This window comes from Lathyrus oleraceus, chromosome 4 (assembly GCF_024323335.1).
Source record: "Lathyrus oleraceus cultivar Zhongwan6 chromosome 4, CAAS_Psat_ZW6_1.0, whole genome shotgun sequence".
In the NCBI taxonomy this organism is placed as follows: Eukaryota; Viridiplantae; Streptophyta; class Magnoliopsida; order Fabales; family Fabaceae; genus Lathyrus; species Lathyrus oleraceus.
In genome coordinates, this window is record NC_066582.1 from 55779825 (window position 1) to 55924003 (window position 144179).

The 144179-nt window shown below is 38.3% G+C and overlaps 2 protein-coding genes across 2 annotated transcripts in view; both read left to right on the forward strand.

Moving 5' to 3' along the window:
• The window catches only part of LOC127073286 (glyoxysomal fatty acid beta-oxidation multifunctional protein MFP-a), a 7041-nt gene extending 4282 nt beyond the window's left edge, over positions 1 to 2759 (forward strand). The window contains exons 10-18 of the mRNA XM_051014432.1: positions 100 to 274; positions 386 to 507; positions 630 to 793; positions 876 to 1130; positions 1210 to 1331; positions 1457 to 1578; positions 1651 to 1799; positions 1876 to 2014; positions 2458 to 2759. Coding sequence (XP_050870389.1) covers positions 100 to 274; positions 386 to 507; positions 630 to 793; positions 876 to 1130; positions 1210 to 1331; positions 1457 to 1578; positions 1651 to 1799; positions 1876 to 2014; positions 2458 to 2493 — 1284 coding nt within the window. The 3' untranslated portion in view covers positions 2494 to 2759. The remainder of the gene's footprint in view (positions 1 to 99; positions 275 to 385; positions 508 to 629; positions 794 to 875; positions 1131 to 1209; positions 1332 to 1456; positions 1579 to 1650; positions 1800 to 1875; positions 2015 to 2457) is intronic.
• Positions 2760 to 47839: 45080 nt separating this feature from the next.
• On the forward strand, positions 47840 to 112997 carry LOC127135991 (uncharacterized). Its single transcript, XM_051062605.1, has 3 exons — positions 47840 to 48785; positions 48867 to 49825; positions 112768 to 112997. Exons 2-3 carry the CDS (start codon positions 49126 to 49128, stop codon positions 112995 to 112997), a joined length of 930 nt encoding a protein of 309 aa, XP_050918562.1. The 5' UTR covers positions 47840 to 48785; positions 48867 to 49125.
• Positions 112998 to 144179: the final 31182 nt, after the last annotated feature.

The following is a 144179-nucleotide window of genomic DNA, read 5'->3' on the forward strand; positions in this document are numbered from 1 at the left end:
AATTTATTTTGAAGCTGTATTTGTAATGCTTAGGCTTGACGTGAATATGATGATATCTCCTTTAGATATGAATTTCCCAATACCTCTTGGCATGAACAGGTACCCGGGGTTACTGATTGTGGTCTGGTTCCAAGACAAGTGAAGAAGGTTGCTATCCTTGGCGGAGGACTAATGGGCTCTGGAATAGCAACAGCTTTAGTGCTTAGTAATTATTCTGTCATATTGAAAGAAGTAAACCAAAAATTCTTGGATGCTGGTATCAATAGGATTAAAGGTGAGAACGGATTCTCTCAGTTGGATTTCCCTAGTCACCAATCACACTTCACCTTTGAATAAAAAACTAAGTGATGCTATTCTAATGTAAGTGTTTTTCCTTTTTGTGCAGCAAACTTACAGAGCCGTGTTAAGAAAGGTAAATTGACTCAAGAAAGATTTGAAAAGTCCTTCTCTCTTGTCAAAGGTTCTCTTGACTACGAAAGTTTCAGAGACGTGGACATGGTGATAGAGGTACTAGAGTGAACTCCCGTATAAATTTTCTTGTGGAGTCTGACATTCATTTACGTCGTCATATTATATGTTATCCAAAGCTTCAGCAAAACATAAACTGTTGATGTTTCATGTTTGGGCAGGCTGTTATTGAGAATGTTTCCTTGAAGCAACAGATCTTTGCTGATCTTGAAAAGTATTGTCCACCTCATTGTATACTTGGTAGCAACACTTCCACAATTGATTTGAACCTGATCGGAGAAAAGACCAAGTCTCAAGATCGAATTATTGGAGCCCATTTCTTTAGGTGGAATCCGGTATCCTGTATTTGGTAACTATTTGTCCACATGTTGTATCTTTCTAACTGAATTTGACTTGTGCTTCTGCAGTCCTGCACATGTTATGCCACTTCTGGAAATTGTACGTACCAAGCAGACATCTCCTCAAGTAATAGTTGACTTGTTAGATATTTCAAAGAAGATAAAGAAAACTCCAGTGGTGGTTGGAAACTGTACAGGATTTGCTGTTAATAGAATGTTCTTCCCATATACACAAGCAGCTCTCTTGCTTGTTGAACGAGGCGCGGATGTTTATCAAATTGATAAAGCAGTGACCAAATTTGGAATGCCAATGGGGCCTTTAAGGTATTAATGCCCGGATAGGTTCTTGACATCCACAGCTACTTCTTGAAGGGTCTAGTTTGTAACATAATTGATAATGCAGATTGGCTGATCTTGTTGGTTTCGGTGTGGCGGTTGCAACTGGCTCCCAATTTGTTCAGAATTTTCCTGAGCGAACGTACAAATCAATGCTTATTCCCCTTTTGCAAGAGGATAAGAGAGCTGGTAATGAAGATAAACTCTGAATTAGTTTGAAGATATAACTAGAGTATAACCAATTAAGAATGAATTCCTTGGTGTTTTTATACTAAATCCACTGACTCACATTATACAACACTTGCTTCTAACAGGCGAAGCAACTCGCAAAGGCTTTTATTTGTATGATGATAGACGCAAGGCCAGTCCTGATCCTGAACTGAAGAAATTTATTGAGAAAGCTAGGAGCATTTCCGGTGTCTCCGTTGATCCCAAGGTATTTTCTTTCTTCCTTTTTTAATTCATGTCATTTTACCGGATCTGATGTTGTTGATCTGAACCTGGACAGCTTGTCAAGTTACAAGAGAAGGACATCATTGAGATGATCTTCTTTCCAGTGGTGAATGAGGCATGCCGTGTCCTTGATGAAGGTATTGCAGTCAAAGCAGCAGATCTTGATATTTCTGCTCTCATGGGCATGGGTTTTCCAGCTTACAGGTTTGTCTTGGTAACTATTTTGCATGTTTTCCTAAACTTCATAATTGCTCTTAATTTTTGGGATTGATTTCTTCAGGGGAGGTATCATATTCTGGGCCGACTCTCTTGGATCTAAATACATATATTCCAGATTGGAGAAATGGTCAGAGTTGTATGGACCATTCTTCAAGCCCTGTGCCTACATGGCTGCAAGAGCTGCCAAAGGGATTCCTCTGGTTAGTAACCTATGCTTGTTTATTTCCATGTACATGTCGTGCTATTCTTCAATTGATTAGCCAAATATATTTCAATTGTTCGTTGACGAGGTGGGAGTGTGTGACTACTTACGCATTGTAATTTTCAACTGTGATGGTGCTGCAGTATTAGGCTAGTTTTTTTCTCAAGAAAACTTAGATACTTCTTCACTGAAGTAATTTTTCGATCACAAGACACATCACTAACAAATCACACCAGAACCAATGAATTTGTCTGATATAACATACACCTATGTTTGATACCATTATTCTTCCTTTAATTCAATAGTATTGTCACCTTTTCTTTTAGTACAATTCCAAAATTCATTGTGGCCTCTTGAGAAGAGTTACTCTTTCACGATGGATAGTTATATACTAGTAAATGTTGTATTAGCCTCTAATGGAATTTATGCTGTTTATTACAGGGTGCCCCGGTGGAGCAAGCTAAGTCACGGATGTAGTATACTGATAGGCCGTTACATGATAATTATCAAATTTTATCTTCCCCTTTCTTTCTCCTAAATCATAATGTAATTGACTACAGCAGAAATGTTTGGTCAAAATAGAAGTACCTTAGGATCAGGTATATGAATTTTTCCACTTCCTGTTATTTGCTGTGTTTGTTATTACTAGCCCAATAATGGAGGTATTGAGTTGTTGGCTTAAATGGATGGTTATTGCGGTATGTGGTGATGAAATGAATGAAGCATAATTTAAGTTCTTTTTATGTTCCTCTTGCTTATGTTTACTGGTGCAATATTGCTTCTGCCACTCATAATGGCAATGTTGATAATCCTAAATAATGCAACAATTAGCAAGATGAGTTAAAGTAAATGAGTAAATAGTTATGCAGGTTTTATCTATATGAGCAATAACCCTTGTAATTTCTCCTCAAAACATGTGAATAGTCAGTAACTCAGGCTGACATACTGATTTTTGATACAGGGGAAATTCATTTTTTTGCCTAATCCATTAAACCTTTATACAAATAGTAATGCTAGCCGTGCCTTACAAGGTACTCCTATAATCTGTTGAAGAATATGGACCATCATAGCCTGACCAGCTACAATCTGCTGAAATTGTTGTCAGGATTGGGCTGGCTACATTGATTTGAGCCCCATATCTTTGATAACTTTGCCTCTATCTCTTTCTAAGCAATCATTCTTTCTCACTTAAATCAATTATTTCACAATAGACAAACCCTTTCACCATTTTCTTCATGTTTTTTTTTGGCTCATGAAAAGTTATGATTCTTTTGGAAGACAAAAGAAAGTGAAAACAAAGAAGATACTCCCTCTTGTCTCAAATATTGTAAGTCACTTTGTTAAAAAAAATTATGCTAAATTATAAACCATTTTACAATTTTAATGTAACATTAATGATATGTTTTTCAATATCCTCTATTATTTACTCCCTCTATCTCATAAAAAATGTCTTATTTAAATAATTCACGATTCTTAAAGAAATGATTGGATGTGTTGGTTTTGATGATAAAACTTACTCCCTCCGTTCCTTTTTAAGTGTCATTTTTTGACTTTTTACACATATCAAGGAAACTAATCATTATTGTTACTTTTCAAACAATAATTCTTCTTTTACCTATAATACCCTTAATTATTTATTACATTCACTTTACTTTTTCTCTCTCTGCAATCATTATCTAGGGGTAATTTTGACAAAATTGCAATTAATACTACCTTGAACTTTGCAAGTGACAATTAAAAAGAAACAAATATTTTACAAGAAAGTGACACTTATAAAGGAACGGAGGGAGTATCATTTACTAAAATACTCCTATTAAATGTAGTTAAAAGAGTGAGTGAATAAAATGAAAGTAATAAATAGGGGTATGATAGTGGAAAAATAATAGTAATAAATAATTCATTGATACGGTAAAAGGACAATTATTTTAAGATAGAGAAAAAGTGCAAATGAGACACTTTTTATGAGACGGATGGAGTATTATTATTTTTTCATCCAATTTTTAAATTTTTTGTTTCATCTATTGTAAATGAATGAAGTGCATAAATTATTCTTACCATATGTTTCTTAATCCACGTGAAAAATTTATTATAGTTTAGGATAGAAGGGGAGTAAAAGAAAAGAATGTTGAAGGAAAGAGAGAATGAAAGTGGTTTGAAAATGAAAAAATATTTAAATGAAATTAGAAATTTAATCGATTCGGTTTGGACTGATTTTTGATTAAAAAAAAGTCTGAATTAAGATATTTTTATCGATTTCATTTGGTTTAGATTTTAATATTTTTCAAATATGGAATTGAACCAAACTAACCGGTTCAGTTTGGTTTGGTTCGGTTGATCGGTTTATAATATATATTTTTTCAAATATTATATCCATCTGTGGATTCTCTATTATCGTATTTTTCTAACAAATTACAAATTGCTTTTAAAATAAGTTCACTATCAAATATAAAAGTTGACACTTAGCACCGGAAGATTGAGATGGAATTTGAAAGTTTAACAAACAAAACACAACAAAACACATATCAATTGACATGTTTCACACCTCAAACATGAATAAAAACTATTTTGTAATAAGACTATAAGTTATTTTGTTGAAGAAGAAGAAAAAAAAAAGAAAAAAAACAAATAAAATTTGAACAGAAAGAAGGCGATCATAACATATTAGAATGGTGATTGAGAGAGAAATACTTGTGGCAGACAACGAGAGCATCAGTTAAAGTGAAAATAAGTATTTATGACTTATGATTTCTACTTTATATGTTTTGGAGTTTTGTTATAGATATGTGTTTTGTTGAAAGGAAAGAAGTGTAAATAAAGTTGGAGAATCATTTGACCGATACAAAATTTGTGTTTAATGATGGGTGAAATAAAAGATATAGAGTGTAATTATATTTACTGGTCCGATTCATCGGTTTGACGATTTTTAAAAACTAAAATTGAGAACTGAACCAAATCACATCGATTTTTATTGATTTGATTTGATTTTAAAACTGAACTAAAAAAAGTCAATTTTTATTGGTTTGATTTGAATTATCAGTTTAATTGTTTTATTGGTTTAATTTGATTTTAAAATTGTTTAATTGTATTGGTTTGATTCTACACTACACAGAAAATTGAAAGAAGAAAAATGAGACAATTTGAAAATGAGAGAAGAGGAAATTTTGGAGGAAGAAGAAGATTGTGTTGTTATGCAAACTACACTCAAAGTGTTTGGTTATAATGTGTGTTAATCACAACTGTGATTTCAGAAACTACACAATGCTTATACAAAACTTGTTACTGAGCTTCTTACAAATAAAATATAGTCCCTCTCTATTTAAACATGAGATTACCTGCACTCAAAGTAATCATAAAAATAACTAACTCAACTAAAACTAAGCTAAGTCAGTCTGTTTCGACTATGTCAAGGTTAACTTGTTTGACAACTACATGATTCGACAAGCTATATTTGACTTTCTGTCAAATACAGTTAATACAGACTCTTCGACTCCCGTCGAATACAGACATGTTATTTCGACTTCGACACAAATGATTACATATTTAACACACCACCTAATTCGTTGTGTCTAAGCTATCTACATTGATCATTTTTCTTAATCTCTTGAACAATTCAACATGCACAACCTTCGTCATTATATCATTAATCTGATTCTCAGTTTTGCAATTCTCCAAGCTCAACTTTCATTCGCTACATGCTCTCTCAGGTAATGGAATCCCATTTCAATGTGTTTGCTTCTTCCGTGTGCTATCAGATTCTTTGGCAGGTTGATAGCCGATATGTTATCGATCTTTATGGTCATTGATACATGATTCTTCCATGTAATTTCTCCGACTAGATTCACCATCTATGCTGATTGGCATGCAAATATCAAAGCTGCTATGTATTCAGCCTCACATGATGATAAAACTTCCACTAGTTCCTTTCTCGAACTCCATACGGATGGCGCACCATCTAACATGAACACACATCCTGCTGTCGATTTTCTATTTTCAGCATCACCATACCAACTAGACTCATTGTAGCCAAGAAGCTTGCATTCCTTTCCTTCATCGACTGAAGGAAACAAAATACCATAGTCGAGTGTTTCTTTGAGATACCTCAGTATCCTCTTGGTGACTGCAAGATGGAATACCTTCGGCTTTTGCATGAATTTGTTAACCATGCGTACACAATAGGCTAAATATGACATTGTGTGACAAAGGTATCTAAGTGATCCAATGAGTCGTATGTATTGTGTTGGGTCGACATCATCTTCATTTGATTCTTTTATCATTTTCAATCTGTGCTCAAATGGAATTGAAGTTAGGTTGCAATCTTGCATCTCAAATCTCTTAAGAACTTCACCTGCATATCTTTTTTGGTGCATCGTCAAGCCTCTACTACTCTTGTAGAATTAGATACCAAGGAAGTATGAGGGATTTCCCAAGTCTGGCATTTCAAACTCCTTACTTAAGTCATGTTTGAAATCTTCGATCTCTTTCTTGCAACTACCTATTATCAACAGGTCGTCGACATAGAGACATAGTACAAGTAGCTCACTCATGTTTCTCCTGACATACACATAATGCTTGGTCATACACTTATCAAACTCTTTATCTTTTAGAAAGTCGTCTAGTTTCTTGTTCCAAGCTTCTAGAGCTTGTTTCAGTCCATACATGACTTTATGCAACCTATATACTTTTCTTTCTTGGTCCTGTTTCACAAACCTAACTGGTTGTGTTACTTATACCTCTTCATCTAGAGTGTCATTCAGGAATGCTCATTTCATGTTCATCTGACACATCAACCATTTATGCATATTATCTAGATCAACAACCAATCTAATTGTTTCAATTCTAGCTACTGGTGCAAAGACTTCATCATAGTCGATTCCTTCTTTCTGAAGAAATCCCTTGGCTACAAGTCTTGCCTTGTGTCGAGTTACTTCAACTTTTGGATTCAGCTTGACCTTGTATACCCACTACACATTAATTTCCTTCTTCTTTTTTGGAAATTTGACTAGTGTCCAGGTATCATTGTCTTCTATGGATTTTACTCATCTACCATAGATTTCATCCACCTTGAGTATTTTAATGCTTCAGTTGCATCGATTGGCTCAATATCATCATACAAGGCATAATGAAAAAATTCACCTTCATTATCGACCACATCATCTGATGTGATTACACATTCCTGCAGTCTTGCAAGCATGTTTCTTGTTTTCTGAGGTCCATTTGTGCTAGCTTGACCTTGGACAGATTCTTGTCGTTCTTCTCTAAGAGATTCACTAGCTGGTTCATCATACATGATTCTCATTGAATCCTTCTTGATGTCCATAGTCTAATCACACTCCTTAAGCTCATCTACGATCACATCCCCGATGATCACGACTTGCTTGTTCACTGGGTTAAACAGCTTGTATCCACCAGTCAAATGATATCCCGCTAGGACCATATGACTCGACTTATCATCCAGCTTTCTCCTCATCTGATTTCACACATGCTTATGTGCTATGGGTCAAAACACTTTCAAGTGGCTTAAAATAGGTTTGGCACTAGTCCAACATTCTTCTGGTGTGACACCTTCAAGCCTCTTTGTTAGACATTTATTTAGTATGTATGTTGCAGTCGACACAACCTCATGAAGGAAAATTGTGATCCAAAATGCAAAAAAAATTAAATTTTTTCCTTTAGTGATCCTTATGAATGGGTATGATCAGTGATAGAAATTGTTACCTCTTGTGGCAATTGAAACCTTTGATACAGATCTAAGGAATGATCACGAGCGTTGAACGGTGACAACGCCTCTACTCAGCCCACACGAACAGACTCCTTCAGTCTTAGTGCTAGCTGTTGCAAATTAAGGCTTTTAGTGTGTGTGTGTGTGTGTGTGTGTGTGTGTGTGTGAGAGAGAGAGAGAGAGAGAGAGAGAGAGAGAGAGAGAGAGAGAGAGAGAGAGAGAGAGAGAGAGAGAGAGAGAGAAACCAAACTTCATCAAGTTAAATTCTTCTACACAAGAGTTCTATTTATAAAACCACTTGTGTGGGCTGCAAGCTAAAAAGCCCACTTAAGGGTATGTGGCCTATATCTTATGGTATACCAAAAATCACGTAAACATGTGGTACCTTACCATATTTCGTATTCTACTTAAGGGCAACGTACCTTACGATGTTCTAAATTCACTTAAGTGCATCTTACCTTACAATGTTCCTTATTTACTATGTCTCTCATCAATCCGTCCTTTTGTGTGTGACCCTGTAGGTTTTCGCGATATTGGTAATTATATTAAACCACATATTTAACATAATAAACAATGAGAGGTATCTAGCAACACATCACTGCTACCCAAGACACGAAAATGTCAAGTGATCTGACAAATCCCTTTTTGTGATAATACTTATGTGTATAATTACCCTTTTTGCCCTTATGTCTATATTGAACACAAGGCATAGACCATGTCATCCTTGTCCAGTTCAATATTGGGCCCTTAGACATTTATCTTGTTATGCAGGATGGGCAAATTCCATCTAGGTCACTCATGTCCCTCAGCATGCTTCGTGGAGTATACAACAAATGTTTTTATGGTCATCCAGTTATGGACAATGTTTGATCAACAATAAAGCACTCGACTCTGCATCTAGGATCCATAGTGGTTTCAAGTCGAAGGGTGGTATACACCACTATCACCATGAGAATAACTTATGACACTTTGCATAACATTCTATGTAGTATTCTCATAGCGAGTTAATCCAGTATAAATATTACTCATAATATTCATACCTATGTTTAAGACTTGATAACTCCTTATCCATGATCCGTGAGATGTGATCATCAGTCTATATACATAATATTCTTAATGCTTTAATATTATCCCACTTCATAACAAAGCTCGACTACGGACACTTTAAGAATAATGTCCTTATGTTTAATGGGATCTCATGATTAAGTCACACTTGATACATTAAACGAACTAGCTATTATAGGGACTTTATTAAACATACATAATAAAGAAAAAACCTTTTATTATTAATAAATAATTCAATACAAGTACCAAAATTATTATCCTCTAGGGCTTACACCAACAATCTCCCACTAGCATTAGAGCCAATCAGACATACCCCTAATACCCATAGATCTAGTATGGTCATCATGCTTCTGCTGCGCAAGAGGCTTTGTCAGTGGGTCAGAAATATTGTCAAGTGTAGGTACTCTGCATATTTTCACATCTCCTCCATCTATTATCTCTCAAATGAGGTGATAACGCCTAAGTATGTGTTTGAATCGTTGGTGAGATCTAGGCTCCTTAGCTTGTGCGATAGCACCATTGTTATCACAATAGAGATCAATGGGATCCATAACGCTATGAACTATGCCAAGTTCACTAATGAACTTTTTAATCCAAACAACTCCCTTTACTGCACTTGAGGCAGCAATATACTCGGCATCGGGTGTAGAATCAACAATTATATCTTGCTTTGAACTTTTCCAGCTCACATCGCCACTGTTTAAGCATAACACATATCCAGATTGCGATCTAAAGTCATCCTTATTTGTCTGGAAGCTAGCATCAGTGTATCTAATTATAGCAAGCTCTTCCTGACCTTCATATATCAAGAATGAGTCCTTAGTCCTTCTCAAATACTTAAGGATATTCTTGACAGTTGCCCAATGAGCATCACCGGGATCAGATTACTACCTACTCATTGCAGTTAAAGCATACGAGACATCTGGTGAGTACATAACATGGCATACATGATAGATCCTATTTCAGATGCATATGGAATCTTATTCATGTGATCCATTTCTTCCTTAATTGAAGGGGATTGTGTTTTTGATAGACACATGCCATGTTACATAGGTATGAATCCTTTCTTGGAATCAGGCATGTTAAAGCGTCTCAGCACTTTGTCTATTTATGTACTCTGACTGAGGCCAAGAAGTTTTTATGATATATCTCTATGTATCCTAATTCCTAATATATAGGTTGTTTCACCTAGGTCCTTCATAGAAAATCATTTCCCCAACCAAGTCTTTACTTGTTGCAGGATAGGGACATCGTTTCCAATGAGTAATATGTCATCTACATATAATACCAAGAAGATGATCATGCTCCCACTAACCTTCTTGTAGACACAAGGCTCATCTTCATTCTTGATGAATTTATATTGTTTTACTGTTTCATCAAAACAAAGATTCCATCTTCTAGAAGCTTGCTTCAATCCATAGATTGATCTCTGTAACTTGCATATCTTTTGGGCTTCTTCTGGTATGTTAAATCCTTCAGGATGTGTCATGTACACATCCTCAAGAAGATCCGCATTAAGGAAAGCAGTTTTGACATCGATCTGCCATATTTCATAATCATGATATGCAGCGATAGCAAGTAAAGTTCGAACAGATTTAAGCATTGCAACTGGTGAAAAAGTTTCATCATAGTCAACCCCATGAATTTGTTTATATCATTTTGCAACTAGTCTTGCCTTATAGGTATGTACCTTATCATCCATGTCAGTCTTCTTTTTGAAGACCCATTTACATCCTATAGGGTTAACTCCTACATGAGGCTCTACCAAGGTCCAAACCTGGTTTGTGTACATGGAACCCATTTCAGATTTCATGGCTTCTAGCCATTTCTCAAACTCAGGACCAATTATGACCTCTTGGTAGGTCACAGGCTCATCTTGATCCATAAGTAATACATCACCTTTATTAGTTATGAGATATCCATATCTCTCAGGTAGGTGACGTATCCTGCTTGACCTACGTTAGTCTTGTTCTACTTGAGTAGGTTGCTCTTCCATAACTACTTGTGTTTCATGCTGTAATTCCTTCATAGGTGCATAAATGCTTTGTGATTCTTGAATTTCTCCAAGCTCTACATTCCTCCCACTGATTCCTTTGGAAATAAATCTGTTTCTAGTAAAACTCCAGTTCGAGTGACAAACAATTTGCCCTCAAAAGGATTGTAGAAGTAATACCCAATTGTTTCTTTAGTATACCCCACAAATAAGCATTTGTCATATTTGGGCTCAAGCCTAGTTGAAATTTATCGTTTCACATAAACTTCGCAACCCTAAATCTTCATGTAAGACATATGTGGTTTCTTACCACTCCATATCTCATATGGTATCTTCTCAACCTTTTTTGGATGGAACATGGTTAAGTGTGTAAGTTGCTGTCAATAATGCATGTCCCCAAAAGGAGTTTGGAAGGTCGGCGTAACTCATCATGGATTAGACCATGTGTAACAAGGTTCGATTTCTTCTCTCAGATACAACGTTTCATTGGGGTGTTCCAGGAGGAGTAAGTTGGGATAGAATCTCACACTCTTTCAGATGGTCATCAAACTCTAGGCTTAAATTTTCACCACCTCGATCTGATCTAAGAGTTTTAATATTCTTACCTAGTTGGTTTTGTACTTCATTCTGGAATTCCTTGAACTTTTCAAAGGACTCTAATTTGTGTTTCATTAAATACACATAACCATTGTAAGACCCCAATTTTGGGCCCTAAGATCCCTCATGGCCCATATCATATCATATCATGGCCTCAAGGATCATTGCATGCCCTAGTTTCCCTCCTAGTGGGTAGTTTGCCTTGTGGTTTGTTTCTTGATCACCAAGCATACTTTGCATTTGTATATCTTTGCTTTTCATATGTTTACTAACCAAAAAGTACAAAAATATTGTCAATTTAACCTTGTTGATTGCAGATGAAGCAATTAGGTCAAAGACAGTCAACAGTCAGTCAAAGCAATGGATGGTGGCCATTCTTGCAGAATTTGGGCACCATGATCAATAATCAAGAGTTCATATGGCTTGTGATATCATTTGAAGTCAAGTTCTCAAGGAATTAGGGTTTGGAATTCATCAGAAGAGCTTCAGTCATCCAAAACCCTAGAAAAGTCAAACTTGGTCAACTGTTGGTTTAATCAGAGATTTGATGGATAGAATTGATCTGAAGGAGTTCATTCATGCTTGTATAAGTCTCATCTATCATGTCAAACCTCATCATGGAAGAATTTGAAGTAAAATCAGAAATTTCCCAAAATAGAAAGTGGACCTGTAATTTCAACTGCCAAAAATGGAAACTTCTTGATCTTAAACTTACATCATGATACAAGCTTCAAATGAATTTTTGCCCAACATGAAAGTTGAAGATCTTGTCTTCCCATTTTCAAAAAGTCCAAGAACTCTCAAATCCCATGTGTGGTTGTCAAGATATGATCGATTTAATTTCAGAAATTTGTGAACTTCAAAGGGCCATATCTCTCAAACCATAAGGCCAAATTTGGTGGGGTTTTTTCCTACACACCACATTTTTCATCCTCTTTCCAAAAATATAAATTTCATTCATCAAAACCCTACCAATCAAAATGGCATTTTTGGACCTTTTTCATTTAAAATCAAAGTTTGACCAATGTTTGACTTTTTGATTTAAACACTTTTTCTCATTTTTGCCAATTGGGAAATGTTTTAAATCATTTTTGAAACTTGCCTCAAGCCTTAAACCATCATCATACCACTATTTTACCATCATTATGGACCAAATTGCAAAAACTTGAAAATTGGCAAATAAAGCAATTACTTCATTTTGGACAAAACAAAGTGCAGCACTTTATGAGCAACAACAAACAGCAATTGGCAAGGGTCAGTAGCAGCCTGTTGTGAGGCCCACTTCGACCAAACTCACACCTCCATTTCACACTTATGCAAAATTGTTAAATCGTGCAAAATGCTTCATTAAGACAAAATTGGTTTAGCATTTCATTAGTGGAGCTTAAACAGAAGTATAAAAGCAATATTTCTGCTCATTCCAACCCTAGTTTTAGACAGCAGCCACAGACCAAAATATTCATTTCCTCTCATTCTTGCAGTTTTGCTCAAAGGGAATTTCTGCAGAAAAATCTCGAAACCCTCGAACAACCCTTGCATCCTTCATCATCCAACCATGATTTAGAACCTGTTGCAAGCATTATTCATCATCTGTACAAGCTCTCCCTCGTTCTGTTTCCTTCAAAGCTCAACCATGGCAACTCAAGCTTTGGACCTGTTCAGGCGTAGCTGAGCAAAGAGCATTGACCCTTTATCATTTCCAAGCATTTGAAGCATCTGTTTGCATTTGAATCACTCCATACAACCCTGTTTCACATTTTCTTCAAAAACAAGTGAGTAATTCGACCTCAATCATTTGCCATGTCATGATGTATTTATGAAAAATCTCTTTGAGCTGGTTCTAACAAACTATAGCATGCTTAATTTGGTTGTGTTTTGGCAAAGAAATCTTGATTTTCATTTTTGTGTGCAAATACATTTTCTATCGATTTGTGTTGTTCATGATGATTTAACGAAAATGCACACCATATTTTTGTTGCTGGAGGTTTAAGGATGATGTTAGTATGTTTGGTTGTGTTTACTGGGCACTTGAAATTTTCGAGATGCATGATGATGAGTTTTTGCTGCTGCTGTTAAACACCACTCATGTCCAGAAATTCCCATGGTTATACTTGTCTTGTTGCATGCTGTTTGTCTGTTTGCTGTGTGAACATCACCATGAATGCCTTGCTGTTTGTCTGTTGGAATTTGAATGATTGTTTTGAAGCTGGATAATGAACATGCCCTGCTGTTTGAAAACCGACACCCTGCCCAGATTTTTTCCCATGATTAAGTGTGCTTTGTTGTTGGTTGATGTTAGATGATGATAGTTATTGCATGGCCATGTTGATTATTGATGTTGGTTATGTTTGTTTGTGCATGATGATGATGAATGTTGAGAAACCATGGCTGTAAACCCTAGGGTTTATGTGAAAACCCAGAAAATTTGAATGTTATTGGTCGGGTTACTGTTTGATTGGCTGAGAGCCAATCAAAACATTTCATTTCGCAGGGCCAAAACGCAGCACTTCAATAAATGACTGCGCTATTTACAAGTATGCCATCGGTTGACCATGTTTGACCCCATTTGCCATGCTATCTTGTTCATACTTCATCCATTATTCACTCAACTTAAACAATTCATTTTTAATTCAAATTTCATCCAAAAATCATGAAACTTTTTGCATCATGTTCATGAATGTGTCCTCTATTTTATTGTGAATTTTAATTAATTTTCCATTGGCTGGATTTTAATTGATAATTATTTTCTTGACATGTATGCCAAAATGATACATTGTGCCATTCTCTTTGTGAAATTCTCATGTTGTATCCAATGAGCTTGAAATTTTTGTGATGAAACTAGACACATTGACCTTCATTTCCATATAAAGTTTGTGCATTTATCATTTGTGGATTGAGAGTTATGATTTTCTGAAGTTATGTGTTACATTTGGTGCTACATGAATGATATGCATTTTCCCAATTTTTGTTCACATGTTTCCTTACATCCAAATGACTCCAAATTTTGCATGAATGATCTATCACATGTCTAGTTTGTATGTGAATTTTCTTGGAATTAATCTTGCTGTTTTCCATTTGATTGAGAATTTTCTTCCATGCTTAGTCATTTGTTGACTTTATGAGATATATGTTGCCAAATCTTTTGTGAAATTCTAAAATCTTATTGTATAACCATGAAATTTCACATGTGATAACTAGACATCTCAAGCTTTCCATTGGTGTTAATCTCATTCATTTCTCTTCTGTTTTCAAATTGATATGATATTTTGAAGTTGACCCATGCTTGTTGACTTTCACCATGCTTACTTGAATTTGGTTTGACTTCATGATTTTACTTGACTGCCTTCCTCTCATCCAAATGCCATGAAATTTTACATGTATACCATGCTAGATGTTAGGATTGAGTGTGATTTATTTCATGATTTTTGAGATTGTTTGAGTTGACTTTTGAAAGAGGTCTTGCTGTTGACCTATTTGTGCTCTTTCTTGCCATGCTTTGCATCCTTTTGCATATGAAATGACAATGATGCATGATTTGATTATGAATCCAATTGAGTTTACTTCTTAAATGTTTGAACATGAATTGGGTTGACTTTCCTTTGCTGTTTGACTTTTTTCTTTCACTTTTGACCCTAGGCTAGTCCTAGTGGTCTTCTGAGCTTACAATTGAGCTATTGTTTCAGGTTAAGCACCAGTGCCTCAAAGACCTTTCAAATTTGATTGAGTTGAATTGTATATTGTGCTAACCTTGTTTTGTAGGTTGACTCATGTAACTTGAGTCTTTGTGCCTTGCACAATTGGTCCCTCTGTGGTTGACTTTTGGTTCATTTCCTTTTGATTTTGACTGTTGAGCTGTTTACTAATAAGTTTGACTTTTTCAGGTACTTTAGTTGCCTAAGTTCTTTGAACTTGCTTGCTTGCTTTGCTTTTTAGCATTTTCTTTGAGGTATAAACCTTTCTTCTTCATGTAGTCTGGAGACCCGGTCTGTTATTTGACCGGGCAAACTGTCTGAAGCCCTCCTTAAGAGGCAATGCCTGTGTTTGTTTAAATTTGTCCTAAGCAGGAAAAGTCCTTCAAGTAAGGCAATTGGTGGAAGGTAGGGATAAGCAATCTATCCCCCACTATTCAGTGTGTCCTCTCTTTGCTCCCATTACATGGTTGAAGCATTGAGATAAATACCCAAGATCTAATCGAGTCAATAATGTGGAGAGAGTTCCTACTTTCTGAACTCCCACACTTTCTTTGATGCTCTCTCTGATTTGAGAGAGAAGCAATGAGGCACACCCCTCATCTCCTTTTCATCTGCTTCACCTTAGCCTCTCAATGGCAAGGTTAAGAGCGACCTTCACCTATTACAGTGGACTTTTAAAGTCAAACCCTCTTGTGTGAGCCCCCATTGTTTGGCTATAGAGTGTGTTGTTTGCTATTCATTGATTGACTGTTTGCTTCATGTGCACTTGCTTGCCTATATGCTATGAATTTATCATCATCATCAATTGCCATTAGTGCATGTTCATCTCATTTGCTTTTGTGATGCTATCATTGTTGTCTGCCCATTGAGGACAATTGTAAGTCCATCTCTTTTGGCCATTGCTCCTATGACATGGAAGTGAGTATAAGACCATCACCTTGGCCACTCATCTTATCTCTGCTCATTGCTTTGTGTGTATGTGAGGATACAGCTATAAGTCCCTGCAAGTTGGCATCTGTTTTCCTGTGATCATAAGTTGATTTGTTTGATTTGTATGTGAGGATACAGCTATAAGTCCCTGCAAGTTGGCATCTGTTTTCCTATGATCATAATTTGATCTGTTTGATTTGTATGCGAGGATACAGTTATAAGTCCCTGCAAGTTGGCATTTGCATACCTGTGATCATGTTGTTGCTTTTGTTCCTGTATGTGAGGATCCATTGTAAGTCCCTGTAATGTGGCATTGGATTTCCTAGGACCATACTGTGGAGTTAACCTAAGTCCAGACAGATTGGCAGTTGACTTCCATGCTTCATCTTTATTTTCTTTTGAGGAGATTAGTGTAAGTCCATTGAGTGGCTTCTGATATCCTGTTTTGTTTTAGGAGACTGGTGTAAACCCATCTATTGGTATCCGGTATCCGCTTTTTATTTCTTTGCCTGTGGAGATTAGTGTAAGACCATTGAGTGGCTTCTGACATCCCGTTTTGTTTTAGGAGATTGGTATAAGACCATTGATTGGCATCCGATATCCGCCTTTGCTTTGTTTGTTTATTATTATCCATTGCTATTCCAAAGGACACACTTGAATCATCTGCTATATGATTTCAAGAAGTGAACCTTCTAAGAAGTTTTACTTTCCATCTTCATCCATTCATCATTCATTATGTCCTAAACCTTTTCACACTTTATCTTTCAAATTTGACATAAGTGTTGTGCAAACATCTTCATGTTTTCTAACTAAAAACCTGGACCTCAAGTCCTTGACTTTTTTCAAAACTCCATTTCATAATACTTCTTTCAAATCAATCTTAATCATACTTTGACTTCACTTTTCATAATCACAATCAATTAACTTCACTCATTCACTTGTTTTGGCTTTGTCCATTAATCTTTTCACATTAGCCATAGGTTTCAATTATCATTGTGGTTGATGTAAATCTTGCCTATCCTTAGTGAGTCGACAGTAAGACTTCCGTACTTCAAACAGGGCTAACCCCTCTAGTACGTCGAAGCTATCCTCGCATGGTGGATGTTGTTCTTGGTCGAGTTTTCTCCCATTGATAATGAAAAGCCTCAGTGCTTGTGTTTAAAACTGAATCCACCAACTTTTGGAAATCTTTTAGCCGAACTACGGCGTTTTGATCCTTACCTTTGATGGAAGGTACGTAGGCAACGGGTTCATCCGTTCGAACCCAATAACACAAAAATAATTAAATTATATTCTTTTCTCACCATCCCAATCATGTTTGCACAATCTTTATGTCATAACAAATAACAATTTAATACAACAAGTGTGAAAAGGGCTCCCTAGGAGTACCTAGGACGTAGTGGGTGCCTAACACCTTCCCATTGCGTAATTTACCCCTTACCCAGAATCTCTGATCTTTTTATTAGTTTTCTACGTGTAAAACTTCTTAGGCTTTTGTTCGCTTTTTAGCCAATCCTTTGGATAAATAAAAGTGCGGTGGCGACTCGAAATTTCAATGTATCTCTTAGCTTATGATTTAATCGATAAATCATATAGCGACGAATACACCGTCACAGAAAAGTGGCGACTCCACTGGGGAGATGTCACAGAAAAGTGGCGACTCTGCTGGGGAGATCTCACCAGAATCCCTGGTGGTATTGCCTACTTTTCACCCTTGTTGTGCTATATTATTATTTGTCATTTGACATATTTTTGTACAATTTGGGATCACTGTATTGATTGTAATGTGTGAATTGCTTGATATACATTTGCTGTTTGCTTTGGTGATCTGTGAGATGAGTTCTATACCCGAACTCGAGTGCACTCTAGGATAGGAGAATGGCATAGTCTTGTTGATTGGTGTGGAGTAGTCCTTAGCCAGTTGACTTGCGAGTCCATTCACTTGGTGGAGGTCATGTTGAACTAATAATGTCACACAAGTTATTTGTGGTTAGGCATTATTCTTTCAATCATGTGCCGCAGAAGCCAAGGACCTTAGTTTACCAAACCCATCTTGGCCTATTTTTTAGGACTGTAGTGTGGAGGTCGTTCAGATGTCAGTTCTGATACGATTGTTACGCGATACTACACTCATAAGAGTTTCTCTTGAGAATATTCTTGGAATACGAGTATTCGTTCCTCCGATAATATTCGAGAGATGGAACGATGATTATGGGAACCTCTGATAGAACATGCCTGGCAGGTTTAAACCCTAGTACACTCCCTTTGGGTGGTTCTTAACCGAGACTCCATGCTCGTGACTCTCAACAAACCCGTGATTCGTGGTTGAGTCGTTCAGACATTGTTAATATCAATGGATCCCGGATCAGGTGTAAAACCTAAAATCCACCAAAGCAGCTGGTTGATATTAAGAATGTCTGAACCGGTTCATGTACCGTTAATATCAATGGAACTTGGGTGTCGATAAGGTGAAAACCTAAATCCACCAAAATGGATGATTGATATTAGGGATACATAGAGCTTTCCCACGACCTTTGTTTGGTGTGCTTTGCTTGATCCTTGAGTGTGTTTGTTGCATTCATACATCCACGCATTCATCCGCATCCATATCATCAGAAAAAAGAAATTTTTCAAGGAATTCAAAGGAGTTTATTTGCAAAAAATTTCAAAACATGAAAAAACCGGGAAAATTCTTTCACCTGATATATCTGATGAGATATTTTAATGTATGATCAAAATGTTTAAAAATTCAAAGTTTGCAAATAAAACCCTCGGGTTCCTTCGAAATAAAAAAAACAAGCATATGCACAAACACTTCATGCATCATTTGCATAAACAGGTGCTTTGTTCCGGTCTCCCGTCCTGTGGCCTGACCCTGCGATCTTCATTTATTTTGAAGACGCACTTTGCCGGTATTATACCAGAGCCAACTCTGCCAGATTGATGGATCATCCTGAGCAAGAGAATTGTGAACTCGAGGGAGATTTTGCCAGCCTTAATGCTGTTGATGGACTTATTCCTGTTGATGGATTTATTCCTGGTTAACCAATCCCGGGCTGGCATTGGCTACTGTTCTGGGGCACTTAAGGAGCAAGGTTTGTTCGCAAGTGGAGGATTCATCCATACTGATCAACCTGAAGAGGAAGAGGCTGCTGCTATCTTGGAAGAGGACGCAGAGGACTTGAACAATTTCATCGTACCTGGTGGTGTCTGCCACAATTGGGTCGCTGTGGATGTTCCTACGGTCATTCATAAATCAGCGTGATTTGTTCACTTTGTGCAAAACCCTTCTCCCATGCCAAAAGGAGAAGTGATGACATTGTTGGCAAAGCATTTAATACAATGATGTTTTCATTCAATTAATGCATTGTCAAACATTTGTTTTTCCATTTGTTTTCACTTTTTGCTTTTGCATGAAATCAGTGATCACAAAAAACCCTGAAAAACAAAAACAGCTTTTTCATCTGCATAAATGATTTGCTTGTTTAAATATTCAAAAGCTTTTCATTATCCAGAATCATTATGCAGGGATTTCTAAACCCATTGAACATAATGATCCAACGCCATCTCCCAATCTTGAAGTCCTTGTATCTGAGGCAGAGGAAGATGATGTTGAAGGGGATTCCTGACAAGATTACCCGCCTTCTTGAGCACCACAGAGAAGCTCATTCAGCTGTATCATGAGAATCAGCAAACCAGTCAAACTGGGGCAAAAAAAAAAAAAAAAAAAAAAAAAAAAAAAAAAAAGAGGGTGAAAAAGATGAAAAATCAAAAATCAGCAAAATTTTTTTCAAAAATCTTTTCAAAAGGAAAAAGAAAATTATACCCTCAAGTCCTTAGTTGACTGATGCTGAATGGATTCAGAGTCGTTATGACCAGTTGAATTTGATTGAAGAAAGGAGATTAACTGCCATGTGCCATGGTCAGTTATATCAACAGAGAATGAAGAAAGCATTCGACAAGAAGGTCAAGCCTCGTGTGTTCCGAGAAGGTGACCTTGTGCTCAAGAAAGTTTTGTCTTTCGCGCCCGATTCCAGGGGCAAGTGGACTCCAAACTACGAGGGTCCATATGTTGTTAAGAGAGCCTTTTCAGGCGGTGCTTTAATGCTTACAACAATGGATGGGGAGGATTTCACTCGTCCTGTGAATTCAGATGCAGTTAAAAGATACTTTGCCTAAAAAAAAAAGTATATGCAAATGAAAAAAACAGAATAGCTCGCTAAGTTGAAAACCCGAAAGGGCGGCTTAGGCAAAAATGAGCGTCTCGGTGGAGAACCCGCAAGGGTAATCCAGGCAAAAATTAGAGACTTTGAAAAAAAGAATATTTGCATCCCGCTAGATTGAGTACCTCACCCTGGGGCAATCTAGGCAAAAATTAGGGATTTGGCAAGTAATTGCATCCTGACAAGACTTTCTGGTTCATCAGTCGTCATTTCGTCAGAAGATTCTCGATTCGTCGTCAACCGAAGCTTCGGATACATCGAGATTCAAATTGGTAGAGAAAGGATCATTATGTTCAATGTAGCCCTCTTCCAATATATATCACTGATTTCAAATTTGTACAGATCTATGGGGTTTTGCCATTTGCAGACTACCATGCTATCAAATCAATTTGAGCTTTTTATCCAATTATTTGCACTCTTATTTGTTTCAATTCAACAAATGTTTTGCATGTTTTAAATTGATAAAATGTCATTGTTTTAAACAAATCAATTTTTCAAAATTTTTGTTTTAAACAAAGTGAACATTCACAAGATTGAAAGGATACTCAAGAATATCTCAGTGCTCTCCCGAGGGTGGCATGATTCCCAACAGGTAAGACATTTGTTCATATTCCTGGTTTGGTGGTATCTTCTTTCTTCAGATTTTTGTTGGGGTTGTTCCTCAAACAAAGTTGTTGTTGGGGTTGTTCCCCAGTACAGTCGCAAGCAGAGTGTTGTTGAAGACTTCGTTTTCTCCAGCAGCAGTTTTCCCAGCATGGGTATCTCTTTGAGAGTTTCGGCGGTTGATGGTTTGTTACCTTGGTGCCCCGTCACTTTCTCCAGTGGGTCGTATGCCCCAGACTTTATTTGTCTCCTCAACACAGTCATGAGTGTAACTGATTGATTGGTACTCCCCTCGGAGTCACGAGTAGAGCTATTATTGATATCCCCACCAGTGTTGCAAGTGGAGTTGTTACCGCTTTTCCCAATGCAGTGTGCCAGCAGGATTTGTCTGTTTCCTCAGCACGATCGCTTTCTCTTTGAAGATTCGGTAAGTCAGTGGTTTGATACCCGGAACTTTACCTTTTCCCCGGCGAAGTCGTCTGCGGAATTGTTGCTATCTCTCCATCAGAGTTATTCTCTTCAGCAGAGCGGGATTTATTTTCCTACTCAGTGGTTGATTCGGGCTGGTATCCCAGTATTGCAACCATCTTTTCCTCAGCTTAGTCTGCAGGATGTTTGTTGTGGCAGTTTTTGCCTGTTGAATACTCCTTCAACCCCCGATATGGTCGGATGATGGCTCTAGCCTCCAGTGAATGGATTGATTCCCTGACTGTTTGTGATCCCCAGTAGAGTGGCTTATATTGCAGAATCTACTTGTTGTGATCAATTTGATGAGTATATTCTCCCCAAGTGGATTGGTTTGTTGCAGAATCTGCTTGTTTGATCTGTCCTCCCTCAGTGGTTTGTCCCCAAGAGAGTAGCCGACAGTTTTCCCCAGTAGAGTTGATTATGCAGTTAGATTCTATTCGGATGATATCATTCTCCCTCAGTGGATTGTTTCCCAGCGGAGTTGTGTGGATTTGCTTCTACAGCAGTTTGTGCTCGTGCGTATGCACCTTTTTGTTTCTCAGTTGACACTGGGATCCCCTGCATATACTTTGGGACTTCTCTTGTTCCCTTACAGATTCGTCTTGGTGGCTGCTTCTGCCCGTTGTGACTTTCTGTACCCTGATTGGGTTGTTTCCCGATATCTTTGGTTCTCTGCTTCTTCAGCAGTACTTGCAGATCTTTGCTTTTCAGCATGTAGATCTCCGCAGATTGGCTCTCCAGCTGGTTTTTCCCCTGGGAGTATAATACCGGACGTTTGGTTCCTGAACCTGTTTGTGTTAGAATTGTCTGTTTTGTCAGCATTCATCAAACATAAATCACGCATATTCATGCATATTCATAAACATTCAGATATTCATGTTGCATTTCTCGCCATATATCTTTTGTTTGTCGTGTCTCCTGCTATGGTGATACAGATCTCTTTACAGATCTCCCCAAGCAGATGTCGGGTGTTTAAAATCTCTCCATATAGAGTCAACCCCATAAGCAGAAAATGTTGTCTTTCCTTCTGCAGTTCCCCACCGAGATATATCCTCGTGGACGACGGTTTCTTCCGTTTCCTCCCAACACATATATTGGGATGGATGTTCCTATTTGAGTTACATCCTCATTAGGACGTGTCTTTATTCAGTCTGTCTTTTCGGATCGTTCCCGAATTGGCTATTTGTCAGATGTCTTGTGTTTCCCAGCGGGTTGTTCCCCAGCGGAATGTTTTTGGGCCTCTACCCTCATAACCGGTAGTTGTAAGTCCTATCTTTCCTGGCTTTCTTGGTAGAATTTGTGGTTATACACCTTTTATTCTCCAGCCAGAGTTTTGGTTTTCTACCTATTACCCGGTAGTTGTAAATCCTATTTCTCCTGCTTTTCAGCAGTTGGTGGTTTGTTATAAACCCTATTTTGGTTTCCCGTGCGGATTTGTGATTTGTTCTATCCCCATGCGGAGTTTTTGGTCTTCTACCCCGTATTCGGTAGATGTAAACCCTAATTTTGTGGTTATCTTCATCTAGTTCTTGATGTTGATTTTCCTTTGCTTGTATAAGTTGCTCAGATCAGCACTTATATCCCTAGCAAGTTTTTGTGGATAATTGCCGTATGCTAGCAATTTTATCCCCAGTGGGTCCTTTCACCGTATGCTCGTGATTTGTTCCCCCGGATCATTGATTCTTTATCAATGCATCCCCAGATAGTCTTCTGTGGATAATTGCCGGATGCTCGCAATTTATCCTCAGCAGATCGCCTTTCATTTACCCTTTTGTCGGTAATGTCTGTTGCCCCTTTTGATTGGTCATCATTATATACCTAATTTGGTATCCCGATGCCTTTCTTTTCGGTTGATTTATCCTTTATTAACCCAGTAACCGGTTGTGGATAATCTTCCATGCGAGTATATTATTCACGGTCTGCCGGTAATGAATAATATGTCTCATGCACTCTTCAGTCGAAGCCTTTTGTGTTTCCCCAGTCGAGTAAGATTCGTTATTTCCCTTTGCGGAGTCGAATATTTCTTTGTTGTCGGATAATTGCCGGATGCTTGCAATTTATCCCTTTGAGTTGTCTTTCGTTTACCCGTATGCTTGGTATCGATTGTCTCTCTTTTTGGTTAGTCACCTATTATATACCCAGTAACCGGTATCTCTGGTGTCTTTTCCTTTCGAGTGTATTATTCACGGTCTGCCGGTAATGAATAATATTTCTCATGCGCTCTTTAGTTGGAATCCTTTGTTGATTTTCCCCAGCTGAGCAAGATTCGTATTCTTTGTAGAATCGAATAGCCATCCTTTAACCAGTTTGTGTTTTGGATGATGAGTGTTTTGGAAGTGAAATCCAATTCACGTTTTCGGTAGATCACCTATTATATACCCAGTAACCGGTATCTCTGGTGTTTCTTACCATGCAAGTTTATTATCTACGTTCTGACGGTAATAGATAATATATCTCATGCGAGTATCTTATCCACGGTCTGCCGGTAATGGATATTATATCTCATGCACTCTTTTGGGTTTGTGTCCCCAGTTGAGTAAGATTCGTTTTCCCGTTGTGGATTCGAATGCCCATCTTGTAAGTTGTTTTGCTTTTTTCAAGCCCTCCTTTCGGATGATGAGTGTTTTGGAAGTGAAAACCAATTCACGTTTTCGGATTTTTATCCTATAAACAACCCAGTAACCGGTTCAGGATAATTTTCCTTTCGAGTATATTATTCACGGTCTGCCGGTAATGAATAATATGTCTCATCTGAGTATTCTATCCACGTTCTGACGGTAATGGATATTATATCTCGTGCGCTCTTGAGTCAATCTTTTGATTGTTTTCCCCTCAGAGTAAGATTCATTTTCCTTGTGGAATTGAATGTCCATCCTATAAACAAGTTCGCTTTTCTAGCTTTCTTCAGGATGATGAGTGTTTTGGAAGTGAAATCCAATTCACGCTTTGGTCGGTCACCTATTATATACCCAGTAACCGGTATCCTTGGTGTTCCCTCCTTTCTGCTCCCTATTATGACCTCGGTCCCCCGGTGGAGTCAGATTTTCCTGAGTTTGTTACCCGTATGCCTGGTAACATCTCATTTTCTTTGTTGCTTTCCCTCAGTGGAACTTTTTGTTGCTTCTCCCCAGGAGTCAGCTTGTGTCTCTCCAATGGATTTATTTTCCATTTGGAATTCTTTCCCCAGTGTGAGTCCTTCACTCCCCAGTGAGTTCTCCAGTCTGTTTTTCTGTTTTCCTTAATCAGAGTCGTGTTTTGATCACGTTATGTCAGTTTTATCTTCCCCAGTTTGGAGTCGTGTCTTGTTCACACATTTCTTTTTCTTTTATTATCCCCATAGAGTCTTGTCAGAGTCTCTGTTCCTGGTGAGTGTATTACTCCGATGGATCGTCTTTTCTTCTGTGAGAATCATATTCCCCACAGAATTTGTGTCTTTTGCACGCATACATCTGCATCATGAGGTCTCTTAGGGACCAAAATTTGTCTCATTACTGTTATTTAAGCCCATTCTACCGCGTCGAGATGAAGATTTCTAAACTTCACTTCTCCGGCTAGAATGACCTTAAATAGGGGCATCTGTAAGACCCCAATTTTGGGCCCTAAGATCCCTCATGGCCCATATCATATCATATCATGGCCTCAAGGATCATTGCATGCCCTAGTTTCCCTCCTAGTGGGTAGTTTGCCTTGTGGTTTGTTTCTTGATCACCAAGCATACTTTGCATTTGTATATCTTTGCTTTTCATATGTTTACTAACCAAAAAGTACAAAAATATTGTCAATTTAACCTTGTTGATTGCAGATGAAGCAATTAGGTCAAAGACAGTCAACAGTCAGTCAAAGCAATGGATGGTGGCCATTCTTGCAGAATTTGGGCACCATGATCAATAATCAAGAGTTCATATGGCTTGTGATATCATTTGAAGTCAAGTTCTCAAGGAATTAGGGTTTGGAATTCATCAGAAGAGCTTCAGTCATCCAAAACCCTAGAAAAGTCAAACTTGGTCAACTGTTGGTTTAATCAGAGATTTGATGGATAGAATTGATCTGAAGGAGTTCATTCATGCTTGTATAAGTCTCATCTATCATGTCAAACCTCATCATGGAAGAATTTGAAGTAAAATCAGAAATTTCCCAAAATAGAAAGTGGACCTGTAATTTCAACTGCCAAAAATGGAAACTTCTTGATCTTAAACTTACATCATGATACAAGCTTCAAATGAATTTTTGCCCAACATGAAAGTTGAAGATCTTGTCTTCCCATTTTCAAAAAGTCCAAGAACTCTCAAATCCCATGTGTGGTTGTCAAGATATGATCGATTCAATTTCAGAAATTTGTGAACTTCAAAGGGCCATATCTCTCAAACCATAAGGCCAAATTTGGTGAGGTTTTTTCCTACACACCACATTTTTCATCCTCTTTCCAAAATATAAATTTCATTCATCAAAACCCTACCAATCAAAATGGCATTTTTGGACCTTTTTCATTTAAAATCAAAGTTTGACCAATGTTTGACTTTTTGATTTAAACACTTTTTCTCATTTTTGCCAATTGGGAAATGTTTTAAATCATTTTTGAAACTTGCCTCAAGCCTTAAACCATCATCATACCACTATTTTACCATCATTATGGACCAAATTGCAAAAACTTGAAAATTGGCAAATAAAGCAATTACTTCATTTTGGACAAAACAAAGTGCAGCACTTTATGAGCAACAACAAACAGCAATTGGCAAGGGTCAGTAGCAGCCTGTTGTGAGGCCCACTTCGACCAAACTCACACCTCCATTTCACACTTATGCAAAATTGTTAAATCGTGCAAAATGCTTCATTAAGACAAAATTGGTTTAGCATTTCATTAGTGGAGCTTAAACAGAAGTATAAAAGCAATATTTCTGCTCATTCCAACCCTAGTTTTAGACAGCAGCCACAGACCAAAATATTCATTTCCTCTCATTCTTGCAGTTTTGCTCAAAGGGAATTTCTGCAGAAAAATCTCGAAACCCTCGAACAACCCTTGCATCCTTCATCATCCAACCATGATTTAGAACCTGTTGCAAGCATTATTCATCATCTGTACAAGCTCTCCCTCGTTCTGTTTCCTTCAAAGCTCAACCATGGCAACTCAAGCTTTGGACCTGTTCAGGCGTAGCTGAGCAAAGAGCATTGACCCTTTATCATTTCCAAGCATTTGAAGCATCTGTTTGCATTTGAATCACTCCATACAACCCTGTTTCACATTTTCTTCAAAAACAAGTGAGTAATTCGACCTCAATCATTTGCCATGTCATGATGTATTTATGAAAAATCTCTTTGAGCTGGTTCTAACAAACTATAGCATGCTTAATTTGGTTGTGTTTTGGCAAAGAAATCTTGATTTTCATTTTTGTGTGCAAATACATTTTCTATCGATTTGTGTTGTTCATGATGATTTAACGAAAATGCACACCATATTTTTGTTGCTGGAGGTTTAAGGATGATGTTAGTATGTTTGGTTGTGTTTACTGGGCACTTGAAATTTTCGAGATGCATGATGATGAGTTTTTGCTGCTGCTGTTAAACACCACTCATGTCCAGAAATTCCCATGGTTATACTTGTCTTGTTGCATGCTGTTTGTCTGTTTGCTGTGTGAACATCACCATGAATGCCTTGCTGTTTGTCTGTTGGTATTTGAATGATTGTTTTGAAGCTGGATAATGAACATGCCCTGCTGTTTGAAAACCGACACCCTGCCCAGATTTTTTCCCATGATTAAGTGTGCTTTGTTGTTGGTTGATGTTAGATGATGATAGTTATTGCATGGCCATGTTGATTATTGATGTTGGTTATGTTTGTTTGTGCATGATGATGATGAATGTTGAGAAACCATGGCTGTAAACCCTAGGGTTTATGTGAAAACCCAGAAAATTTGAATGTTATTGGTCGGGTTACTGTTTGATTGGCTGAGAGCCAATCAAAACATTTCATTTCGCAGGGCCAAAACGCAGCACTTCAATAAATGACTGCGCTATTTACAAGTATGCCATCGGTTGACCATGTTTGACCCCATTTGCCATGCTATCTTGTTCATACTTCATCCATTATTCACTCAACTTAAACAATTCATTTTTAATTCAAATTTCATCCAAAAATCATGAAACTTTTTGCATCATGTTCATGAATGTGTCCTCTATTTTATTGTGAATTTTAATTAATTTTCCATTGGCTGGATTTTAATTGATAATTATTTTCTTGACATGTATGCCAAAATGATACATTGTGCCATTCTCTTTGTGAAATTCTCATGTTGTATCCAATGAGCTTGAAATTTTTTGTGATGAAACTAGACACATTGACCTTCATTTCCATATAAAGTTTGTGCATTTATCATTTGTGGATTGAGAGTTATGATTTTCTGAAGTTATGTGTTACATTTGGTGCTACATGAATGATATGCATTTTCCCAATTTTTGTTCACATGCTTCCTTACATCCAAATGACTCCAAATTTTGCATGAATGATCTATGACATGTCTAGTTTGTATGTGAATTTTCTTGGAATTAATCTTGCTGTTTTCCATTTGATTGAGAATTTTCTTCCATGCTTAGTCATTTGTTGACTTTATGAGATACATGTTGCCAAATCTTTTGTGAAATTCTAAAATCTTATTGTATGACCATGAAATTTCACATGTGATAACTAGACATCTCAAGCTTTTCATTGGTGTTAATCTCATTCATTTCTCTTCTGTTTTCAAATTGATATGATTTTTTGAAGTTGACCCATGCTTGTTGACTTTCACCATGCTTACTTGAATTTGGTTTGACTTCATGATTTTACTTGACTGCCTTCCTCTCATCCAAATGCCATGAAATTTTACATGTATACCATGCTAGATGTTAGGATTGAGTGTGATTTATTTCATGATTTTTGAGATTGTTTGAGTTGACTTTTGAAAGAGGTCTTGCTGTTGACCTATTTGTGCTCTTTCTTGCCATGCTTTGCATCCTTTTGCATATGAAATGACAATGATGCATGATTTGATTATGAATCCAATTGAGTTTACTTCTTAAATGTTTGAACATGAATTGGGTTGACTTTCCTTTGCTGTTTGACTTTTTTCTTTCACTTTTGACCCTAGGCTAGTCCTAGTGGTCTTCTGAGCTTACAATTGAGCTATTGTTTCAGGTTAAGCACCAGTGCCTCAAAGACCTTTCAAATTTGATTGAGTTGAATTGTATATTGTGCTAACCTTGTTTTGTAGGTTGACTCATGTAACTTGAGTCTTTGTGCCTTGCACAATTGGTCCCTCTGTGGTTGACTTTTGGTTCATTTCCTTTTGATTTTGACTGTTGAGCTGTTTACTAATAAGTTTGACTTTTTCAGGTACTTTAGTTGCCTAAGTTCTTTGAACTTGCTTGCTTGCTTTGCTTTTTAGCATTTGCTTTGAGGTATAAACCTTTCTTCTTCATGTAGTCTGGAGACCCGGTCTGTTATTTGACCGGGCAAACTGTCTGAAGCCCTCCTTAAGAGGCAATGCCTGTGTTGTTTAAATTTGTCCTAAGCAGGAAAAGTCCTTCAAGTAAGGCAATTGGTGGAAGGTAGGGATAAGCAATCTATCCCCCACTATTCAGTGTGTCCTCTCTTTGCTCCCATTACATGGTTGAAGCATTGAGATAAATACCCAAGATCTAATCGAGTCAATAATGTGGAGAGAGTTCCTACTTTCTGAACTCCCACACTTTCTTTGATGCTCTCTCTGATTTGAGAGAGAAGCAATGAGGCACACCCCTCATCTCCTTTTCATCTGCTTCACCTTAGCCTCTCAATGGCAAGGTTAAGAGCGACCTTCACCTATTACAGTGGACTTTTAAAGTCAAACCCTCTTGTGTGAGCCCCCATTGTTTGGCTATAGAGTGTGTTGTTTGCTATTCATTGATTGACTGTTTGCTTCATGTGCACTTGCTTGCCTATATGCTATGAATTTATCATCATCATCAATTGCCATTAGTGCATGTTCATCTCATTTGCTTTTGTGATGCTATCATTGTTGTCTGCCCATTGAGGACAATTGTAAGTCCATCTCTTTTGGCCATTGCTCCTATGACATGGAAGTGAGTATAAGACCATCACCTTGGCCACTCATCTTATCTCTGCTCATTGCTTTGTGTGTATGTGAGGATACAGCTATAAGTCCCTGCAAGTTGGCATCTGTTTTCCTGTGATCATAAGTTGATTTGTTTGATTTGTATGTGAGGATACAGCTATAAGTCCCTGCAAGTTGGCATCTGTTTTCCTATGATCATAATTTGATCTGTTTGATTTGTATGCGAGGATACAGTTATAAGTCCCTGCAAGTTGGCATTTGCATACCTGTGATCATGTTGTTGCTTTTGTTCCTGTATGTGAGGATCCATTGTAAGTCCCTGTAATGTGGCATTGGATTTCCTAGGACCATACTGTGGAGTTAACCTAAGTCCAGACAGATTGGCAGTTGACTTCCATGCTTCATCTTTATTTTCTTTTGAGGAGATTAGTGTAAGTCCATTGAGTGGCTTCTGATATCCTGTTTTGTTTTAGGAGACTGGTGTAAACCCATCTATTGGTATCCGGTATCCGCTTTTTATTTCTTTGCCTGTGGAGATTAGTGTAAGACCATTGAGTGGCTTCTGACATCCCGTTTTGTTTTAGGAGATTGGTATAAGACCATTGATTGGCATCCGATATCCGCCTTTGCTTTGTTTGTTTATTATTATCCATTGCTATTCCAAAGGACACACTTGAATCATCTGCTATATGATTTCAAGAAGTGAACCTTCTAAGAAGTTTTACTTTCCATCTTCATCCATTCATCATTCATTATGTCCTAAACCTTTTCACACTTTATCTTTCAAATTTGACATAAGTGTTGTGCAAACATCTTCATGTTTTCTAACTAAAAACCTGGACCTCAAGTCCTTGACTTTTTTCAAAACTCCATTTCATAATACTTCTTTCAAATCAATCTTAATCATACTTTGACTTCACTTTTCATAATCACAATCAATTAACTTCACTCATTCACTTGTTTTGGCTTTGTCCATTAATCTTTTCACATTAGCCATAGGTTTCAATTATCATTGTGGTTGATGTAAATCTTGCCTATCCTTAGTGAGTCGACAGTAAGACTTCCGTACTTCAAACAGGGCTAACCCCTCTAGTACGTCGAAGCTATCCTCGCATGGTGGATGTTGTTCTTGGTCGAGTTTTCTCCCATTGATAATGAAAAGCCTCAGTGCTTGTGTTTAAAACTGAATCCACCAACTTTTGGAAATCTTTTAGCCGAACTACGGCGTTTTGATCCTTACCTTTGATGGAAGGTACGTAGGCAACGGGTTCATCCGTTCGAACCCAATAACACAAAAATAATTAAATTATATTCTTTTCTCACCATCCCAATCATGTTTGCACAATCTTTATGTCATAACAAATAACAATTTAATACAACAAGTGTGAAAAGGGCTCCCTAGGAGTACCTAGGACGTAGTGGGTGCCTAACACCTTCCCATTGCGTAATTTACCCCTTACCCAGAATCTCTGATCTTTTTATTAGTTTTCTACGTGTAAAACTTCTTAGGCTTTTGTTCGCTTTTTAGCCAATCCTTTGGATAAATAAAAGTGCGGTGGCGACTCGAAATTTCAATGTATCTCTTAGCTTATGATTTAATCGATAGATCATATAGCGACGAATACACCGTCACAACCATATCTACTGAAATCATCAGTAAATGTGATGAAGTACTAAAAACCTCATCTGGCTGGTATGTTAAATGGTCCACATACATAAGTATGTATGAGGGCCAAAAGATCATTAGCTCTTTCACTTTTTCCTGTTAATGGAAACTTTGTCATCTTTCTAATTAAACAAGATCTGCATGTCTCATGCGATTCATAATCAAAAGAGTCAAAGAGTCCATCTTTATGGAGTTTGGAAACGTGTTTCTCATTTATGTGGCCTAATCGATAATGCCAAAGGTAAGTTTGATTTAACTCATTAGGTTTCATCCTTTTAGTATTAATGTTATAAATAGGCATTTCAAGATCAAGGACATATAGTCCATTGTTCATTTGTGTAGTAGCATAAAATATATCATTCAAATAAATGGAACAACAATTGTTCTTTATTATGAATGAAAAACCAAACTTATCCAAACAAGAAACGAAAATAATATTCCTGCTAATTGCAGGTACATAATAACAGTTCTCTAACTAATTATTAAACCACTAGATAAAGTCAATACATAAGTTCCTACGACTAAAGCAGCAACCTTTACTTCATTGCCAAATCATAGGTCAACTTCACATTTTTCCAAAACTCTACTCCTTTTTAGACCATGCACATTGGTACAAATGTGAGAACCGCATCCAGTATCTAATACCCATGATGCATAAGTAGATATATTAATTTCAATAACAAAAATACCTAAAGTTGAAGTCTCTACTCCATTCTTCTTATCTTCTAAATACTATGGACAGTTTCTCTTCTAGTGTCTGGTCTTACCATAATGTAAGCAAGTGCCATCCTTTGTTATGCCTCCACTAGGATTCAAAGCAGGAGCAGTAGGTTTGGGTTTGGCAACTAGCTTGCCCTTCCCCTTTACCATCATGCTTGGTGGGTCTTTTGTTCTGTTTCGTTCCATATCCGATCATCAAAATGGACTTCCCTTTTGACTTCAGATTCTGCTAAGTAGTTCTTAACATGCCTAGTAGTTCAGGAAGAGTTTTGTCAATATTAATCATGTTGAAATTAAGGACAAATTGACTGAAGCTCTCTGGCAACGATTGCAAGATCAAATCAGTCGCAAGCTCTTTTCCGAGGGGAAACCCCAACCTCTCAAGGTTCTCCACATACCCAATTATCTTGAGCACATGGGGACCTACAGGGGCTTCCTCAACTAACTTTCCTTGAAAAAGGGCTTTTGAAACTTCAAACCTTTCATGTCTTTCCTTCTCTTGATAGAGCATCTTCAGGTGTCCGATCATATCGAACGCTGCCATGTTCTCATGTTGCTTTTGCAACTCCGAATTCATGGTAGCTAGCATGAGGCAGGCAACTTCATTGGCATCACCGACATGCTTCTTATAGGCATCTCTTTCTGCCTTAGGTGCAGAACTAGGAGGTTCCTCTTCAGGAACAGGTTCCTCCAAGACATACATCTTTTTATCATGCTTGAGGATAATCCTTAGATTTCGGTGTCAATCCAAAAAATTTATCCCAGACAATTTTTCCTTATCAAGGATTGATCGTAAAATGTTGTTAGAGGTGTTTGTTGTCATGGTAATCTACATGAAAAATATGAAAATATAAGTATTATTAAAATAACATATTCAATTAGGCCTTTAATTAAATATGATCCCACTATTTTACTCAAAATAAATGACCCTCACCATTTGATTCAGAAAATTTTGTTGGAAGATTTTCTAATGGGTCGAGATCCACATTTCACTTTGTTTTAAGTCCGCGTAGGAGGATTACACAAAACTAGGTTATTTAGGTAGGAACTCCTTCCAATTGTATCTAATACAACTCTCGAATATTTTAGTTGGGTGAATAACTCCTTATTCCAATCCATCATATGAATCATTTCCAACTCTTGCTTCTGAACATATATACTCTTATTATAATTTGTTTAGTTAAGTTTGACCCATTGTTTTAGCAATTGGATATTACAATTATCCTATCGCACCTTACTAATATAGAACATACACCTCGTATAGGCGAAACCTACATTATTCGATACTAGTCTTGATGAGTGCTAAAACTTGGAAAGCATAAACTTAATATTTAATTTGAGAAAATTTGCAATTATTTTGATCTCACCGGCTTATTTATCATATAAATAGTCTCTCACATGCATCAACATATATTTCACATGCATCAACATAGATACAAAATGAAACAGTTATGACCCCTAGCTTAATTGTTCCCCCAAGCCAATGAGAGAACCTAAGCTAACCTAATAACTATCTAAGCTTCTCCAAGCAAAATTTTCAAGGTTGTCCTTCTTTGATATTGTATTCTTCTCTTTCTTCATAACGTTACATTACACAAAATAAACTCGTTTTACATACGAGGGAGTGAGATGAGAAAAGAAGTTACATTAAGTGATTAAAAGAAAGGCACAACACGCAGGCCATATTTTAAAATCCCAAAAATAAAATAAAGAAAAACTAAGGACATAACTGATCACCACAAGACAATAATAATAAACACATTATTATTATTAATTTAAATTATATTAATTAAATCAACCAAATTAAATTTCGGTGATTGATCACACTATGCAGAGTTAGCCAAGGGTTCCGCTGCCTGGTCAGCAGACGGGGGTTAAGGGGGCAGCGCCCCGACACAAAATTTTAATGAACAATTCATTTGAAACAGACGTATTTTTTCACATCAACACTTGATACTTTAAAGCACAACTCTTATGCAGTCACAACCCTAATCGTATAACTCTTTGACATCACAACTCTTGTACCGTCATGAACCCTAATGCAACAATTTCATACCGTCAAACACACCTCGATTGATAATTCAGTATGATTGATCAACACGTCATTGCTTCACCATACTAATGTCGTATTCCAAAGCAAATGACCATTCATCTCTCAAAGGAATAACAATCATTAAGTGTTTGAATGAACGAAATAGAGACAATATATCATATATACCATATTTTGCATCAGAATTACTTATATCATATATATAAATTGATCGATGTATCGCTGCTTCACCATACTTGCATCGGATTCCGAAGCATAGTCAATATCAATCATCCAAATCATACACACATGATGCCAAATGTAATTACTTATTTATTATTTAATTCATCCTGTCTTTTAATTGTATTAATACAGAAAATACATAAAATAAATAGCTATCAGATGCATGGTTTCGTAAGTGGCTCTGATTCCACTAAAGGAAAATTGCGATCCAAAACACAGCAGAAATTAAAAATTTTCCTTTAGTGATCCTTACGAATGGGCATGATCAGTGATAGAAACCGTTACCTCTTGTGGCGATTGAAACCTTTGATGTAGATCTAAGGAGTGATCACGAGCGTTGAACGGTGACAACGCCTCTACTCAGTCTACACGAACGGATTCCTTTAGTCTCAGTGCTAGCTGCTACGAATGAAGGCTTTTAGTGTGTGTGTGTGTGTGTATGTGTGTGTGTGTGTGTGTGTGTGTGAGAGAGAGAGAGAGAGAGAGAGAGAGAGAGAGAGAGAGAGAAAGAGAGAGAGAGAGAGAGAGAGAGAGAAACCAAATTTCATCAAGTTAAATGCTTCTTCACAAGGGTTCTATTTATAGAACCACTTATGTGGGTTGCAAGCTAAAAAGCCCACTTAAGTGTATGTGGCCCATATCTTACGGTATACCGAAAATCACTTAAGCGCGTGGTACCTTACCATATTTCGTATTCTACTTAAGTGCATTGTACCTTACGATGTTCTACAATTCACTTAAGTGCGCCGTACCTTACGGTGTTCCTTATTTACTCTGTCTCTCATCAATCCGATCTTTTGTGTGTGACCCTGTAGGTTTTCGCGATATTGGCAATTATATTAAATCACGTATTTAACATAATAAATAGTGAGTGATATCTAGCAACATATCACTGATACCCAAGACACAAAAATGTCATGTGATCTGACAAATCCTTTTTTGTGATAATACTTATGTGTACAATTACCCTTTTTGCCCTTATGTCTATATTGAACACAAGGTATAGACCGTGTCATCCTTGTCCAGTTCAATATTGGGCCCTTAGACATTTATCCTGTTACGCAGGATGGGCAAATTCCATCTAGGTCACTCATGTCCCTCAACATGCTTTGTGGAGTACCCATCAACTGTCTTTATGGTCATCCAGCTACGGACAACATTTGATCAACCATAAAGCACTCGACTCCACATCTATGGTCTATAGTGGTTTCAAGTCGAAGGGTGGTATACACCACTATCACCATGAGAATAACTTATGACACTTTGCATAAAATTCTATGTAGTATTCTTATAGCGGGTCAATCCAATATAAGTATTACTCCTAATATTCATACATATGTTTAAGACTTGATAACTCCTTATCCATGATCCATGAGATGCGATCATCAGTCTATATACATAATAGTCTTAATACTTTAATGTTATCCCACTTCACAATAAAGCTCGACTACGAATAGTTTAAGAATAATGTCCTTATGTATAATGGGATTTCATGATTAAGTCATACTTGATACATTAAACGAACTAGCTATTCTAGGGACTTTATTAAACATGCATAATAAAGAAAAAGCCTTTTATTATTAATAAATAATTCGATACAAGTATCAAAAGTATTGGCCTCTAGGGCTTACACCAACACCTCGCCCCATAGCTCATTTAGGAGATGCTTTCCTTTTAACATAATTCTTATCATATTCATAATGGTTATGTTCTTTCTTTCTATAGTACCATTTTATTAAGGAGTGTATGGTGGCACCACCTCATGCATAATTTCTTCTTTTGTACATAGTGTGTCAAAATATTTTGACACATTCTCTCCACCTCCATATGTCCTCATAACCTTAATCTTGTGACTACTATATCTTTTCACCATTTCTTTGAACTTTGTGAAAACATCGATCACATCACTTTTCTTCTTGAGTAAGTAGGTCCACAACTTTCTGTTGTATTTATCAATAAATGAAACAAAGTACTTGTTACCTCCAAGTGAATCTACATGGAGAGGACCACACATGTCTGAGTAGATTATCTCGAGAGTGGCTTTCGACTTGCTTCTTACATCCTTGCTGAAGCTACTCTTGTATTGCTTTACTTGAACACATTCTTCATATACTTCTTCTGGAATATGGATTCTGGTAGGCCTGAAACCATGTTCTTCCTCTTCAGATTACTAATGTCATTAAAATTCAAGTGATTAAGTCTGTAATGCCATAACCATTCATCTTTGCTAGCTGCAGTCACCGAGCACTTATGTTCCAACACATCAAGATCAACCCTGAATGTTCTATTCTGAGACATATGCGCCTTCGATATTAACGTATTACGTGAGTTAATAACTCTCATAATTCTATCTTCGATCAATAATTTATAATTCCTCTCGATCAACTTACCTATACTTAGCAGATTACTTTTTGTATCAGGTATGTACAACACATTGGAAGTTACTGATTGTTTAATATCCTTTCTCTTGATAAGAACATCACCAATACCTTCAGTAAATATGGTATTTTCGTTTACAAGTTTGACCTTATTCTTCAACAAGGGACTGAGTTTGATAAATCAATATTTTCTTCTAGTCATGTGTGACGAACAATTTGAGTCGAGATATCATTGATCTTTGAATCTTTCTTCTTCTTTTATTATGACCATTAGCACCATTTTGTCTTCTTCTGCAAGTTTTGCATCACTTTCTTGACCTTTCTTTCCTCCTCTACATTGACTTGCATAATGGCCATACGTTTGAAAATTGTAGCATTGAATATGACTTTTATCAGGTTTTCTTCCATCGCCTCTTCCTCTACCTACACCACCACCTCTATGATTACCTTGGTTAGAAGATTGTCTCTAATTTGATGAACTACTTTCTTGATGGTTTCCTCTACCTTTGCCTTCATGCCATTTTCCTTTTTCTTTCTTTTCTTTAGTCGACTGAGCTTGCAAGGCCATGCCAATCTTCGACTTGATTACAATTATTTTAGCCATTCTTTGTTCGTGATATTCAAGCGTCCCTTGAAGCTCTTCTTTTTTCATACTTGACAAATCCTTCGATTCTTCTATGGATACAACCACATGATCGAACTTTGGATGTAATGACCTCAAAATCTTTGATACTATAGATTTTGATGTCAATACTTCTCCACACGTTTTGATTTGATTCACCGGTCTTGTTACCATAGTGAAGAAATCAGACACATTTTCATTGTCTTCCATCTGAATAAATTCAAACATTCTTTTGTGAGTTTATAATGTCACCTCCTTCACTTTCTCTATAAATTATTTCTCCAGAATGTCCCATGCTTCCTTTGCTGAATGTACATCACCAACTTTCTAAAATTTGTATAGATCAACACATTGATGGATTAAAAATAGAGCCTTATAATCTTTCTTCTTAAAATCTTTGTGTGCAACCTTTTGTTCATTCGTATAATTCTCTCTAATTGGTGTTACTCCATTCTTCATAAGATCTCAAAGATCTTGTGTCGCTACCGGGGTTTTCAGAGTGAGGAATCGAACGGACTGGACAAAAGAATTATCTCCTCAGAGAGAAAGAAAAAGGAAAAATCAGAAGAGCCGCCACCGAATTTTATTGGATTTCCTCTATGGGAGAGGAGAGGGAAAATAGTCGATAAAACCCTCAGAAAAGTATGCACACAGGAAATGCAAAAAGATACAGATAAAGAATCGGTCTCGCAACCGAGATTTGGGTTCGGAAGTTGGTTACGTAAATGGAAGGTATTAAATCCCCTCACGTCCATGGTACTCCATGGGAACCATTTAGGTTGTCTGCACATGTGGGTATTTATTTGTTTATTGTGTTTATTTTCTAAAGAGTATTAAAGAATTGGGTTTTGGATTTTTATTATTATGCTCACCAAGGATTGTGGCCCTTGTGCATACGTATCATTCATTAGGTGATGAAGAATCAGAGCTCCGTAGTTCAGAGTAGAAAGTGTTTGCGGGTTGGTTGATTTTACCTTTGAGAAAAGGGTTTTCGGTGTGAATCCACAAGGCACAAAATTGAAGTTTGATGGGTTGTGTTTGTTTTACCTTGAATAAGGGTTTATGAAAGATTGTTTTTAATTAGATTGCACTAAACTCTAGGGGCGGGGGTGAATATTCTAGACAAACAAGCCAAGCGTCTTATGTCCAAAATAATCAGAGTAAGGGTTGGAAAGCTCAATTCTTACTCATTCTCAACCACTTAAGGCTCGTGGTGCACAATACTAATCGTAATTTTAATGTATTTTGAATTTGATTATGAAAATGCTGCTTGACGTTGAATCAAGGGTTTGTTTATTTGATTATGAAATTGGTGATGTAACAGATATACAAAGAAACCAAACAAGAAAGTAAATGGTCTCATTGTAAGGTAGCCCAAGAGAAAGGCTTGTGTGTTCAAAAGTGACCTAAGCTAACAAAGGATAATGGTCTTACAATCATGTCTCCCTAGGGTAGTGCCATGATGCCATTCTTACAACAGGTATGTAAGTTACAAATGAAATCTAAAGTCAAAGGCAAAGTATCACAAGATATGGAAAGGTCCTCCAATCAAAGGTCCTAAGTGAGATCCTCTAAGTCCAAGTTGATTACAAGTGGGATGAATCTTTTTGGTCTTATCATTTTATCATGTTTTTGTTGTTTTTAATTGTATAATGACAATGAAGTAAAGAACAATAAACAAACATGCATGATGAGTTTATACAATAATTATGGTGATAATAATGAGTGCTATAAAATAAATTACAATACAATAAAATAAAAGTAAATCACAAGGTAATAATGATAAAGTCACAATAACAATGGTTAGTGACAATCAAGGTTAGTAAAGTAATGGTAATGGTTAGTAGTATGTACAAGTTAAATCTTGAGGATTATCTATCCTTAGGTCAAAAGATTCAAAATATGGTGCATCAAAGGATAACTTTTCACTGATGCAAAGTATTGAAGATGATCAATGACCAACTTACAACAGATTTGTTACAATGAAAGTTATGCAAACCCCAAGTTCATCTATCAATAGCTTGACAAAGGGAAGATTCTATCACTCAAGGGTTAAAGATTAATGAGTTGGTTAAATGGTTAAGTTAGACAAGTCATACAATGATTCATGCACAATATGAACAAGTTAGCATAATAGTTAGAGGGTTAGTATAACAATGGAAACAAAATGAATCAAATGGAATCACAAGTTAGTATGTATACAAGCAAAGCTTCATCTATGTGTCAAATGATCCAAGTTTGGTTGATATAAAGGCAACCTATCTATGCCTCAGAGTATCATAAATGATCCATTGATGATTGACCTCATAAGTCATGACTTAATAGACTTCACTAGCTACCAATGTTCAAGACCTCATAAGTCAATAAAAAATTTCTCAAATGAAATGAAATAAAGCATAATAAAATAGAAGAGTAAAAGATAATAAGGGTTTTTGTTAGAAATGTTTTTAGATGAATAAAAATTAGTGGTAAAAAATGAAATGAAAAAATAAATAAATGGGGTTAAAAATAATAAAAGAAATGAAAAAGAAATAACATGAAGCAAAGTAGGAGCGCTAAGGGTTGAACCCCTGACCTTGGGGTCATGAGTTCAACCCCCTCACCAGTTGAGCCAAGCACCCTTGGTGACTCAAAATCTCTTCTAATGAATAAATAATAAAATTAAAATTGAAATGGACACGCGCGCGTTTTGACCAATCAACAATTGTTAGCATAATTTTTTAAATTTGAAACAATGAAGAACATGCATGCATGTCCTTCATCTTTAACCTTGAGACACCAAAAATCAAAACTCAGAACTCGTTTTTTCTAGAAGATTAAAACATGGAATAACCACCCAAACTCAACAATGATCTAACCTCCACACTCATGAGCCACTGATTGGCTCTGAGTGTGGAGTATTTTGCAAAAGTTTAGAAGAGTAAACTTGACCTAAAACAAAAATTAAATTCTTGATATTGGATAATCAACACTCAAACCATAGGGTTAAGTTTCAGTGGATGATTTCGAGTTTAATGATAACTTATTTGAGTGAAGTAGGTGAGTGTAGTTACCTGATCGAAATCAGTTTTAGAAGTGAGATCCGATGAGTTGGAGTAGCTCAGGTGAGGTGTTGGGAAGGTGAGTTAGGGTTTGGAAAGGCTTGAGTGATGTCTATGGAAGGTTTCTCGGTGGTTGGTTTGAGTTGAAAGGCTTTGAAACTCAGAAATCGTATATCTGTTATTGAAGGTTCAAGGTAGTTTTGCAGCAGGGTGTTCTTGGCTATTCAAGCTTGGTTTCAGAGTGGGAAATATTCCCCTATTTATAGGAAAGGTGTTGGGACGGATAAGTGATGGAATGAGGATGGTTTGACCAGAAATCCAATGTGACTTGGAGCATGCTCGAAAATGGATTTTTGGGGACATGAAATGGTATATTTTGACCTAGTTTGTGTAGCGGTAAATTCATGATCATCAAGCTATGGATAAGCTAGACATCAAATAACAAGAGTCGCCACCATGCTTTTATTGTTTCCAAGGGAAAAGGGAAAAGTACGAACAAAACCCAAAAATAAGAAGTTTTCAAATCAAAACTAATAAAATGCCAGAGATTACAGGTAAGGGGGTTGGTTACACAGAGGGAAGGTATTAACACTCAAAGTGTTCTAGGTACTCCTAGGGAGCCCTTTCTTGTGTGCATATGTATTTTGTACAAAGTGATGTTTACAAACAAATAGAACGAGGGGATGAGAAAAGAATTCATTAATTATATTTTTGTGTTTGACAAGACCTTTGGACTTGGGCCTACGTACCAACATAAAAATGAGGGATCAAAACCTCGTAGTTCGTAATACAAATTTTAAAGTGGATACATTGCTTTTAATAAAAAATTAAGTTTGAAAGGCACAATGGCCTAGAAAATGGTTTGAATGAGTTAATTCTTTTTGGTTTTTTGAAAGTTTTAAGTCAAGTATAATTAAGTTTATTTACAATTTTTATTTAAGGAAAGAAGTTTTGAAAATGCATTGGCATAAGGCCAAAGTTTCTAATTTGCAAAATGGTCTAAGTTTAAAAAAACAAGTACAAGCAAAGAAGTTTTTTTTAAAAGGAGGGAGAGATTTTGAAATTAAAGAAATGGGGAGGATATGAAGAGACTAATCCTAAGCATAAATTTAACAGTTAAGAGTTGAAAAGATCTGATCAATGGGCTGTAATCCAATAGGCAAGAATGCCAGATAGAAACCCCAAATTCCCTTGGATACTAGAATCAAGCAACAAACAATGCATACAATATTAACTTGAAGAGCAAGGTATCAAATAAAGATAGCCACATCGAAGCTTTAGCCACTCCATAATCTTCTTCAAATTGGCCTATGTAGCAGATGAATTCCACAAGTCACATGTTCAAAATAACAGCTTCACAATGATCATGTTGCAGATGAACTCAGATGGATCTTTAATGATGTATCATATGAAGTTTCAAATTGAAAGCACTTGGTTATATGAAAGTTGGCATTGGCCAAGTCTTTTTGTATAAGGATGTTGCCTAGATTCTAAGTCCAATTTTCCAAGATCAAACCAACAGTCCACACAATAGTTTTTTAGGGTTTTAGTTTATTATTATGTATATTAATGGTCAAAGACCACACAAACAAGATATATCACACAATATGGTCCAAGTGGACAAAGTGAAAAGGCATTAATATAAACAATTAGATGGTATGAGTAATGGCAAATGAATAGAGCTTACAAATTAAAGTGCATTAAAAGTAAATGGCTTGAAATTAAATGTTACTTGTTAATGAATTAGAAGTTAGTATTGTTTTTGCTTTTGCTTTTCATTTTAAGTCATTCTTTGGAGAACACTCAACCCACTTATCACAAGCACGGATCCTTGAACCAAGACATATTGCAAAGGAAGGAAAAAATGCCAAGTTTCCACACAATACCATGAAAGAGGGGAGACTTACAATCTCACTAACTAGAATGCTATGCCTTTTTGTGTCAAAAATTTAGCGATATGCTAAGCAATCGTAATTGGACTTATGTAGAAGTCACAACTATTTGAGGTTGGGCAATAGAATTTTGGTGTTAATGCATGTTAGAGACATAGTATAATGGACTATGCTCATGAAACATACCACACACAAAAAGAATATGCAAAAGAGGTGGCCTAATCTCATCCATACTTATGTTGATTTTTCAATCAATTAGCCTTAGGACTTTGAGATATCATAGCCAAATGGAATGAATGCATAAAGAAGAGGAATTAGATAAAGAGGGAGAGGAATAGATCCAAACTCAAATTGGTCAAAGCAGGACTTTTACCAAATTAAGATCATCCATTCATTTTGGGAGATGGAATGTACATTCCATCAATCCCCTAAGTCCAATGATCTTAACCTAGCAAAGTCAAATCAACCTTGACCAAGGCCGAACAACATAAGTCAAACTTATACAAATCATCAAGATAACTCAACAAAATTATTTGGCATTTATTCAATTTAAAAATACTAAAAATAATGCATTAAAATAAATATGGTTTGTCAAATTCCTAAAATCTCATCAAAACACCAAAGAAATGGCCATGGGATCTATCATAGGTCAAACAAGGTCAAAGGACTTTGGAGAAATTTTTCCAGAATTTTTAGAGACTTTAAAGTATTTTTAAACAATTAAAAATATTCACAAAATCAATTAAATCATGAAAAATATTAATAATGATCCAAAAAATAATTTTAATTCAAAATCTGAAAGATGAATTTATTTAAATTTTTTTTTGGTGAAACTCTCATATTTTTTGGATCAATATTAAAATTAATATGAATTAATGAAAATCAAATGGAATAAAATGAAAATCAAAAAATCAAAAAAACGCGGACCTCTTGATCTCCCTCATTAATTGAGGGAATTTTTTTTTTAAATATCCAGAATTTTAAAAAAAATTTCAAAATTAACCCATTTTTCAAAAAAATTACACAAATGGGCAAATTTTGCCCTAATTTTACCCTTAGGCGCCACCCTAGTTGGCGCCTACCCTTAATGGGTAGGGCAAGTCGCCACTAGGGGTGGCGCCTATGCCCAAACCTTTTTTTTTTTTTTTTTTTTTTTTTTTTTTTTTTTAAATGTTTTATTAATTTTTTTTTTTAATTTTTTTTTTTAAATATTAGATATTTGATAAATATATTTTTTTTATAAATTATATTAATTTATATTAACACTTATATATAAATAAAATTATTACAAGATATATATATATATTAATTTATATATATATATTAATTATATATATATATATATTTAATTTAATTTATAAACAATTAATATTATACACATTTATCCTAATATATATAAATATTTATTTACAAGATATATATATATATATATATATATATATATATATATATATATTAATTTATATATATATTAATTTAATTTATAAGTAAATAATATTATTTATAAATTTTAGGGAGAATTAGGGTTAGGTAGACTGGTGTACAACCCAGATCTTTTCCTATAAATAAAGTGTTATTTCCTTGCATTGTCTTCACCACTGTTCCATACCACCTTCTGTATCAAGTTGAGTTCATGGCATCCCCAAGACCGTCGTCATGGCAGCGAACATCATCAAGGCGCCCGGATCCTGAACCAGTAATCTTAAAAAGGGATGGGCATGTTATTTTCTCGCCTTTGAAACCCCCAATGGAGATGAAATTTTGGAACATCCGTTCGTTGGACCAACTAAAAAGGTCCTTGATGTCTTGGTTAGAGGGAGATTACCAACCTGGTGAAGTCATCAGAAGGATTCAGAGGCTTAGAACAAGGTTCTCATTTGAAACTGGAGAAACGATACGCTGGTGGGTTGAAGTTGAAAGCGACATTGATTGCATCCAAATGATGCATGGATCAGACGACATAGTGTTAACTGTTGTAATTTCTTAGATTTTAATGGTTGTTTGTCATGTTGTTGTTGTATTTGTTATTGTTCTAGTACTTGTTCTTGTTTTAGTACTTGTTTTTGTTCCAGTATTTGTTTTTGTTTAGTAATTGGTGTTGTAATGTTAGATGTTTGTGTTTGTTGTTCAAGTGTCATCTTCTATTTGGAATAAAAAGTAAACTTTAATTTAAAATGATTTTGGTACACAGATTTATGAAAGTGAAAACTAAGTTGTGGAACTAGATCCACGATATGGACATTTGTTCTTATTATGCCCTAGTTGTCTACATATGCTACACTTCCTCTGCATTTTCTCTGCGACGTCCATTTCAGTTCTAATGCGCCTGCTATTTGGGCGACCACTTTTATTCCGCCGCATCGATTCGTTGTGCCAAACAATTTCCCCGTCATACTCTGGCCAATACGCCTCCAATGCTACCACCGGAAAGGGATTGTCGTATACATTGAGCAATGTTGCAACTTTGTAGATTGGAGACACTAGCGATAATGCATCGAAGTGGCTGTGTGAACACGCTGCAATGACATGGGAACAAGGCATACGGTACGCCTGAAATTGACCACAGTCGCACCAACGGTCTGGTATTAGGACCCTATACTCTTGTCTGGGCAGCCCTTGGTTGTGGTCAATTGTTTCCTTGACACTGAAAGTGTGGCCATGGCGGTCGAACTCCGTAACCCGATGGCTGCTGGCTTTGGCAGATTCCTGCCTCATAAACTTCATGCAGGCTTCACTATAAACTTGACTCGTCTGCAACACTTCATTCCAGCGCCTGCCCCTTGTTACGAACAACGTTGCCATCCGAAAATAGGTCGCACTCACCAATGCGGTTACCGGGAGGTTACGTATGCCCTTAAACACGCCGTTCATTGATTCCACAAGATTTGTTGTCATGTGGCCCCACCTCACCCCATCGTCGTACGATCTAGTCCACTTCGCTCTGTCGATATTATCAATCCACCTCCCTGCATCAGAATTTGCCAACACTATTTCCCGGCGATAGTATTGGAATCCAGGCTGGTTTAATGCGTACCCCGCGTTTATCAAATGTTGCTTCAAAAAGTTATCCTTGAACTCCCGCATAAAATTTTGTGCAATATGCCTGATGCAGTAGACATGGGTAGACGGGGGGTCATGCCAGCCATTTGCTGGATTATTGTATGCACTGTCTATTGAGGCGTGCCTGTCAGAAATAACGCAGATGCCAGCTTGTGGAGTCACGTGCGTTCGAAGATTCTTAAGGAAGAAACTCCAACCAGCTGCCGTTTCTCCTTCACCAATGCAAAGGCTATTGGGAAAATATTTGAATTGCCATCTTGTGCGACCGCCATCAGTAACGATCCTTTGTATTTCCCATACAGCCAAGTTCCATCGACTTGAACAAGTGGTTTGCAGAATGTGAACCCGATGATGCAGGGACGGAATGCCCAGAAAAGTCTGTGGAAAATTCCATTACCTTCTAGACGAGTTCCGTCAGGGGATTGTGCAGGCAAGGTCTCCATTATAGTAACCGTCCCAGGTGAATACAATCGTAGTGCAGCCAGGTAGCGTGGTAGTTGTTTGTATGATTCCTCCCAGTTACCGTACACCAGTTCAATTGCCTTGGTTTTTGCTAACCAAGCCTTTCTGTATGACGGTGTATATTTGAAAACAGCCACACAATGGGAGATAATTGTTTTGACCTTCAGTGACGGGTCAGCCTCAACTAGAGGTAATATGGAATGGCAGATCATGTCATGGCTAAGTTTGCGATGATCCTGTGCCATGTTGGTGTTGACGCAAATGTGAGCTTGAGATATTGACCCTATCACCCACGCGTTATGCTTCTTCTTGTAAGATGCCATCAACCTATATCCACACTCCGGATTTTGCATACAATAACGTATCTTTCCGGATTTGATTTGATAACATCGAAGTCAACACAATTTTTCAAGTGCCAGTTCTTTATTGCTAACTGACACTCTTCCTTGGTCCGAAATTGGTCACCCTTCTTTAAGTCCTCATCAGACCTCATATATGGGTTGTAGAACATATCTGATGAGGGCTCATCCTCGCCCAAGTTAAGTGTTGTGAAGTGCGCAGGAGGTGAGTAGCGTTGCGCTATAGGTATTTGAGGTTGGTCTTCGTCTTCAGAATGACGGTTCACCAAGTCATCAACCACGTCTTCAGCATCATCAACCACATCGTCTTCAACGTGGTGCTCAGCATCTTGTTCGTCATCAATCACAGGATCAATAACCTGTGATTGAATATTCTGAGTTGGTTGAGGTTGTTCCAACACAATGTACAACACTATGTAGTCGTAACCAGAGTACTCATGGTTACGAAGCATGTATCGTGTCTCCATGTCATTTTGAATCAATGACTTATAAAACTTGACAGAGTTGTTTTCTGAAAAAAAAGGTTGTTGATAAAAAATTTGGGACACGGGTTGTCTTAGTTTGGACTCAATCTTCCTTTTTAGATAAGAGAAGTCAGCTCCTCTATTTAGACAAAACCGAGTGCATTCGGTGTTTCTAAATAGGAAGCCAGACATATCACATTCATAAGTCTCACCGTTGACGTGAGCTTTGACTTTGTATTGTGAAGAAGATGACATGTTTTGTGAAGACATTGTGAAGGTTTTGTGAAGGTTTTGTGAAGGTTTTGTGAAGGTTTTGTGAAGATATTGTCAAGGGTTTGTGAAGATTGCTGTGAAGATATTGTGAATCCCTTTGAAAATGTGTGTGAATATTTATACTGCAAGAATCTTACTGAAGATTGCTGTGGAGATATGTGTGTGAAGATTGCTGTGAAGATTACCCATAACCACCTAGTCTGCACCAATGCATGCCAACACTACCACCTAGTCTGCACCTATTCTGCAAGATTCCCATGCATGCCTTCCACGTGTCACACCTTTGCATCATCAGATTCCACCAAGTCTTCCCCAAGACAAGACAACTCCCACCTAGCCTGAACTTAGTCTCAGAGATTCCCACGCATGCCTGTTCCCCATCAAGTCTTCACCACCAAGTCTCAGAGATTCCCACGCATGCCTTACACGTGTCACACCCTTGAATGCAACACTCCCACCTAGTCTGTACTAATGCATTCCAACCTATCCCATGCAGGTGTTTTGGACTTTTTCTACTTTTATAACACATATACGCCAATTAGTATGGCGTAACTAAATGAAGTATTCAATTTAAAGTTGTAATAAAACATAAAATAATTTAATTACAATATAATTATTTGTTTTTCTTTTTGATAAATATTTGAAAGTGCACGCGTACACGACAATAATAAATATTTGAAAGTCAAATTTCAACCGTTAAATAAATTATTGGGGGATATCAAAGCTAAAATTGGATTCTACTATCTCTGTGACACTTAACTTCTCATCTGACCTGTACAGTGTGACACCTATTCTGCAAGATTCCCATGCATGCCTCACACTTGTCACGTTTTTGCATCATCAGATTCCACCAAGTCTTCCCCAAGACAAGACAACTCCCACCTAGTCTGCACCTATGCATGCCAACACTGCCACGTAGTCTGCACCTATTCTGCAAGATTCCCATGCATGCCTCACACTTGTCACGTTTTTGCATCATCAGATTCCACCAAGTCTTCCCCAAGACAAGACAACTCCCACCTAGTCTGCACCTATGCATGCAACACTGCCACGTAGTCTGCACCTATTCTGAGAGATTCCCACGCATGCCTCACACTTGTCACGTTTCTGCATCAACAGATTCCACCAATGCATGCCAACACTACCACACATGCCTTACACTTGTCACATTTTTGCATATTCAGTTTACTTGAAAAAGAGTATAAATAGAGGGTCATTCTTGCAAGTTTTCATTTACCACTAACACTTTTATTCAGAGAACTCAGGCGAAACTTCTCATCCACCAAGCTTCTTCCTACATTGCAGTCATGTCGCTTCTTACCATGGGCCAAGAACACAGAGGAACTAGGGCAAACATTGCCTCATTCGTAAGTTTTTCTTGAACATTGCCTCTTTCGTATGTTTGTAGTTAGTTTTTTAAAAGTCCAATATAATGATTTTTTATGTTGTTTGTTTTTAAAGGATCCCAAGAAATTTCGTCAACGTTCACACCCAATGCCTTATCCAGACCCATGGTGCGTACCTTACATAGAGCGTGCGGGTTTCGGTCATGTAATGCATGTCGTAAATGCCACCATTGATGCCAAATTCATTTTGGCTCTGTGTGAACGTTGGAGACCTGAGACACACACCTTCCACCTACCAACAGGTGAATGTACCGTCACATTAGAGGACGTGTACATGCTTTTAGGTCTTAGAATAGATGGTAAGCCTGTCACCGGAAATGTTCAACAGCCTAACCAAATATGTGTTCAGATGTTGGGGGTAGATCTGGTCGAGGGTGAGGGGTCTGCCAAAGCAAGGGGTCAGGGTATTAAATTATCTAGCCTACAATTGTACCACGACTCCATAACTTTGACTGAGGAATCCTCCGAACAAGAAAAAGTCATAAAAACCCGGGTTTACATTATGCTATTGTTTGGGAACTTGCTATTTCCCGAAGGGACGGGAAATAGCATAAATTTTATGTACTTGAGTTTGCTCGGGGACATTGATAGAATAAGCACATATAGTTGGGGTTCTGCAGTATTAGCATTCCTATATAGCTCTTTGTGTAAAAATGCACAAAATGAGCACTGTACATTTTCCGGATGTGCTTTTTTGCTTCAAACATGGGGGTGGTGGAGATTGCCGAGGCTAGCCCCAGAAAATCCTAATGACTACTCCTTCCCCTACGCAACTAGGTAAATTTATGATCTTATTTCATTTTGTATATATTTATTCTATACATATTTGTAACTAATATTATTTATCTTTTTGTTTAGGTTCATTACAACCGGACTGGATTACAGTCTTACCCCCAAAAATAAAATTATATTTTATCGTCAACTGTTGGATCGTCTCCGAGCACAGGATGTATTACCACTAAATCACTCAACTTCTAACTGATTTATTAATGTCATGCATTCTCGATAAATAACATATTTACTTTTTTCTTTGCAGTTTATTTGGAGGCCATATTTGGGATTGGAACATCAACCCAACCCCGAAGATGCAGCTGTTTGGACAGCAAAAACGGCCATAATGCGGTTCACCACTGTGGAGATGCACCAAAGTGACCGTGTCAAGCTTCAATTCGGAATGCATCAAGAAATCCCAGGCCCCCCAATGTCTATGGAACCTTGGCATCTAAAAAAAGTCAGCCACCAGTGGTATGCCCAAAATTGGAAGGAATTTGCTAAGGAGTTTCGAAAAATGTGGAAAGACCGTGCCCATTATGTTCTACAATTTCCGGTGGCGCCCAACGAAATGAAGCCGACACGCGAATATGTGGAATGGTATAGAGCAAATACCAATCCAGAAATGATTGTGTCTGACCCGTTCTATTTGGACGATCCCCGTATGCAACAGCCATATTTCCAACAACAACAACCACCACAGTATTCCCAACAACAACAACCACCACCTTATTACCAACAACAACCACCACAACCATTTTACCAACAACAACCACCACCACCTTATTACCAACAACAACCACCACCACCATATTACCAACAACAACAACCACAACACATGTCCACCCCCCAACAAAATCAACAATACATACCACAAACTCAATCCCAATACCATGAAGACTACCAACAACAAACTCAACATTCCCACCACCATCAACAGTCCCAACACCTACCACAATATCAATCCCCCTACTTCCACCAATCCCAACACTTCCAACACAACAATTTCCCAAGCTCTTCCAGTCCTCCACCTAGCCCCGACACGGGTCTGCAAGAGGACTACCAACATGACTACTACACACCCCAACAAACATTGCACTTTGGCCAACCCGATTCAACCCTAAACTACCAAAGACCACATTTCGAGGGCGCACCCAACAGTAGTCAGTTTGTCCCACCGAGACAAAGCTTCGAGGGCGCAGAGGGGACCCGTCTTTCCTACAGCACTGAAGGGACTTCGACCCAACCACAACAGCAAGCGGCAAGGGGGCGCGTTAGGGCAAGGGGTGGTAATAGGGAAGCACCACCACCACGTGAACCGTCTAGGCGAGTAACCAGACCTCCCCGTGCGGATCGTACAAGGGACCGCATCATATGTAATTAATCATATCTTTGTAATATTTGTCTTATCTATTATTTAAATAAAAATATTTTCTGTTTATTATCTTTATATCTTTATCTTTATCTTTAAAAATATTGTCTATCATATCTTTATACATATATAAATTAATTTATAAATAATATTATTTACTTATAAATTAAATTAATATATATATAAATTAATATATATATAAATAATATATATATATATATATATATATATATATATATATCTTGTAAATAATATTTATATATATTAGGATAAATGTGTATAATATTAATTGTTTATAATTAAATTAATATATATATATATATATATATATATATATAAATAATATATATATATAAATTAATATATATATATATCTTGTAATAATTTTATTATATATAAGTGTTAATATAAATTAATATAATTTATAAAAAAAATATATTTATCAAATATCTAATATTTAAAAAAAAAAAATTAAAAAAAAAAATTAATAAAACATTTAAAAAAAAAAAAAAAAAAAAAAAAAAAAAAAAAAAAAAAAGGGTTTGGGCATAGGCGCCACCCCTAGTGGCGACTTGCCCTACCCATTAAGGGTAGGCGCCAACTAGGGTGGCGCCTAAGGGTAAAAAATGGCCAAAATTGGCCATTTGTGTAATTTTTTTGAAAAATGGGTTAATTTTGAATTTTTTTTTAATTTCTGGATATTTAAAAAAAAAATTCTAATTGAGGTGGCAAATCAAGTGGTCTAAAACACGCGTTCCACCAAACACACGAGTCAGCATGCCACACCAATGGTATTCAAAAGCAACGCTCAAGATTAAAACAATTTAAACAAGATCAATGGCAAAGACCCTATCCAGCACACCATCGGCGCTGGACCTCCGGTCACCTTCTCAGGCGAGGTCCACCGGACTTGTTCACTCATCACCATCAAGAAAATGAAAAAAGAGGACATGATCTGAAAGAAAAAATGGCGTATAGCACCAATCTGACCTCAATTTCTACTAACTCCAAATATATAAAAAGATATGAGGAGTTGAATTTTGAGGTGTGTCAACTGAGTTGCTTCGATTTGGCCTCAAAGCAACTCAATCTTCTTGCCTACATTGGTAGGACTTCAGACAACCAAAGATCCAAGAGAATTGATGAGAATTGAGTGAGAATCGAAGAGAAGAAGATTTCTGAAAATTACCTTCAATGTTGTACAGAAATGGATCTTGCTTTCTTCAAACTTGACTTGATCACACTCGAGGAGCTTGCATAAGTGGTTTGGCAATGGTACAAAGCTTTGGATCCTGGAGTTCTTGAATCTCCAAACAGTGAGATTCAAACTCAATTTTCAAGTTGAAAATTCTCAGGTTTTCCTTTGAATGGTGAGGGTTTCAATTGGGGGGCAAAGCTGACGCGCAAGGTGTGTTTGAAATGAGCTCAGAGGCCTTGTATTTATAGCATTTGGGATTGATAATCGCACACTTGAAAAATTGCTAAAAATGGAAAGGGTGATGCACAAGCTTGCATGGGCGTGTACATGCCCATGAAGCAATCCATTATGATTCAATTGCAACTGTACTGAAGTTCAAATCATGCTTGAATGACAAAGCAAAGTGAATGGAGTTTTGGACATTTGATTTTACCCAATGATACAGACCTGTTAAGACCATGCGCAGCCCTAGAAAACCTCATCCAAAATGCATAAAATAGGACTCTATGGAAAGCTTAGATCAAGGGGAACAAGTTTGATGTTGAACACTTTTTCATTTGGGACTTGGATCATGGTGAATTTTGAGGTGGAAGTTTGGAAATTTCAACATGTTGAAATTTTTTCTAAGTGTTAAGTCATATATCTCAATATTCCACTTTACTTAACTTTTTGTGTGAGATCTAAATGAGAAAAATGTATTCATTAAAGTTGTAGTTATTTAAAATAACTTCAAAATGGTCACCAATTTCATGTAATTTGGATTTAGAATGATAGAGTTATGCATTTTTGAAGTTGAGGAAAATCACTTGTTCAATGGTATAGGTCAAAAATTACCTATAATGTATCCTTATATCACATGCTCATAAAAGTTTATTTATCTCTCATTCCAAACATCAAAGTTGAAGTAGACATCTTGAATTTGATTGTGAAACTTGTAAATATTTCATCTCATAAAAATTGAGCAAGTTATGGCTTTGGGAAGTTGAATTTCAAATTAGGGTTTAGACAAAATGACCTATAATGTTTCAACATGTAAAATGACTTTCCATGAAAAGTTAGATCTAGACTTTAACATGAAAGTTGTTTGTAATGTCATTTAGAGTAACATTTCTCTTAAAATCATTTTCATATGGTGAAAATTATAGGAGATAGGGTCTAGGGAGACCCAGTTTTGATCAGATGAATTCATCTGGCCAACCACCATCAACCAACTTGCTAACCTTCAATTCTCTTGACTTTCTAGGCTCATGGTAGATCATATATGTATAAGATGATGAATTTTTAAGTGTCCCTTGAGAAATTTGATCATCGGTGAGATAGCTTGTTGAAGAAGTTACTTAAGATACTCAGTCAAACTAGGGTTTCCAAGGCAAATCACTTCCAAACTCTTGAAGAATACTTGATCAATATGACATGTAGAGATCATTGGGACTCATATATGATGCTTTAAGACATTGTGGATCCATACTTGGTTGTGCTTTTAGCCATGAGGGTCTTAAACCCTAGATGTGAACTTGATAGATCAATGATTATCATGCCCTACCTGCAAAAGAGTTAGGCAAATGCAAAGACATATTTTTGGGATTTTGGTTAGTAAAATGATAATATACAAGTATGACACAATCATATAGTGCTTGGTGATCTCTCCCAAAACAAACCCAATGAAAGAGGGGTAAGGAGAATGCTAAGGTGTGATCCCAATACTAATGCATATGATGAAATTGTATGAGGGATCTTAGGGTCAAAATTGGGGTCTTACAGCTGCCCCTATTTAAGGACATTCTAACTGAGGAGGTGAAGGTTAAAATCTTTGTATCGACTCAGTAGAATGGGCTTAAATAACAACATAGAAACAAATTTTGGTCCCTAAGAGACCTCATGATGCATATGATATGAATGTAAAAGCGAATTCTCTTTGGGGGAATATTGACACAAAGGAAAAGAAATCAGAGAGACCGAATATTTGAGAGAGCATAATGCATTCCATATGGAAAGACTCATTGGGGAGACAGAGACTCTGAGGGGAAAAAAGGATTATGCGTAGGCCAGTCTACGACTTTAAAAACTGTTGGGGGTCTCAGAGGAATTCCATGAAAATGGAAAGACACAACCAGGGAAACAAAACATCTGCAGGGGATACGAGTAGACCAGGGTAAAACTGTCATACTTGAATCTTGCAGGAAAAACGATTTCACTAAGGAAATGCACACTCAACTCAACTGGGGAAGGAATGAACTTCAACACATGAGGAGCATAAATCTATTATCCACTACTTGTTACTGGGTAAGGAGATAATAGAGATCTGAGAGAGATGACATCCGTCATCAGTTAGGATGAACATATCAAGGATGACTCACTGAGAACCAATAGGAGGGAGTATTCATTACCAGTTACTGGGTAAGAATAGCCTTGTAGGGGAAGACTGCAAAAAATAGGATTTACAACTACCAGTTACTGGGCATAAGATCAGAGATGAGAATATCTGTCACCAGTTAGGGTGATCATATCAAGGATAGACTTAGAAGGGAAGAAAATCCGTCATCGGTTAAGATGAACATATCAAGGATAAACCAACTGAGTAAAAAGTAGGGATTACATCCATCGAATACTGGATAGAATACCATCAAAGAGAAAATCCGTCACCGGTTAGGATGAACATATCAAGGATAGACTCTGTTGAGGAGCAAAATAGGAATTACATCTATCAGTTACTGGATAGAATACCACAAAGAGAAAATCCGTCATCGGTTAGGATGAACATATCAATGATAGACTCTACAAAGGGGAAAGAAAAACAGGATTTACAACTACAGGTTATTGGGTAGAAGACCGCAAAGAGAAGGAAACTTGTCATCGGTTAGGATGAACATATCAAGGATTAGCTCTCTGAGGAACAAAATAGGAATTACATCTATCAGTTACTAGATAGAATACCAAGGATGAGAGTATCCGTCATCGGTTAGGATGAACATATCGAGCATAAACTCAGACAGGGGAATAAAATATCCGTCATCGGTTAGGATGAACATATCAAGGATATTCTTCCGGGAAAAGAATGAATCCACCGGGGACTCTACTGATAGGAAAAAAAACAGGGGTACCCTTGCCGGGTATTGGGCAAAAAGTAACAGCTGCAAACTAAGAAGAATATTACCAGTTACTGGGTAATAAACCCTTAGGGGACCCAAAGCATCTATCTAGGTAAGAACTAGAAAGAAACGGTCAATCAAGACTCAACCTAATGAGGATATAACTCAAAGGGAGTGATTCCATCCAGATAATCCACTGGGGAGGAAACTAAAACAAAAGTCTTCCACGAGGAAATAACTCAGTGAGGAAAAGAGAAAGGTTAAAGTCGCTCTGCTTAAGGGGCCGACACTCTACAATTGAAGGAGGACAGACGCCAGATTTGAATGGGGATAAAGTACCGCCATAACAGAGAAGAAGAGTCTCAAACAATGAATCAACCAATATGATGATATAATCATGCAATGAGTGTATATGTATATGTATATGTATATATGGTGATTATTCTGACAAAATGATCGTAAAGGGTACAAAGGTGTTGCAAAAATTTGAATCATCGATACAATCCTCGGTAAATCCATAAAAGAGGGGCACAACTGTCGAAGCAAAGAGATCAATATCCCAAAGGCTCAACCCTAGTTAGGGAAGGAGGAAATCTGTTGAGGAAAGGAAACGTTATCAAATCTGCGGGGAATTTTAGGTCAACACCATATTGAATGGGAGATAATCGTACAGAGGATAAACGCAAATAGCTGCTCAGGAACCAGGAGGAAACTCTGACTAGGGATCGAGCTGGATGGCGACTGGTGGAGAAACCAATGCAATCTACTGAGGAAACCAATCTTACTCTGTTGGAGACCAAAACCAACACCAACCCTGCTGAGGAATATACAAACTCCGCTGGGGAATATCCATAAACTCCGTTGGGGAGAATGAATCAACCAACTCGGCTGGGGATGACTGAAGGGTTAACTGCTCGGGGGAACCATTAATGCTCCACACTTAGGACTTGCTGTTTTTGAAATGCTGTTGATATTTCTTTTTAATTGCTTTAAAATACTTGCTTTTATATGTTTAAGAAAATGATTTTGATTAAAAAAATTTAAATTAAAAAATGATCATAATAAAATTTAAGACTATTTGGCTGAAGTAAATAAGAGTGGAACAATTGGATAAAAACTCAACTTTATTTAAAAGAATGGTAGTCTGTAAATGACAAGACTCCATAGATCTTTACAAAGTTGAAAATGGTAATTTACATGGAAAAAGGTTACATTGAATACAAATGATCACTAATCCTTCCACCAACTCTTGATATCCGCTGTGCTTTTGGCCGCTACTAGGGATGATGAATTGACGTCAACCCTTGTGCTTAACAAAGTTCCTCCAAAAATTGAAGATCAGCAGAATGCAGTTACTTGCCATAATCCCTAAATTTTGCATAAGTTTCCCCAGGGTGGGGTACTCAACTTATCAGAAAAATTATTTTCTGTTTTATGTCTCTAACTTTTGCCTGGATCGCCCTTTTAGGTTTTCAATCCACTAAGACGCTCATTTTTGCCTAAGCCGCCATTTCGGGTTTTCAACTTAGCGAGGTGTTCTTTTCCTTTTTTAAGCGAAGTATTTCTTGACTGCATCTGTGTTTACAGGACGAGTGAACTCTTCACCATCCATAGTTGTAAGAATCAATGCACCGCCTGAAAAGGCTCTCTTAACAACATATGAGCCTTCATAATTAGGAGTCCATTTGCCCCTAGAATTTGGTTTAAACAATAAAATCTTCTTGAGCACAAGGTCACATTCCCTGAATACCCGAGGTTTGACCTTCTTATCAAAAGCTTTCTTCATCCTTTGTTGATATAACTAACCATGACACATGGCAGTCGATCTTTCTCTTCAATCAAATTCAGCTGATCAAACCTGGTCTGACACCATTCAGCCTCAGTCAACTTGGCTTCCATGAGCACACGTAATGATGGAATCTCAACCTCTACGGGGAGCACTGCTTCCATACCATATACAAGAGAGAAAGGGGTTTCCCCTGTTGAAGTGCGAATGAATGTACGATGCCCGTGCAAAGCAAATGGGAGCATCTCATGCCAATCCTTATATGTCACAACCATCTTCTAAATAATCTTCTTAATGTTCTTATTTGCAGCTTCAACAACCCCATTCATCTTGGGTATATAGGAAGAAGAACTATGATGTGCAATCTTGAAGTCTTTACAAAGAGCTTCCACCATATTATTATTCAAGTTCGATCCATTATCAGTAATGATCTTACTTGGCACACCATAATGGCATATGATCTGATTCTTGATAAACCTTACAACAACTTGCTTGGTCACATTTGTGTACGATGCCGCTTCAACCCATTTTGTGAAGTAGTCAATTGCCACCAAAACGAAACGATGTCCGTTCGAAGCTTTAGGCTCAATCATGTCAATCATATCAATTCCGCACATGGAGAAGGGACATGGAAAGGAGATAACATTCAACAATGTCGGAGGAACATGAATCTTATCTGCATATATTTGACACTTGTGGCATTTCTTCACAAACTTGCAACAGTCAGATTCCATTGTCAGCCAATAGTAACCTGCTCGAAACATCTTCTTCGCCATTGCATGTCCATTGGAATGAGTACCAAAGGAACCTTCATGGACTTCAGTCATCAATAGGTCTACTTCGTGTCTATCCACGCATCTGAGCAAAACCATATTGAAGTTTCTCTTGTACAATACCTCTCCATTAAGGTAGAAATTGTCGGCTAATCTTCTCAAAGTCTTCTTATCTTTCAAAGATGCCCCAGACGGGTAAATCTGACTTTGGAGGAAACACTTGATATCATAATACCACGGCTTTTCATCTTTGACTTCTTCAACCGCAAACATATGAGCTGGCCTATTAAGACGCATCACAGTCAAATTGGGAACTTCATTCCAATACTTCACTATAATCATTGATGCCAATGTTGTAAGAGCATCTGCCATCCGGTTCTCATCTCGAGGGATATGATGAAATTCAACCTTGGTAAAGAAAGTTGAAATCCTCCTTGCATAATCTCTATATTGTATCAAACCGGGTTGATTCGTCTCCCATTCTCCTTTGATCTGATTCACTACCAAAGCTGAATCTCCAAAGACGTATAAATGCTTGATTCTGAGATCAATGGCCTCTTCAAGCCCCATAATGCAAGCTTCATACTCGGCCATACTGTTTGTACACTTGAAAGTCAATCTAGTTGTAAAGGGAAAATATGTGCCTTGAGGAGTAATAATCACTGCCCCAATGCCATTACCATATTGATTAACAGCTCCATCAAATACCATGCCCCAACAGGAACCAAGTTCTAGCCCTTCCTCAAGCAATGGTTCATCACAATCTTTCATTTTCAAGTACAAGATCTCTTCATCAGGAAAGTCATACTGTACTGACTGATAATCCTCAATTGGTTGCTGAGCTAAATGGTCAGCCAAGATACTACCCTTGATCGCTTTCTGAGATCAATATTCAATATCATACTTTGATAATAACATCTACCAACGGGAAATCCTCCTAGTTAAAGCAGGATTCTCAAATATATACTTGATTGGATCCATTTTGGATATCAACCAAGTGGTATGATTCAACATATATTGACGCAGACGCTTAGCAGCCCAAGCCAATATGCAATAAGTCTTTTCCAGCATAGAATACTGAGTCTTACAGTCGGTGAACTTCTTACCGAGGTAGTAAATTGAAAATTCTTTCTTTCCAGTTTCATCTTGCTGACCCAGAACACAACACATACTATCTTCAAGCACAGTCAAATACATGATCAATGGTCTTCCTTCAACAGGTGGAGACAAGATCGAAGGTTCAAGCAGATACTCTTTGATACTATCAAATGCTTTCTGGCAATCTTCGGTCCAATCACAAGATTGATCTTTCCAAAGAAGCTTGAATATAGGCGCACATGTGGCAGTCATGTGTGAAATGAATCTTGAGATATAATTCAAGCGGCCGAGAAAACCTCCGACTTGCTTCTCAGTTTTGGGCGCAGGCATCTCTTGTATTGCTTTGACCTTGGCAGGATCAACTTCAATACCCTTCTCGCTGACAATAAAGCCCAACAACTTACCGGAACGAACACCAAAAGTACACTTATTGGGATTCAAGCGGAGTTTATACTCCCTCAAACGCTGGAATAACTTCCACAAATGTTCAACGTGTTCCTCTTCATCAATTGATTTAGCAATCATGTCATCGACATAAACTTCAATCTCTTTATGCATCATATCATTAAAAAGAGTAGTCATTGCTCTTTGGTAAGTTGCACCAGCATTCTTTAAATCGAAAGGCATCACTCTATAACAGAATATTCCCCAAGGTGTAATGAATGTGGTCTTGTCCATATCTTTGGGTGCCATCTTGATCTGATTATATCCGGAAAATCCATCCATAAACGAAAAGACTTTGAATTTAGCAGTATTTTCTACCAATATATCAATGTGCGGCAGAGGGAAATCATCTTTCAGACTGGCTTTATTCAAATCTCTATAATCGACACACATGCGGACTTTTCCATCTTTCTTTGGCACATGCACAATATTGGCCACCCATTACGGATATTCAGCGGTCACAAGGAAATCGACATCAATCTGCTTCTGCACTTCTTCTTTGATCTTTACTACCATATCAGGATGCGTTCTTCTCAACTTCTGTTTGACTGGCGGGCATTCAGGCTTCAACGGTAATCTATGCTCCACAATCTCAGAATCCAAACCAGGCATGTCTTGATAGGACCAAGCAAACACATCTGAATACTCTCAAAGAAGATCAACCAACCCCTTCTTCGCATCTGGACACAGTCGAGACCCAATCTTGACTTCCTTCACATCATCCTCGGAACCCAAGTTGACTAACTCAATCTGCTCTTCGAACGGCTGAATGGCTTTTTCATCATGCTTAAGAAGATGAGACAATTCATCACTCACTTCTTCTTCACATTCCTCCTCGGCCTCAAACACAGGGAATTCAAAATTTGGAGAAGGAGAAGGATCATTGTATTTAATGGGGTTAGAAACCAACCTGCATAATGATTTGATATTTTGATTTTAGAGAAGTGAGTCTGTGACCAAATATTATGCAGGTGGACAATTATATTGTTTATTTATGTTTTTTTTGTGATTACCACTTTTAGAATAAAACAAAAAGTAAAAACAAAACATCACATATGTTGATGAATAGAATTAATTTTATTGATGATCAAATTGAAAATGCCCAAACAATGTTCACTTCTCCCTTAGGCATAGGAGAAAGATTTTTTTTTAAAAAACAAATAAAAGTAATTACTTAGATTGATGCAAAATAACAAGAATGTCAACAGCAACCCAATTGTTGCAAGGCTTTCTATGCGTCACAAAATTGGTGCAGTCTTCCTCTTCGTCATCCTCTAGCACATCAGCTAAGTGTTGTTCATTGCCATGAATGAACCCTCCGCTACGGAAGCTAAGTTGCATATCCTCATACCTAGCAATTGATGAACCTTGTTGAAAGCCTAGATCGATTCTACCTTTATTGTCGGAGACCTCTACCATGCGCCCCCACTGATCACCATTACCTTCTTCAACAATCTTCCTTGCATCTTTCAATGAGGACATAGGTGCCCCAACTCTCTTTTCAGCAACAATAAATAAAGCTTGGAACAGAGTTCCAACCTCATCCTCAGCTTCAACATAAGAGAAAGATGACAGGTGGCTAACCAACAGCGCCTTTTCCCCGCCAACAATAACAAGCTTTCCATTCTTCATAAATTTGAGTTTCTGATGTAATATGGAGGTAACAGCTCTTGCCTCATGGATCCGTGGCCTTCCCAATAGACAACTGTAGGCTGGATGGATATCCATTACTTGGAAAGTAATCTGGAAATCACTCGGACCTATCTTCACTGGAAGGTCCACTTCTCCTATCACTGTCTTGCGTGAACCATCAAAAGCTTTGACGATTACACCACTATACCTCATGGGCGCTCCTTGATATGATAACTTTGGAAGAGTTGACTTCGGCAACACGTTCAATGAAGATCCAGTGTCAACAAGCACATTGGACAAAACATCATCTTTGCAATTCATGGAGATATGCAAAGCCAAATTATGATTCCTACCCTCCTCAGGGAGTTCTTCATCACAGAAACTAAGATTGTTGCAGGAAGTGATGTTTGCTACTATATGATCAAACTAATCCACCGTAACATCATGTTCCACAAACGATTGTTCTATAACTCTTTTCAGTGCTTCTTTGTGCACTTCTAAATTCATAAGCAGAGACAATACTGAAATCTTTGAGGGGGTTTGGAGCAGCTGCTCCACCATATTAAACTCGTTTTTCTTGATCAAATGGAGTACCTCATCATCATCATTAGCCTTTAAATTGCTGGATTCACCAGACTGACACTTTGAAGCACTAGTCGGATCTACAACAGGCACTTCCACCTTCTTACTGACAATGGATTCTTCCTTATCTTTTGGGAACACCGACCCAAACACTCGACCGCTACGGGTCACGTTAGTAACATCAGCAATGCTCATGATAGAACTGGTCGTAGGCAATGGAACCTCTTGACCATCTTTCAACATTGTTGCATTGTACTGATACGGAACTGCCTTATCGGATGAATACGGGACTGGACCCGCTAACCGTATGACCAATGGCGATACCGATCTCTTGCTAATACTATTACTACTGCTGCTATCAAATGAAATCACCACTCTCTCTGGTGTCTTGAATACTGGCACTATGACATTCATATCGTCATCTACGTGATGGGATTGAACAATTTGAATCATACCTTCATCCATCAACCGCTGGATGTCTCTTTTCACAATCATACAACCTCTAAGATTAACACTACAGATAGCACAACCATCATGGTCATGCTCACAATCGCTCACCAAGCAAATGTCCTTATGCATTGTCACCAAAGACCTTCTGATGAAACGGACATTGAACATTTTGAACTCCCCAGGACATCCGTCTACCATGTTAACAAATGAATTTCCATGAGCGGGTAGCGGGTTTGATTTCACATTTGGTGCTCGGTCCTCAAAGGACACTATTCCATTTTTCACTAGCTTTTGAACTTCGTATTTGAGCGGATAACAGTTCTCAATGTCGTGTCCGGGTGCTCCTTGATGAAAAGCACAACGGAGGTCCGACTTGTACCACCATGGAAGTGGTTCAGGAATTTGCGGAGGATTTCTTGGTTGTAGTAGGTTCTTGAGAACCAAAGACGGATACAATTTTGCATGTCATAGGAATTGGGTCAAAAGAGACCTTCTTCCTCTCGAAAGTTTGTTGTTGATGATTGTTGGTATTGTTGTTGTTGTAGGTGTTTGTTTGTTGCGGTGGTTGTTGTTGTTGACGTTGTTGTTGTTGAGTTGGTATTGATTGACTTGCGGAATATACAGAAATTACGGAGGATACTTGATGATGGTGTTGACGGGGTGGTTGATTCCTTCTGATCTGAGGCCTCCTCTGCCTCCCACTAGTTATTGCGTTGGCTTCGCTGTCTTTCCACTTCCCGAAGCCATATCTCTTACTGTCGCATTATGCGAAAAACCGGCGGGAAAACAAAACAACAGAGCCGCCACCATGCGTTATTTATCCCAAAAGAGGGAAAGGAAACGCTCGAAGTAAACCTGGAAAAGACATGGTCTCGCGACCAAAGAGAATGGGATTGGGAGTCGGTTATGCGAAGGGAAGGTATTAGCACCCCTACGCATCCGTCGTACTCGACGGGATCCACGCACAAAAGGAAGGAATATGGTTGCTAAACGCTGCTCAAACAAACATCAAACACTGGCTGAAAAGAGACACAAAAAACAAAAGAAACTAACTCGGCAGGATATCGCATCCTGGGCCTACGTAGTCTGTCAGGCACAAACATCAGAGTCGACGTGGTTCGGGACTAGGGGAAAACGTGCTCGCTAGGATGTTGCATCCTATGCATACGTATCTTCTCGGACTAAAGAAGAATCAGAGCACTCGTAGCTCGGCTAACGCACGACAAACAAAACAAACACGGGAAATCGACTGCCAATCGTTGGGCTTACGTCAAACTCCACACAAACACAGGCAAACATGGAAACCGAATGCCAATCGCTGGACTTACATCAGACTCCGAACCTAACACACACACACACTGGAAACCAAATGCCAATCGCTGGACTTACATCGGACTCCAAGCACACAACAAAAGGATACGGAATGCCAATCGCTGGGCTTACATCCATCTCCTAACACACACAAGACAAAACAAAAAGGGCGCCCAGAGAGATCAGCTCATCTCCTGCCTACGTACCTCATGTGGTATGAGGATCAGGGTGACATAGTTCCCCTACGCAGGGATAAAGCACTAGCCTAACCAGATACAAAGGGAGACACAACTAGGGAGACTACGACTCGAGCCTAGATGTTATCATGCAAATCATCCCTAAGTTAAGGTTGCTATCTAACTTGCACAGGGAGCAAGCTATCCTATACAGCACAGGCAAAGCAAACAATCACACAAATAGCACACACTATATACAAACAAAGTGGGCTCACACAAGGGTTAGGCTGTGAAACACAAGCCATCTGGAATCGGGTGATGTTAGCTCTTAACCCTAACATTGAGAGTTAGGGTGAAGCAGATGAAATGGGAGGTGAGGGGTGTGCCTCACAGCTCTTATCCCTGGCCTGGGAGAGCTTTTAGACGGATGAAAGTGTGGGTTCAGAAAGTTGGAACCCTTCTACACTTATGACTGACTCAACATAGATCTTGGGTTAATGTCCACAATGCATCAACACCAGTTGTGTGAGCAAAGGGATGACTCAACTGAATAGCAGGAGATGGACTACACATCTCTTTTATCTGCCAATTGCCTTATCAAAGGTCTTTTCCTGCTTGGCACAAAGATAAACAAACACAAGCATTGCCTCTTAAGGAGGACTTCAGACAGGTACCTGACCACATAACAGGCCAGGTCTTCCAGACTACATGGAGTTAGTGGAATTATACCTCGATGCTCAAGCTATCAAGCAAAGCAAAAGCAAGTTCACAATGAACTATAGCAACTAAGGTACCTGAAAACAATCCAACACAATCAGTATACAATCCAAAAGTCAAACAGTTAATGGTCAACAGTCAACAGACAACTCAGACAAACAAGCAAAGCAATGCATCAAGCACCAATGTGCAAGCCACAAACTCAATTCAAATGAGCCAAAAGCAACCTACAAAACAAGTCATGGTTAGTCAAGATAAACCAAATAGTCAACTCAATCAATGTGAATCAATTCCCTCATAGCCATATGCTTCTTAACCTGCAAACCAAGCTCAAACATGAGAAGCAAACCACTAGGACAAGGCCTAGGGTCAAAGAGGGAGAAATAATTCAAAACAGAACATGAAAATTGACATGAATCAAATTAAACCAATTAAGAACACAATCCAAGTGGTCCCATGTCAATAGCATCAATCAATTTCATTTCACAATGCACATAAGGCAAAGCATGCAAGTTGAAAGCTCATAGAAGCAAACAGAATGAACCAATCCACATCAACTCAAAAGTGATTCAATAAATCTCAAGAAAAATCATGGCTAAACAGCATACATCACATGATCAGCACACCAAAATTCAAGGCATTTGGACTATTGGAAATGTGGCAAACAAATTCCATAAGGCAAGGTAAGCACAAACAAGCTCAATTGAGGCACAAAATGATACATCATCTTAGCACAAGCCTAAAACAGAATCCAAACATCGTAAATGCATCAAACCAAAGCCACAACAAACTTCAAAGAGTCTAGAATCAATGTGCAAAATTCCAAGTTCATATGATCAACATCAAGCATTTCACAAATCTTTTAAATTCATGACTATCCAAAAGTCCAAACATGACCAATTAGTAAGTAAAATTTCAAACAAATTGGAAATCCATTCAAATATTCGACAAAAATTCATGATCAAGCCTAACGTCCAGGAGTAGCATCATGCAAAATTTCACATCATTTGGAGTTCATTTAGCATGGTAAATAAAATCAGAAAGTCAAGCAAGCAATGGTGTGACACACATTGTCACACCTACCTTAACCAAAGCATATCTCCACAACCAGAAATGAGAAAAATGCAAACTCTATACCAAAATGACCATTAGGATGTCTATTTTAAGCATGAAAAATTTTACAATCATAGGATCAAAACTCATCATTTCACAATCAAAATGGCAAGCAAGGTACAAGATAGCACATGTATACACAATCCCTAAGCAACATTAAAATCCATGCGTGCAAAATTTCTGGAAAAATCATCAAAAAATACTAGAGATCATGAGGAAAACAACAAAAAAAACCACACATTATTTGGACAATTATTCATGGAGATACGATTTTTTGAATGAATGGAAAAAATAAAAAAAAACATGAAATGGCATACATGAATATGGACAGAAAATGAACTAAAAATGCAAGGCCTAATGTGAAAATGCTCCAGCAGAGAATCGAAGCGTGTATGTATTCAAATTGAGCGCGCTTTATATGAAACACTGCGTTTCATTAAAGCTGACGTGGCGGTGTGAAGCGCTTGTGGCCAATCGTTTAGCCACGCTGGATTCAATGCAGCCAATACATGGCCTTAAACAAGAAAATTCATGCAAATGGCGCTCAAACAGATCAAATGCATTTCTGGAATTGGAAACCTAAATGTTCATCGTGTTCTTCATCAATTTCCAGGCTCAAGAACATTTTTGCACAGAAATGAAAAACGAATACATCATCATGTTCATCTTTCCAAGCACATCAACAATCAATGATCCATTTGCTCTAATTCTCACTACCATGCACGGATCGAGCAAAATAACATTCACATGTCAAACTTAGAATCAACATAACTAGGTCATTTCTTAATGAAATTTGATGCTACAAAGCTCAGACTACTCAGTGATGGAAGATCTATAACATGCATATCACAATTTCAAGAATTACAAGATTCGAATCCTAACCTTCAAAGAGATGCAGAACTGAAATCCGTGTTTTCAAGCCTTGCAAGGTAGAAACAGATGATCCTATGCTCTTGAATGAGTGAATGGAAGAAGGATTTGATGTTAATCTTGCACGATTTTGCTGGAATCTTCACTTGCCATTGATGATGCTAGCTTCAACAGTTCAAGAATCAGCTCGAAAATCCTTGAAATCTTGCTTCAATCCAACTCAGTTATGATTGTGGATGATGATTCAATCGAGGAAATGGCAAGGTTTGTGAGAATTTTGATGAATCTTCAAGAAGAAGTTTGAGAGCACAATGAAGAAAAAGTTTCAGATCTGGAAATTATGCCAAGCTAATCCAATTTCTGTTATGATTTACCCTTTATATGATGTACTAATGAGGTTTGTTAATCACAATTAACCAAAATCCAAAGTAATTAGTGAAATGAAGGTGTAATGGCCAATTTACAATTCACCTTGCATGCATGAAAATGAATGCTACAGTGCACGGTTTTTGAGCCAATTCCACTTCAAATGTTGTTAGGAGGCAAATGCAAGTGAAAAAATGTAAAGCCAATGCCTATTTTTCAAATTAGATTTTTCCCTCCAAATTGCAAATGAAAAATGCCAAAATTTTGTGATGGATATGCAAGGTTTTTGATGTATGTTTTGGATAGCTCATGTCAAAATAGAAATGTTACAAAAAGGACCATCTCATTTGGACTTATGGTTCAAAAGTTATGCAAGCTTGAAGTTCAAATTGACTTGGCAATGATTGATCCATAACTTTCCAACCATACATGAGAAATTCATGTTCTTGGACTTTTTGAAAAGGTGAGAGCAAGATATTCAACTTTCATGTTGGACAAAATTTCATTTGAAGCTTTCTTGATGATGTAATCTTGAGGAGAAAACCTTTCCATTTTTGGCAACTTGAAATTACAGGTCACTTACTATTTTTGGAAACTTTTCATCTGACCTCAAATTCTTCATTGTTGATGTTTGAAATGTCAAATGAGACTAGTATGGACATGAATGAGGCCTCTCTAACCATCTCCCACCTTCAAATCCATGGTTGAATGCACAGTTGACTTTGGTTGACTTTCTAGGGTTTCAGATGCATTGTGCAATGACTGATGAGCTTTGAGCATCCAACCTTTGGCCAAACCACTTCAAAATGATCCCTAGGTCATATGAATTCAATGAACCAACCCTAGGGCTTTACTTCCATAGGAAATGCACTTGCTTGCTTGCACAACTGGATCTCCTGACCAGTCTTGACCTGATGTCTTGCACTTGGGCAATGGACAATGCAATGCTATGCAGTGGACAATGTAATGCTAATGACCTAATCATGAAAATGTATGTACAAAATGGGAGGTGCAAATTTGAGGTGCTACAGCTGCCCCTATTCAATCAACTGGGAACCCGAACGGATGAGAGCAATGGCTGTCAGACTTTCAGGGTAAACAGGGATTGAATACCGAAAGAACCGGAAAATTTGCACACTGCGGGGATCCAAGAAGGAAAATATGCACCAACGGATGCTTCCAATGGGATCTTATACTTGTCACTGAACTAGCCAAGATGCCTACCAATGACTCTACTGGGGACTTTGATTTTTCCTCTTCTCAAGGGTGCAGTCACATCCAGACATCGAAAGATGATGAATGGGAATAGAAATCACAACTAGACGCCAACGGACGACTGGGAAACACTCGACGTTTATCGAAACCAACGGAGAGGTAACCAGACATCAGCGGATGACCTGGGAAGGAGATACAACTAGACGTCAACGGACGACTAGGAAAAACTCGACGTTTATCGAAACCAACGGAGACGTAAATAGACAACTAGATGTCAACGGACAACTAGGAAAAACTCGACGTTTATCGAAACCAACGGAGAGGTAACCAAACATTAATGAATGAATGGGAAGACTCGACCCGACGTCAACGGACGAACGGGAGAAGCTCGACGTTTATCGACACCAACGGAGAAGGAGAAGACTCGACCAGACGTCAACGGACGAAAGGGAGAAGCTCGACATTTATCGACACCAACAGAGAAGGAGAAGCTCGACGTTTATCGACACCAACGGAGAGGAGACCAGACATCAACAGATGAAAGGGAGAAGCTCGACGTTTATCGACACCAACGGAGAAGGAGAAGCTCGACGTTTATCGACACCAACGGAGAGGAGACCAGACATCAAAGGATGCTGGGAAAACTGAGATACAACTATTCGCCAATGGACGAATAGTAAAAACTCGACGTTTATCGAAACCAACGGAGAGGTAACCCTACTGGGGAAGAGACAACTAGACGTCAATGGACGACTAGGAAAAACTCGACGTTTATCGAAACCAACGGAGAGGTAAACACTGGGGAAGGGTACAACCATACGTCAACGGACGCATAGGAAAAACTCGACGTTTATCGAAACCAACGGAGAGGTAGCTCACTGGGGATCAAGGTCACGACAGGGAGCAGACAGGAAGGAACACCTAGGATGCCAGGTTGTAGGCATGAAAAAGGTGGCCGACCAAAACGCGAATTGGTTTGTGTTCCAAAACACTCATTATCCTGAAGAGGGCTAGAAAAGCAATCTTGTTAAAGGATGGACATTCGATTCCACAAGGAATACGAATCTTACTCAGTTGGGGAAGCAAACAAAGGGTTCAGCCAAAGAGCGCATGAGATATATCATCTATAGCCGTCAAAACGTAGATAATACACTCGCATGGAAGATTATCCTAACCGGGTTGTAGGTTGTTAAAGGATAGATCGACCGAAAACGTGAATTGGTGTGTGTTCCAAAACACTCAACATCCTGAAGAGAGCGAAAGCAAACTTGTTAGAGGATGGACATTCGATTCCACAAGGAATACGAATCTTACTCAACTGGGAAGGACAAAACTTCGACCAAAGAGCGCATGAGATATATTATCTATAGCCGTCAAAACGTAGATAATACACTCGCATGGAAGATTATCCATAACCGGGTTGTAGGTTGTTAAATGGATAAATCAACCGAAAAAGAAAGGCATCGGGATACCAGGACTAGGTATGCAAAGATGACCAATCAAAAGGGGAAACCACAGACATTACCAGCAAACGGTGAATGAAAGAGGACCCGCTGGGGATAAAGTTGCTGACTCGGAGCAAATATCCAAAAGGATGGGAATATCAATTCCAACTGGATAATGATAACCACAAAGAGGGGATTACATCTACCGGTTAGTAGGCAGAAAACCACGGAACAGTAACCGTCATCGACTAGGATGAGCACAAAGGTTGACTCCACAAAGGGGAGAACATGGAGTTTACATCTACCTGTTTGTAGGTAGAAGACCACAAAGATAGGACTTACAGCTACCGGGTAGTAGGTAGAAGCCAACGAATTCCACTGAGGATAAGATGAATGAGTGCCGGTTAGTGAGCAACTCTTCATTTATACCACAGGGAAGCACAAGAGACAGCCCCAAGGAAGCCAGTTTAGGATCGATCCAAAAAGGCATACTGAATCAAGACTCATCCTAATGAGGAAAGAACTCAATAGGGAAAATCCATCCCATTATGTGTGGGGGGAGGGAACGGAAACAACCGTCATCCACGAGGGTATAACTCAGTGGGGAGCGTAAAAGGAAATGACAGACACTTTCTGCCTAAGGGGTCGACTCTATATGGAGAGATCAGACACACCCACATCTTCTAGGGGAATCGATCCAAGCTTGCAAGATGCTACCACTTTGTGGGGAGTAACACTGCTGGGGATACCCGCTCAACTAGGAAGTCCTTTGTTGGGAAAACACCCACCTCTCTACCCTGCTGGGGAACCCAATCCTGAAATCGATCCAAGCGATGCTAAACTCTTTCCAACAACCCAATCTCGGATGGGCACCACGGCCTAAGGCTAGTCTATGTTTGCAATGCTGATGCATGAGTTATTTTTTAGCGCAATGCCCCATGATCATGGAAATGCTACGCACTAATGATGCAATATGCTATGCTTATCTAAATGATGAATGCATAAAAACACATCTCCTCCAGAGACAAAACCGGGGAGCTCCAGGAACTATGCTGAGGATTTTCAATACCACGACAATTTCCACCCTGCTGGGGGAAAACAAACCTTGCTAGGGATGATCTCCATCGAACCCGAACTGCTTTGGGATTATCCTGCTAGGGGAAAACACCAATGCTTATCTCTATTGGGGATAATTTCACCGAACCCGATCCGCTTGGGGACCTTGCTGGGGGGAAACCATCAACACAACCTCTGCTGGGAGATCCACTAGGGGAAAACACTCCACACCCTGATGGGGAAATGCATAACTCTGTTGGGGAAAGGCCTACACAACTCCGCTGAGGAAATAATATACTAGGCCACACTGGGGATAGACATCCACAACACTGCCGGGGACAAGCATTCACGACCACACTGGGGATACATCCTCCCCCCTTAGGAACAATCTACCCACTGACGCTTCCACTGGGGATATGGAAACCTTCAGGCTCTCCAAGAAGACACCGATCTCGAATCTGCTAGGGAGATAACACTCTCAAACCCAATGGGGAAATACAACCTACTGGACACGGACTGCCCTTTGATTTGTCGAACACTGGGGTTCACCATCCCACCATAGTGTTGACTTTCCACTTTTGAGAACTTCCAGACTCATCTGGACTTTTCTGATTCATCACCTTGTATTCACGACTCCTCCGTACTCCGCGGAGATCGAACTCCTGGGATTCATACAAACTTCCCAGTCCTCAGACTTTGAAGAGTCTTCTTGATTAACCCTCCAGGATCGTCGTCCTTCTTTCGCCGTCTTTTCACCGTTCTTCTATCCCTTGCCCCTGGTTGGACTCTGCGGGGATCTCTTGTCAAAGTATTTCACATCACAACCTGCAAGTGAGTGAACATAGCTAACCGCACCTGCGAAAGAGATCGTTAGATAAAAGCGTGCCCCAGGCGTGCCAATATTTCAACACCTAGGTCACTCAAACTTCCGAATAAGATTTCCAGATTTCAATCTTATAAGCATGCATCGGAAGGGACCTCCATGTTTCAAAAATGCAAATATTCTTTATCAAAATAAACGGATGTTTTTGCAATCAAAGCGGTAATGAAAACAAAAAACAAAATTTATTTGACTGAACACGCATTTTATTGACTGAAAGAAAGTGACTCAGAACCGAGCAACACAGGAAGCAATCCCTGAAAAGAGGTGATTGCGCACAAAAGGAAAAAACCTATCCTAATGGCAACGTGAAACCGTGATCTCATCGGGTTCCAACTCGGTTACACCTCATATGTCCTCAAGACTTTCCGCACTTTCTATTTTCTGAACAAGACGATTTCGATCGATCTCTGTCGGGGATTATCCAAGTCATATCCACAGCACAAACGATCATGCTGGACGCAGTTGTTAGTTTCAGTCCCTCTTTTGCCTGGACCGCCCTTTCGGGTTTTCAATCCACCGGGATACCCTTTTTTGCCCAAGTCGCCCTTGTGGGGTTTTCGACTTGCCGGGTGTACAGTTCTTTTCTTTTCTTATCCCTAACTTTTACCCGAACCTTTTCTCTTTTTCTTCTTGGTTCGCTGGGATGCCCTTTTTTGCCTGGACTCTTTTATTCTTTTTGTCCAGCGGGTCTCTTTTACGAAGTATCTTTTAACTGCGTCCGCATTCACAAGGGATGGAAAATCTTCGTCATCCGTGGTCGTTAACAACAAGGCTCTACTAGAGAACGCCTTCTTGACCATGAATGGGCCTTCATAATTGTGTGTCCACTTGCCCCTACGATCGTCTTGAGGAGGAAGGATCCTTTTCAACAACACGTCTCCCACATGATACGTACGAGGTCGCACTTTTCGGCCAGCGACACGCTTCATTCACTAGGTACAACTGCCCCATGACCAGTAACTGCCAGCCTCTTTTCCTCAACCACAATGGGATCTAGACTTCAGTAGATAATCACTCCATACCTGAGTGAGAAAGGCGTTGCCCCGGTAGATGCACGCACCAAACCCAGGATACAAGCTTCCTACTCAGCCACCATCGTTGGTGCGTTTAAATGTTATCAGGGAAACACTAACTCATCCACTTTAAACTCCCCATCAGACATCAAAATCCGTTCGGATTCAGGGTCAGGCCCCTCCTCCGGGATCGGTCCCTCACAATCTTTCGATTTGAGGACCTCGAGATGTCCTCATCAGGGAACTCAGACTTCCTCGATTGATGATCCTCAATGGGTTACTGTATATCACGAATCAATCAGAATTATTTTCCATCTCGCAACCCGTCCAGTCGATGCTAGCTTCTCAAGCACATACTGGATCAGATCCATCTTGGAAATCCACAAAGTGGCATGAACCAGCATATACTGTCTCAGTCGGCGAGCAGCCTATGCCAAAGTACAACAAGTTTTCTCGAGCAGTGAATGTATTGTTTCACAGTCGATAAACTCTTTGCTAAGGTAAATTGCATGCTCTTTTCGATAAGACTCGTCATGCTGACACAATACGCACCTCATAGACCCCTCGAGGGTTGTCAAGTACCAGATTAATAAAATCAGAGGTTTCTGCAACTTATTCTTTTTCAATGCCCCTTGGCAATCATTATCCTACCTGACCGTTTGATCTCTTTTTCCTTGTTCGGGCATTTCTGGCATTTTGTTTTTTTTGTTTTTTTTTGTTGTTTTTTTTTCTTCTTTTTTTTTTGCTTAGCAGGATCAACCTTGATTCCTCTTTTGTTCACAATAAACCTCAGCAATTTACTGGACAGCACTCCACAAGTGCACTGATTCGGACTCAACCTCAGTCTGAGTTGTCTCAACCGGTCAAACAACTTGGCCAGATCCACCAGATGCCCCTCTTCTGCTTGGGACTTTGCTATCATGTCATCAACATGGCATTCGATTCCACGATGAATCATATCATGAAACAAAGTCACTTTGATACGTGGCACTGGCGTTCTGCTTCACTAGAGGACAGTCTTCTCTTCATGGTAGCTTGTGCACGACGACATCGGTATCCAACCCTGGCATACCCTGACACGACCAGGCGAAGGTATCCACATGCTCTTTTAACAGGGCTACCATTCTGCTCTCGACTCGCCTCTGAAGCGGCCCCAACTTTCATTCCCTGACCTCGGCGGTACCTGGAATATCAATCTTGAATCGCTCCTCGTGCGGTTGAATCACCTTCTCCTCTTGTCTTAACAACCCGGCTAATTCCAGCAGATCACAATCTTCTTCGCCTTATTCTTCGGCATGATAGATCGGATTGTCGAAGTCATACAGAGGTGTAACCGAATTGTTTTCAATGAGATCAGGAGGATAGTCTCTTTTGAGGTCGGAACAAGACGAATCAAAAGGAAAGAAAAATGAAAACAAACATTGCCATTTTTTATTTTTTAGACTGCAAAAATAAATGAAAGACAGGGAACACCGCTTTTAATCACAAAAACATCCATTTATTAATGATGCAAAACGTTGCACAATGAAACACATGAGATGGCCCTTACAATGGACCATTACGTTTCGGGTAAAACGTATGGCTTTCATGCAAACAAAATTGAAAAACAGAAATACTACACTTCAAGATGAGTGACAGTGGCGATCTTTGAGACCTTCCAGTTCTCTGGTACGCACGATTTTATCCATGACTCAAGCTCGCGGTTACTGTCGATCTCTTCACCTACTGTACAGGCGTGATTTGGATCCAGCATTCCGGCACTGACGAATGTGAGCGGTGGACGACGTCCTCTGTTTTGTCTAGACGAGTCTTGGTCTGGTTGATAGCCAACCCCGAACATATCCGTTTTCACCACAATGTTTATGATCTTCCCCCAGCCTAGGGCTTCTCTGTTCTTCACCACTTCCAGGGCTTGTTTATAAGAAGAAATGGACAGCTTCTTATCTTTCTCAACCAGAATGGCATTCTCCACCTTGACGGTTTCAGCAGCCTGACTTGGTTTTTCACATTTTTCACCGTCCATTTCTACTTCCGACATCTTCTGAATCGTCTCCCTCATCAGTGCACACCCATTTGTGGTAATAGCCGCACAACAGTTATCAATACTAGGGAAAGCTCCACTCTTCATCAGATGTTTTGAGACCACAGACATGGGAACTTTTAGCTGATCAGTCACCTCTATTCCTCCCTTGTCCTTTGACATCACCTTCACTTTTACAGGTCCTAGCCTTGGTACGGGGTTATCATCCTCATTCATTATCTGTGCCAAGCTGATGGCCTTGGAATCCACCATGTCCTGGACGACATGTTTAAAAGCCCTACAACCCTCAATGTTGTGTCCGGGTATCTCAGAATGGAACTCGCACTTGGCATTCTCATTGTAATGTGCAGGCCTCCGATGCGGTTCTACAGGAATCAATATCCTTGGTCGAACCAACCCCAGATCCCTCAACCTTTTGAACAAAAGGGTATAAGTCATAGGTGGCTTATCGAACAGACGATCTGTCTTCCCCTTCTTCACTTGGCTCTTAGCTTTTGGTGCTTTGTGTTGAGGTGGTGGTTGTTGCTGTTGTACAGGTGGATTACCAACAGAAGTGGTTACAATGGCAGCATAAGGGTGGTACCGATCCTTACCGCGTTCTTTTTTAGCTTGCACACCACTTAGTTCAACCTCCTTCTTGAGCTGACCACTGCCAGAGGGTTTCTTTGCCACAGTGCCAGAGGGGTTGTTTACTTCGGATGACGGAGTCTTTTCCTGAACTTTCTCCTTGATCATCCAACTTTCAATCCTTTCCAATCTTTCAGCCATCGCCTTCTGCCCCAAGGCAAGCCCTTGCACAACACTGAACAACTCCCTCACCATCTCTTTCAGCTCGATAATGTCGGTGTTGGGTGGATCCATCAGCCTGGATTTACTGAGTCTGGCCAAATATCTGAATGGCAGAGCTATGCGCACCAGTTAGATACTGACACTACAAAACAACAAATAGGTTAGTATGACTCACACATGCAATGTCTATCCATACTAGGAATATCCTGTCCTTTGATTCTAGCTTCATTGAGACGGGTAATATTTCAACAACAACATTCTGACATCCGGATGTCTCTCAACCAGAATCTTAATCAAAAAAATGGACCCTGAGTACGGATAGACATGAGTTAAATGCATATGAATGCGAAATGGGAATGATGCAAATGCATGCAGGCAGGTCACTGTGCCATCTTCCAAGTCATCTGAAGCCCCATCAAGTCTCTGGGCCAGTCACAGTCATCTGAAGGCCCATGTAACCATACATCCAACTTGGGAAGTTCCGAAATAAACGGAACCGGGGAATATATCACCCTCATCACAGGACAATCTCTGGACGGATAACAACCAGATCCTCTGAACAAGTGTCCTCAAATTCAACCTGAGGATCCGAAATAAACGGAACCCGCTGATCAATACCGGGGTCAAACCTCCGGCGTCCAAAAATAAAGATCCACATCATCACTGGCAGAAACCTGTACTTGCAAGAATCAAACCCTCCCCTCACAGGTGAATTCTAACAAGGTCGTCCTAAGGCGGACAATGGTCTCGACAATCGGGCAAAGATACTCAACGGGTTTGCCCTTTCGGGTGTGCCGCTGCAGCTCTCTTAAGATCATCTAAACCAAAGATCCGGGAAAGAACGGTCACCGAAGTCAATAGCCCAAAAGAGATAATCCGACCTAAGCGGAATAACTCCACCCAGAAGGACTCTCTCAAATGAACCTCGTCCGGCTGTGGTGACACGTCTCCTCATCATGTCGTACAACATGTGAAGAAACATGAGACCACGCTAAACCTAAGTGTATGCTCAGGCCTGGGTATTGGGCCTCACTCAGAACACCCACCCCAAACAGAGGAACCAACCTGTACAGGATCAACACAATGATAGTATGATGCATGCAAATAGATATGCACATATGTACAACATAATAATCATAAATGCAATAAATAGAGCAACACAAGCAACCTAAACCCCAACCTAGAGAGCGCTAGGAGAGACTCGCTTAGGGAAGATGGACCAGCAAGAGGTCAACTTTCGTCTCCCCAGCAGAGTCGCCAGCTGTCGCATTACGCGAAAAACCGGCGGGAAAACAAAACAACAGAGCCGCCACCGTGCGTTATTTATCCCAAAAGAGGGAAAGTAAACGCTCGAAGTAAACCTGGAAAAGACATGGTCTCGCGACCAAAGAGAATGGGATCGGGAGTCGGTTATGCGAAGGGAAGGTATTAGCACCCCTACGCATCCGTCGTACTCGACGGGATCCACGCACAAAAGGAAGGAATATGGTTGCTAAACACTGCTCAAACAAACATCAAACACTGGCTGAAAAGAGACACAGAAAACAAAAGAAACTAACTCGGCAGGATATCGCATCCTGGGCCTACGTAGTCTGTCAGGCACAGACATCAGAGTCGACGTGGTTCGGGACTAGGGGAAAACGTGCTCGCTAGGATGTCGCATCCTATGCATACGTATCTTCTCGGACTAAAGAAGAATCAGAGCACTCGTAGCTCGGCTAACGCACGCCAAACAAAACAAACGCGGGAAATCGACTGCCAATTGCTGGGCTTACGTCAAACTCCACACAAACACAGGCAAACATGGAAATCGAATGCCAATCGCTGGACTTACATCAGACTCCGAACCAAACACACACACTGGAAACCAAATGCCAATCGCTGGACTTACATCGGACTCCAAGCACACAACAAAAGGATACGGAATGCCAATCGTTGGGCTTACATCCATCTCCTAACACACACAAGACAAAACAAAAAGGGCGCCCGGAGAGATCATCTCATCTCCTGCCTACGTACCTCATCTGGTATGAGGATCAGGGCGACGTAGTTCCCCTACGCAGGGACAAAGGACTAGCCTAACCAGATACAAAGGGAGACACAACTAGGGAGACTACGACTCGAGCCTAGATGTTATCATGCAAATCATCCCTAAGTTAAGGTTGCTATCTAACTTGCACAGGGAGCAAGCTATCCTATACAGCACAGGCAAAGCAAACAATCACACAAATAGCACACACTATATACAAACAAAGTGGGCTCACACAAGGGTTAGGCTGTGAAACACAAGCCATCTGGAATTAGGTGATGTTAGCTCTTAACCCTAACATTGAGAGTTAGGGTGAAGCAGATGAAATGGGAGGTGAGGGGTGTGCCTCACAGCTCTTATCCCTGGCCTGGGAGAGCTTTTAGACGGATGAAAGTGTGGGTTCAGAAAGTTGGAACCCTTCTACACTTATGACTGACTCAACATAGATCTTGGGTTAATGTCCACAATGCATCAACACCAGTTGTGTGAGCAAAGGGATGACTCAACTGAATAGCAGGAGATGGACTACACATCTCTTTTATCTGCCAATTGCCTTATCAAAGGTCTTTTCCTGCTTGGCACAAAGATAAACAAACACAAGCATTGCCTCTTAAGGAGGACTTCAGACAGGTGCCTGACCACATAACAGGCCAGGTCTTCCAGACTACATGGAGTTAGTGGAATTATACCTCGATGCTCAAGCTATCAAGCAAAGCAAAAGCAAGTTCACAATGAACTATAGCAACTAAGGTACTTGAAAACAATCCAACACAATCAGTATACAATCCAAAAGTCAAACAGTTAATGGTCAACAGTCAACAGACAACTCAGACAAACAAGCAAAGCAATGCATCAAGCACCAATGTGCAAGCCACAAACTCAATTCAAATGAGCCAAAAGCAACCTACAAAACAAGTCATGGTTAGTCAAGATAAACCAAATAGTCAACTCAATCAATGTGAATCAATTCCCTCATAGCCATATGCTTCTTAACCTGCAAACCAAGCTCAAACATGAGAAGCAAACCACTAGGACAAGGCCTAGGGTCAAAGAGGGAGAAATAATTCAAAACAGAACATGAAAATTGACATGAATCAAATTAAACCAATCAAGAACACAATCCAAGTGGTCCCATGTCAATAGCATCAATCAATTTCATTTCACAATGCACATAAGGCAAAGCATGCAAGTTGAAAGCTCATAGAAGCAAACAGAATGAACCAATCCACATCAACTCAAAAGTGATTCAATAAATCTCAATAAAAATCATGGCTAAACAGCATACATCACATGATCAGCACACCAAAATTCAAGGCATTTGGACTATTGGAAGTATGGCAAACAAATTCCATAAGGCAAGGTAAGCACAAACAAGCTCAATTGAGGCACAAAATGATACATCATCTTAGCACAAGCCTAAAACAGAATCCAAACATCGTAAATGCATCAAACCAAAGCCACAACAAACTTCAAAGAGTCTAGAATCAATGTGCAAAATTCCAAGTTCATATGATCAACATCAAGCATTTCACAAATCTTTTAAATTCATGACTATCCAAAAGTCCAAACATGACCAATTAGCAAGTAAAATCTCAAACAAATTGGAAATCCATTCAAATATTCCACAAAAATTCAAGATCAATCCTAACATCCATAAGTAGCATCATGCAAAATTTCACATCATTTGGAGTTCATTTAGCATGGTAAATAAAATCAGAAAGTCAAGCAAGCAATGGTGTGACACACATTGTCACACCTACCTTAACCAAAGCATATCTCCACAACCAGAAATGAGAAAAATGCAAACTCTATACCAAAATGACCATTAGGATGTCTATTTTAAGCATGCAAAATTTTACAATCATAGGATCAAAACTCATCATTTCACAATCAAAATGGCAAGCAAGGTACAAGATAGCACATGTATACACAATCCCTAAGCAACATTAAAATCCATGCGTGCACAATTTCTGGAAAAATCATCAAAAGATACTAGAGATCATGAGGAAAACAACAAAAAAAACCATACATTATTTGGACAATTATTCATGGAGATACGCTTTTTTGAATGAATGGAAAAAATAAAAAAACATGAAATGGCATACATGAATATGGACAGAAAATGAACTAAAAATGCAAGGCCTAATGTGAAAATGCTCCAGCAGAGAATCGAAGCGTGTATGTATTCAAACTGAGCGTGCTTTATATGAAACACTGCGTTTCATTAAAGCTGACGTGGCGGTGTGAAGCGCTTGTGGCCAATCGTTTAGCCACGCTGGATTCAATGCAGCCAATACATGGCCTTAAACAAGAAAATTCATGCAAATGGCGCTCAAACAGATCAAATGCATTTCTGAAATTGAAAACCTAAATGTTCATCGTGTTCTTCATCAATTTCCAGGCTCAAGAACATTTTTGCACAGAAATGAAAAACGAATACATCATCATGTTCATCTTTCCAAGCACATCAACAATCAATGATCCATTTGCTCTAATTCTCACTACCATGCACGAATCGAGCAAAATAACATTCACATGTCAAACTTAGAATCAACATAACTAGGTCATTTCTTAATGAAATTTGATGCTACAAAGCTCAGACTACTCAGTGATGGAAGATCTATAACATGCATATCACAATTTCAAGAATTACAAGATTCGAATCCTAACCTTCAAAGAGATGCAGAACTGAAATCCGTGTTTTCAAGCCTTGCAAGGTAGAAACAGATGATCCTATGCTCTTGAATGAGTGAATGGAAGAAGGATTTGATGTTAATCTTGCACGATTTTGCTGGAATCTTCACTTGCCATTGATGATGCTAGCTTCAACAGTTCAAGAATCAGCTCGAAAATCCTTGAAATCTTGCTTCAATCCAACTCAGTTATGATTGTGGATGATGATTCAATCGAGGAAATGGCAAGGTTTGTGAGAATTTTGATGAATCTTCAAGAAGAAGTTTGAGAGCACAATGAAGAAAAAGTTTCAGATCTGGAAATTATGCCAAGCTAATCCAATTTCTGTTATGATTTACCCTTTATATGATGTGCTAATGAGGTTTGTTAATCACAATTAACCAAAATCCAAAGTAATTAGTGAAATGAAGGTGTAATGGCCAATTTGCAATTCACCTTGCATGCATGAAAATGAATGCTACAGTGCACGGTTTTTGAGCCAATTCCACTTCAAATGTTGTTAGGAGGCAAATGCAAGTGAAAAAATGTAAAGCCAATGCCTATTTTTCAAATTAGAATTTTCCCTCCAAATTGCAAATGAAAAATGCCAAAATTTTGTGATGGAGATGCATGTTTTTTGATGTATGTTTTGGATAGCTCATGTCAAAATAGAAATGTTACAAAAAGAACCATCTCATTTGGACTTATGGTTCAAAAGTTATGCAAGCTTGAGTTCAAATTGACTTGGCAATGATTGATCCATAACTTTCCAACCATACATGAGAAATTCATGTTCTTGGACTTTTTGAAAAGGTGAGAGCAAGATATTCAACTTTCATGTTGGACAAAATTTCGTTTGAAGCTTGCTTGATGATGTAATCTTGAGGAGAAAACCTTTCCATTTTTGGCAACTTGAAATTACAGGTCACTTACTATTTTTGGAAACTTTTCATCTGACCTCAAATTCTTCATTGTTGATGTTTGAAATGTCAAATGAGACTAGTATGGACATGAATGAGGCCTCTCTAACCATCTCCCACCTTCAAATCCATGGTTGAATGCACAGTTGACTTTGGTTGACTTTCTAGGGTTTCAGATGCATTGTGCAATGAACCAACCCTAGGGCATATGAACCACCTCCAAACCACTTCAAAATGATCCCTAGGTCATATGAACTCAATGAACCAACCCTAGGGCTTTACTTCCATAGGAAATGCACTTGCTTGCTTGCACAACTGGATCTCGTGACTAGTCTTGACCTGATGTCTTGCACTTGGGCAATGGACAATGCAATGCTATGCAGTGGACAATGTAATGCTAATGACCTAATCATGAAAATGTATGTACAAAATGGGAGGTGCAAATTTGAGGTGCTACACTTACTCAATGATGCATCCTCTTTTGACAATCGTCCTTCTCGGACACCTTCTTCAAGCCTCATCCCCATATTTACCATTTCGGTAAAGTCACTGGGGGCACTGGCGATCATACGTTCATAGTAAAATGAACTCAGGATCTTCAAAAAGATCTTTGTCATCTCCTTTTCCTCCAAAGGAGGAGTGATCTGAGCAGCTAACTCTCTCCATCTCTGTGCATATTCTTTGAATGTCTCCTTATCTTTTTGAGACATAAACCTCAACTTGGTCTCTATCAGGCGCCATATCCATATTATATTTATACTGTTTGACAAAAGCTTCTCCCAAATCATTGAAAGTGCGGATGCTTGCACTGTCCAACCCTATCTACCATCTGAGCGCAGCTCCGGTCAGACTGTCTTGGAAGTAGTGAATTAACAACTGATCAGTATCATTTTGGGTAGACATTTTACGGGCATACATCACCAAATGACTGAGCGAACATCTATTCCCTCTGTATTTTTCAAATTCAGGCACTTTGAACTTCACTGGAATCTTCACATTCGGCACCAGACATAATTTAGCAGCACTCTTTCCAAACATGTCCTTACCTCTCAAAGTTTTCAACTCCTTGCGCAGCTAAAGAATTGGTCCTTCATCTCATCCATTTTCTCATACACGTCTAGGCCCTCAGATGACTCGGAATGATAAATGGTGTCTTCTACACGAGGTAAGGTGTGCACAACGGAAGGTGGCACAGACATGACCGAGGTAGATGCCAGCATAGAAGCAAAGGTAGGCGCAAAGCCTCCAGGCATATAGTTCGGCGGCATTCCTCACGGGAATTCGGCAGGCATGACAGGCGCAAAATGAGCGGTAGCAGCAGGCATGGTAGAGGTAGCCACCTCTGAAATAACAGTCCTTTGAGGATGAGGAGTTGTTGTAGGATCAAGCGCTTACCACTGCGCTAAAAACAATTGTTGTTAGTGAGGGTGCAACTTTATTTCCTTATAGTATGAGCCCTCAGGGGCTGCACCTAAAGCGAGGTTTGTAAGCCCCCTCTAAGCGCCATGGGTTGGGATGTTAAGCCCATTTGAATCCCTAAGGGTGACGCTGGATTTATTTATCCAACAATCTCCCCCCAGTGTCAGCTGGGGGGATTCGAACCCATGACCAAGCTCTGATACCACTTGTAGGATCAAGCGCTTACCACTGCGCTAAAAGCAATTGCTGTTAGTGAGGGTGCAACTTTATTTCCTTATAGTATGAGCCCTCAGAGGCTGCACCTAAAGCGAGGTTTGTAAGCTCCCTCTTAGCGCAATGGGTTGGGATGTTAAGCCCATTTGAATCCCTAAGGGTGACGCTGGATTTATTTATCCAATAGTTGCGGGTGTTGGAGAAGACTGGCTCTGATCAGCTAGCACTGACTCCATCATGGAAGTCAGTCGAGCGATCTCGTCCTTCAGCTCTCTATTCCTTTGCTCAAGATGTTCCATGATTATGGAGTGATTGGCGCGAGTGTTGTACCAATGAGTCAGCTTGGCTGAAGCATAAAAGAAACATCAATGGGACATCTAGCGAAAGAGAAACCTGCTTATGCAAATGATGCATGAAATGCAATGCTTGTTTATTTATTTTCATTTTTTCAAGGAACTTACTATATTATTTGCGAATACATATATATTTAACAACGATTGCAACAATTTGATATGACCAAAAATCTCTTTTCATTTATAATTGGAAGGATTACACTGAGTACAATTTTAGAAACCAAATAAAAGGTACAAGAGTAAAGGAGACTAGTCATCCTAAGGATCCCTAACAACAATATCAGAAGATCTGGGTGTAGGGGTGTACTTCCTTCAAATGCGTCAAATCTCGGTCTCAAAAGAAGCCTTCATTTGAGTCTTCTTGAGGACAAGCTGATCAACAATCTTCTTCCAAGCAACGGAAGGCTGATGCATACTAGAAGATGAAACCTCCGAATCTCTCTGTCTCTTTGTCACTCGGCCTTTAAGTAGCTCAATGAGTGCATCTTTGTCCTTAGACTCCAACTGCAACTCCTCATGCTTTTTTCTCAAAGCACGAAAACGCTCTTCCCACATATCCTTCTCTTGCTTCATCTTAACAAACGCGTCTTCCAACTCCTCTACATCTTGGTTAGGGAGAGTTAATAGCTCAACCACAATCATAGATATAGGTCTTTCTCAAGGATAAGGCATCTTCAACTCCACAGCTCTTTTCTTCACCCAAAGAGTGTAAGCTTCCAAAGCTACACAATTGCGCGGACCAAGCTCGGATCTTCCCTTCCTATGAACATTATGCCAAGCATGCACAATCTTCTGCTTCAAATTTTGGGGATCTTTACCCTCTTGATAGAAAAGACCTCCTAACAAAATGTTATTAGGTTTGTCTCTCAAGGGGAACCCAAGTTGACGATGAGCCAAAGCAGGGTTGTAGTTAATTCCTCCTTGTGTACCAATGAGAGGCACATTAGAGAATTCACCATAGCAAACAATAATTTCCAAACTACTCAAAAAAGGATCATACGAAACTATATCATCATTAGTGAGATACATAAGTCTTTAAGACCACCGTAGACATTGTTTGTTCTCCACAAAAGCAGGTGTCTGAGGCAAGTGCAAAATAAACCACATGTACAGAAGAGGAATGCAACAGACAATAGTTCCACCACCTTTAGAGTTCCTTAGATGCAAAGAGAAATACATATCACCCAACAATGTAGGCACATGATTCCCAATCAAGAAAATACAAATGGCGTTAACATCAACAAAATCGTCAATGTTAGGGAACAAAGCTAATCCATAAATGAGCAACACAAAGATAGCTTCAAAAGCGTCCATACTACCGACTTGAGCAAAAGCAGTAGCTTCCTTGATGAGGAAATCATATGGAAATCCAAACAATCCTCCTTTCTTCACCCAATGAGCCTCAATCTCAGACTTCTTCAAGTGAAGAGCTTCAGCAATAAGATGAGATATGAGAATCTCTTCCAATCCACTAAAAGGCACTCTACTAGAAATGGGTATCCCTAAGAGATGAGAATACTCCTCCAATGTAGGCACAAGCTGATAATCCAGAAAAGTGAAGCAACAGTAGAGAGGATCATAGAACTGCACTAACACACTCAATAGTTCTTCAACCACATCAACGGACAAGATAGACATAAGTTTCCCATGACGTTGTTTAAAGTCCAAGGGATCTAATACAAAATATGCTAGCTTCTTTAACTCTTTCAAGTTGGGACATCTGAAACTGTACTTCGTAGTGTTCCTTCGTCCACAATCCATGGTCTGAAAATATTTGCAAATAACACCTCAGTTCCTTGAAATTTTCGTGTGATGAATGTTATGATGCGTATGAATGCATGAATGCAACAATCACAAATAAGGGATCACACACAAGTCAAGTAAACAAAGGTCAAGGGATGAATCAGGTCATTGTCAAGATCAATCATCTATTTTGGTGGATTATGGTTTACACCTTATCAACACCCAAGTTCCATTGATATTGATAAGACTTGATTGGATCAACCGAGAATCAAGGGTTTGTTGTGAGTCACGAGCATGGAGTATGGATAAGAACCATCCCAAAGGAGTGAACTAAGGATAAAAACCTGTAGATCATGTTCTAAAAAGTTCCAAGAGTATTAATTCCATCTATCGGATATTACAGGTTAAGATGACTGACTCATCGACCCAAAATATTCTCAAGAGAAACTCGTCTGAGTGTAGTATCGCGTAACAACTGTTATCAAGTCTACACTTGAACAGTCTCTGCACTGCGTCCTAAATAGGCCAAGGGGGGGGGGGGGGTAAATGTTCTACGATTCTCAACTTCTCGGGCCCAGATTAGAGATAGTAATTCCTAACTACAAATACTTGTGTGACATTTCCAAATCCAAAAGAGTCTCCACTGAGCAGATGGATCTCAAGCCAACTTGTTAAGGACTACTTCACACAAGTCGAACATGACTATACCATCCTCCTATCTTAATTGCACTCAAGTTCGGGTTAGAACTTATCTCGCCACTAAGAGATCACCAAGCATACCAAGCAGATTATATCACACAAATATACATACATCACATATATACAGTTATATACACACAAAAAAGTAGGCTAAACCCACTGGAGACTACTCCCCAGCAGAGCCGCCACTTAATTTATGTAGCGGTAAATTCATGATCATCAAGCTATGGATAAGCTAGACATCAAATAACATGAGTCACCACCGCACTTTTATTGTTTCCAAGGGAAAAGGGAAAAGTACGAACAAAACCCAAAAATAAGAAGTTTTCAAATAAAAACTAATAAAATGTCAGAGATTACAGGTAAGGGGGTTGGTTACACAGAGGGAAGGTATTAGCACCCAAAGTGTCCTAGGTACTTCTAGGGAGCCCTTTCTTGTATGCATATGTATTTTGTACAAAGTGATGTTTACAAACAAATAGAATGGGGGGATGAGAAAAGAATTCATTAATTATATTTTTGTGTTTAACAATACCTTCGGACTTGTGCCTACGTACCAACATAAAAATGAGGGATCAAAACCTCGTAGTTCGTGATACAAAGTTTAAAGTGGATGCATTGCTTTTAATAAAAAATTAAGTTTGAAAGGCACAAGGGACTAGAAAATGGTTTGAATGAGTTAGTTCTTTTTGGATTTTTGAAAGTTTTAAGTCAAGTATAGTTAAGTTTATTTACAAGTTTTATTTAAGAAAATAATTTTTGAAAATGCAATGGCATAAGGCCAAAGTTTATAATTTGAAAAATGGTCTAAGTTTGAAAAAAACAAGTACAAGCAAAGAAGTTTTTTTTAAAAGGAGGGAGAGATTTTGAAATTAAAGAAATGGGGAGGAGATAAAGAGACTAATCCTAAGCATAAATTTAAAAGTTAAGAGTTGAAAAGATTTGACCAATGGGCTGCAACCCAATAGGCAAGAATGCCATATAGAAATCCCAAATTCCCTTGGATACTAGAATCAAGCAACAAACAATGCATATAATATTAACTTGAAGAGCAAGGCATTAAATAAAGATAGTCACGTCCAAGCTTTAGCCACTCCATAATATTCTTCAAATTGGCCTATGTAGCATATGAATTCCACAAGTCACAGGTTCAAAATAACAGCTTCACAATGATCATGTTGCAGATGAACTCAGATGGATCTTCAATGATGTATCAGATGAAGTTTCAAATTGCAAGCACTTGGTTACATGAAAGTTGGCATTGGCCAAGTCCTTTTGCATAGGGATGTTGCCTAGATTCTAAGTCCAATTGTCCAAGATCAAACCAACAATCCACACAATAGTTTTTTAGGGTTTTAGTTTCTTATTATGTACATTAATGGTCAAAGACCACAGAAACAAACAAAATATACACAAACAAGATATATCACACAATATGGTCCAAGTGGACAAAGTGAAAAGGCATTAATATAAACAATTAGAATGGTATGAGTAATGACAAATGAATAGAGCTTAAAAATTAAAGTGCATTAAAAGTAAATGGCTTGAAATTAAATGTTAGTTGTTAATGAATTAGAAGTTAGTATTCTTTTTTCTTTTGCTTTTCATTTTAAGTCATTCTTTGGAGAACACTCAACCCACTTATCACAAGCATGGATCCTTGAACCAAGACATCCTTCAAAGGAAGGAAAAAAGGCCAAGTTTCCACACAATACCATGAAAGAGGAGAGACTTACAATCTCACTAACTAGAATTCTATGCCTTTTTGTGTCAAAAATTTAGCGTTATGTTAAACAATCGTAATTGGACTTATGTAGAAGTCACAACTATTTGAGGCCGGTCAATAGAATTTTGGTGTTAATGCATGTTAGAGATATAGTAGAATGGACTATGCTCATGATCTTAACCTAGCAAAGTCAAATCAACCTTGACCAAGGCCCAACAACACAAGTCAAACTTATACAAATCATCAAGATAACTCAACACAATTATTTGGCATTTATTCAATTTAAAAATACTAAAAATAATGCATTAAAATAAATATGGTTTGTCAAATTCCTAAAATCTCATCAAAACACCAAAGAAATGGCCATGAGATCTATCATAGGTCAAACAAGGTCAAAGGACCTTGGAGAAAAATTTTCAGAATTTTTAGAGAATTAAAAGTATTTTTAAACAATTAAAAATATTCACAAAATCAATTAAATCATGAAAAATATTAATAATGATCCAAAAAATAATTTTAATTCAAATATGAAAGAGGAATTTATTTAATTTTTTTTGGTGAAACTCTCATATTTTTTAGATCAATATTAAAATTAATATGAATTAATGAAAATCAAATGGAATAAAATGAAAATTAGAAAGAAAGAAAAAACGTGGACCACTTGATATGAGGAGTTGAATTTTGAGGTGTGTCAACTGGGTTGCTTCGATTTGGCCTCAAAGCAACTCAATCTTCTTGCCTACATTGGTAGGACTTCAGACAACCAAAGATCCAAGAGAATTGATGAGAATTGAGTCAGAATCGAAGAGAAGAAGATTTCTGAAAATTACCTTCAATGTTGTACATAAATGGATCTTGCTTGCTTCAAACTTGACTTGATCACACTCGAGGAGCTTGCATAAGTGGTTTGGCAATGGTACAAAGCTTTGGATCCTGGAGTTCTTGAATCTCCAAACAGTGAGATTCAAACTCAATTTTCAAGTTGAAAATTCTCAGGTTTTCCTTTGAATGGTGAGGGTTTCAATTGGGGGGCAAAGCTGGCGTGCAAGGTGTGTTTGAAATGAGCTCAAAGGCCTTGTATTTATAGCATTTGGGATTGATAATTGCACACTTGAAAAATTGCTAAAAATGGCAAGGGTGATACACAAGCTTGCATGGGCGTGTACAAGCCTATTAAGCAATCCATTATGATCCAATTGCAACTGTACTGAAGTTCAAATCATGCTTGAATGGCAAGGCAAAGTGAAATGAAGTTTTGGACATTTGATTTTTCCCAATGATACAAGCCTGTTAAGACCATGTGCAGCCCTAGCAAACCTCATCCAAAATGCATGAAATAGGACTATTTGAAAATCTTAGATCAAGGGGAAAAAGTTTGATGTTGAACACTTTTTCATTTGGGACTTGGATCATGGTGAATTTTGAGGTGGAAGTTTGGAAATTTCAACATGTTGAAATTTTTTCTAAGTGTTAAGTCATATATCTCAATATTCCACCTTACTTAACTTTTTATGTGAGCTCCAAATGAGAAAAGTGTATTCATCAAAGTTGTAGTTATTTCAAATAACTTCAAAATAGTCACCAAATTCATGTCATTTGGATTTAGAATGATAGAGTTATGCATTTTTGAAGTTGAGGAAAATCACTTGTTCAATGGTATAGGTTAAAAATGACCTATAATGTATCCTCATATCACTTGCTCATAAAAGTTGATTTAGCTCTCACTCCAAACATTAAAGTTAAAGTAGGCATCTTGAATTTGATTATTAAACTTGTAAATATTTCATCTCATAAAAATTGAGCAAGTTATGGCCTTGGGAAGTTGAATTTCAAATTAGGGTTTAGACAAAATGACCTATAGTGTTTCAACATGTAAAATGACTTTACAAGAAAAATTAGCTCTAGACTTCAACATGAAAGTTGTTTGTAATGTAATTTAGAGTAATGTTTCTCTTGAAATCATTTTCATATGGTGAAAACTATAGGAGATAGGGTCTAAGGAGACCCAATTTTGATCAGATGAATTCATCTGGCCAACTACCATCGACCAACTTGCTAACCTTCAATTCTCTTGACTTTATAGGCTCATGGTAGATCATATATGCATAAGATGATGAAATTTTAAGTGTCCCTTGATAAATTTGATCAATTGGTGAGATAGCTTGTTGGAGAAGTTACTTAAGATACCCAGTCAAACTAGGGTTTCCAAGGAAAATCACTTCCAAACTCTTGAAGAATACTTGATCAATATGACATGTAGAGATCATTGGGACTCATATATGATGCTTTGAGACATTGTGGATCCATCCTTGGTTGTGCTTTTAGCCATGAGGGTCTTAAACCCTAGATGTAAACTTGATAGATCAATGATGATCATGCCCTACCTACAAAAGAGTTAGGCAAATGCAAAGACATATTTTTGGGGTTTTGGTTAGTAAAATGATAATATACAAGTATGACACAATCATATAGTGCTTGGTGATCTCTCCCAAAACAAACCCAATGAAAGAGGGGTAAGGAGAATGCCAATGTGTGATCCTAATGCTAATGCATATGATGAAATTGCATGAGGGATCTTAGGGTTAAAATTGGGGTCTTACAGTTTGCTTCACCAACCAACTGGTTTTGGCCCTTAGCACCAAACAAGAGAAACAAGGGCATTTAAGTGGCTTGCTATGCATTTGGATTTTAGGCAATTTGGGAAATTTTAGAAATTGCACATGGCTCGGGTTTCTTGGTTTGTGACCTCTCCACACCAAAGTTGAATTTCATTTAGGCCTTGGTATGTTTTTAACAAGTTTCAAGTCAAAAGGAATCATATTGAAGTGGATTGGGACCTTGGTGAATCAAAATGCAAGTTCTGGCTGACTTGGTCTGGTTTATGTATCATGATAATTTCCAAACTTTGAGCTAGGGCCAAATGAAATTGACTTGTGCATTTTGCATGAATTTTGTGCCATATAATATTTGAAATGTCCTTGATCAAATGAAAAAAGAATCGGGTCAAAAGGAGTTGTGGTTTGGAAATGGTAATGTGGTGGTCTTGGTCATGTTAGGCATCTGGACCAGCTTGGCCAATGCAAAAATTGAGGTCCTTGCTCAATGAATTAGGTCTTGGACCTTGAAACAAAGTTGGAGAGGGACTCAACTAGGACATATGGAACAAATAATATCTTGAAAATCTCGCAAGGTGAAAAAGTTATGGACTTTGGACTAAATCATAGGCCATTCTTTCCAAAATGTGACCAACCAACTTAACCTTAAAATGTCACTTTGTGATTTCTTGTCTTTTAAGGCACAATGGTAGATGTTTTAAGCTCACAGGATCATATCATGATGGAAAATGAGGCTTGGATCTTTGTGAGATGATTTTAGGTCAATACCATGGGTGAATTCAATGCCTTGAAAGTTCAAAAACCATGACCAAACCAAATACTTGTAACATGAATGAAATGGATGTTTGATTGGTGAATTGTGGTTGAAATTTACTTGAATTGATGGTAAATTAATGATAGTATGATATGATGATTAAATGAAGCAAGGCCATGAACCAAAAGATGCACAAACTAGGGTTTCTTGAATCACAAGTTTCATCAAGAACCATGGCCAAACAAATTAGGGTTTTGAAATGTAAGGGATGTATTTATATGATTCAAAGGGTTGGGAAATGAACAAAATTGTATATTAGGGGTCCTCCATGGAATGATCAAGGTTAAAGGTGAATCATGATCTGTACAAGCCAAAGGGGGTCAATAACTAGGGTTGATGTCCTTGGGTGACCAGATGAATCTTCATGTATCTTCAATGGGGAATCACTATCTAATTAGGTTTTTGGAGAGTAAGTAAGATATATTGAATGATCCTCCAATATTGTGGGATACTTGAGGATGATGGTAGGGGTGAGGTGGATGGGTCGCACCTCAACATGATCAGAGGGTCTTCAGGCTTCATGATTGAACCCCATGCCTTGAGTTTATAGACATTATGGATCATTAAGTAAAAATGCTTTATGAAATGAAGTATGAGGGACGCAATGCTTATGTATTAGGGTTATAGAGGATGATTTGAAGGTAGGATAAATTTGAGGGTATGCCATCTTGATAATAGAAAACAACTTTCATCTTCTTACACCAATTTTCATAATTCTTACCATTCAAGATTGGAAGATTTGCTGGAAAATGCATGCTCGGATGGTTCATCTTGATTCAATATGTCCCAAAGATCACATAACCAGTGCTCTAGATACCATATGTTGGGAAAACTCTAATCTTGAAATTAACTGAACCAATCTTGATGAACAAGAATCAAACTTTCTTATTAATCATGCCTCTTGTTCTTCACCCTTTACTCAGGTGAAACAACCACTCCTTGGTTGCAAGATGATTCTACACTACACATAGAATTGAAAGAATAAAAATGAGACAATTTGAAAATGAGAGAGAATATAATTTTTGGTGGAGGAAGAAAAAGATTGTATTGTTGTGCAAACTGCACTATAAATGTTTGTTATAATGTGTGTTAATCACAACTGTGATTTCAGAAACTACACAATGCTTCTACAAAACTTGTTACTCAACTTCTTACAAATGAAATAGACTTACTCTCTATTTATGGATTATATTATTTGCATTCTAAGTAACCATAAAATTAACTAACTCAACTAAAATTAAGGTAAGTCAGTCTCTTTCGACTCTGTCAAGGTTAACTTCTTTGACAACTACATGTTTCAACTTTTGGAAATTCACCAAAACCTATGGAGAATTTAGATGCATAATTGATAATTAAAGAGGAAATTTAAAGATGAATTTGGGAAGAAAGGGAATTAGGTTTTTGGGGAAAATGGGAAGAGGATGAATATTTTTGCAGAGTTTCTCTCTGCACTTCAAACCGAAGATTTATTCAAAATACGCAACTTCATTCTCTCTTATTTTCAACAACAGGGGTTAATCCCTATATATAGGTTGAGTTTTCTTGCTTACTAAGAAAAACTTAAACTGACCTAATTCAGATAAAATTACAAAATAAGCCTAAGTCAAAATCTTTGTCGAGCAACATGCTTCGACATTTCGACATAAACGTTTTGACATTTCCTTACCTCTGTCTAGCAACCTACTTCGACACAAGGAATTACAATTTAACACACCACCTAATTCATTGTGTCTAAGCTATTTATATTCATCATAAACCTTAATTTCTTGAACATTTCGACTAGTATGCCTTTTGTCATAATGTCTACAATCTGATTCTCAATTTTGCAGTGTTCCAGGTTCAACTTCCCTTTTGCAACTTGTTCTTGAAGAAAATGGAACCTCATTTCAATGTGCTTGCTTTGTCCATGCACTATCAGATTCTTCGCTAGATTGATAACATACATGTTGTTGATCTTCATGGCAATTTCTCCATGATTCTTCCCTGAAATCTCTTTGACCAAATTCACCATCCATGTTGCTTGATATGTATAGAGAGAAGCACTTATGTATTCTACTTCACATGACGACAATGCCACTACTGGTTCCTTTCTTGAACTCCAAGTAACTGGTGTACCACCTAGCATAAATACATAGCCAACTGTGGATTTTCTATCCTTAGCATCACTACACCAACTTGAGTCGGTGTATCCCACTAACTTGCATTATTTTCCTTCATCAGCTGCAAGAAACAAAAATGCCATAGTCAAGAGTTCCTTTGGATACGTTAGTATCCTCTTCATAGCTGCTAGGTGTGTGTAACACCTCAAAATTTGCCCTCCTCTCTTGGGACTAGCATTAACATATTTGCATATCATTTTAGGACATTAGGCATCTCATATTGCATAGCATGTGGTTACATAGTGCAAGCCATCTTCCCAAGTCTTGATCAGGAGATGAGGAAGTTCAAAGGTGCAAGCCTAGGGTTTATTGACTGATCATGGCCATCTGAGGATTGGGCTGTGAATTAGGGTTTCATGATTCTCCAAGGGTATTGGTCTTCATCTTGTTTGCAATGATACATCATCATCATCATGATTGGGTGTCATCAGAAGATTGAAGAAGATTCCTTGAGATTAGGGTTTTGACCACTGGTCAACCCTAATCAGTTGCATTGGGCCAATCAGGGCTGGATCAGGAGATGAGGTCTGTGATGGTTATGGGGTTCATTTTGTGATTATATTGTGCTTATTGAGGCTAGGGTGTCACCCTTGAGCCATTTCAGTTGGAGATTGGGGCTTAAATTGATCAATGCATTGCCAAATTCATCTATTAGATGAAAAGTCAACTGTGGTCAACTGTACATGATCTGATGGATTTGGAGGTGGAGAGGAGTTAGACACACTTCATTCATGTTGGAACAAGTGTTAAATGACATCTCGAGGCTTAAGAATGAAGAAAATCAAGTCAGGACAAAAACTGCCAAAAATAGCAGGTGACTTGTAACTGAAGTTTCCAAAAGTGGAAAGTTTTTGACCTCAAAAACAGAAGTCCAAGGAAGCTTCAAATGAAAAATTGTTCAACATGACAGTTGTAGATCTTGCTCTCACCTTTCCAAAAAGTCCAAGAACTTGAAAATCCAATGTACGGTTTACAAAATATGGCTCAGTGAATTTCAGAAAAGACCCGTAATCAGGAGGCCATAACTACCACATACTTTGTCCAAATTGCAAGTTCTTTATATGCACAAACTCCATTTGGCATGTACTTTGAGGGTGCATCATTGGATTTTCCCAAAAATGGCCAAGGCAAAAAGTCACTTTTCAACTGGACAGCTGAATTGGACCAGGGGCAAAATTGTCCAAATGTCAAAATAATTGGAATTTTTGAATGGGACTTTTTCCAACACCTCAGGAATGGCATTTGGAGTGTGTTTGAATATTCATTTCATGCCTAGGCCTTTTAAATTGAGATTTGGCTTGAAAAGTGAAATGGGGAAAATTGGACAATTACCACACATATGTGAATTTGAGAAATACAACACCAATGAGCATGGGACAAGTTTCTATGGTTCACATATGACATTTGGAGTTTGCATGAGCTGTCAAAACAGCTGGCAATGAGCTGTACATGGAAATTACATTTTTGCCCTTATTTGCAAAATAACCAATTTCACTTAACATGCTAATTTGGTTAATTAAGTGGATTAGTGGAGGATTAAGCATCCATATAAATTCTAAAACACTTCCTAATCATAACAGAAAACACAATCTCCAAGAACCAGATCTGAAACTTCCACATTCTCTCAAAACCCTCAAGAACACCAACACTTTCAATCTCAAAATTCTTCATCATTTCTCAACCGTTTTTCGTGATTTTGTTGCATTGAACTCACTTCATCATCCACAACATCTGTTTTGGGAGTTTGGGAGAAGAAACGCTTGCAATCTCGACTGCATTTTCGAGCTCCTTCCATGGTGAATCGCGGATTCGTGCGCTAGGAGTGGAATTGGTGGAACCTGAGCATAGCATTCGACTTATGGAGGTTTATTTCGCATCTGTTTGAGGAAGAGAAGCTCCAAGAACAACGATTCGAGCACTGCCATTCCAGGTTTGAGCAAAATTCGAATCTCACCAAATGCTTCATAATTATATGCGTTAGAAAGATCATGAAATGTAGGTTTTGATGCTGCTTGTGGTTTAGAAAATGATTGCCTGTAGTGTGAGAAATCGTGAAATGAAATTATGAACTCAAACCCTAAATGCTTCGATCTGTTCGATTTAGGAACTTTTAGGTTATAATAGTATGATATTTGTAATCCTCTTGTTGAGACGGTTCGAATGATACCATGCATGTTCATTTTCGTTAAGATTCGATGTTCGTCCAATTTTGTGAATTCTGGAAATACGCTTGTGGAAGACGATGCTGGAAATTGTTTTGATCCAAAATTTTGTTTAAACATTTGAAAATGGCGTTTCCCGCCCTCGCCAAGAAGAATTACGATACTGCCACTGTGCAGTTTTAATTAATTCATTTAATTTCTAGAAAATTATAAAGACATTAAAAAATTCATAAAAAATAGTAAAAAATTCCTAAAAATATGGAGATTTTTTCCTTGACTTTGTTGACTTGTGTAGGTTTTTTTTGACCTATTGGTCAAAGTTGTGCTTGGCAAATATTTTATTTGGCATAGGCTTTTCTAATGTATGTCACATTTTGATACATTTTGGCAATTTGATCATGAAATACTCATATCATAAAATAAATGGCTGAAAGTTTTTGTGGTGGTTCTTGACTCATTGAGGATTATTTATATGTAAATTTCATGAATTTTTGGTACCTGGTCAGAGAGCAGCAAATTCTGGAACTTAGGTGTGACAATTTGTGTCACACCTCTTGATGTCAACTTGTGGAATTTAATTGGATGACCTATGCATGTTGGAATTGGCTGAAATTTTGCATGATGACTTGTTGACATGTTAGGATGCTTGATGAATTTTTGTAGGAGTTTTCACTGTATTTTCAATTTAATCTTGATTTTTCATTTCTGGTTGTTGAAATTGCAAGCTCATGTGATACATGTTGGTAGAATGGATGTGAAATCTTCATGTGGTATTGTATGGTCATGAAATTTGATATGCATGAACTAGACACATGTTAGGGCCTCCCTGTTTTGGTCTCATCCATTTCTTTTTTGTTTTCAATGAGATATGAATTTTTGAAGTGGATGTATGCATTGATGTTGTGAATTGAAGCATGAAATTGTGACTGTTTTGTTGATTTTCATTGACATGGTTCTATTTGCCCAATTAAGCTCAAATTTGGTATGGTAGACCTTGATTAGGTTCTGTTTAGGTGTAATTAATTTGAGAATTTTTGGATGTGTCTTGGTATGGATTTGAATGCAATACTTCTGTTTGTATGTTTGATGCTTCACTTGAGCCCATGTGGATTGTTTTGTGCATGAATTGAACATGATGGATGATATAAACATGAGACCAATGATGTTTGCTCTTGTTTGACATTAATTTGACTTTGGTTGGTGAATACCTTGCTGTTTTAAACTTTTTCTTGCTTTTGGACCCTAGGCTTGGCCTAGTGGTCTAGTTGCTAATGTTTGCTTGATTTTTCAGGATCAAAGGCATAAGGCACATGGAGAATGATTCAAATTAACTTTAATTGATGTTGTTGATGTTTGTACACTAACATAATTGTGTTTTGTAGGTTGTGAAGTATAGGCTTGAGCCTTGGCTTGCTTTGTTTGTGCATAGCTTGTATAGTTTGTCTGATTGAACTTGCTGTTTGATTTTGTCTGTCTGAGTACTAACTGTGTTTGATTGTTTCCAGGTACTTTAGTTGCTCAGTTCCTTGTGAACTTTTGCTTTGCGTTGCTTAAGCAACTTGCATTGAGGTAGGTCTTCTTGACTTCATGTAGTCTGGAGACCCGGCTGTTACCGGGCCGGGCAAATAAATGTCTGAAGTCCTCCTTAAGAGGCGATGATTGTGTTTGTTTATTTTTAAGCCCAAGCAGGAAAAGTCCTTCAAAGAAGGCAATTGGTGGAAGGTAGGGACAAGCAGTCTGTCCCCCACTATTCTGTGAGTCTTCTCCTTGCTCCCATTACATGGTTGTAGCATTGAGATCAAAAGCCCAAGATCTGTTGTGTCAGAGTCATCGAGTATAGAAGGGTTCCCCTATTCTGGACCCATGCTCATTTGTCAGCTCTCCCTGGTTAGGGATAAGAGCTGTGAGGTCTGATCCTCACTTCATCCCATCATCTGCTTCACCTTAGCCTCGTAATGGCAAGGTTAAGAGCAAACACAGCCCGCACAGACGACTTGCTGAGGCAGTCAAACCTGATTGATTGAGCCCCCTTGTTTGGCTATAGTGCGTGTTATGTGGATATCTGATTGACATGCTTGTTTGAGATACCTGTTCTCATTTGATGATATATGATTGTATGCTTGTGTGCTAGCTTCTTTCCTGGTTAGGTTAGTTTGCTTATGCAAGTAGGATAGAAAACCGAACTTAGGGTTAACGATGCATGACAACATTAGGCTCGAGTCTCAGCTCCCTAGTGTCGTGTTTTCCCCGGTTTCTGGTTAGCAATTTAGTCCCTTTCAGGGGAACTACATCGCCCTGATCCTCGTTCCAGACGAGGTATGTAGGCAGGTGGTCGTGCGAGACCACTCCGGGCAACCTTTTTCTTTTTTGCGTGCGTTAACTTGTTATCTGATTGTGTTTTGGCTCGGATGCCGATGTAAGTCCAGTGATTGGCTGTCGGGCTCCACGTTTGCCGTTTCGAGTGTGTTTTGGTTCGGATGCCGACGTAATTCCATCCAGTGGTTGTCGGGCTCCATGTTTGCCACCCTTGTTTGTTTGTATGTTTTGTGTTGTTTGGCGTGCGTAAGCCGAACTACAGTGGCTCTGATTCTTGTTCCAGACAAGATATGTAGGCATAAGGTGCGATACCTTATCGAGCCCGTTCCTCTTAACCCCACCTGCGTTCCCTGTGTGTGTGTGTGATGTTTAGCAACCCATTCTTTATTCTAGGACGTGGATTCCGTCGAGTACGACGGACGTGAGGGGTGCTAATACCTTCCCCTCGCGTAACCGACTCCCGAACCTTTTCTCTCTGGTCGCGAGACCATGTCTTTCCAGGTTTCTCTGAGCGTTTCCTTTCCCTATCTTGGGATAAATAACGTTTAGTGGCGGCTCTGTGTGTGTTTTTGTTTTCAAGCCTCGCCGGTTGATTTTTCGCAGGATGCGACAGCTGGCGACTCTGCTGGGGAATGCGATGTAGACCTATGCTGGTCCATCGTCCCTAAGCGAGTCCTTCCTAGCGTTCTAGGATTAGTTTAGGTTGCTTGTTGTGTTATTTATTGCATTTATTATTCTAACCCATGTATATATGTGCATTAAATACTTGCATGCATCATACTATCATGTTGTTGCCGTCCTCTGCAGGTGGTTCTGTTGTTTGGGGTGGGTGTTCTGAGTGGGGCTAAAACCCAGGCCCGAGTATACACCTAGGACTAGTGTGGTCTCATGTTCCTCATTTGCTGGATCAGCATATTGTTGCAACGTGACATACCACGAGCCAGACGAGGTTCATTTGATAGTGCTTTCCTCTGTGGGGTACTCCACTTTGGTTGAGTTACTTCATCTGAACTATTGACTCTGGTGACCGATCATTTCCCGGATCTTTGGTTTAGACGATCTCAGGAGAGCTGCAATGGCACACCCGAAAGGGCAAACCCATTGAGTATCTCTGCTCGATTGTCGAGACTATTATCCGCCTTAGGATGACCTGTTTAGAATTTACCTGTGAGGGGAGGGTGATTCTTTCAGATGCATGTTCAGATGGTGACTTTTTGATCTGTGATTCAGAGTCCTGTTTATAAGTCGGATTTATGGTCAGTTATTGCCGTGACGCCGGAGTGCTGTCCGTGATTTATCAGTGGGGATCCGTTTATTTCAGGATTCCCCGGGCCGAGATATTTATCAGTGGGGATCCGTTTATTTCAGGATTCCCCAGGCCGATTCAGGTGGTTGTGAGTGTCTGCTCAGAGACTGATGGTGATGATGATGGTGTATCTTTCTTCCGTTTATTTCGGAACCCGTGGGTCAGATTTGTGGTTACATGTTCCCTCAGATGGTTGTGATCAGTTCAGAGATCAGAGGCTTCTGTACAGTTGATGATCAGATGACTTGGAGGATGGCCCAGTGCATTGCATACATCTGCACCAAACCTACGTCTAGTCATATGGGGAGCATTATTGATTGAGAATCTGGTTGAGAGACATCTTGAATTTCAGAATATGGATGTCAAAATATTATCTGTCTCGATGAAACCGGAATCAAAGGACAGAAGCTTCCTCATATGGATAGACGTTGCATTCATGCATATTAACCTGTTTGCTGTTTTGCAGGAATCATTGCTCGCGCTCGTAGAACTGTACCTTTGCACTCAACCCGACCTCACAGATATTACACCAGGCGCAATACTCCCAGACTGATGGATCCGTCCAACACCGACATTCTCGAGCTGAAAGAGAAGCTGTGAGAGCTGATCAGTGTCATGCGAGAGTTCGCCTTAGGGCAGAAGGAAATTGTTGAGAAGGTGGGGAGGATTGAAGACTGGCTGAAGATGGGGAACATGCAAGGAAACACTTCATCGTCTGGACCGAAGAAATCCTTTGGTAATGACCAGCACAAGAAAAATGAGGGTAATACCAGTGCGGTCTACGCTCAGAGAGGACCCAGTAGGGATTGTTACTTCCAGCACACCGCTGCGGTAACTATTCCTGCTGACAATCAGCCTGCACAACAGCAACAGTAGTGTCAGCCAGTTCAGCAGAGGTCTCAGAGGGCAGGATATCCAGTCAGGAGGAGGATGAGTGATCGGCATTTTGACAGGCCGCCTGTGACATACTCTGTCCTATTGAAAAAGCTGAAAGATATAGGGCTGGTACAGTTGAGGACTTTGGCACCTATTGGACCTGATCAAAGGCCAGCCAATTTTGATGAAAATGTCAAATGTGAATTCCATTCGGGTGCTCCCGGGCACAGTGTAGAGGACTGCAAAGCTTTTAAGCACGTAGTCCAAGACCTGGTGGATTCCAAGGCCCTCAATTTTACATTGTCATTGAATGCTGATGCCAATCCCATGCCGGCACATGGTCAGGCAATGGTGAACGCAATTACTGAAGATTCAGATCACGGCTGTGTGGTGGGTGAAGAGAATGACAGTGACTGCAAGTTTGATGGTTGGATAACGCCGTGCGTACCAGGAAGCTGGAATGCTTAAAAAGATCAGCACTGACACTCATCCTGAAGAGTAATAATTTCTTGTTTTCAGTTTATCTGCATGAAAGCCATACGTGTTGCCCGACACGTAATGGTCCATTGTAAGGGTCACCTCATGTTTAAATCTGCATTTCTGCATCATTAATAAATGGATGTTTTTCAGTCAAAAAGCGGTGTTCCCTGTTTTTCAATTATTTTTGCAGTTTAAAAACAAAATAAAAATGGCAATGTTTATTTTCTATTTTTTCCTTTTGTTTTGTCTCGTCCCGACTTCAAAAAAAATTCTTCTCCGGATCTCATTGATAACAATTTGGTTACCTCTCATATGACTTCGACAAACCGATCTATCTTGCTGAAGAAGAAGACGAAGAAGATTGTGATCTGTTGGGATTGGCCAGATTGCTGAAAACAAGAGGAGAAGGTGATTCAGCCGCCTGTGGAGCAGATTGAGATTGTTATTCCACGCACCGCCGAGGTTAGGAAGGAATTGAAATTGGAGCCGCCTCAGAGGCAAGTCAAGAGCAGAATGGTAGTCCTGTTGAAGGAGCATGTGGATGCCTTCACCTGGTCGTGTCAGGATATGCCAGGGTCGGATACCGATGTCGTTGTGCACAAGCTACCATGGAAAGAAGACTGTCCTCTAAAGAAGCATAACGCCAGTGCCTGTATCAGAGAGCCATGGTGACTTTGTTTCATGATATGATTCATCATGGAATCAAATGCTATGCTATGACATGATAGCAAAGTCCCAAACAGAAGTGGGGCATCTGGCTGACCGGGGCAAGTCGGTTGACCGGTTGAGACAATTCAAACTGAGGTTGAATTCAAGTAAGTGCACGTTCAGAGTGCGGTCTGGTAAGACGCTGGGGTTCATTGTAAGGGAGGAATCGAGGTTCATCCCGCAAAAAAAAAAAAAAAAAAAAAAAAATGCCTGAACCGAGAAAAAGAAAAGAGAGGTTCGTGGTTTCTTAGAAAGATTGAACTACCTGTCATGGTTCACATCTCATCTGACAGCCACGTGTGAACCTATATTCAAGATGTTGAAAAAAGATCAAATGGTCAGGTGAAATAATGATTGCCCAGGGGCATGGAAAGAATAAAAGAAAAGTGGCAGGAGCCTCCGATTCTGATGCCTCCTGTGAAAGGAACAATTGTCAATCTGTACTTGACGGCCTTCGAGGGGTCTACGAGGTGTATTGGGTCAGCATGACGCGTCTTGTCGAAAAGAGCATGCAATTTACCTTAGCAAAAAGTTTATCGACTGTGAAACAGTACATTCACTATTCGAGAAAACTTGATGTACTTTGGCATAGGCTGCTCGCCGACTGAGACAGTTTATGCTGGTTCATACCACTTTGTGGATTTCCGAGATGGATCCGATCAAGTATGGGTTTGAGAATCCAGCATCGACCGGACGGGTTGTGAAAAGGCGAAAGAATGTTGACTGATTTGTGACACTCTCAGAAAGCAATCGGGGAGTGTACTGTCTGATTACCTTGCCCAACAACCCTTGGAGGATTATCAACCGATGAAGTTTGAGTTCCCTGATGAGGACATCTCGAGGTGCTCTAATCGGAAGATTGAGAGTAACCGATCCCGGAGGAGGGGCCTGACCCAAATCCGAACGGATTCTGATGTCTGATGGGGAGGTTAAGGTGAATAAGATTTTGTTGCCCAGATAACATTCGAATGCACCGATGGTGTGATTGAGTAGGGAGCTTGTATCCTGGGTATCGAACGTCGATGCGCCCATCTACTGGGGCAACTCCTTTCTCATTGGTATATGGAATGGAGGCTGTATTACCTGTTGAAGTTCAGATTCCCTCTTTGAGAGTCCTGATGGACGTAAAGTTGCAAGAGGCTGAATGGGTAAAGACCCGGTACAAGGAGTTGAGCCTGATTGAGGAAAAGAGGCTAGCAGCCATCTGTCATGGACAGTTATACCAGCAAAGGATGAAGCGTGCTTTTGACAAGAAGGTGCGACCTCGGGTATATCACGTGGGTGATATGGTGTTGAAAAGGATCCTTCCTCCTCAAAACGATCGAAGGGGCAAATGGACACCGAATTATGAAGGTCCATTCGTGGTCAAGAAGGTTTTCTCTGGAGGAGCCTTGTTGTTAACGACCATGGATGGCGGAGATTTTCCATCCCCTGTGAATGCGGACGCAGTTAAAAAATACTTCGTATAAATTGACCCGCTGGACGAAAAGAATAAAATAGTCCAGGCAAAAATGGGCATCCCGGCGAACCAAAAACAGAAGGAAAGGTTCGGGCAAAAATTAGGGATAAAAATGAAAAATGTACACCCGACAAGTCGAAAACCTGAAAAGGCGACTTGGGCAAAAAGGGGTATCCCGGTGGACTGAAAACCCGAAAGGGCGGTCCGAGCAAAAGAGGGGTTGAAACGAACAACTGCGTCCAGCATGATCGTTTGCGCTTTGGTTAAGGCATCATGGATAATACCCGGTAGGGATCAATCAGAAACGTCTTGTTCAGAAGACAGAAAGCATGGAGAGTCTGAGGACATATGGGGTGTAACCGAGTTGGAACTCGATGAGATCACGGGTTCACATTGCCATTAGGATAGATTTTTTCCTTTTGTGCAATTACCTCTTTTCAGGAATTGCTTCCTTTTGTATTGCTCAATTTGAGCCACACTTTTCCAATCAATAAAATGCATATTCAGTCAAACAATTTTGTTTTTGTTTTTCATTACCGCTTTGATTGCAAAAACATCCAGAAATTTTTTGATAAAGAATCTTGCATTTTAATACATACAGGTCCCTTCCAATGCATGTTTATAAGATTGAAAATGTGAAATCTTATTTGGAAGGTTGAGTGACCCAAGTGTTGAAATCTTGACACGCCTGGGGCACGGTTTTATCTGACGATCTGTTTTGCAGGAACTGTTAGATATTCTTCACTCACTTGCAGGTTGTGGTGTGGAAGCTTTGTAACAGATCCCCAGAGAGTTCGCTCAGGAACGAAAATGGCGAAAACGTTGAGATGTACGACGATCCTTGATAATAATCAAGAAGACTCTTCAAAGTCAGAAGGTTTGAAAGTTTGTAATTCCCCGCAGAGTTCGATCAGGGACGAAGGAGGAACGATAGAGGACGACGAGAGACGTCCGACGACCCTTGAAATTAATCAAGAAGACTCTTCAAAGTCGAAAAATTGGAATTTCTGTATAATTTCAGGAGTACGCTTTCCGTCGAGCGCGGAGCAATTTGGAATACAAGATGATGGAGCAGAAAAGGTCCAGACGAGTCTGGGAGTTCTCAAAAGTGGAAGGCTGATACGAGATTAGGAGGTGGATACCATGGTTCGATGAGTCGACGGGTGTTCTGTACCTACTTTTCTCATGTCCCAGCTAGGTCCCCGAGCAGAATTATAGGACTAGCTCCCCAGCAGATACAAGGTCTGTGGACTTCCCCAGCCGAGTTAGGATGGATATCTCCGGCAGGTTTACGACGGTGTTTCCTCAGCAGCCAGACCAGAAGGTTGCTGTTCCCCGAGTGGAGCGGGTTCAAAGAAATATATCTCCAGCAGTTCCCCGAGTGGAGCGGGTTTTTTCAATGACATATCTCTCCAACAGTGTTCATTCTACCAGTGGATTGAACGAGTTTCCGTAGCAGACGAATATCTGCATCCCCAGCCGAGGGTATCCTACATGTGGATTGATTGGGTCCTCCCCAGCGGAGTAGTTGTCGTTCCCCTAGCAGGGTCTGGATGGTATTCCCCCAGCAGGTTGAAGATTGCTCATTTCCCCAGCGGGAGTATCTGTGAGGGTTCCCAAAGCAGAGTTGGGATCTATATCCCCAGCAAGTCAAAGACTGTGGTATTCCCACAGAGTGCAGTGAAGGATCTGTATCCCCAGCATGTCCTCGAGAGGGTGGGGTGCAAAGGAGGTATTCCCCAGCATGTCCTCGAGAGGGTTGGGTGCAAAGGATCTGTATCCCCAGCAAGGGTTGTCTATTTCCTAGCAGCAGTGCTATCCCCGGCAGGGTGGAAATCGGAGCAGTGGCGAGTTCCTCAGCAGAGAGTCTCGTTTTCCCCAGAAAATTCCCTTGAGGGGGATATTTTTATGCATTCATCATGTAGAATAAGCATTGCATATTGCATAGAAAAATAAATAATCGCGTAGCATTTCCATAATTATGGAGCATTACGCAGAAGAAATCAAGCATGCATCATTGCAAACGTCAGCTAGTCTCAAGCCGTGGTTACTGTTTGAGAGGTATTTTGCCAGAAAATGAAAGTGTTGCTCCGAGTAGTATAGCCTCATGATTGGATCACAGGTATTGTCCCAGTGGTACGACACTGGAGAAGACTCCTTCCGTCGGACGGAGATGGAAAAGGGATGTATTCAACGCAACCCAAACTGTGGTTACCGCTTGAAGATTTGGGGTTCACCAAAGGTGAAGATGTTACTCTGAGGAGATTAGCATCACAACGTCAGATCAGCAATGTTCCCCAGTAGTGCGATATTGGAGGAAATGTTCCCGTCGGACAGAGATGGGGATACAGTCAGAAGACGTTACGCGATCAGCGCGATTCAAGCCGTGATTACCGCTTGAGGTTTGGTTTTGTCTGACAGCGAAGACGATGCTCCGAGGAGTTCAGCATTGTGAGTTTGGAACCACCGTTTCTTCCCAGACATCAGTAAGTGTTTGGTCGATCATTGTTTGATGTCTGTCCGCATCATTGTTTGATGTCTGTCCGCATCATTGTTTGATGTCTGTCCGCATCATTGTTTGATGTCTGTCCGCATCATTGTTTGATGTCTGTCCGCATCATTGTTTGATGTCTGTCCGCATCATTGTTTGATGTCTGTCCGCATCATTGATTGATGTCTGTCCGCATCATTGTTTGATGTCTGTCCGCATCATTGCTTGATGTCTGTCCGCATCATTGTTTGATGTCTGTCCGCATCATTGTTTGATGTCTGTCCGCATCATTGTTTGATGTCTGTCCGCATCATTGTTTGATGTCTGTCCGCATCATTGTTTGATGTCTGTCCGCATCATTGTTTGATGTCTGTCCGCATCATTGTTTGATGTCTGTCCGCATCATTGTTTGATGTCTGTCCGCATCATTGTTTGATGTCTGTCCGCATCATTGTTTGATGTCTGTCCGCATCATTGTTTGATGTCTGTCCGCATCATTGTTTGATGTCTGTCCGCATCATTGTTTGATGTCTGTCCGCATCATTGTTTGATGTCTGTCCGCATCATTGATTGATGTCTGTCCGCATCATTGTTTGATGTCTGTCCGCATCATTGTTTGATGTCTGTCCGCATCATTGTTTGATGTCATGTCAACATCATTGTTCGGTGCCTGTAAACATCGAGTTTCCTCCCGGTCATTGGTTAATGTCTGGTCGAGCTTTTTTTGTGTCAGTAAACATCATCGTCCGATGTTCAGTAAACGTCGAGTTTCTTCCCAGTCATCAGTCAGTGTCTGGTTGAAGGTGTACCCTCTGACGTGTTGCCCTTAGAGTGGTGATTAGTGAAGTTTCCGACTATCAGGTTGAAGCACTTATGGTATTCAGGCCAGTTTTTCGGAGTTCAGACCGAAGTGGTTTTCGGACCAGGTAGAAGAAGAGAAAATTTTCGGGGTTCAAGAAAAGCAAAAAAAGAATGAGAATCCCGAGTGGATGTGGTGTTCAGACCATGGTTATCCCTGCGTTACCATTTATTTTGGCATCCAGGTCGTCGGTTTTTCGAGTTTTTCTTCGCCGATGCTGACAGGCGTTGTTAATTATTATCCCATCAGAGTGCAAATTGTTCGTCTGTTCTTGGTATTCAATCACTCTTCGTCCTGATCATCCGAAATCCGAGGCTATTTCGTATCGACAGGTTCACAGTGGATTGAATAGGGGCAGCTGTAACACCTCAAAATTTGCCCTCCTCTCTTGGGACTAGCATTAACATATTTGCATATCATTTTAGGACATTAGGCATCTCATATTGCATAGCATGTGGTTACATAGTGCAAGCCATCTTCCCAAGTCTTGATCAGGAGATGAGGAAGTTCAAAGGTGCAAGCCTAGGGTTTATTGACTGATCATGGCCATCTGAGGATTGGGCTGTGAATTAGGGTTTCATGATTCTCCAAGGGTATTGGTCTTCATCTTGTTTGCAATGATACATCATCATCATCATGATTGGGTGTCATCAGAAGATTGAAGAAGATTCCTTGAGATTAGGGTTTTGACCACTGGTCAACCCTAATCAGTTGCATTGGGCCAATCAGGGTTGGATCAGGAGATGAGGTCTGTGATGGTTATGGGGTTCATTTTGTGATTATATTGTGCTTATTGAGGCTAGGGTGTCACCCTTGAGCCATTTCAGTTGGAGATTGGGGCTTAAATTGATCAATGCATTGCCAAATTCATCTATCAGATGAAAAGTCAACTGTGGTCAACTGTACATGATCTGATGGATTTGGAGGTGGAGAGGAGTTAGACACACTTCATTCATGTTGGAACAAGTGTTAAATGACATCTCGAGGCTTAAGAATGAAGAAAATCAAGTCAGGACAAAAACTGCCAAAAATAGCAGGTGACTTGTAACTGAAGTTTCCAAAAGTGGAAAGTTTTTGACCTCAAAAACAGAAGTCCAAGGAAGCTTCAAATGAAAAATTGTTCAACATGACAGTTGTAGATCTTGCTCTCACCTTTCCAAAAAGTCCAAGAACTTGAAAATCCAATGTACGGTTTACAAAATATGGCTCAGTGAATTTCAGAAAAGACCCGTAATCAGGAGGCCATAACTACCACATACTTTGTCCAAATTGCAAGTTCTTTATATGCACAAACTCCATTTGACATGTACTTTGAGGGTGCATCATTGGATTTTCCCAAAATGGCCAAGGCAAAAAGTCACTTTTCAACTGGACAGCTGAATTGGACCAGGGGCAAAATTGTCCAAATGTCAAAATAATTGGAATTTTTGAATGGGACTTTTTCCAACACCTCAGGAATGGCATTTGGAGTGTGTTTGAATATTCATTTCATGCCTAGGCCTTTTAAATTGAGATTTGGCTTGAAAAGTGAAATGGGGAAAATTGGACAATTACCACACATATGTGAATTTGAGAAATACAACACCAATGAGCATGGGACAAGTTTCTATGGTTCACATATGACATTTGGAGTTTGCATGAGCTGTCAAAACAGCTGGCAATGAGCTGTACATGGAAATTACATTTTTGCCCTTATTTGCAAAATAACCAATTTCACTTAACATGCTAATTTGGTTAATTAAGTGGATTAGTGGAGGATTAAGCATCCATATAAATTCTAAAACACTTCCTAATCATAACAGAAAACACAATCTCCAAGAACCAGATCTGAAACTTCCACATTCTCTCAAAACCCTCAAGAACACCAACACTTTCAATCTCAAAATTCTTCATCATTTCTCAACCGTTTTTCGTGATTTTTGTTGCATTGAACTCACTTCATCATCCACAACATCTGTTTTGGGAGTTTGGGAGAAGAAACGCTTGCAATCTCGACTGCATTTTCGAGCTCCTTCCATGGTGAATCGCGGATTCGTGCGCTAGGAGTGGAATTGGTGGAACCTGAGCATAGCATTCGACTTATGGAGGTTTATTTCGCATCTGTTTGAGGAAGAGAAGCTCCAAGAACAACGATTCGAGCACTGCCATTCCAGGTTTGAGCAAAATTCGAATCTCACCAAATGCTTCATAATTATATGCGTTAGAAAGATCATGAAATGTAGGTTTTGATGCTGCTTGTGGTTTAGAAAATGATTGCCTGTAGTGTGAGAAATCGTGAAATGAAATTATGAACTCAAACCCTAAATGCTTCGATCTGTTCGATTTAGGAACTTTTAGGTTATAATAGTATGATATTTGTAATCCTCTTGTTGAGACGGTTCGAATGATACCATGCATGTTCATTTTCGTTAAGATTCGATGTTCGTCCAATTTTGTGAATTCTGGAAATACGCTTGTGGAAGACGATGCTGGAAATTGTTTTGATCCAAAATTCTGTTTAAACATTTGAAAATGGCGTTTCCCGCCCTCGCCAAGAAGAATTACGATACTGCCACTGTGCAGTTTTAATTAATTCATTTAATTTCTAGAAAATTATAAAGACATTAAAAAATTCATAAAAAATAGTAAAAAATTCCTAAAAATATGGAGATTTTTTCCTTGACTTTGTTGACTTGTGTAGGTTTTTTTTGACCTATTGGTCAAAGTTGTGCTTGGCAAATATTTTATTTGGCATAGGCTTTTCTAATGTATGTCACATTTTGATACATTTTGGCAATTTGATCATGAAATACTCATATCATAAAATAAATGGCTGAAAGTTTTTGTGGTGGTTCTTGACTCATTGAGGATTATTTATATGTAAATTTCATGAATTTTTGGTACCTGGTCAGAGAGCAGCAAATTCTGGAACTTAGGTGTGACAATTTGTGTCACACCTCTTGATGTCAACTTGTGGAATTTAATTGGATGACCTATGCATGTTGGAATTGGCTGAAATTTTGCATGATGACTTGTTGACATGTTAGGATGCTTGATGAATTTTTGTAGGATTTTTCACTGTATTTTCAATTTAATCTTGATTTTTCATTTCTGGTTGTTGAAATTGCAAGCTCATGTGATACATGTTGGTAGAATGGATGTGAAATCTTCATGTGGTATTGTATGGTCATGAAATTTGATATGCATGAACTAGACACATGTTAGGGCCTCCCTGTTTTGGTCTCATCCATTTCTTTTTTGTTTTCAATGAGATATGAATTTTTGAAGTGGATGTATGCATTGATGTTGTGAATTGAAGCATGAAATTGTGACTGTTTTTGTTGATTTTCATTGACATGGTTCTATTTGCCCAATTAAGCTCAAATTTGGTATGGTAGACCTTGATTAGGTTCTGTTTAGGTGTAATTAATTTGAGAATTTTTGGATGTGTCTTGGTATGGATTTGAATGCAATACTTCTGTTTGTATGTTTGATGCTTCACTTGAGCCCATGTGGATTGTTTTGTGCATGAATTGAACATGATGGATGATATAAACATGAGACCAATGATGTTTGCTCTTGTTTGACATTAATTTGACTTTGGTTGGTGAATACCTTGCTGTTTTAAACTTTTTCTTGCTTTTGGACCCTAGGCTTGGCCTAGTGGTCTAGTTGCTAATGTTTGCTTGATTTTTCAGGATCAAAGGCATAAGGCACATGGAGAATGATTCAAATTAACTTTAATTGATGTTGTTGATGTTTGTACACTAACATAATTGTGTTTTGTAGGTTGTGAAGTATAGGCTTGAGCCTTGGCTTGCTTTGTTTGTGCATAGCTTGTATAGTTTGTCTGATTGAACTTGCTGTTTGATTTTGTCTGTCTGAGTACTAACTGTGTTTGATTGTTTCCAGGTACTTTAGTTGCTCAGTTCCTTGTGAACTTTTGCTTTGCGTTGCTTAAGCAACTTGCATTGAGGTAGGTCTTCTTGACTTCATGTAGTCTGGAGACCCGGCTGTTACCGGGCCGGGCAAATAAATGTCTGAAGTCCTCCTTAAGAGGCGATGATTGTGTTTGTTTATTTTTAAGCCCAAGCAGGAAAAGTCCTTCAAAGAAGGCAATTGGTGGAAGGTAGGGACAAGCAGTCTGTCCCCCACTATTCTGTGAGTCTTCTCCTTGCTCCCATTACATGGTTGTAGCATTGAGATCAAAAGCCCAAGATCTGTTGTGTCAGAGTCATCGAGTATAGAAGGGTTCCCCTATTCTGGACCCATGCTCATTTGTCAGCTCTCCCTGGTTAGGGATAAGAGCTGTGAGGTCTGATCCTCACTTCATCCCATCATCTGCTTCACCTTAGCCTCGTAATGGCAAGGTTAAGAGCAAACACAGCCCGCACAGACGACTTGCTGAGGCAGTCAAACCTGATTGATTGAGCCCCCTTGTTTGGCTATAGTGCGTGTTATGTGGATATCTGATTGACATGCTTGTTTGAGATACCTGTTCTCATTTGATGATATATGATTGTATGCTTGTGTGCTAGCTTCTTTCCTGGTTAGGTTAGTTTGCTTATGCAAGTAGGATAGAAAACCGAACTTAGGGTTAACGATGCATGACAACATTAGGCTCGAGTCTCAGCTCCCTAGTGTCGTGTTTTCCCCGGTTTCTGGTTAGCAATTTAGTCCCTTTCAGGGGAACTACATCGCCCTGATCCTCGTTCCAGACGAGGTATGTAGGCAGGTGGTCGTGCGAGACCACTCCGGGCAACCTTTTTCTTTTTTGCGTGCGTTAACTTGTTATCTGATTGTGTTTTGGCTCGGATGCCGATGTAAGTCCAGTGATTGGCTGTCGGGCTCCACGTTTGCCGTTTCGAGTGTGTTTTGGTTCGGATGCCGACGTAATTCCATCCAGTGGTTGTCGGGCTCCATGTTTGCCACCCTTGTTTGTTTGTATGTTTTGTGTTGTTTGGCGTGCGTAAGCCGAACTACAGTGGCTCTGATTCTTGTTCCAGACAAGATATGTAGGCATAAGGTGCGATACCTTATCGAGCCCGTTCCTCTTAACCCCACCTGCGTTCCCTGTGTGTGTGTGTGATGTTTAGCAACCCATTCTTTATTCTAGGACGTGGATCCCGTCGAGTACGACGGACGTGAGGGGTGCTAATACCTTCCCCTCGCGTAACCGACTCCCGAACCTTTTCTCTCTGGTCGCGAGACCATGTCTTTCCAGGTTTCTCTGAGCGTTTCCTTTCCCTATCTTGGGATAAATAACGTTTAGTGGCGGCTCTGTGTGTGTTTTTGTTTTCAAGCCTCGCCGGTTGATTTTTCGCAGGATGCGACAGTGTGATACCTTTGGCTTATGCATGAATCTGGTCACCATACCTACATAATAATCTAAGTTTGGCCTTGTGTGACATAGGTATTGAAGTGATCTAATGAGTCTTTTGTACTCCATCGGATCGACATATCTTCATATGTGTCTTTCAATAATTGCAATTTGGGCTCAACTAGAGTTGAAGTTGGGTTGCAATCTTGCATCTCAAATCTCTTGAGTATTTCGCTTGCATATCTTCTTTGATGCATCATCAAGTCTCTACTACTCTTGTAGACTTCGATTCCAATGAAGTATGCAATGTCACCCATATCAGACGTTTTGAATTCCTTGCTAAGATCAACTTTGAAATCTCCGATCTCTTTCTTGCAGCTAACTGTTATAAAAAAGTCATCGACATAAAGACATAGTATAAGCAATTCAATATTTCTTCTTCTTGCATATACTCCATGCTCAGTTTCGCACTTCACAAATTCCTTATCCCTTAGAAAACCCTAAACCCTATTTTCTTGTTCCAAACTCTTGGAGCTTGTTTGAGTTCTTGCAGAGCTTTATGTTGTAACACCCTAAAAACCCGCGCATAGTTATCAAATAATTTAATTAACTAAATATAATAACTTAGGGTGTCACTCATAATAATCATATCCTACTCCGTAACACGGGTTACAACAAAACATTTTACTACACACATTTGCATTTAGGATGTTTACACGACATCCAACTCATCTGAATATCTTCGCATCAAAATCATAAAAAAAACATACCAATTTAAAATCTCATAATAGTTTTCATAACCAAATTAAAAGCACTGAATCGTGAGTCTTCTCCAAGTGCTATCACACCAAAACATAAAACAAATACAAGAGCATGCATTGTCTCTCAAGAAATTTCAACACAAAACAAATAATTCGCTCCTCAATGTTACATATCAGAGCATAACCAAAGCTAACACGAACAAACTAAAACAAATAGATTCATGAGCTAACTTCCACTCAAAACAGCATCTCTACTCTTGAGTATATGCACGATGCTCATGTAAAGGCAACATTCACACATAAAGGGTGAGAATTTATTACAATAATAACAACATAGAATATAAATTTGACTACAACATTTACACAATCATGTACAATAACATATCACATTTTCACGCCCAAATTATCACCACCATCACATACAACAACACCATCATTCCACATAGTCATATTTCATGCATATGTTTCATTCATGCTATGCGACTCATGACAACGACAACGCCTCATATGCATGTGGTACCAATTCGACATTTGGTTCTTCTTACGAACCCGATGCTGCCTTCAGAATCCCGAACTCCACCTTTTGAGTTCCAGATAAGTCTTTCGTCCCCCTTCGGACCTATGACTTATCTTCTTCAACATATCAACAATGAATTTATGGCATGGTAATAATGCAATTAACACAAGGGCTGAACCGGAAATTCCATGCCCAAGGCACATTGGGCCGAGTTGTAAGAACCCACATGCTCGCCACATGATGTCGCCCTTACATACCCCGTATCCTCTTATGAAAAGTTATATTCCCTTGATAGTAATACTTGGAAGGGAAAATTCCTCAGGTGAGGCCTAGAAGGAAGAGACCCTTAAGCGATCCTTGGAAAGGAAAGTCCCTCAAGTGAGGCATGAAAAGTATATGATTGGAGGAATGTTTGGGAGTTATGATAGTAATTATGACTCCAGCGACACCAGTGAAAGCGATATTGATAATATTTTTCCCTATTATTTCTAGGAAAATGAGGATTGTCAATGACGGCTAGTAATGTAATTCATGAGGGTGTGAAATATTTCAAAATCCTCTACCTTAATGAGGATATTGTGGCCTCATTTCATGAAGGCTTAGATTTTTCTACCACTGGTGACGAGGTAGATGTCATATTGAAGCCTTGTATCGAAGATGAAAAGGTCAACATGGCAGCACCTTCTAGATTAAAGGGTGTGTTCTCTCCCAGTCATATACGATTTAAGGGGTATTAATTTTGTAGTTCCTATTGGATTGGCCCATTGGATTTGTTGAATTTAGAAACACAACAACATAGAGGAGTGTCCAATGTGTTCAAGATTATCTAGCTTGCTCAAACTGTATGGAGGTTCATAAGGGACACATCTAGCTTGCTCCAGCATATTGATATGGCATTTAGGCATTGCTCAACAAGAGCCAAATTGTTGCATTTTGAATTGATCTTTTAAGAAGATTATGTTATATGTTATTGCTTTTATTTAGCAATATGATTATACGATTTGTTGGACAGTTGTGAAGATCAAATTAGATTTAAAGGTATTTAAATTTGAATTTGTAACAACCCAAATCATATCTTATTGTTGGAGATATTCAAGGAAAAAATCAAATATCCAAAAAATTATGCATTAATTCTGGACGAAATTAAAGATATTATCCAAGGAGAAAAACCCATAGTTATTATGCTAAATAAGGTGCTCAAACCTACATTAGATATCAAGCATTCACATTGAAGATTTTAGAGTGCTAAGGTTTAAAAAGAGTCCTTGTTATTTTATGTACACCACATTATGTTTTAGTAACTTGGCATAGTTATAGGTTTGTCTAGTTAAGTTGTAAATTCAACATTGTTATGTACACCTCTATGTTTCAGTAAATTGGCATAGAAGGTTTGTCTACAGTTGAGTGGTAGTATTCAACATTGATTATTGAGTTGTAATCTCCAATCACAGGTTGTGTGATTGAGAAGAAAGTGAATAGGTTCTCATGTTTTGGGGGAGCCCTAAATAGAAAGTCACTGGGTAACGTTAGGAAGAGGAATTGAGCAACACTGGGTTTGTTGTTCCTTGTAAGAATAATTGTACTAAACTACTAATAGTGAATTTCCTTTCTTGGGCTGTGGACTCAACCCCCCATACGTAGGTGATGTTTGAATCGAACTGGGTAAATAATTATTGTGTTATAGATTGCTTTTTTGCTCCATCATCTTGTACTCTGGATCTGTCAAGGTTCTGGTTTATCTTGTCGAACCAGTTGTCTAGGATACAATGTTTGATATCTGTCCCATGAGGTACGAAATTTTAGTTAGCATCAGAGCAGACACCCTAGCCTTTTTAGTGAGCTCCAAGGAAGACAAATTATGCTCAAATGAACACAATTAAAGATGGAGGATTAGTCAACAAAGCACATGTCTTGGATGTCACCAATTATAATTATTGGAAGGCTATGATGGTAGCATTTCTCAAATCCATAGGCAAAAAGGATTGGAAAGTTGTGATAAAAGGATGGAAACATCTAGTGATCACGTTTGAAGATGGAACTACTAGCTTAAAACCAAAAGCTGAATGGATGGATGCTGAAGAAGAGGAAGCTCTTGGAAACTATAAGGTTTTGAATTCTACCTTAAATGGTGTGGACAAGAATATGTACAAGTTGATAAATACATGTTCAGAAGCTAAAAAAAAGCATGGGAGATTCTCATAACTGCACATGAAGGAACCTCAAAAGTTCCTATGTTAAGGTTGCAACTCCTTACCACCATGTTTGAGAACTTAAGGATGAATGAAGATGAAACTATCTGTGAATTTAATTTCACATCTGATTATGTGATATTGCCAACACTTCATTTGCCTTAGGAGAAACGATGTCCGAAGAAAAGGTGGCCAGAAAAATTCTCAAAACATTACCTAAGAGGTTTGAGATGAAAGTGATTGTCGTTGAAGAAGCTCAGGACATGAGTAGCATTAAGGTTGATGAACTCATTGGTTCCATGCAAACCTTTGAGATGCCCATCAATGAAAGGTCAGAAAAGAAGAACAAAGGTATCGCCTTTATTTCCAATGCTGAAGAGAGTCGAGGAGATAAATATGAGAACTTGTCAGATGATATAACTCTTCTTAGTAAAAGGTTCAATAAATCCTTGAAATATCTGAAAAGAATGTGGAGGAAAAATGACCAAGAAAAAAGGTCTGACACCAGTCCCCGTATCAAAGACAGGAGTGAAGACAAATTCCATGGTGACAAGGTTTCTCAATGCTTTAAGTGTGAAGGCTTTGGAAATATCAAAGGAGAATGTCCTACCTTTATAAATAAACATAAAAAGGGTCCTTCAGCCACTTTGTATGATTCTGAAAGTGAGGAAGAAACTACCAACATTTATCCCGGTCAGTGTAAGTTTGATGGTGAATCTAGTACTGAAGACCTATCTCAAGAAGAGGTTTAGAGAAAGTAAACAAAAAGATTTTGTTTAGAGAAAGAGTGAGAAGTGAGAAATGAAATCATGTGTCTGGATGTTAAAAATGTGGGAATATACCTCTATTTATAGGCTAGAGGTTAGAACAAAAAAGGAAAAAATTTAAGGCCAATAATGATGTGCCAATCCATTGGCATGATGCTTCAATCAATTGGTAGGCCTGAGTTAATTGATTAGTAAGGTCAAAAAGGTAAGAGAATATATTTAGTCATTAAGGCGTTATCCTAATATATTAGGGCGAATATTTGAACTTTTCCAATCGATTTTCATAAAGTGTCAATCGATATGCAAGAGAAAAACTTGCCCTTATCTTTTTTGACAGTTTCTAACATGTCTGGCATGACTTCAATGTGTTTTTAGAATTTTTTTCTTGAGAAGAATAAGTTGTAAAACTTTGTGCTTGTGCTTGTGTGTATGTGTGTGTGATTTAGCCACACACTTTTACAAGAAAACCCTTATACTTTTATAATAGATTCACTCAAACGTGTCGAGGCAGGCTTTCATATACTTCAAGACTTGTCAGATGCTTTATTCTTGTAGACACTTGCTTGAGCTTGATATGAGGATTGAGTTATGTTCCATTAATTACCATCATTATAGAGTCAATTCCATTTAACCATATTGATTTGATTTCATCTTTAACCTCTTTTTGGTTATCCTAAAGGACTTGTCATTAACAAATGCATGTACATAATTGTCATCATCAAACGTATGCTCTATGACCCGCAAAACAAGGTTACACATTCTTCCATTTTTTTATAATGATAACACATCTCTCAGTGAGGTGGAAAAATAAAAAAATGTTTGTTTGGAGTAATTAAACTCCCCCTCAATTAAGTAGGGAGTATAATCTAATCATATTGACAGTATACTTGTCCCCCTTTGTCGAAATAAAAAGGCGGGTAAAGATGCATTGTGATAAATTTAAATATGCAAACATGGGAAATTAAACATTTATGAAAGGAAAAACCATTATTTTATTCATTAATAGAAATAACTAGGAACTGAAAGTATAAAAAAAGGAAATTGCGAAATTGAAATAGTGTAGAAAACAATATAAACTAAATATTCTAAAAATACATAGGTGATATCATTCAATGACATAATCATCACCATCCCTTTCCATGATTTTATTAATATCCTCGACTAAACTTTGACAAATATTTAACACCTTATCTATCTTGGTTTCTTCTTCCTCTTCCGGGTTGTCTTCTCCTTCTTCCTTGATTAACGAGTCTTCCTATATTTCTCCATGCTTGACGAGAACTTTAATTTGTCTAAGAGCAGTATATGTGATCCTATGGTAGGTTGAGTATTTCGCTTCATCCATGGTGTCAATGTTGAAGGTAGCTAGGAGCCTTGTGATAATTGGTCCATAGGGGATCCCTGTTAATGGGATCTCTTTGCACCAAATCACGTGGTTAAAAATTCCTTCTACCCAATTTGTTAGAATTTCTTGGATCAAGAGCCACAAGGGTACTACGCATTCCCTAATGAAATGGTTATGGTTTATGTTCCTTGGAAATATGGACATAATTTGAAGGTAGTGAATGATCATAACCTTTGGTTTCAAGTGGATGGATTTGAAAGGGACTTTCTTTTTCTCCATAGGGTTGATGAGAAGAGTATTAAGGGCAGTGGATTGTTTGAAAATCCTAAATCCTATATGTCTATCAAGAGTGTAGGATATTCCTATAATAGACAACTCAAATATTCTCCCAAATTGATCTTTGTGAATGTCTATTTTTACTCCTCTTAGAGGCGTTCTTAGCGATGTTCTTATAAGTTTTAAGTTTAGGTAGAACTCTCTTACTAGATTTAGGAAGGATCTATCTGGTATTTGGGTGTAGAAATCTTTAAGGGAAACTTGATAGATTTAATGATAAGGTTTGTGACTCTTCAAGAGGCTTGGCTCCATGTACTAGGGTTGAATTACCTTGTTTGCTAGAATTATCAGCTTCTCTTCTTGCTTTCAATTTATCAATCCCACAACGAACACATTCTTTCTTGGTGTTTCCCTGGGTTTTTGGCTTGAGGAGGCCATGATGATACTTACGGCAAAGGAACTCACACAAGAGAGAAATCTATAAGAGATTAATTTTAAGATACAAGGAGTAGTGAGAGAGCATACCTAGTTATAATGCATATTCTGTCATTTTTCTTGTGTATTTAGGGCAAGTAATTAATGGAGATTATGTTAATTTAAAACCAAGGTGAAATCCTTCCAAATTTAGGGTGCGAATAGATTGGCTAATGACCATAATCAATTGGTCAATCAAATTTTCCACAATTTTGAGTGATCATCATTAATGTTGAGATTTGATTGACTTGGAGTGCAAGTTTTTCTTGGGGTTGATATGGAAATAAGAGCACCATGCTTCTCCAATTGTTTTCCATAATATGCCAATTGATTGAACTTTCGTTGTTCAGTCTCCTTGGTGCATTTTGGGCCTTGTGTTTAATTTTATTACTTATCTACACCCCTCCTCAGCTTTATTGTACCCCCTTTCTATAAAATACTTAGAAACTCATCAATTTGGTTAGTGAAAACATTTTATTGAGAAGAGCAAAAATAAAAACCACTATTTAAAAGGATTAATTGGAGTTTTCCAATCGTTTCAACCTTAAAATAGTGTACTACCTTTGATATATAAGGATTTGATAAAACTTCCCTTAAATTGGAACACCAAGCATATTATGGTGTGTCCTTATCTACACATCGTTGGATGCGAGAGTTGGTATATACAACAAGATGAACAAGTCCATTACATATAATGTCTACTCAACTAATCATTAAGGATCATACACCTTGAGATATTCTGGAGAACACTTACTTGGATCACTGTAATTGATATTTTTCATCATCGTACATTCTTGTATTAGAGACTTCATACATACCGTATACTTAGAAGTATACTCTTACTTTGCACAACTCAGCTCCATTAATAATCGTTAAAGCTTCGAGCTGCAAAGCAAACCTGCAATAATACTAAGGTTTCACCTTTGGTACCCACGTCTTCTAAGTCCTAGGTGCATTAGTTCCGGAGATCTAAGGTTTTTACCTTTAGATCTTTTCAATTTGCCAAAACAAAAAGGCTCTAAATGGTCAACTCTTTGGCAATGTGTATTTATAATATGAATGATTCTTTTTCTTGCAACCAACACATATACTAGGTTTTCTATCCTTTTTGAATCCTAGTCCAATTCTATTTTAGGGAGATCTTTGACTTGATAGGATCAAGTCAAGCTTTTATTTACCTTGAATAAACTTACATAGGGTTTCTTGTAAATCAATTACATTCTTTTTATGGGAGACATAACTCTAACAAGTTTCTCCTTATAACAAATGAGTGCAAATGGGCTTTTCAATTTATATGACACTGTAATGGATAATAGCAAATGAGTGAAACAATTGGGCTTTTCTATTTATTTTTTAAATATGGTTTTAAAATGACAAAACTACAAAAATGCAATGCAAATGGGATAAAAATGGTCAAACTTGAAACTTGCACTTTCACTTTGACCTAGACTTTATTGGAAAGATGCAATGGATGCAAAAAATGCAAATGAACAGAGGGAAATAAAAAAATATTTTGGGGAGGACAAAATTAAGGTATGACAATTCTTACCGTTTTCTTTTGAATTAAACTTCTCTTATTCCAATTGAACTCTAAATTTATGTTGGTAATCATTAGATTAGGCTATAAAAACTCATGAATTGTATGAGTTTAGGAGATCTTTGGCCCTAGTTTTCAAATTGCAAATCATTTGTTTTGCAAGTTTTATTTTCTTTTCATTGCAAGAGATGTACTGAATACTCCATTGGAGCTAATTTCAATTCATGTTTTATTACATCTATTTTCAGGTTTATTTTGCATTATTATTATTATTATTATTATTAATATTATTATTATTATTATTATTATTATTATTATTTCCTATAATCATGTATGAATTATATGTTATATGTTATTTTATTTTGCCTTTAGTCATTAGTGAGTAGTCTATTAGGGACTAAGGGTCATGAGACTTGTCTCATGACATATTCCATTGGAATCCGAAAATGTTCGGTTATGAGAAATTGACAAACATGTTATTTTAGAGTCCGAGTTCTTAAACTTTATACACCATTTATGAAAGTAAAGGTAACTCAAATACCGATCATACACTGAAAGGGTATTGTTCGGTATCCGATAGTGGATTTCTAAATAACTAAGTACGAGGCTATGAAAGTGTCCCAGACTTAGTTGAGAAAAGTTCCATGTTTATAGCTGTAAAAAATGTCTCATTGGTGATTAACTTGGGCTAGCAAAAGCAGATGAATTCTTCACCTTAGAAGGGACAACACACTGACGAAAGTAGGTGTTGTCCGCTTTTATCTATTTTTTATTACTTTTTAAATTTCTCATAATAGAATCAGAGTATCCATTGGATATGTCTGAAGAAGTACCATGAACCCTAAGTCCGACTTGCTTTTATAAATTTTATTTCGTTAAAATTCAACATGTCAAAACCAAACCCCAATTATGATCGCTCTAGCTTTGCATCAACATAGTAGAAATTGATAATCAAATATTTGGTCCCTGAGGTTTGACAATCTTTTTATACTACTTCAAATTGGCGTATGCTTGCGGTGTGTCATTAGACATGGGCATTTGATAGCTTATTTTAATGTTGAGATTGCTGAAGCCAAAGCAAGGGAAGATTGGATGGTACCACTGGTTGGATGCATTAAGGAAGTCATTTCCGCTCTAAAGGGTTCGACCTTTACTTTTGATCTTGACTTTGATCCCGCCGCTGATCCCTTTCCATCAAACCTAACTTATTTTCCATTCATCTTATTACATCATATGCATTATTTTGTTTTAGTTTATTTATGTTTCACTAGATATTATCTTGTGATATTTCGAATATTATGCTTGGTTGAGCATTTTGGATAATTATATGCATGGCACAATTTTGCCATTTTTTATTATGTTGATGTTGTTTATATATTTTAAATTGTCTGCTACATTCTATTATCTTATATATTTTTGAATTTGCGTTGCTCGTGTGTATGTGTGCTTGTATGCAATTTTTTGATTTTGAATTGGTTTGCTATCGTATGGCATTTCGTATTAACTTATATGTTGTTTTGGGTTCATTTATGTGTGTTGTATCTATTTTTTTCCTTTCTCTTTTTGATATTTGTCAAAGGGGGAGAAGATTGTGAAATATTGTCGTTATATATACGCATATTATGTGTTTAATGCATAGGGCTTAAGAGCTCAAAAATAAATCAAGTTCCACATGTTGTAATATTAGTTGTGTGTTGTTCAAATAAACCCAAAATCAAATTAAACTAGAATACAAATTACAACTTTCAACTCATGTGCTCAAATCAGATATCAATAATATCTCAAATTTTTCAAATATAAAAAAGGGGAGACTGAAATTGCATTGCAATCGGTATCTTTTGTTTTAATGTTCTATCTATTTTTTTTGTGCGTGTGTGCGATTTGATTTATCACATATGTGTAATTCATTTGTAATTTTATTGTAATTGTATTATCTCATTTACCTTGAGCCACCTCTACATTTAATCTATTGGATTTAGACCCATGATAATGTGTTTCTTAGCCTTTGCAATTTGATATAAGTCAAATATCGAGTGTAGCGTGTAGCTTGAACCACAAGTTAGAAGTCTTAAATCAAGGTTTTTGTGAGGCTTGATTCAAATCAAACATGTTATGATTCGAATCAAACTCTTGCTTGGAAGTTTTGAACTTCTATATGTCTAACTTAATCAAATCAATTGAGTGTCTGATTCGAACCATAACACTTGACTTGAATCGTAAGTAGTTTGATTCAAATCATGGAAATCAAATTTTCTTCAAAATGATCTGTGATTTGAATTATGCTTTGTGTGACTCGAATCACACTCAAACACATCATTCAAGTCAAACCAACAAATTCTTCATGTTACTACCTTTGATCCAAATCCTTCTTTCTTTAATACAAATCACAAACTCTTGATTTGACTCAAGTTATATTGTATTTTTCTTACCTTTTTGTGTCTTATCTCTAACACCTATTTACTCCTTTTTCTTGTCTCTTTTACAAGTGATATCATATGAAATTATGAAAAATTAAGTAATATTAAGAAAAGAGAAATTCTTCTGATAATTTGTTGAACATTAAGAGAAAAGAACCTATTCATAAAGAAATAAATAGTTCTTTTACAAGAACCTTATGAGAAATCACGAAAGTTTTCTTCATTCATAAACACATTATCTCCTTGATTCAACCTTGTGAAAAACTTCCTAAGATATTGAGATTGTGAGAAGTTTGTAGTTGTGTTGTGTGAGATCCTTTAGATACTATTCATCATCTTCAAACTTATATCAAGTATCCATTTTTCTAGTGTTCATCTATAAAGATTAAGTATGAGAGATAAATTAAAGGTACATTAGGGAATCTACTATTTTTTTGTGAAATTTTGTTAAATGAATCAAGAGAAAGGATCGTTTATTTGTTCAAATTATTGATTTGTTCTTATAAAGAAAGAGAAGAGTTTTATCAATACTCCAAGGAAGACTTTGGTGGATCCGAGTAATGGTTGTTGCAGAACAAAGTTTGGAGTTGTCCAATCATTCATTGTTAGAACAATCACTCAAACAAGTCTTCGTCAGATCTGAGTAAAGGGTGCTGTAGAATTGAAGTTTGGATCAGAATTACTGTGTCTATCAAGTTTGTTGGATCAAGATCATGAAGATCTTGAGTATTAACAGTTGAGTAATCTGCATCAACATAAGGTATTATTGATTTAGATATGTGTTGGCTAAAACATTGTGTTGTTAGTGTTTAGGTTGATGATAATATGTTGTACCAAAATACTTGTATCATTAAATTTAAAATAGTGGAAGGCATTACTATTTTCCATGGTGAAAACCATTGAATGGTGAAGTAGGCATAACAAAGATGAATTGCTGAATTTACTATATATCCTGTGTACAATTTTCTTTATCTATCTCTTTTAATTTTCTACGTATTATCATTTATGTTAGGTATTGTTCATCATTAGAATGTCATATAAAATCAGATCTTACTTAGAGTGGTTTGTCATATACGTTAAGGTCTGAGATGCATCTAATTCATTGAACATTCACTATTTCAATTAAGATTGTATTGATCTCTAAGTTGTTGGATTTAAATTTTTTGTCAAAGCAACTTCAATTTCTTTAGTTGTTTATGATAATGATTAAACCATCTTTCTTATGAAAATTATGAAACATATAGCTTTTGAATCCATCCATTGTATTTTTTCTTCCGCTTATCACGTTTTGATCATGTGTTTTTAACTTTGATTTCATAAATGAAAATGTTTCGAAATTGATTTAAAGGGGACAAGTTTATTTAACTCCTCATAAACCGTCTCATCCCCGTATTCTCGCCAAACATAGTTTGTAGTCAAACACAATTGTAGAATAATCAACAAATTTAGATTTAGTCATTATTATTTAAATAACATAGCAAATGAAATATCCTAGAATTGTAATTCATAATAATAATAATAATAATAATAATAATAATAATAAATAATAATAATAATAATAATAATAATAATAATAATAATAATAATTGATATGCATTAAATGATTAATCAATTGACACATTCCACTTCTTCTAAAAGCTGTCATGTATTAAAAAATAGTATATTTTTGAAAAAAATAAAAAAAGTTTGCATTTTTTAAAAATAAAATAAAGAGATTGATTTTATAAATTGATTAAAATAAGAAGACTAAAACTATAATTTAATTAATATGATATTAAAAGTTATTATTTTTCACATATAAAACTAATTAATTAATATATCTTTATATTTCTGATTTGTTGAGTTTTTGGTTATTTATACAAATAATTGATTCTTTTAGCATGCAATTAGGAATCAATTACACATCTAATAAAAAATATTACTAATTTTTTATGCGGGTCTCAACATCTTGATAGATTAATATTTTTCTTGTGCATACTAAGTTAAAAGAAATATATTGCGTTTCATTTTTTTAATAATGTCTCTAGGAATATAAGAGGTTTTTAATATATAATTTTTTTTTTAATTTATTAAAGAATCAAGGTTTAATTCATCTTTTAGTCCCTTAACTTAATTTATTATTTTTATTTGATCCTTTAATTCAAAAACGTTATACTTCAGTCCCTTAAAACACCTGTTAAATTCTATTGGAAAAACATTAACAAAAGGCCTACGTGACATATTGAAAATATTGACATGATATATTATTTTTGTTTTTGTAATTATTAATAAACTTATTTTAATCGAAAAAAACCTAATTTTTCCCCTCTTCATCTTCCAAAAGCAACGAATGGCGGTGGTTCTTAGACCCACAAAGCAGAACATGCTCTGGTTCGTTATGCGGCTCTTGGACCCACACATGGTGGCTCTCGGTACTGGATTCTCAAATCTATGATATCGTTTGTGTTTCTCCTCATAATAATATGGTTTTCACCCTCTTTTAGCTTTACTTGCGTTGGAACTCTTGAGTTTAGATCTGTTGCTAAATTTGTTCTTGAGTTTAGATCTGTTGTTGAATTTGATTTTTTTTTCTTCCTTGAGTTTAGATCTGTTGCTGAACTTTATTTCTAGATAATGGGTATAGAGTTAATGCGTTGATGATTGATTTACTAAGATGTCAAAGTTTGAGGATGTTATTGAATGAATCTGGAAATGATTTTATCAATGATGTTGATTTTAAATAATTCTTAAAGATAAAGTAATTTTATTATTTCTATGTTTTTCAATCTTTTTTATCTTCTTCTACTAAAGTTTCAAATATGACTTCTTTTGTTTCTAGACTGATTCATCGGTGAGAGATTAAGAGTTTTAAGAGTTTCTCTGTTTTTGACCTCAAGAAAAAGGTTATGGCAGGTCTCTCAAAAAGTTGTGATAAAGAAGGGCAATGGATGTAAATTTCCTAAAAAATGATTATTATTCGGTTTGGTTTCATTAAGGAATCAAAGTCTTTTTCTTTTTCTTTTCATTAACTATGTGTTTTTTATTCTCAAACTCCACAAGATCTAAACCAGTGGAGTGTTGTTGCGGGTGGTGGATAATATGGTTTTTCTCAGGGTGGTTATAAAAATTATGGTTATGTTGCTGCTCCCGCTGGACAAGATCCCAATGTGTATGAAAGTTATCTGGGTTATGCTAGTTACCAACATCCCTAACAACAACAACACCAAATGAGATATATCTAAGATCTCAGTGTAATATATATGTCCATTGTGAATGTACTGTTCTGATGGAGTTGCTTTTTCAAATATATATTGATCATGTTTTATTTGTTTTAGGATATGGTCTGCCATACTTTTTTAAAAATAGTTCAGAAGTGCAAGGGGAAGTTTGTGATCACACTATTCTGATGCATTAGTTCTTCCTAAAAAACTTGCATGAACCATCAACCCTAATGAACCTTCAGTTGAAGAAGTTTTTAAATTAAACATCATTGTGTACTGCTGGTGCTCTAAGTTATACTTGTATGAATATTGAAATTTGACAGGAGAAGAATTGTATTATTAATGAAAGAAGAAGAATTATCATATTTTTTTAAAGCATTATTATCAATTTGCGGTCGAAAACAAAACCCTTAAGTTTAAATAAAATATTAATTTTTTAAATAAATTTGTTGACTCAGTATCCTAGTTATCATGTCACGTTGGCAAAAGTTAATAGTTTTTCTAAAAAATTGATGGAAGGGATCAATAATACTAACGAAATAGTTTTAAGGGACGAAAGTGTAACATTTTTTTAATTAAAGGATCAAAGTGAAACCTTACATTAAATTAAGGGACTTGAAACTAATTATGCCAAGAATCAATGTATTTAAAATACATATTAACTCTACTAAATATAAAAAATAAATGTTTTTTTATATTAAAATTCAGAAATAGTAATTTCAATGCCATGTGAAAAATATTAATTTTTTAAATAAATTTGTTGACCCAGTATCCTAGTTATCATGTCACGTTGGCAAAAGTTAACAGTTTTTCTAAAAAATTGATGGAAGGGATCAATAATACTAACGAAATAGTTTTAAGGGACGAAAGTGTAACATTTTTTAATTAAAAGATCAAAGTGAAACCTTACATTAAATTAAAGGACTTGAAACTAATTATGCCAAGAATCAATGTATTTAAACTACATATTAACTCTACTAAATATAAAAAATAAATGTTTTTTTATATTAAAAATCAGAAATAGTAATTTCAATGCCATGTGAAAAATCAATATATTTTATTCAGAAAATGTACTACTCCCTCCGTCTCATAATGAGTGACTCAGTTGACCATTTCACATAGATTAAGAAAAATAAATAAATGAAAGAGAGAGAATGATATTTTTACAAAAGTGTCATTATAATGTATTAAAAATGATGAAAATAATATTAATTAGAAGATAAAATTAAGAAAAATATATTAAAAATTAAAATAAATCACTCATTTTAAGATATTCTTTTATTTTAAATGGATTATTCGGAGGGAGTATAAAATAAATATAAAGAAAGTATATAAAATAGCTAATCGATATCTCCAAAGTTGATATGTCCTCAAGCAAAAATCTACCTCGCAACTAGTGATTGATGATATGATGGTTAATTAACTTCACCAATCACCATGCATGCTTACAAACATAGGCAAATGAAGTGCATAGTTCTTTTGTTGTATTTTTATAGGTAAAGTTTTAATACCATTGTCTCCCAAAGGTACTAATGGTCCACACTTAATTGAAAGAATAGACAAAATGTGGTCACTACTTTCATCATATTTAAGAGAACTAAGAATATAAAAAATTGATAATAATTAAACTTATACGTACCAATGCTTGTTTTGGACGTGTACTAAGCATTTGCCTCAAAACATTAATGTGATATGAGACATGGGGTGTTCCCTTAATCTGTTCTTTTGCACTTGTTTATTGTACTCAATCACTATAGAACAATAGTATACATAGCTTTCTTTGGTATAGCATATAATATTGCTATCTTTCATAGTACATTAATGTTTATTTGTATTATAAAGGAAAGAAAAATTACCACGTTTTTCTCCTATGGTAGACAAGGTTTGTGTGACCTGTCTAATCAATGAACATGTTGTAGTAATGTGGAACTATAAAGACCAAACATGGGTGTGTAGATTTATTACTCATGTTTTGTCCCTAATCAATATGGTGGTCACCATCTTAAACTTTCATCCTATATTATAAAAATAGTTTTAACCATCGATGACAAGGTAACGGGTATGGATAGTCATGATAATACGACGGAATAGATATCGGTTTTACCCGTACTTAAATTAGAAGCTCAATCAAATACTTGTTTTTCATCCCAAAACTAAATGGAGAAAATAATTGAAGTCAAAATTCATCTTAAATGAGTTTTGAAATCTCCGTCTCATTTTTTATTAGAATCAATTTAAAAAAAATTGAAATAGTTTATTTTATCAAATTCATAATATGTTCCGAACTCAAAGAAACATTAAAAGTAATAATTTAAAAAGATCTTGAAATTTTCATATATATTTTAAAAAATAAATTACAAATCAAAAAATCAAACAACTAATATTTTAAATTATCAAAATTAAATATTTAAAATTATCAACGTGACGTGTTCGGTTTTAAGAAATGGGGAGTGATCTACACCATTCTAAGTGACGAGGTTGTGTTCAAATCTTACATTGTAGAAATATTTAGGAAAATGGGGAGTGATATCCCCGAGCAAGGGAATCTTTAAATTTTCATTCACCTCTTTAGAAGATGTCAGAAGAGTGTGTGCTTTAAGGGCGTGGAATTTTTTTCCAGGTTTTTTAAAACTTTTTCCTTAGTCTAAGAATTTTATTCCTAACTTGCAACAAAGCAACACAACTCATGTTTGAGTTAGGTTTTACACTCTTGCACAGGAATACTGGAGGTCAAAAATTCTATTTGCAATAACAAGTAGCATAGGTGCGCATATTTGTTCTGATTTAGCTTCAACCAAACCCATAATTGATTAAAATTTTGAGCAATGTGTTTGTGTGCTTGTTGATACGGACATTTGAGTTGACATTAGATACAAAACGTTGGTGGAAAAGAAAGGCTTTGGTTTTCTCACCGACTTAGAATATGAGAACCTAGCTCATTTTTGTTCACACGGTAAAAACTCAGGTCACTCGATAGAACTTTATAAATGTGCTCATTTTAGTGATACAAAAATTGTCCAAGGAAAAAAGGTTAATAGTAAGAAAGTTTATGAATCTAAGAAAATTTTTGTTAGGAAAAAATCTTCATTGAATGATGTTAACTTAGGCATCAAGGCCAATATTCCTCTCCCTGTCAAAGGGAAACATCCCTTGGAAATCCCATAATCTAGCAAGAAAGTGGTGATAAATCAAATGGAGATTTGACCTAGCATGACTCCATCTCTCAATCCCGAATTAGAGGGTGTAACCCTTGCCTACCCGAATTTAGAAGTGGATGAAGTTATCAGTTCTGATGGCTCATAATTTGTAGTTGATGCCCAATCAAATGATCAGGAAGATACCATTGAAATATTTGAAAAGGTTTAAAATGATGACAAGAACATGAATTTCTTGAAGTTATCTTGGGTCAATTTGGCTGCAATGGAGCAATCAGGTACTATATATGATGACCAGTCTTATTTAGACCCAGACTTTCCTGAAATTTTAGTTGGCCTGATCCAAATCTCAGAAAAAGAAGCTTAGGCAAAAATCTTGGTCCAAAAGTGTCTATATAACCAGATCTAAGGCTGGTGCTTCTTGACTTTCATCATGAATTATATTTTTGGCATGCTAGGGGAATTTCCAAATTCCTAACTAGATTGGCCCTTAAATCTTTATTTAGTTGTTCAAAAACCCGATTTTGTCTTTTTAACTAGACCATGGATGATATTTAGTAACTTTATTCCTATATTCCTTTACTCTCAAAATTTGAAACTCGTTGCTCTGAATTTTATAAATGATTTGCTTCCTAATATGTAATGTTTGTGTAAGAAGTATTTTGATCCTGAAATTTTATCAAACTATGATCAGTTTGGGGCCATTAGGATTGCTCACAGTCTTGACGAGTGGTATTCTTGAAGAGATCAAAGAAGGTTAGAAGACCGATGTAGGATTGGTTGACCGGCTTGTGTTAATCAACTAGAATAAGGGCTGTAACTTTAGAATTGATGAGAATGGCGTGATGAGTTTCAGAGACAGGGTTTGACACCAGATGTACCCGAACTTAAGAAGAGTATTCTTGAGAAGGATCACAGAAGTGGGTTTAGTATTCATCTCGGTGCCACTAAGATGTATCAAGACTTAAAGAAATTATTTTGGTGGCCAGGAATGAAAACGGAAGTAGCTAAGTTTGTTTAAGCTTGTCTGACTTGCTAGAAGTCGAATATTGAACATCAGAAGTTGTCGGGTATGATGCAACTATTGAGTATTCTGGAGTGGAAGTGGGATAACATTTCCATGGATTTTGTAAAAAGTTTACCGAAGACGACAAAAAGATGTGATTCTATTTGGGTGATTGTTGATAGGATGACTAAATCGACTCATTTTATACCGACCAGGATCAAATATACTTTGCAGAAGTTAGCTGAGTGGTATATTGAGAAGATTGTAGTTTGCATGGTATTCTGTTGAGCATTGTGTCAAATAGATATTTGAGGTTCATGTCAAGGTCTTGACAGAGTTTGCAAGAAACTTTAGGTACTAAGCTGAAGTTGAGTTTCGCTTATCACCCGCAGATTAATGGGCAAACTTAGAGGATTATCCAATCCTTGGAGGATCTGTTGAGGGGTTATGTGTTAGAACAAGGAAGTGCTTGGGATAACTACTTGTTGATTGATTGATTTCAGTTACAATAACAATTTCCATTCGAGTATTAGGATGACCCCATTTGAGGCGTTGTATGGTATGAGGTGTAGAACACCTTTGTGTTGGTACGAATCTGGTGAGAGTGTAGTAATTGGACCTGAGATTATGCAAAAAAACTTATGTGAATATCAAGATGATCTAAGAGAAGATGAAAACTTCGCAGATAGAGTTACCATGATAAGAAGAGGAAGGCACTTAAGTTCCAATAGGGGGACCATGTGTTTTTGAGAGTTACCCTAGTAACCGGTGTCGGTCGAACCTTGAGGTCTCGAAAGCCTACGCCATGTTTTATTGGTCCACACCAGATCTTTCAAAAGATAGAAGAGTTGGCCTATCGTATTGCCTTGCCACCGTCACATGCTAATCTACATGATGTGTTTCATGTGTCGCAGTTGAGGAGATACATTCTGAATTTGTCTCATGTGATCCAAGTAGACGATATACAGGTGAGAGAGAACCTAATTGTTGAGGCATCACCCATATAGACAGAGGATCGAGAAGTGAAGTAGTTGTGTGGTAAGGAGATTGCCTTGGTGAAGGTAGTCTGGGGAGGACCAGCTTGTGGAAGCATAACTTGGGAGTTGGAGAATCATATGAGAGAGTCATATCTGACTTTGTTTCCTTCAAGTAATTTTCGAGGCCGAAATTTTTTCTAAGTGGGGGAGAGTTGTAACACCCAAAATTATATTAACTAATTTAATTGAATTATTTAGAATTTTATTTGATTAATTGGTGTTTTAAATTATCTGTTGTGTGGTTGTGGGGGGTAAGTATCCTTGAAGTAGATGTATAAATAAAGTAAGAGCTTGGCATATTTGTTTAGAATTAATTGGAATTTTAATTAATTATTAGAATAAATAGTATTTGATTTGAATTAATTAAATAAATAATAAAATGATAGAATTGGGCCATTTGTAAGAATTGGAGAAAATAGGTAGTGGGAATAGAGAAACTAGTATTGAGTTGGGCAAAATTCATAATTAAACAAAGTGGTGAGGGACTATATATTCTAAAAATAGGGAGAAAACTAGGTTTTAGAGGAAACATCTGACATACGTAGAAAAGAGGTAAAAGGGAAAAAGAGGAAAAGTTAGGATTTTGAAGAAGGAACCATAGGGATTGCTTGACTCATCATCAATGACTGGAAATCTAAGGTAAGGGGGAGAAAGGGAATTCAATCTAGGTGTATTTCATTATGGGGTAGAGATGAGAAGTTCTTAATCTCATTAGGGTTCTAGGTTTTCGTTTGATAATGTGTTATATGATAAAATTCTAAAATTGGTTGGTTGATTTGTGTTTATATATGTTATTATACTTGAGTCCATGTTTGAATGATCATGAGTATGCATGTATGAGGTTATGTCATTGATGAAGATGTGAAAGCTTGATTTTATTCATGATTCATGATGAATTTGATGTTAGAATTATTGATGAGATTTCTATGGATTGTAGTGAGATAAGTGTTGTTTATAGTAATGATCATGCTAACATGAATCTCTATCAAATTCGTTTTTGAATCAATGGATTTTGGGGAAAATTAGTTGGAGACATGTATGAAGGTTTAGGGGTAAGAGGGGTGGAGATCGTATGATGAAAACTGGATTCTTTTGAAAAAAATAGGTAGTGCAATCGATTGCAGGGGGATTACAATCGATTGTAATGTCTGGAAGTGTGATTTTACAAGTCAGTAGCGAAACGTGTTTATGTGAGAATCGATTTCACCATATGACAATTGATTGTTATAGGCCAAATAGTGAAAAAAATTGCTTTTGTTTTTGTTGTGTTGTCCGACAATTTTGGTTGTATCTTTTGATACATAAGTCCAAATGATGTGTCATTTGAAACATTAGAAAGATAACATGCATAGCTACCTCATGATGGTGCTTGGTGAAATGTTTCAGTTATAGTCAATTACTTACTATAGGGATGTTTGTGATGACTTGTATGATCGATTGGCAAATCTTTATTTTTATAAGATGATGTGTTGTTGTCTTGGTGAAGTAACATGGATGAATGCCTATGAAGTCATATTTGATTAGTTATTGCTGTTTGTTATTATTTATTGATATTGTAACATGAATTGATAATTATGTATGATTATTGATGTGATGCATAAATGGTGAAGATGTATATGGGGATCCTTTTGGTGAACCTTTTGTGATAATGCATGTTATTGTGAGTCATGCATCATGATGTACGGGCTTCGGTCCAATTTTATGTGCTCTGGTCCTTTGATGGGGATCAGGAGCGTATAGCTGGTTTCAGGTGAGAATCGATGATATGTTACCTATGGTGATGGTAACAATTTGGTGTGCTTTAATCCTATGGTGGAGATCGGGAGCGAGATGAACCTGCGTGTTCCTGAATGGTATGCATGCATAATGAGTCAGTTTTGGAGTAAATTTTCTTATATGATTATGTTGGAACAAGATTGTTCATATCCCTTGAGTTTTGATGATAACAAAGTACTTAAAGAACAAAGATATTAACCAACAAGCAAAAAGTAAGCATTCAGCCCCTTTTAAGCAGTGCTTGAAGAAGAAGGATTTGATGGTTTCAATAAGATATTAAACCTTGGATTATAAGGTTTTTTATGATAACCAAGTCCTCCCTCTTTGCTCTTACTTACTCCATAAATTATGGAGGAAATTTTGGTTCTATCATAACCAGATGTATTGAAACCTCAAAGAGCTAATTCATTTTTATCTAGAGATTTGTCAGACATATTTTTCATTGAAGCAAGTTGTTCTTTTTCAAGATTTTCAATTTTTTCTTTAGAAAGATTTAGTTAATCTTTTATAAGGTCACATTTCTTCCTCAATGTTTTTATATGTTTGGCTTTCTGTTGGCATCTTTCCATAAGATCATGACACAAAGTACTTAAATCAAATTTTAAGAGATGAGAAAATACATGTTCTGTGTCTTCTGACTCAGAGTCAGAATCAACTTCAGATTCTGAGTTTGAGAAGATTGAGGCCATCAAAGACAGATTGGTTTATCCATCTTCTCCTTCATTGTCAAGTTCTTCCCATGTTGCCATGAGAGTTTTCTTGAACTTGCTTTTGAAGTTGTTCTTCTAGAAGCTCACATTCTCGCTCCTGTATTTTTGAAGATCAGGACATTCAACAATGAAATGACTAGGCTTCTTACAGTTGTAACAACCATCTTGATATTTACTTCTAGAACTTGGCCCTTTGAAGTTGTCTCTCTTACCAGAGAATTTGTTCTTCTTTCTGGCCAAATATGTAAATCTTTTGATGATAAACGCTAGTTCATCGTCATCAGATTCTTCATCAGAAGCTTCAACATGAATGGCTTCTTTGAGATTTTAAGAGGATTTCTCAAACCCCTCACAGATTTTAAAGCCACAGTTTCAACCTACCTTTCAGGCTCATATCCATTTGTTGGTTCGTCAACAATCTCTAGCCTTCCTATAAGAGGGTTACTTGCAATACTGGCTACAAAGTCATGGACTTAGTGTTTGAGCGTATGGTGTTTTGGTAAACAATATATTTGAAAGGTTTAAAACGTGTAAACGTAACTCTTGATGAGTTAGGAGCGTGATAAAAGTAAGGCGAAAAAAGGAACGTATAAATGGTAAAGCAAGAAACAAAGGTAAATTTGGTAAGATTAAATGACTTATGAATGTAAAATGGAGGCAAAGTACATTTTTGTGAGAAGATTGACTTTTTTCTCATAAACGCTTTGATACTTCAAGTTTTACTCCTACTGCAAATGTTCAAAATGCCACCTCTAGAATCTCCCCTAATACTAGCTTAAATACTAATTGAAGGTAAACGTCTTAAGGTTATACAAACATCTCATGATTCCATGTGTCGGTACACTTCCCACATGTTGGTAAATAACTACCCACGTTCTTCGATTGCCCACGACTTCCTTCACCATTCAAGCACTTCGACTTTGACTGAGGCTTGTACATGTCGACCTATTGACGTGTCCATCATCCTGTCGAGGATGCTCCGATAAGTTCCTTAGTCGAACTGGCTTCCTTCTCTAGCCGAAATTGGTCATCTAACAAAATGCCCCCTGAAAAGGCTGGTTTTGACATGAGCACGTCGATCGAGGGACTGGCCTTTTGATGTCCCAAATTTCGGCTAGACGTCTTATCATTACTCATGACCTATTATGTGATGATGACTTTTTTCAGCCGCGCGATTTCCAAGACACTCCACCATCATTAGCAGCTATCCCACTGCACGATTTTTTACGCTCATACCTTCAACAACTTCTGCGTTGTAACTTACCACCCAGAATCTCAAAACTCCAGTAATTTGTTCCATATCACCATGGCTTTCTCTTCTCATGTCTAAGACATCACTACCTATGCTACTAGAAACAATCTCGTTGCTTTCAAGCTTACTACTAAAGAGGGTATGAATTATATTCCTCAACCCACATCCTTTGATGAAGTTGTTACGAAGAACTGGAAACGCTAGATGTTGATACCTTTCGTGGTTGATAAGAAATTGCTAGCGTTCCACGGACCTCTTGCTGACCCGAAATCTTCCCCAAAGGTCGTTTCACCCTTTTTTCCTGGGTACAAGCCTGTTGCTCCTCCTGCTTTCGACAAATCTGTCGTACTCGACGTCAGATTCATGGAGGCAAAAGCCAGGGCTTTTAGGTCCATGCCTACTCCCAACAACAAGGAATACCTGGCGTGGCTTAACAAAGTCCAACGAAAGCGTCAAGATCAATGGAGGAGTGCAAGGATCTACGACCTGATTCAAATATCAAGGTATGTTGTCATACCCCAAAATTTGCCCATTAATCTTGCAAAACATTTCTCGAAGCACTCCAACTTGTTCTGCAAGACACTGACCTTAAAGGAACAAAAGCCCAGCTCACAACAGGCCCAATCCAGAAAATGGCCCAAACTGGCCTGCTCGCTAGGCGAGCAATTCCTTCGCCTAGCGAACCTTCGCTACACACTCGCCTAGCGAACCTTCGCTACACGCTCGCCTAGCGAAGCTTGCGACATCAGAATTTTTGGGCTTCATTCTGAGCCCATTAGGTCACAACGAGAGCCATATAAATAGCCAAGCTTTAGTCAGAAAAAGAGAGGACGAAAACAGACGAAAAACAGAGAAAGGAGAACCCTAGCAAGCAAACCCTAACACTCACGGGAGGCAAACTCTGAAGGAACTCGGCGGCATCAAGGTTTACTTCTGCCCAATTCAATCCGATTTGCCGATTCAAAGTTGCAATTCAATTGCAAACAGGTTTACATCGCTATTACTGCTTTATGTTCTTAATTCGCATATGGCATTATGATTAAATTTATGAAAATATCTTGAGTTTGGCATATGAATTTTAGTATGTATCTGAATACCTTAAAGGATTAACCATATAATTGCTGTAATGAAAGCCATAAGGCATAAAATTGGTTGAAATTGTACTGATATCAAAACCAGAGTCCGCAGCCGCTCGCTAGCACCTCGCTAAGCGAGCATGCAGCGAGTACTCGCTAAGCCTTCGCTAGGCGAGGCAGGAGCGAACGTGACAGAAGCTGATTTTTCTGTTCTGATTTTTCACTCATGTTTTATCATAGCCATGCATCATTTACCCGACCTTATTTACTGTTGGGATCTTTTTTTTCGTGGTGTAATCCTCGATTGCACCCTGATTTGGTATTCTGACATGTTTTGTTGAGTTTTGTAAAGGTTCACATACCCCAGGAAAAGATTGCTTGTTAGGTATCCCGCTTTATTTGCGGGATACCCTTGTGGAGATTCACCCTGAATTGCTCAATTGATTTTAATGTATTAATTTTATGGCAAAGATCCACCCTAAATTGCTTAATTGATCTTAATGTATTAATTTTAATATGGGGATTCCTCCTAATTACCTAATTGATTGTAAAATACGGCCTTTGAATATGTGATCTTGGACCTCTCTCTGTTGCTTTACGGTATTACGGTATAACGGTCATGTCCCGCGAATGTGGGGATATACTTAGCCAAGACCCTTCGATTAAATCATCATAAAATAAATCATAGTCCCGCGGATGTTGCCTTCGAATATATGATTTTTGTCCCTCGATGACCCTTCGGTGTAGCCTACGGTTAAATGATGATCGTCCCTTCGAATGCTAAGGTATCCTCACAAATGTTGCCTTCAATGACCAATCGATGACCCTACGATGACCCTTTTACATCCAAAGGATAAAACTACTTACTTCTCAATAGTAAGGACCGTTTTACCCTCATAAGGATAGGAAATGCCTATAAAGACCTTGGGTAGGTATAACTCCTAAATGCTTGCTCACAACTAAAACTACTTTTCACCTCGCACTTTTCAAAACCTCCATTAGAAAATCACCACTTGGCATACATTCGTACTAGAATCATTGTCAAGTTATATTTTTCTAAATAACTTTCAAAACTAAACGAGATAACCACTTTGTATACATTCATACAAGAATCATTACAAAGTTAAATTCTCTTTTCAAAACATTTTCTAAACAGCTCTCAAACACTTTTTCAGACAAGAAAAACATAAGTGATCAAGCAATTAAGAGCCCATGGATAACCATGGATACAAAGGGTGCTAACACCTTCCCTTTGTATAATGTACCTCCCGAACCCAAAATCTAAATTAAGGTCTTTCCTGTTCTTTTCCGCCTTTCCTTATTGGATGAAAGAAAAGTCGGTGGCGACTCTTGCTAACCGCGACATTTGCTTTCCAAAGCAAAAACACACAAAAGTCAGTTCACCGTATGACAGAACTGGCGACTCTGCTGGGGAGCCTATTAAAGAGAGGTTACCTTAAAAACAAGATCACTTATTTAAATTGTCTGATTTACTTTTAAGGGATTGCTTGGGTATTTTATGCTTGAGTGAAAGATCCTACACCCGGATCTAGTGTACCTTAGGTGAGTAGCAATAGATCATCGTGACTATCTGGCGTATACTGGAATGGTTAAAATGATGGCTACGGTTAATGTGACACTTTGGATGTCCTGATGTTCCTCATGTTTACTTGACCGTGTTAGAAAATTCAATGGGGTGTGTGTTGGGGCAACATGACGAGTCTGGTCGAAAAGAGCATGCCATATACTACCTGAGCAAAAAGTTTACCGACTGTGAAACAAGGTACTCGCTGCTCGAGAGAAATTGCTGTGCTTTGGCCTGGGCTGCTCGCCGACTAAGACAATATATGTTGAACCATACCACTTTGTTGATTTCTAAGATGGATCCCATCAAATACATATTTGAGAAACCTGCCCTCTCCGGAAGAATAGCGAGATGGCAGATGATTTTAACAGAGTATGATATCCAGTATACTACCCAGAAAGCAATCAAAGGAAGCGTGCTAGCTGATCATTTGGCTCATCAAGCAGTGGATGATTACCAATCTATGAATTTTGAGTTCCCAAATGAAGATGTCATGCTTGTTACTGATTATGAAGAACCTGGACCGGATGAAGGACCCGAACCGGGATCCCGATGGACTATGGTTTTTGATGGATCTTCTAATGCATTGGGCAATGGTGTTGGTGTTGTAATCATTTCCCCCAAGGGTTGTCATACGCCTTTCACTGCTAGACTATGTTTCGATTGTACCAACAATATGGCCGAGTATGAAGCATGTATTTTGGGACTCAGAGCTGCTATAGACCTGAGAATCAAGTTTTTGAGTGTGTACGGAGACTCAGCATTAGTAATCAGTCAGATCAAAGGAGAATGGGACACTAAACATCCGAATCTCATCCCTTATCGAGAGCGGGTGTTGACATTAATCCCATACTTTGAAGAGATTACATTCGAACATATTCCACGAGAGGAGAATCAGTTGGCAGACGCATTGGCCACCATGTCATCTATGTTCAGAGTCAGATGGGACAATGAAGCTCCCAGGATCACCATTGAACGACTAGATGAACCGGCATATTGTTATGAACTTAACGCGGATGAAGTAGAAGAGAAACCTTGGTTCCACGAAGTAAAAAGATATTTAGAAGCTCAGGAATACCCTGAAGGGGCGTCCATCAATGACAGAAAATTCCTGAGGAAGTTCTCCGCTAAATTCTTTTTGAGTAATGGAATATTATACAAGCGTAATCATGATTCGACTTTGCTTCGTTGTGTGGATAAAAAGGAAGCAAAAAAGATTATGGAAGACATGCATGACGATATTTTTGGGACTCACTCTAGTGGACATACAATGGCCAAGAAGATTCTGAGATCAGGGTATTATTGGTCTACCATGGAAGCTGATTGCCACCATCACTCCAGAACTTGTCACAAGTGCCAGATCTATGCGGATAAAATACATGTACCTCCTGCTCCATTAAACGTGTTGACGGCCCCTTGGCCCTTTGCAATGTGGGGAATTGATATGATTGGAGAGATTAAACCTACTGCTTCTAATGGACATCGTTTCATTCTTGTTGCTATTGATTATTTTACGAAGTGGGTAGAGGCAGCCTCATTTGCTTCTGTCACCAAGAATGTGGTGGCGCGGTTCATCAAGAATAATCTTATTTGTCGATATGGCATCCCTGAAAGAGTTATCACTGATAATGGCACTAATTTGAACAACAAGATGATTGTTGAACTCTGCACGCAGTTCAAAATAAAACACCATAACTCTTCTCCGTACCGGCCAAAGATGAACGGTGCCGTGGAAGCTGCTAATAAGAATATCAAGAAGATCATACAAAAGATGACAGTAACGTACAAAGACTGGCATGAGATGTTACCGTTTGCTCTTCATGGTTATCGCACTTCAGTACGCACTTCGACAGGGGCAACTCCCTTCTCTTTAGTCTACGGAATGGAAGCCGTCTTACCGGTGGAAGTTCAGATTCCCTCTCTAAGAATCATGAAAGAGACAGGTTTAGACGAGGATGAATGGATTCAGACTCGACTCGATCAGATAAATTTGATAGATGAAAAGAGACTTGCGGCTGTTTGTCATGGGCAGATATATCAGAAGCGCATGACCCAGGCCTTTAACAAAAAGGTCAAGAGACGGGTGTACCAAATCGGCGACTTGGTGATCAAGCGTATCATTCTACCACAAGGTGATCCCAGAGGCAAATGGACTCCCACATACGAAGGGCCATTTGTAGTTAAGAAGGTATTCTCTGGTGGAGCCATGATACTTGCTACGATGGATGGCGAAGACTTCCCACATCCCGTGAACGCAGACATAGTCAAAAAATACTACGCATAAAAGAGACCCGCTAGGTCGACGTGTCTAGGCAAAAGTAAGGGCATCCCGGCGAGCCAAAAAGGGTTCTGGCAAAAATTAGGGATAAACATATAAAAATGTACACCCGGCAAGTCGAAAACCTGAAAAGGCGGCTTGGGCAAAAAAGGGTATCCTGGTGGACTGAAAACCTGAAAAGGCGGTCCAGGCAAAAATTAGGGATTGAAAGCGTATGACTATGTCCCGTTCTCAGACAGCTTCATCCAAGTTCAAGGGACTGAACAAGCCAATCACTTCTATCCGACAGCAGGAGATGAGATGCTTGAAGACATAATGACAGTAGCAGAATTAGAATCGATAGGACTTTTCCTTCATAGCTTTTTCTTTATGTTCTCGACAATTTCCTCTTACTAGGATTTCTGTTTCTTTGTACACCAATTGCCTGTTTATAGGCCCTCTTTCAAAATCAATACAATTTTATTTCCTAAAAGATGATTTTGTTTTTACTTTGTCTATTTTGTTTGCGTAAACGTCCATTGATTTAATTTGAATTAATATATGCATTTGAATATGATCAATGTTTACCAAAAATACATACATAAAATAGCAATAGCAATTACTAAAAGACTTCAGGATCGAGAAAAAGGTCTAACCATGCTTTCCAACAAGTCCGATTGCTAATTCTATTCCCCAACAAAAACCAGCTATTTCCCAGAAGAGGTCGGCATCACCAGACAGACGGGTCATCTCTTCCATCCCCAGTAGATATTCCCACCATCAGACAAGAATCAAGTATCCCCAGCTAAGAAAGGGTCACCGATACCAGTACCTCCAACCAGAAGACTGAGATTTATTTCCCTAGTGGAGTCCTCGGGAAGAACGTTTCAGATGCATAATTCATTCATTACATCATTTCACAGCATACGCATGCATACATTGTTCGCATTTATTGTCAAAAGCATAAAACATCTCATGCATCATGACATGGCATAAAGCTAACTTTATTTTTCAGGTTAATTATCCTCCTGATACAGTCAAAGTAAAGATCCATTCAGACGGATATCTTCATCGATTACATTCGAGATTCAGAGACATCTTTCAGATATAATCCATGTGAATATCCAGTCTGGCTAGCTCTGACATCCTCCTAACGAGGGCATCTTTAAACTCATCCCAGACATTTACTGCAAACACAACAAATATCATCAGATATAACCTAGCTTACGGTTCACTCTGATTCAGCCCAACATATGATTCCTTCAACTATTTCAAGACGGTCTAGCGTACGGCCCATTCGAATGTTCATTCCCTCAGATACTACCTAGCGTACGGTATGTTTCTGAAGTGTAGTCTAGCGTGTGACTACCCCCTTTTCGTAATCAGATTCAGCCTAACGGACGACCCATTCTGCTCAGAGACGGTCTAGCATACGACCCATTCAGATGTTCATCTCCTCACAGGCTACCTGGCGTACGGTACATTCTGAAGTGCAGTCTAGCGTACGACTACCCCTTTCATCCTCAGATACAGCCTAATGGACAGCTCATCTTGCAACTCAGATACGATCTAGCGTACGATCCATTCGGATCTTTCCTCCCCAGCAAAGTCATCCGCCTAATGAACAACTCACTCTGCTATTCAGATACGGTCTAGCGTATGATCCATTCTGATCCCTTATCCCCGGCAGTGTATGACACACTCTGACTCCCCAGCAAAATCGACAGTATAATGGATGACTCATTATACGGTCTAGCGTATGACCCGGTGTGGCACCCATGTCTGCAAATTGGTCTAACGTAAGACACAATCTGAAGCTCTCATCATCAAACTTCCTGGATGGCATCTTTAAGCCCATCTCCATCAAGACTAATTGACAAGTGTAAATTTGTGGGGCATTCTAGTGTCCAATAATCTTCCACCTCCAGACCACGAATGGCATACATGCCATCCTAACTCTCTCGGTTCAAGAATATTGAACAGGGGCAGCTGTCATACCCCAAAATTTGCCCATTAATCTTGCAAAACATTTCTCGAAGCACTCCAACTTGTTCTGCAAGACACTGACCTTAAAGGAACAAAAGCCCAGCTCACAACAGGCCCAATCCAGAAAATGGCCCAAACTGGCCTGCTCGCTAGGCGAGCAATTCCTTCGCCTAGCGAACCTTCGCTACACGCTCGCCTAGCGAAGCTTGCGACATCAGAATTTTTGGGCTTCATTCTGAGCCCATTAGGTCACAACGAGAGCATTATAAATAGCCAAGCTTCAGTCAGAAAAAGAGAGGACGAAAACAGACGAAAAACGGAGAAAGGAGAACCCTAGCAAGCAAACCCTAACACTCACGGGAGGCAAACCCTGAAGGAACTCGGCGGCATCAAGGTTTACTTCTGCCCAATTCAATCCGATTTGCCGATTCAAAGTTGCAATTCAATTGCAAACATGTTTACATCGCTATTACTGCTTTATGTTCTTAATTCGCATATGGCATTATGATTAAATTTATGAAAATATCTTGAGTTTGGCATATGAATTTTAGTATGTATCTGAATACCTTAAAGGATTAACCATATAATTGCTGTAATGAAAGCCATAAGGCATAAAATTGGTTGAAATTGTACTGATATCAAAACCAGAGTCCGCAGCCGCTCGCTAGCACCTCGCTAAGCGAGCATGCAGCGAGTACTCGCTAAGCCTTCGCTAGGCGAGGCAGGAGCGAACGTGACAGTAGCTGATTTTTCTGTTCTGATTTTTCACTCATGTTTTATCATAGCCATGCATCATTTACCCGACCTTATTTACTGTTGGGATCTTTTTTTTCGTGGTGTAATCCTCGATTGCACCCTGATTTGGTATTCTGACATGTTTTGTTGAGTTTTGTAAAGGTTCACATACCCCCAGGAAAAGATTGCTTGTTAGGTATCCCGCTTTATTTGCGGGATACCCTTGTGGAGATTCACCCTGAATTGCTCAATTGATTTTAATGTATTAATTTTATGGCAAAGATCCACCCTAAATTGCTTAATTGATCTTAATGTATTAATTTTAATATGGGGATTCCTCCTAATTACCTAATTGATTGTAAAATACGGCCTTTGAATATGTGATCTTGGACCTCTCTCTGTTGCTTTACGATATTACGGTATAACGGTCATGTCCCGCGAATGTGGGGTTATACTTAGCCAAGACCCTTCGATTAAATCATCATAAAATAAATCATAGTCCCGCGGATGTTGCCTTCGAATATATGATTTTTGTCCCTCGATGACCCTTCGGTGTAGCCTACGGTTAAATGATGATCGTCCCTTCGAATGCTAAGGTATCCTCACAAATGTTGCCTTCAATGACCAATCGATGACCCTACGATGACCCTTTTACATCCAAAGGATAAAACTACTTACTTCTCAATAGTAAGGACCGTTTTACCCTCATAAGGATAGGAAATGCCTATAAAGACCTTGGGTAGGTATAACTCCTAAATGCTTGCTCACAACTAAAACTACTTTTCACCTCGCACTTTTCAAAACCTCCATTAGAAAATCACCACTTGGCATACATTCGTACTAGAATCATTGTCAAGTTATATTTTTCTAAATAACTTTCAAAACTAAACGAGATAACCACTTTGTATACATTCATACAAGAATCATTACAAAGTTAAATTCTCTTTTCAAAACATTTTCTAAACAGCTCTCACACACTTTTTCAGACAAGAAAAACATAAGTGATCAAGCAATTAAGAGCCCATGGATAACCATGGATACAAAGGGTGCTAACATCTTCCCTTTGTATAATGTACCTCCCGAACCCAAAATCTAAATTAAGGTATTTCCTGTTCTTTTCCGCCTTTCCTTATTGGATGAAAGAAAAGTCGGTGGCGACTCTTGCTAACCGCGACATTTGCTTTCCAAAGCAAAAACACACAAAAGTCAGTTCACCGTATGACATATGTCCATCGTGTCAACCCTTGCATGTTATTGGCGTTCCTATACTTCTGGGAAGGCTCGACCAAGATGTTCCAATTGTCTTATGGGATGTTAAAACCCACCCTTTTCGACTTGGCGGCGATCACCGGCCTTTCTCCCCTGGGGGAAGCCTTCGATCACACCCTTTCGACGGAGAACACCTTCTTGTTTGGTCGGGCCAGCCTTCTGAACTACATCGAAGACCACCACAACAAGGATTCCGTCAAAGTGTCTGACGAGAAGCATATAACCTTCCTCAATTTATGGCTCTCATACTACGTGTTCTGTCCTGGTTCTTTGCAAATAGCGAAGAGCTATATTACCCTAGCGATCCAGATTCTTGAGGGTCGACAGGTGTCTTTAGGCAAATTGCTACTGGCCTCCTTGTATTAGGCTCTAGGGCTGGCAACCCTAAAACTGAAGTTTCTTTCCAACACTCCTAAAGCCCTAAATCTGTCGGGTCTTTTATGGCTCTTGCAACATTGGTTAAATGCTACCTTTAAGTATCATCTAGGATACACAATGTCGGAGTGTATTATGCGACTGAATGAAGATCGATCGATCGAAGGAGCCAGGTTGGCTTTGACGACCTGTCAGGAGACTCCTAACACACATATCTTCATGAAATATTTAAATATGTTCATCAAAGCAGACAAATTTGCTCCTGGTATGGTGCCATTTGCTGACCGAACCTTCAACCCTAAATGGTCCAAAGATCCTTTTCCCGATGGCTCTCCAAAGACTGCAACCTAATCGAACGCGATATGGAGAGCTTTCCTGACTCATGCCTTGTTGTCTTACAGGATTGAACCAGGGACGAAGGGGTTCGGTTTCATGAGCTATCAACCGAACCTTGTAGCTCGTCAGTTTTGCCTAAGCCAAATGGTTTTGAAGCCTCTGGTATCTCATGACACCGACATTGTCTGGTCCATTCGATCGTTAACAGCTGATGATCACAAAGCTTGCCTCCGTGTTTGTAAATCTACTAACTATTACGAACTCCCAGTCTTCAGGTTTCAACAATCTTTCCTAACAACCATTGATTTTGACGAATGGTGGAATTCCTACCACTGTCATGCTTTCCCAAGTGACCAGTTTATTCAAAACATGGTCGACACACTTTTCACTCTCGCCGGTGATATACCGCCTCCGCCTCCGTCCATTAACGCTCCCGACCCAAAAATCCAAAATCCTCAAGCCGACGAAGCCCCCTAAAAGGTACATGTTACTGATTTAGTTTTTTCTTTCTTGGTGTTGTTCCACATTAACGGTTTTTTCTATCAGGGTCGAAAAAGGTCACCCCTTATGCTGAGCCGACTCTGGCGAAGCCCTCGAAGAAGCAACGAGCGCCTTCGACCCCCCCCCCCCCTCTTCGCAGGTATTTCCTATTCACTTCATGAACAAGTTTTTACCTTACGACTCTTATCACCTCTTCACACATTTTAATATTCAGGTACCTGAAGAAGTGCTTGTGGTGGACGATGATAATTCTGACGGGAGTGTGCATTCACACATTTTTTCTACATCAAAAGCACCACCAAAAATTCCTCCAACCCTCACGCGACGGAAGAAGGCTCAAGCTCAGAAGACTCCAACGAAGGTGGCTCCAAGGGTCTCCCTGACAGTCCAGGACGATGTTGAAGATGTTCTCACTTCTCGTGATTCAAAGAGGACTCCCACATCTTCTCCACCTTCTATGGATCTCCAGGTATTTGTCCACACTCCTCCCTATTATATACGGGTTTCTCTTCGTCATGTGATCTAACACTTCTACCTTTCAGGGATCGGTGGGCTCTCTGATTGAGGTCGAAACCATGGTCAGAGATATGGCCGAACATCCTCCAGCCGACGTTGTCTTAAGCCCTTAGCGACAAGCTGAGTTTCAAAGTGGCTCCCCAGCGGCTCCTCAAAGTCCGACATCTCCACCAACTCTCAATCCGTCGAACGTGGCTGATGAAAGCGCATCGACCAACATTTTGACCCCGAGCGAAATCATGACTATCAAGCAAAGGAACCCTACTGAGGCCCTAACAAAGTTACAACAAATCCTCTATTTTCCGACTGACGCACCACTCCCCTCTTCAACCGTCGTTACTCCCTCAGAGCTTCATGTCGAGGTTACTTTCATTCTTCAGCAACTGAAGGCGTCACTCTTTGATGGCAAATTTCTATGCGCTCTTGAAAGAGAAGGGGAGATTTCTCATGATATTTTTAAATTCCTAGACTCTCTTGCCCTCCATGATCTTCTTGCCTCAATGGTCAAGTACTTCGTTGATTTTGAGGCCTCCTTTACTCAATTCGTCAAGGACCTTAACCTTCGACAAAATGCTGACCTTCAAATTAAATGAAACTTAATGAAGCAAAGATCGAATGGGACTCCAATGAGGCCTATGAACGGGAACTCGACAAATTCGAACACAAGAAGGAGGTGCGCCTTCGTCAGCGGAAAGCCTTCGATTAACAGATCTCTGACTACGAAGCCCAAATCGTTGAACTTAATAAAAAGATTGCGGAGGTAGAAGCGCAAAAATCTTCTTTGGAGACGGTTGAGGGAATTCTTGCGCAAGAGGCAATCGATAATGAGGTCATGAGGGGAATATCTCATGGGGAAAGAGCCCTCAAGATCGAGGCTGACATAAAATACTTGCGCGGAAAGAAGGACACTCTAGACAATAGGATCAGTCACGAGATAACCTGATTTGAGGACTTTAAGTCTAGATTCCCCATTTGAATTTTTCCTTTGTTTTTTATTTCTCTCGTAAGGTCTGTCGACCATGTTTTGTAATGCCCGTTTGGGCCACTTTAAAAAATCAATGAACCTTGTTATGTTCGGATATGGATTTCTTGTAGCATAGGTTTATATTTCTTCAAGTATTTTCCATTCACTCTCAAGACCTTTTGATCCCCACCAAGTTCTTTGATCTCATATGCATTGTTAGCGAATGTTAGAGTTACTTTAAATGGTCCTTCCCACTTCGGAGACCATTTACCTAAGGTTCGATCTCGACGATCCATAGGCAAGATTACTTTCCAAACATAATCATTATCAGTAAAGGTTTTTTGCCTTACCTTTCTATTGTATACCTTGGCAACACGTTCCTTCTTCCGAATTAGCATTTCTGCCGTGACCAATCTTTCTTCGTCCAAATCAGCCAGTTCGTCGAACATCATGTCCCAATATTGTTCCGACTGCAGTTTGTTTTGGAGTTTCACTCTGACAAATTGCAAGCAGATCTCTACTGGAAATATGGCATCGTGACCAAACGTCAGCCGAAAAGGCGTCGAATTTGTCGCCTCATTTGGGGACGTTCGACAGGCCCATAGGATTTGGTCCAAAGTCTTGTGCCAGTTCTTTACTTTTT

Coding starts and splice junctions, on each gene's coding strand:
- LOC127135991 (XM_051062605.1), top strand. CDS start 49,126: ATGCGGTTCACCACTGTGGAGATGCACCAAAGTGACCGTGTCAAGCTT. Junction 49,826..112,767: donor TCCACCTAGCCCCGACACGG/GTCTGCAAGAGG, acceptor TCAAATCCATAG/GCAAAAAGGATTGGAAAGTT.